Consider the following 116558-nt stretch of genomic DNA (forward strand, 5'->3'; position numbering starts at 1 on the left):
ACAGTTGTTGGTATCAATGCATTACCATAAAACAGGACAAATAATATAAAAATCAGTTCAGCTGTAATTAATATATACCTTCTTCCATTCTTTAAAAATAAATAATATCTAATAAGCACAGTGTTTAGTTCTGATTCCTAATCAGAGACCAGCAATGGTGAGGTTTGTTTTAAGGGTTGCTGTTGTTCAGTTGCAAAGCCTTGTCCTCCTCTTTTATGACCCCATGGACTGTAGCCCACCAGGCTTCCCTGTCCTAGCGGTTTCCCGGGCAAGAATACTGGAGTGGGTTGCCATTTCCTCCTCCAGGGGACCTTCCTGACCCAGAGATCAAACCCATGTCTCCTGCATTGGCAGGCAAATTCCTTAACACTATCATGTGTCAAATGTTAGGTTTTCGTTTCTGCTGTTGTTTTTGTTAGATATATTTTCAGAATTTAAAAACTGTATTACCCTAAGTTTGTTTATTCTCAAACCATCTGTTTCTATATGTAAAATAAGTGAGCTTCCCTAGTGGCTCAGACAAGAAAAGTCTGCCTGCAATATTGGAGGCCCGAGTTCGATCTCTAGGTAGGGAAGATCCTCTGGAGAATGAAATAGCAACCCACTCCAGTATTCTTGCCTGGAGAATTCCATGGACAGAGGAGCCTGGTAGGCTAGGATCAACGGGGTTGTAAAGAGTTGGACACAACTGAGCGACTTCACTTTCACTTTTCACTTACCAGATTATTATCTTTTTCATTCATCTTCTTACTACACTGTTGTCAGTATTAGTTCATTTTTCACTGGAAAAATCAATTTAGCACTTAAAGATTTAAAAAGAAAAATTGATCCATTGTGTAATTTCTACAACCCATGTGGGCTGGTCTTCTGTGTTCATAGAAGAATTCTGTGCCTTCCTTAGGAAGGCTGCAGTTCTTTAGGGTAATGCAAGACCTTTTATATGTTGCTTTGAAGCTTTTGAGATTAGCTTTCTAATCTCAGATCTCAGGGTCACACACTCTGATATCCAAATCCCAATGGGAAAACTTACCTGAGCAATTAGAGTTCTACTGAGGAGTTGAGTAAACACAAAGGAAATGATGTGATGTGTTTTTCTATTTCTTAAGAACATCTCAGGCAAAAGTGTGTTATGACTTTCAAATGGTAGACCATTATATATAAAATCAACGGGAACGTTAAGGCCTTGATGGGAATGTTAAGGACTCTAAGACCAGGAAGCAGCATCTCAGTAGTCATGAGAAAACTGCTCTATGGAGGCAGGAGGGGGAGTCAGGCTATATACAAGCTTGCAACAAAGGGGACTGGGAATCTGAACATCAGAGATTATTGTGAGGGAAAGAAAATCAGATATCAAGTTAAGGAATTTATTGTTCTTCTGCATATGGAAAATGCAGGCCTCTGGGCTCACCAAAATCATTCCTTTCATATGCACTTCAGCTCAGTTCATTTCAGTCCTTCAGTTCTGTCTGGACCCCATGGACTGCAATACGCCATGCTTCCCTGTCCATCACCAACTCCTGGAGCTTGCTATCTGGGGCCAAATTCTGTTTCCTGATTGCTTGCATCCTTAATCCCTCGTTCACCTTAAGGAGTGGCCGATCTGGCAGATGGTTGCGGCTTGCATTCCCTGAGCTCCTTAGCACACACCTGTGGTGGTGGCAGCGCCTGCTGGCTCTCAGTTTTGGGAGCCCTCATTCACATTTGGAGGCCAGAAAACATGGATGGCTCTGACATCTCTTGTTTATTGGTATGACAGTAGACATTTCATTTCACTGCATGTAGGTGGAAAGTCAGTGATGAATGACATTGACTCCAATATGTGTTAAATGTGCATCATGTTCAAGTGGAATTTTGGCCATCCAAAGCCAGAATTGACCTGAGAATCTTAACTCAATAATAACATTTACTCTATGTATGCATGCCAGCTGGTGTTCTGGGTACAAAACAGAAAGGGAGGATAAATTGAATCCATATGAAAAATTAGGCAAACAGAGAATAGTGAATGAAAGACAATAGGAAAAAAAATAAGAAACTGAGTGGAGATTGAAAAGCTCATGGCATGATATCAAAGGATTTAAATGAGACATAGAGTAAGGCTGCCTCTCTATGTACGTGTTGTGTGTGTGCTTCCTTGGTGATTCAGTGATAAAGAATCCATTTGCCAATACAGGAGCTTCAGGAGACAGGGGTTCGATCCTTGTGTTGGGAAGATCCTCTGGAGGAGGAAATGGCAACCCACTCCAGGATTCTTGCTTGGAGAATCCCATGGACAGAGGAGCCTGGTGGGCTGCAGTTCATGGGATCATGAAGAATTGGACACAACTGAGTGACTGAGCGCACACACACAGTAAAATGAAGCACATAAAATTATAAGAGAATGAGAAATTCATATGAATTTCTACAATTTGCAAATTAGAGAGTGGCCAGATGATTTATGGGATCATGAAGAATTGGACACAACTGAGTGACTGAGCGCACACACACAGTAAAATGAAGCACATAAAATTATAAGAGAATGAGAAATTCACATGAATTTCTACAATTTGCAAATTAGAGAGTGGCCAGATGATTTATGTAAAGCCATTTAAAGAAATACAGAAGAACCTTTCTGAGTTTGCTCTTCAGACGAGTTCGAGGAGCAGTCAGTGTAGGTTCACTACTCCCAGATGGGCAGAGGGGAGAGCCTCTTATGATAGAAGGTACACTAGTTACATAACCAGCCCTTGTTCCACCCATGGCAGTGGAAACTACTCTACACAAAGAGCTCTGTCTGTACAGGTCAGTGGTGACATAGGCCTTGGCAAATGTGGGCTTTCCATGGGGAAGGAGGAAATGACAGCCTAAGGGTGATGAGAACCAAATGCCTTGTCTTAAACAGCAGAAAATGGTGTTAGCAATGCAAGTGTGTGCTTAATTAACTGTTTTTCCTGCATTGGCAGGTAGATTCTTTACCTTCTTAGTCACTAATGTATATATATTTATATACATAGGAACACTGTTTAAATCCCTGGGTCAGAAAGATCACCTGAAGAAGGAAATGGCAGCCAACTCCAGTATCCTTGCCTGGGAAATCCCATGGACAGAGACACATGTCTATAGTCCATGGGGTCACAAGGTCACAAAAGGGTCACACATGACTTTTATCTGTGTGATTAAAAAAAAATGATATGAATCACTTTGTTGTACACATGAGACTAATACAGCATTGTAAATCAATTATGTTTTAATTTAAAAAAATTTCAAGAACCTGAATTGTATTTTATTTTTCTGCTGGATTAATTGCTAATTGGATACCAGGAGAACAGAATGTTACAATGTTGTTCAGAATATCATTCCAATTTATTTCATAGTGATATAGAGAGACTGCATGTTATTGCCCGTGGCATGTTAATATAACTACTACTTCATTCCCCACCGCCTGCATCACCCCACCCCTCCCCACCACAAGGGGCCTACGTTTTGTTAATAACTCTTCCCTGACATTTTAAATTATATCAACAGGGCATTCAGTTTCTTTCTTTCTTTTATTATTTTTTTTTTTTTTACTTTTGACTAGTGTAATGCTGTGAACCCACAGGGGAGATGAAGTTGTCCACTGAAAAAAATGCACAAACTGAAAGTTGAAAGTCACATTTTATTTGGAAGACATTCTGAGGACTTCAACCCTGGAACACAGCATCTCAGGTAGTACTAAGAAACTGTTCTGAAGAGGCAAGGGGGAGCCAGGATAGATAGAAGTTTTTGAGGAAAACATCAGATAATCAGAATACCAAAAGATTATTGTTAATAAAAGATAAACAGATAAACTAAAGAATTTAGCACTTTTTCTGTGTATGGGAAGATGCAACAGTTTGGGCTCATTGGAATTATTCCTTTGATAACCACCTTAGCAATCCTGAGACTCCCTTGGACTGCAAGGAGATCCAACCAGTCCATCCTAAAGGAAATCAGTCCTGAGTATTCATTGGAAGGACTGATGCTGAAGCTGAAACTCCAACACTTTGGCCACCTGATGTGAAGAACTGACTCATTGGAAAAGACCCTGATGCTGGGAAAGATTGAAGGTGGAAGGAGAAGGGGACGACAGAGGATGAGATGGTTGGATGGCATCACCGACTCAATGGACATGAGTTTGAGTAGGTTTTGGGAGTTGGTGACGGACAGGGAGGCTGGCGTGATGCAGTCCATGGGGTTGAAAGGAGTCGGACATGACTGAGTGACTGAATTGAACTGAACTTAGCTATCTGGGGCCAGCCTATCTTGAGAAAGCCTATTCTGTGCTTTCTCATCCTGAGTCCCCTCAGGGCTCACTGACCAGGCAGCTTCATGATTGCAACCTCCTTAGTTTACTGATGTGGCAGGCAATAGTTTTCATGAACAAAGTCCTCTCCAGTGACTTCTGGAAAATCAGGGGAGGTTTGATGATAATAACTGAAGCAGAATGAAGAGAAACTGAGCATATTTTTACATCAAATAATTCCTGTGTCAGAATCTGAGTTTTGCCTAAGTCAAAAGAAAACAAATGCAGATGGATTTTACCTAAAGTGAACACACTAGAATGAAATTAAGGAAATTATTATTATTTTTTTTAATAAATTTACAAAGGTTCAATTTTCTGTTAGTTTTTCAGGCTAATTCATTCATCTATTCAATAAGTGTTTGTGAATTGCATCCTGAGGCTAAGCATTTTAAATGAGTAGACAACAGTGAATTAGACAGGAAAGACCAAACTTTTATGGAATATTTAGTCTAGGGAGAGAGATTTCTCGTTCCATCTTTCTTACAAATTATTTGCTTCTAAGTTTTATGATGGAGCTTTGTTAGGGTGATGCAAATACATAAAAAGGATATAAACAAACCTGATTTGACCCACTAACACTCCTTCTGGCTCAGCATGTTTATTAAGTCTGCTGATAAATAAATAGGAGCCTTTAGGAAGGTAAGTTGAATTAACATGGGTGGGGGGTTGCCCTGTGCATGACATCTTACTGAGGCTTCTTCAAGAAAACAAAAACACTGTGTGGAAAAAAAAAAAAAAAACAAAAAAACAAAAAAAACACCTCACTACAAAACAGCAACCTGATCCTATTACTATACTATTCTTCCTTAGTTTGGAGAGTTTAGTGAAATGGCTGTTCCCTAAACTGATTTAGGTGAAAATACAAGTAATGGAAAATATTCAAAAGCTGTGTTAGTAAGCCTACAAGAATCTATGTCAAGTTTCCTGAGCTTCATCTCTCAGAATCTTTAAATATGTTAGGACGAAAGTACTGTATCACCCAGAACATAATTCAGTGCTGATTGCTTTTTTAGGGCACCTTTTACATCTTGATTCCTCAAGCTGTAGATCAGCGGGTTTAACATGGGGATGGCAACTGTGTAAAAGACAGAGGACGTTTCGTCTGTGTCCATGGAGTAACTGGAGCTGGGTCTGAATACATGAACAGGAGCGTGCCGTGAAATATAGCCACAGCGGTTAAGTGGGAGGCACAGGTAGAGAAGGCTTTGCGTCTCCCCTCAGCTGGGTTCATTCTAAGGATGGTTGTTAGGATGTAACTGTAGGAAAGGAGGACGGTGATAATGCTGGTCCCCACAACACAGCCAATAAAAGTGAACATCACAATCTCATTGATGGATGTATCCGAGGAGGAGAGGGCTAGTAAGGGTGGGTTGTCACAGAAAAAGTGATTGATGATATTGGAATTACAGAATGACAACCGAAATGTACAACAGGTGTGGATTGCTGAATCAACCAAGCCTACGATGTAAGCAATAGCCACAAGCTGGGTACAGATTCCCCTGGACATGGCAATTGTATAAAGAAGTGGATTGCAAATGGCTACATAATGGTCACAAGCCATGACAGCCAACATGAGACATTCCACATCTGCAAAGGCTCCAAAAAAATACAACTGGGTGGCACATACACTGTATGGAATCCTTTTTTCCTCAGATAAGAAATCAGCCAGCATCTTGGGAGAGATAGTTGAAGAATAGCAGATGTCACAGAAGGACAGATTGCTCAAGAAATAATACATGGGTGTGTGCAGTCTGGGGTCCACCTTATCAGCAGGATCATCCTGACATTGGCAACCACAGTCACACCATAAACCAGCAGGAAGAGCAGGAAGAGGCCCTGCTGCACATCTTGTCTACCAGAAAGTCCTAAGAATATGAAGTCAGTAAACACAGTGCAGTTCTCAGCAGTCATCCCTCACACATGGAAACTCCTGGTTATGAAAAAGGAAATGGAAGTGGAGGGTTAATATCATCTTACTGTCTTAATTGCTAAATTGATATTTGTTTCTATATTTCAGTAATTAGAAGAAGAGAGAAATAATGCTGAGATGCCTTGAAATTAAACTGATCCTTTGGGAAATATTTCAATTGAATATAACTTATCAGTTATATATATCAGTTATGATAATAATAATGATAAATTTGGAAACCATTGTTGTGTTTGTAGCACAAACTCATCTATGCTAAATCAGGCTATTTCCATATCAATTTGTGTAGTATTTATGATGATCTTTGCCACTTTAATCAAATATTAAGAAATTTATGTCCTCAGATTGAAGGCAAGATTCTCACAATTAGTTCTCAGAATTAGACAACCCATGTCTTCTGACAAGATCTCTGGTTTGTTTCATTTCAATGATGTACGAATGTTGTCATATCCTGTAATAGAGAAATATAGTTAATGAATGATGTAGGTAATGAATATATTGCTTTATAATTTCTTCATCTTCCATGAGTGTGAAGCAGGAAGAGATATGGCAAGTTTCTAAACACAAGAACTCATTTCAGCATTAAACTGTCAGGTCTGCTCAACTTTAGTATATAAGAGATAGTCTGTGAAGATGCACTGGAGCAGAAAGGTGATAGCTTTTGGATAAGAGGGTGGAAGGGTGCTTATGCACGAAATGTTAGAGTGGAGAGGCAGTTATATTCCAGGGCAACATCACCCCTTCTGAGAGTTGCTGTTACATAGGGGAGATGATGAAGAACATCTGGGACCCAATCGTAGAGAAGCTGGTAGCACAGATGACAGAGGGGCAAGAGAGGCAGTGTGGTTTACCGTGTGGATCCTTCTGCCCTAGTCTACTCTTCTCAACATGATATGCTCAATGCAAGATCAGTTACGTAAGACACATGGTGCAAATACTTATATGCTCATAGTCCAGGGACAATCATGCATGAACTGTGTCCCCATCCCAGACTCTAAAAATTTTAATAGCTTCATTCTTTAACTTGATCCATATATCTCTTGAATATCTCAAACCAGTCATCCTTGATTTAGGAGTCACTTGTCTTGGGAGGCGGGAGCAATTGAATTTTATGTCCCCTTGCTATATGTTGCCAAAACCAATTGTGTGATATACAAGGTCATACCTGTTCCCTTACATTCTGTGAGAATTTAAGAAAAGTAGAATTGAACGTAGGGCTTCCCAGGTGGCTCAGTGATGAAGAATCTGCCTGCCACTGCAGGAGATGCAGAAGACGAGAGTTTGATCCCTGGATCAAGTAGATCCCCTGGAGGAGAAAATGGCAACCCGCTCCAGTAATCTTTCCTGGGAAATCCCATGGACAGAGAAGCCTGGCAGGCTATAGCCCATGGGGTCGCTAAAGAGTTGAACTATGTATATTTATCTGTGTATATCTGAAGAACTGACACTTTCAAACTGTGGTGCTGGAGAAGACTCTTAAGAGTCCCTTGGACTGCAATGAAATCAACCCAGTTAATCCTAAAGGAACTCAACCCTGAATATTCACTGGAAGGGCTGAAGTTGAAGCTCCAACACTTTGGCCACCTGATGTAAAGGGCCAACTCATTGGAAAAAATACAACTCATTGGAAAAGACCCTGATGCTGAGAAATATTTAGGAAAAAAGAGAAAGGTGCTACAGAGGATGAAATTGTTAGAGAGCATCACCAACACAATTTGGTGCAAATGAATTTGAGCAAACTCAAGGAGAGAATGAAGGGCTGGGAAGCCTGGTGTGCTACAGTCTGTGGGGTTGCAGAGTCAGACATGACTTAGCAACTGAGCAACAATAACAAATATATTGGTTTAAAATGAACAGATTGGAAAAATTAAGTAAAATGAAGTTTTGTGTTTGTTTCATATATTCCTTTGTTGATATAACATGCTTTCTTTCAAGAAAGGATTAAAAACCTAAGGAAATTTCAAATATATATCAGAGAAACAAGAAAGATATCAGTACCTGTCCCAGAACTCCTGACTTGCTTGTTGCATGCAGTTCTACCTGCAAGAAGATTCAGCCTTGTCTCCTACCTGACTTAGATTATATAACCATCTCTGTGTCTGGTCCCTCGGTGGTGAATCCTTGGTCTCAGGAATAATTAACAGTCATCATGATGTAGTATATCATCTGGTGTTTCATACTAGTAAGTTGATTGAGAATGGAATACAGACTGTAGGTAAATGATACTAATCAACAAGCCTTCCTAATTTCCAGTTCATGAATCCCTATACCTGTACTTTCTTTTCATTAAATAAATGACAAAACAAATGAAAAAACCTTCACCCTTACATAATAACACAGACACACAGACAGACCATTAAATGTACTAACGGAGTAAAGATTTTGAAAAAACAGCAAAAATCTGAACATATCTACAGTACCTATAGATAACTAAACTTTATTTTCTATGTACTTGGCTTTTAATATTTAAATAAAATTGATGTTGCAATGAATTATATAAAAATTATGCTTATATATATAACTACTTAGTGTATATTCAATTATTAACCAAAAATCTGTGATGTGAGAAAATGAAATACATACACTTTAGCACCTTTTTGCATTTTCATATTGTGTCAGTTCAGTTCAGTCGCTCAGTCGTGTCCGACTCTGCGACCCCATGAACCGCAGTACGCCAGGCCTCCCTGTCCATCACCAACTCCCAGAGTCCACCCAAACCCATGTCCATTGAGTCCGTGATGCCATCCAACCATCTCATCCTCTGTCGTTCGCTTCTCCTCCTGCCCTCAATCTTTCCCAGCATCAGAGTCTTTTCAAAAGAGTCAGCTCTTCGCATCAGGTGGCCAAAGTATTGGAGTTTCAGCTTCAGCATCAGTCCTTCCAATGAACACTCGGGACTGATCTCTTTTAGGATGGGCTTGTTGGATCTCCTTGCTGCCCAAGGGACTCTCAAAAGTCTTCTCCAACACCACAGTTCAAAAGGATCAGTTCTTTGGCTCATACTGTGTGGATCACAACAAACTGTGGAAAATTCTTAAAGAGGTGGGAATATCATATCTCATTCCCTGCCTCCTGAGAAACCCGCATGCAGGTCAAGAAGCAACAGGTAGAACCAGACATGGAAAAAGAGACTAGTTCAAAATCGGAAAGGGGTTACATCTAGGCTATATATTGTCACTATGCTTGTTTAACTTATATACATCATGTGAAATGCTGGGCTCTAGATTGCCAGGAGAAATGTCAATAACCTCAGATATGCAGATGACACCATCCCTATGTCAGAAAGTGAAGAGGAACTAAAGAGTCTCTTGATGAAGATGAAAGTGGAATGTGAAAAACTGGCTTACAACTCAACATTCAAATAAACTAAGATTGTGGCATACAGTCCCATTATTTTATAGCAAATAGATGGAGAAACAATGGAAACAGTGAGAGACTTTATTTTCTTGGGCTTCAAAATCACTGCAGATGGTGACTGCAGCTATGAAATTAGAAAACACTTTCTCCTTGGGAGAAAAGCTAACAAACCTACACAGCATGTTAAAAAGCAGAGACATCAGTTTGCTGATAAAGATCCATATAGTAAAAGCTGTGGTTTTTCCAGTAGTTTTATATGAATGTGAGAGTTGGACCATAAAGAAAGCTGAGCACCAAAGAACTGATGCTTTCAAACTGTGCTGGAGAAAACTCTTAAGGGTTCGTTGGACAGCAAGGAGATCAACCAGTCAATCCTAATGGGACTCAATCATGAATATTCATGGGAAGGACTGATGTTGAAGCTGAAACTCCAATACTTTGGCCACCTGATGTGAAGAGTCAACTCTTTTGAAAAGATTCTGATGCTTGGAAAGATTGAAGGCAGAAGGAGAAGGGGACGACAGAGGATGAGATGGTTGGATGTGATCACTGATTCAGTGGACATGAGTTTGAGCAAGCTCCAGGAGATGGTGAAGGACAGGGAAGACTGGTGTGCTGCTGTCCATGGGGTCATAAAGAGATGGACACGACTTAGCAACTGAACAACAACAACATGATTTATCAAAGCCAGATAATATATTTCTTAAAATAAATCATATGTGGGAACTTGCCTGGTGGTCCAGTGGTTAAGACTCTGCACTTCTAAGACAGAGGTTGAGGGTTCCAGTTGTTGCCCTGGGTGTGGGTTAAGATCCCACATGCCACATGGCAGACCAATAAGTAAATAACTAAAAGTAAAACCCTAAAAATAAATAAATAAGTTCTATAAATGATGTTTAGGAGCAAAGAGTGTTAAAATGACATAAACCTTGCAATTTTTGCTTTTTCACCATGCTCATTTTATATTATCTAATTTTCACTGCATGTTTTTATAGATTTGACATATTATCACATATGTCCTGGCCTAATAACCTCACAATATGGAACATAAATTGAGGCCCAGAGGGAATAATATTCTGCAATTCTGTTGTCATTGTTTATTTGCTTCCATAGAAATAGCTCAAAAATAGATTCCTGAATACAGCACAATGAAACAAATTTGTCTTAAAATATAACTCTAAGTAGTCTCTCAGTTGTTATGGCTTGTTTATGTTAAAGAGACACTTGAAAACTCAGAAAACAATGACATATGACTCCTAGATTTCTGAGAGGACTGATGGATCATACAAGTCCCATTTCTAAACCAAGGAGGGATCCAACAGTGACCGATAGCAGAACAGAGCAACTAGGAAGCTTTGTCACCCTGGGAGGGCGTCTGTTTTAGTTACGTCACATGGACACGAACATAATCAATGTTGGGGTGGAGAGAAAGTGATGGGGGGGGGAGTACTTTGTTGTAGTTTTGGAAAGGAATAGGAAGTAAAGAAAGTGGTGTCCCTTGACATTGTACAACTTGACAGTTTCAAGGAGGTGATTGCTCCATTATCCATCTATGGTAATGTTTTATCACACGTGTGGGTCATCGCTGTATACTTTTGCACACAGGTTGCTATTTGTTCTTTAGACACCTGTAGGTGATAAATATTCTCCACAAATGTACTATAATCATGTATCTTAACTCTACACTTTCAGTCTTAATGCAGTTAATTTGATTGCCACATATGTGTAAATGCAAAATGTGAGCAAACAAGAAAAGATGTGCAAGACATGTACCAGTTTATGCATTCCAGTCATTCAGTTAGTTTCATATTTCTTCTTAATCCTAACTTGTAATAAATACAAAACAAATGATTTTCAGTTATTTTTCTTTATGTCTTCATATTGTTAACCGCTATAGTATTCCCCCATGGTGTCTATAAGGCTAGAATATTCTTCAGACAAAATTCAACTAAATTAATAATTTTCAGAAAAGAGATTTCTGTTACAATTATTAATGCCTTTTCTTAATGTATTTCTCTTTTGTATGTGATGACTTCAATATGAAAATACCAAATGTACTTCTGTGGCAGATATTGGCAAGAAAAATCTCAAAAACCCTATGTAATTGTTAAAAGTATTTCAGCATGTTTGTACAGGAAAATGATATATTTGTTGTCATTAAGAATTTATTTCCATTCTCTATTTCTCTGTTGTGTATTTGGAGGGAGGGAAGTTAACCATCATCACCATAAACTGATTTCTTTCCAGACATATTTTTCTCAGATACTCCTCTTTCTCTAAGAATACCACATTTCCTCAGCCTACATTCTGTTTAGACAGAACCCCATCTTATCTTCATAAACCTGACTGCCCATCCAGGCCATGATGACTAACTCTTCCTAAATCTCTAACATGGATAGCAGTATGCTATTGACAGTTGAATAACCTAAATTGCTTCCCCAAAGATTTGGGCATTAACAGAGAATACCTTTTTGAATCAAGAGGGCACAGAGGGAGAAACTGAAGGTAGAAAGTAAAATGCAAGACTTTGGAGACAAACATTTGAGATAAAAAATCTGCATCTAAACTGTTGGGGTCCTTTAATGGACCGGAACCTGGTGGTACGGAGTCAACGATAAGAAAGTGAAAGAGAGAAAGAGGCTGATATTCCCTGGTTTATGCAGAGGACCAATAAAGTCCTTGACACAGGACTTGCATCACTCACGAAGGCACCAGATGCCCTCTCGAGGGGTCTTAGAAGCCCGGGCAGGAAAGTGAGCACGACGGGTCTCCACACTCCAGAGAGTCAGCCAGAAAAAGAGAGAGAGAGAGAGAGAGAGAGAGAGAGAGAGAAAAGACCCGGGGACCTAAGCTCTGATGGAGCAGAGGTGCTTTCATGACTTTTCTGTGAGTATATATAGGCTGTGGTACGAGAAAGTTCTTTCGGGAATGGTAGAGATCAGAAAACCAAACGTACAGCAACCGTTACCAAGGGAACAAGGGGTAATGTTAGTCACAAGGTCAGGAGACAATCCACATCTCAAGAAAGGGGAACGAGGCTAAGCAGTTTTGTCCTAAAGAGAATGTTTACTGAGGGAGACCCAAGCCTGCCTCACACAGTGACCTCAGGCCCTGGGAGGAGCGCGCTGTTCCGCTTGAAGAGGGAGAAGGACTCAGGAGAGACAGCATGTAGGAATCCTCCCGTCAAACACTCCCTGACACTAAACAAACTTCCTTTCTGCCAATGATGCCCCTAAACATAATACTGAATAGGTAACTATCTATTTAAGACTTAAAAATAAAATTTAGATTTAGTAAATATTCATATGTTTTTCTGTAAGTATGTCAGTTCACACCTCCACTATGACTTTTCAGTGTGAGTCATCTGGGTTTTCCACATCTTGTGTTAGCTGCTCCGTCATGTCCAACTCTTTTCAATTCTTTGGATTGTAGCCCACCAGGATCCTCTGTCCATGGAATTGTCCAGGCAAGGATACTGGAGTGGGGTGCCATTCCCTTCTCCAGGGCATCTTCCCGACCCAGGGAATGAACCTGGGTCTGTTGCAGGCAGATTCTTTACCATCTGAGTCACCACGGAAGCCCTTCCTCATCTTACACAACACTTACTGTTGTCTGCCTTTTCAACCCTCTCCATTGTGCAGAATATCTGATTCCCCGATGACTCAAAAAGCTGGAAGTCAACTTATATGAACATCCCTTTTAACAAAATGTCTCTTAAAGTAAAAATTCAGCATAGGTCAGTTAATTGGGCTTCATTGATGGGATTGAGCCTCCTGTAACCCACTGGACTGGAGATGCAATTTTTTACTTCCATTGGCAAATATATATATATATATATATATATATATATATATATATATATATATATATATATGTATGTATGTATGTATGTATGTATATAGGGAGCATATATATTTAAATATATGTTATAATTATATATATATATATATATATATATATATATATACACATATCCCCATCCCTCTGTTATACGTTTTTTAATCATTCCAAATAGAAATCATTGATAGAAGCATATCAACATAGATACAGCTTGTGGTAGCTGGAATGTTCAATAATGGTTATTGCATTCATAATTCTCTTTTGACCAGTAAAAAATGAGACCCATGGAGGAAGTGATTTGTAGAAGGTCACAGTTACTGTAAGTTGAGTGTTCATACAGACAGAATGTTGTTGAAACTGCTTCTTCAGTTCATAGCTTATTTCCAGAGAGGTTTTCAAGCTAAGTTAAACTTGCTGCCTCTGAAGAAAGAGCCATATACTTATCAAATCAATGAGAGCTTTTACAGTTTTGATTCAACAAACTCTGCTCACTAACTTTTCACCAGTATGAGCTCATAGCTTCTATCATTCTGTATATGACCTAACTACCATCACTGGTTATGCTTATTTGTGGAGATACAGATTGCAGTGTAGAAAGAAGGAGCTGTAAGAAAAGAATTCACCTAAGTTACAATCTTGCTAAGTGCTGAAGAATTGATGCTTTTGAACTGTGTTGTTGAAGAAGACTCTTGAGAGTTCCTTGGACAGCAAGGAGACCCAACCAGCCCATGCTGAAAGAAATCTGTCCTGATATTCATTGGAAGGACTGATGTTGAAGCTGAAACTCCAATACTTCGGCCACCTGATGCAAGGAGCTGACTCATTGGAAAGGACCCTGATGCTGGGAAAGATTGAAGGCAGGAGGAGAAGGGGACGACAGAGGATGAGATGGTTGGATGGCATCACCGACTCAATGAACATGGATTTGGGTGGACTCTGGGAGATGGTGATGGACAGGGAGACCTGGCATGCTGTGGTTCATGGGGTCGCAAAGAGTTGGACATGGCTGAGTGACTGAACTAAACTGAACTGAATGCCATCCAACCATCTCATTCTCTGTTGTACCCTTTTCCTCCTGCCTTAAGTCGTTCCCAAATTCAAGGTCTTTTCCAACCATTTGACTCTTTGGATCAGGTAACCCACATATTGGAGCTTCAGCTTCAGCATCTGTCTTTCCAATGAATATTCAGGACTGATTTCTTTTAGGATTCACTGGTTTGATCTCCTTGCTGCCCAAGGGACTCTCAAGAGTCTTCTCCAGCACCACAGGTTGAAAACATCAATTCTTTGGACTCAGTATTCTTTATGTACAATTCTTACATCTGTACATGATGACTGGAAAAACCATATTTTGACCATACAAACCTTTGTTGGCAAAGTGATGTCTCTGCTTTTTCATACTCTAAGCTTGTTGTAGCTTTTCTTCTTTTAATTTCATGGTTGCAGTCACCATCCACAGTGGTTTTGGGACCCAATAAAATAAAGTCTGTCAGTTTCCATTTTTTCCCCATCTATTTGCCATGAAGTGATGGGACCAGATGCCATGACCTTAGTTTTATGAATGTTGAGTTTTCCACTGTTTTTTTTTTTTTTTTCACTTTCTTCTTTCACCTTCATCAAGAAGCTCTTTAGTTCCTCTTCACTTTCTGCCATTAGAGTGATATCATCTGCATATTCTAGGTTGTTGATATTTCTGCCAACAATCTTGATTTCAGCTTATGATTCATCCAGCCCAGCATTTCACATGAGGTACTCTGCATGTAAGTTAAATAAGTGGCGTGACAATATATAGCCTTGACATACTCCTTTCCCAATTTTGAACCAATCAGTTGTTCTATGCTTGGTTCTAACTGTTGCTATTTGACCTGCATATAGGTTTCTCAGGAAGCAGGTAAGGTGGTCTGCTACTTCCATCTCTTTAAGAATTTTCCACAGTTTTTTGTGATCCACACAGTCAAAGGCTTTAGTGTAGTCATTTAAGCAGATGTTTTTCTGAAATTATCTTGCTTTTCCTGTGATGCAACAGATGTTGGCAATTTAATTTCTGGTTCCTCTGCATTTTCTAAATCCAACTTTTACATCTGGACAATCTATTCATGTACTGTTGAAACCTAGGAGAAGTATTTTTAGCATTGCCTTGCTAGTATGTGAAATAAGTGCAGTTGTGTGGTACTTTGAACATTATTTGCCATTGCCCTTCTTTTGGATTGGAATGTAAACTAACCTTCTTGGCAAATAGAAGTGGATAACGTGGAAACAATTACAGATTTTATTTTCCTGGGCTCCAAAATCACTGGGGACAGTGACTGCTGCCATGAGATTAATAGATGCTTGTTCTTTGGAAGGAAAGTGATGGCAAACCTGGACAGATTATTAAAAAGGAGAGACATCACTTTGCTGATAAAGACCTGTGTAGTCAAAGGTATGGTTTTTCCAGTCATCATGTATGGACGTGAGAGTTGGACCATAAAGAAGGCTGAGCGGTGAAGAACTGATGCTTTTGAACTGTTGTGTTGGAGAAGAGTATTGTGACTCCCTTGGACTGCAAGGAGATCAAACCAGTCAATACTAAAGGAAATCAACTCTGAATATTCATTGGAAGGACTGATGCTGAAGCTGAGGCTTCAAAACTTTGCCCACTTGATGCAAAGACCTGACTCATTGGAAAAAACCCTGGTGCTGGAAAAGACTGTAAGCAGGAGGCAAAGGGGACACAGAGGATGAGATGGTTAGACAGAGCCATTCCCAAGATGGACATGAATTTGAGCAAGATAGTGGAGGACAGATGAGCTTGGCATGCTGTAGTTCTTGGGGTCCCAAAGAGTCAGACATGACAGGCACTGAGCAACATGGACAACAAGTAAAACATGTTTCTTCCTCTTTAGACTTTGTGTAATAAGTCACTGCTGGCAAATAACGTGCTGGCATTTTCATTTTAATATGTTGTTTCAGGCTTATGATATGTGAGGTACATAACATACAACACATCATGTACACTGAAGGGATATATAATGTTAGGGAAGAGGATCTAAGGGACAAACCTTGTAGATCCCATTACTGTGTTTCCAGGCTTTGAAAAGTGTGTTTACAGGATTCTTTCTTGACAGCATGATGGCTTGACATAGTGCTATGTTTTGTTTTTTTTTTTTTAAATGGATAAATAATCAATTAACTTAAATAAATTACTGGAATGAATACTAGAATTACGTAACATTCAGCTCTTTATGATAACTACTACTAAAATTCTGTTTAGAATAACATTCCAGTACATGTTGCAGATACACAGAGAGCCAATATCAATCACTGCAAATATAATACAATTCTAAACATTACCTTGTGTTTGTTTCTTATTTTCCTGTATACCAATACTTAAGATGATAACTTTCTCTTTCATTTAAAAGATAGCAATTGGGCTTTTTTTTTTTTTTAATATTAACTGATAATGGCTAATAATGCAAAGGACACGGGTTTAATCCCTCCGTCAGGAAGATCCTCTGGAGAAGAAAACGGCAACCCACTTCAATATTCTTGCCTGACAAATCCCATGGACACAGGAGCCTGGCACTCTACAATAGAGTCAGACACGAATTCGTGACTAAAAATAATGACAGCAAAAGGCTAATGCTAGGAACACCTCAGGAGGTGGAGTTGTCTTTCCCAATGACCTTTAAAGAAGATCCAGGTTCTTCATCCCCCAACTTCCAATCATGAGTTTCTGTACCTCTGTGGAGAGCACCGTGTCTGGTCTCTGCAATATTGGCAAGATAGAACATCCTCAGGATGATCACCAGCCTCTGCAGTGTAGTAGCAGTCTAGTACATATGATCCTAAGTCTACTTAGTGGTATTATTGGGCAGAATTATAAGGAATAGACTATTCAAGAAGATCTGCCAATCCCTGTGATCCCTGTCTCTTATTCATTCAACTGAGGCTGGAGGCATGAAACAGAGATATATTTCTTTTACAGTGAATATGCGTGTGAGCTAAGTAGCTTCAGTTTTGCCTGACTCTTAACAACCCCATGGACTAAAGCCCACCAGGCTTGACTGTCCATCGGATTCTCCATGCAAGGATACTGAAGTGGGTTGCCAAGCCCTCCTCCAGGGGATCTTCCCAGCCCAAGGATCAAGTCCACGTCTCTATTCCTCCTGCACTGGCAGGTAGGTTCTTTACCACCTGCGAGGCACAGGAAATATACTAGAATAAAGTGAAATAAAGGGAGGGGTTCTTGCTAGTGTATTTGGTAAATTTACAAGGACTCCTTTGTTTGATATTGCAAGGGGCCCTCGTTCATTTAATCAATAAGTGTTTTTGAATGGCATTCTGAAGCCCAACATAATAAATATCAAAATAGATAATGGGTGAATGAGAAAGGAAAAGAACTTGTGTTTATCGAGCTTTGAAATACAACAAATGATTTTACATTTATTCTTATTTTTTATGAATTTATTTATATATGAAAGTATTTATTCACTACCTCTACAATTTTACATACTATGATGACAGAGTTATAGGGTGATACAAGTACATAAAACATGTACAAAAATACTATTTGACCCACTAGTATTTCCTTATTGCTTAGCAACTTTATTAAACCTGTTGTTTAAAAAATGTACTGGAATCATAGGATGGTAAGTTGAATTGACATAGGTGGAGGGGTTGCTCAGTGAATGCTATCTCACAGAAGGCTTACCCAAGGAAAGAGGTATAAAAAGACCCTCTCTGCAAAACAGCAAAGTGACCACATTGCTCCCCTTTCTTAGTCTGAAGACAAATTAAGATAACTGATGACTACTTTCAACACTCACTTTAGGCACAGAGGTAAGTGATTGGGAATATCCAGAAGACTGTAATGATGAGACCGCAAGCATCTATCAGTACCTGAGCTTCCGCCCCCCGAATCTTTACATATGTAGTTTCGGTTGAAAACACTGTATCACTCAGAACACAATTTAGTACTGATTAGTTTTCCTATGGCAACTTTCACATCCTTATTCCTTAAGCTATAGATCAGTGGGTTTAGCATGGGGATGACAACTGTGTAGAAGACAGAGGCTATTTTGTCTGTGTTCATGGAGTAACTCGAGCTGGGTCTGAAATACATGAACAGGAGCGTGCCGTGAAATATAGCCACAGCAGTTAAATGGGAAGCACAGGTAGAGAAAGCTTTGCGTCGCCCCTCGGCTGAGTTCATCCTAAGGATGGTTGCTATGATGCAGGTGTAGGAGAGGAGGACAGTGATAATGCTGGTCCCCACAACACAGCTACTGGATATGAACAGCATTATCTCATTGATGGATGTATCTGAGGAGGAGAGGGCTAGCAAGGCTGGGAAGTCACAGAAAAAGTGATCGATGACATTAGAACTGCAAAATGATAATCGAAATGTACAACAGGTGTGGATTGCTGAATCTACCAAAACTTCCACATAGACAACAGATATTAGCTGGGTACAGAGTTTTCTGGACATGGAAACTGTATAAAGAAGTGGATTACAAATGGCGACATAACGGTCATAAGCCATGACAGCCAACATGAGACATTCCACATCTCCAAATATCCCCCAGAAATACATCTGCATGGCACACAAGTCAAATGGAATCCTTTTATGCTCAGATAGGAGATCAGCCAGCATCTTGGGAGAGACAGCAGAGGAGTAGCAGACATCACAGAAGGAAAGACTGCTCAGGAAATAATACATGGGTGTACGCAGTCTTGGGTCCGCCTTGATCAGCAGGATCATCCCGACATTGGCAATCACAGTCACACCATAAACCAGCAGGAAGAGCAGGAAGAGGCCCTGCTGCACATGCCTGTTGTCTGACAGTCCTCGGAATGTGAAGTCAGGAGCCACACTGCAGTTCTCAGCAGTCATCCCTCAGGTATGTCGGGAAATTCCTGGCTGTGAAAGAGGAAATGGAAGTGGAGGTAAATATATCAATTTACTACTTTTATAGATAAACTCCGGGTCCTTTTGTAGATTTCAGTAATCAAGAAAAGAGACAGACCTTCCTAGGACTGCATGAGGCCAACAGACTCTGAGAAATATTCTCCAATTTTATATAAATGAAAAAATAATGTTGACAACAATGCATTTGCAAAGTACTGTGCAGTTTTGCAGTGCCCTTGCAACCGAACTAAATCAGACTGTTTCCAATCCAACTTGTGTACTATTTATGACCATGTTTGTGGCTTTCCTGAGGGCTGAGATGTATAGAATTTGCCTGCAATGCAGGTGACATGGGTTTGATCCCTGTGTCGGGAAGATATCGTGGAGAAGGGAATGGCTATCCACTCCAGCATTCTTGCCTGGAGAATTTCATGAACAGAGGATCCTGGTGGGCTCTACAGTCCATGGGGTCGCAGAGTCAGGCACGACAGGGTGACTAACACTTTGCTGTTTCTGTCTAACACTAACAAAATGATGTGCTCTGAGCGAAGCAAGGGTCTAACAATTAGGTGGTTCACATAACTTGTCTTCTGACAAGATTGCTGGGTGTTTTGGCTTGTTTTGTTTTTCAGTGATGTAGAAATGTTGTTCAGAGAAGGTGCTGGCACTCCACTCCAGTACTCTAGCCTGGAAAATCCCGTCGACAGAGGAGCCTGGTAGTCTGCAGTCCATGGGGTCGCTAGGAGTCCCACGCGACTTCACTTTCACTTTCATGCACTGGAGAAGGAAATGGCAACCCACTCCAGTGTTCTTGCCTGGAGAATCCCAGGGACAGGGGAGCCTGGAGGGCTGCCGTCTCTGGGGTCGCACAGAGTTGGACACGACTGAAGCGACTTAGCAACAACAGAAATGTTATATCCTGTGTTAGAGAAGAGTAGTAAGTAAGAAGCACAGGTGATGAATATATTGCTCTATTATTCCCCCTTTGGAGAGGGCAGGACGATAGCCAGTTTCTGAATATAAGAAGTCTTCACTTCCCCATTAACCTCTCAAGTCCTTCCAACCTCAGCATAGGAGGGATAGATGGTTCATGATTCAGGACCTGCTGGGACAGAGAGGGTGGTGATTTTTGGAAAAGAGGTTGCAAGGGTCTCTATGAACTAAATGCTGAAATGCTGACCATTCTTCTGCTTGGAAGTTGCAGTTATACCAGGGAGATAATGAAGAACATTTGAGATCCAGTTGCAGAGATGCTGGTAGCAAGGGTCATAGAGGCAAGAAAGAAAGCTTAGTTTGCTGCATGAGTCCTTTCTGCCCTAACCTACTCTCTTCCACACTTTGTATTCTGCTATAACGGTTTTGTAAGACACATAGCATAAATATTGTCATGGTCAGACTTCTGTAACCTCGGAAACATTCACATTTGAGCTGTGGCCCCACTCCAGTTCCCTAAAAATTTTAATATTGTTTGATTATTTTATTTGAGCCATGTTTCTCTTCAGTATCACTGAGTTCTGCCTTTCTTTGGTTTAAGAATTATTTGTCTTTGGAAGGACAATGGAATTTATGTCCCACTGTTATATTTTACCCAAACCAATTGTGTGATATATAATGTCATCAGTTAGCCAGTTCAGTCACTCAGTTGGGTCTGACTCTTTGTGACCTCATGGACTGCAGCACACCAGGCCTCCCTGTCCATCACCAACTCCCAGAGCTTGCTCAAACTCATGTCCACTGAGTCGCAGACGTCATCCAACCATCTCATCCTCTGTCATTCCCTTCTCCTCCACTTGTCCTCTTATGTTCTAGGAGAATTTAAAAAAAAGGAGTTGAATGTAGATGAGTGATAGAGAAGAGCTTTGGAACAGTGGCCTAGTAATCACTGTGCAGGTTTCCAACCCTAGGACTTAACTCGTATATCTGCTTAGAAAGACATAATTAAGCAAAAATACTTTCCTTTAAAGCTTTTATACATGTTATATATAATGTATAATATAACAGGTAAATTTTTAAAATAGTAAAATCATCTGACCATTTCCATAATGCATGTTTGCTCCTTTTTTATTCCCTAGTTACATGTACTTAAAATAAACAAGCTGTACAACTAACTAAAATAAAAATGTGTGTACTATTTCATATGTTCCTTTGTTTATATAAAATACCTTCTTTCAAAAAAGCATTAAAAAATAAGGAAATCTCAAATATAAATCAAAGAAACAACAAGGATATCAGTACCTGTCCCAGAGCTCCTGACTAGTTCGGTGCATGCAGTTCTGTCTGCAGGAGGGTTCAGCACTGCCTCCTGCCTGACCCAGATTATATAATCATCTCTGAGTCTGGTCCCTGGGTGGTGAACCCATAGTCTCTCATGAATAAGTAACAGATATGATGTAATTTATCACCTGCTATTTCATACAAGTGAGCTGATTGCACATGGAACATAGACCTTTAGAGAAGTATGTCTCTGGTCCCCCTCTACCTTAATGCCCATATTGTACTTATTCAGAAACAGTGAATGCCTCTGATCTGCAAGCAATTTCCAGTTCACCAGTCCTTACGTAGCCTCTTAGTTTTCATTCACTACATTAGAAAACAAATGCATACCCGTTCACCCTCACACACCTACACAGATACACAACCACCAACACTCTCCATTAAACACATCCATGAAACAAAGATTTTGTAAAAACATCAAAAATCTCAACATATGTATATTCCGTAGGGATAACTAGGAGTTTCCTACACTATTTCACTTTTAGCTTTTAAATAAAAATGATGTTAGGCTTATGTGTGTGTACAGGGAAGCCTGATGTGCTTAAATGCATGGGGTCGCAAAGAGTTGGACACAGTGACTGAATAACAGCAAGGCTTTTTATGTTATGTCATGATTACAGTCTGTTAGAAATAGTTTTAATAATTACTTAATTGGCATTGGTCACTTCCATTATATGGCAAGATTCATTAGTATAAAAGCAGATGGAGTCACCATGAAAGCAAGCCCACATAGAGTGCAACAGCAACTTAGAAAACACTAATTTTCAGAAAATTAATTAAAAAAAAATTAACACATATAAGTACTGAAGAAACACAAATTTGACAAATGAAGAGTCTGAGAATGTTCCACAAATAAGGAGTATTAAACAGAAGTTTAAGATATAAAATGAAACTTGTGGCATTTAGGAAATCATACATGTTGCTAGGATTGGAAGATAGGATAAATACAAACGGAATCACACAACATTAGTCAAACCAATTTTGATTTTCATAAATTATTGTGTATATGAGCAAATTTTCATGAAACCATTTTTTATTTTCACATTTCATCAGAGCCTCTTTCACATCTTTGATCTGTAGGCTGTAAATCAGAAGATTTAACATGGGAATCACAAGGGTATAAAACAAGGAGGTCATTTTGTCTTTGTCTAGAGAGTAGGAAGTACTTGACCTGAAATGCATGAAGAGCAGGGTTCCCTAGAAAATTGCCACAGCAGTTAGGTGGGAGCTGCAGGTGGAGAAAGCCTTGAACCTCCCTTCAGCAGAGTGGACCTTTATCACTGCTGGGATGATGTAACAGTAAGACACAAAGAGACCTGAAAGGGTAATTGGTTCAGCGAAGCCCAAAATGAGAAATATGACTAACTCACTGACCTGTGTATCTGAGCAAGATAGCAAGAGGAGAGGAAGGACGTCACAGAAGAAATGGTTAATTTCATTTGACCCACAGAAGCATAAGTAGAAGGTTAATATTCTATTTATCAAAGCATCTATAACTTCCACCATATACACCCCAGCCATCAGCAGTGAGCACACCTCGCCAGCCATCCTGACTGTATAAAGCAAGGGGTTGCTAATAGCCACATACCGATCACAGGCCATGACTGCCAACAGTAGCCACTCAGAACCTGCCAAGGGACAGGAGATCAGGAATTGCAGAGCACAGCCATAGAAGGAGATAGATTTGTTCTTGATGAGGAAGCCTGCCAGCATCCTGGGTCCAGTGTCTGTGGAATAGCAGACGTCATTGAAGGAGAGGTGGCTGAGGAAAAAGTACATGGGTGTGTGCAGCTAACTAAAACAATCACACTGAGACTTGCAACAAGAATAATGAGATAAACAACCAGAAACGTGGTAAATAGAGTCACTTTGATTACAGGGCTACTACTAATTCCCAAGAGAAAGAGTGCAACGTTCCCCATCCATTCTTCTTTATTCTTCTTGTAGAAATGCTCCAGAAATGACTGAGACAATGACAGACCCAAGTTTTCACTCTTTTTGAGACAAAGTATTATCTGTAAACCAGATATAATTCATTTCAGTGCATTTTATTATGAGAAAATAGCCCATACAAATTTCCTCACTGTCTGATTTTAAAAGGTTAAGTGTGGGATAGGAGTTTTGAGAAAGTCTGACTCTAAATTTGGATGTCAACTATGAGGTATGTGACTAGTTGGAACCTTCACTGCTTTATCTCAACAATCAGTTCTTACTGAAAGCTCATTACATGTCAAACATATTATGAAAGTAACACTTGAAGACAAGGTTGAAGTATCCAACCTTATATTTTAAAGATACCTATCCAACTAAGAATACAAGTCATTACACTTTTTGAGTACTTAAGAATCATAATGTGTTTATATGTTTGTTTGCTTGTTCAATCGCTAAGACATGTCTGGCTCTTTCAACTCAATGTTGAGTGTGTCTTTCAACACACTGTCGTTGATAACGCTGCAGTTGTATGATGACATTTTAAAATCAGTCATTGGTGGATATATGAGATGCAAGTGACGTAAGAAGGGGAGTATAGTGATGAGGACTGAAGCAGACAGGGTAGGACCCACCAAAGTCTTTAGTGTAGACTTCTTCTTTTGCAAAATCTCAAGATAGAGGAGTTATTATACATTCTTGTGTATTTTTTTATTTTAGTTATTGATTCTTAAAGTAATTTTCCCATAATTCGTTATTCAACCATGCAAGTTCTCAGAAAGGCAGAATCAGTCAATAGATTCCATTGTTGGCCTTCCATTTAATGGGCTTAATTTTTTTCATTTTTATACCACAAAGTATATCTAATAAAATGCTTCCATTATAGATGAAATTAGTGTTTAGATACTATAATAAATTTACATCATGTAGGTGAATGTCGGTTTTTCACAGCAATCTATTGACACTCTATTTTGCTTGGAATTTAATACACTTCAATGTTTTTCTGCCATATTTTTGCTCGTAAGCAGCAATTCCAAAAGAGTTTGCACAAATCAATGAAATACATTAGAGATAGATTTGAAGTTTTTATCTGAAACAAGAATTTTCTGTAGGTTTTTATTCACTGTGTGATCTTTCCCTAAAATGCCATAATGTCAAACAAAGGCCTGCCTGAGTAACAGAGGCATTTTTTAGACTTTACTTATATCTAGAATGTTTTCACATAAGAAAATTTTATAGGGCAGTTTGAAAACCTAAAACATCAGTGGCTTTTAGCTTTATAATTTTAATTGATAATTAAGAACGTCTTTCAGTCTTGTAAGGTTGTTCAAATATATGACAATGTCCACCCTTTCTCAACAAAAAGATTTAGCTCTAGCCTTCAAGAAACAAAAACAAAAAGGTCAACGCTCAGAAAACTAAGATCATGGCATTTGGTCCCATCACTTCATGGCAAATAGATGGGGAAACAGTGGAAACAGTGGCTGACTATATTTTTGGGGGGCTCCAAAATCACTGCAGATGGTGATTGCAGCCATGAAATTAAAAGACACTTACTCCTTGGAAGGAAAGTTATGATCAACCTTGACAGCATATTAAAAAGTAAAGACATTACTTTACCAGCAAAGGTCTGTCTAGTCAAGGCTATGGTTTTTCCAGTGGTCATGTATGGATGTGAGAGTTGGACTGTGAAGAAAGTTGAGTGCTGAAGAATTGATGCTTTTGAAATGTGATGTTGGAGAAGACTCTTGACAGTCCCTTGGACAGCAAGGAGATCCAACCAGTCCATCCTAAAGGAGATCAGTCCTGGGTATTCATTAGAAGGACTGATGCTGAAGCTGAAACTCCAATACTTTGGCCACCTGATGCGAAGAGCTGACTCATTTGAAAAGACCCTGATGCTGGGAAACATTGAAAGCAGGAGGAGAAGGGGCTGACAGAGGATGAGATGGTTGGATGGCATCACCAACTCAATGGACATGGGTTGGTGGACTCCGGGAGTTGGTGATGGACAGGGAGGCCTGGCGTGCTGCGGTTCATGGGGTCGCAGAGAGTCGGACATGACTGAGCGACTGAACTGAACTGAAATATAAAAAAAAAAAAAGAAAAAAACTAAGCCAATGGCATCCAGCCCCATTACTGCAAGGTGAATAGAAGGGGAAAATGTGGAAGCAGTGACAGATTTCCTCTTCTTGGGCTCCGAATCACTGCGGATGGTGACTGCAGCCACGATAGCAGAAGACAACTGCATCTTGGCAGGAAAGCACTGACAAACCTGGACAGTGTGTTGAAAAGCAGAGATGTTACTCTGCCAACAAAGTCCATAGAGTCAAGGATATGATCTTCCCAGTGGTCACATATGGTTGTGGGAGCTGGACTGTAAAGAAGGCAGAGTGACAAAGAATTGAAGCCCTGGAACTGTGGCGCTGGAGAAGACTCCTGAAGTTCCCTTGGACAGCAAGGATACCAAACCTGTCAATCTTAAGTGAGATCAACTCTGAATATTCACTATAGAAGGACTGATGCTGAAGCTGAAGCTCCAATATTTTGGCCATCTGATGCGAACCGATGACTCATTGGAAAAGTCCCTGATGTTGGGAAAAATTGAGAGCAGAAGGAAAAGAGGGCATCAGAGGATGAGATGACTGGATGGCATCACTGATGCCATGAATGTGAACTTGTGCAAACTCTGGGAGATGGTGAGGGACAGGGAGGCCTGGTGTGCTACAGACCATGGGGCTGCAAAGAGTCGGACACGACTGAGGGACTGAACAACAACAATAATAATAGCATGATGATGCATGATACTAATGTCCTGTCCTTTGGTCTTTATAACGATATTAATGTCCTGTCCATTGATCCTTATAGCCTTCTTTCCTTCATTTTATCGAAGCTTTATTCAGTTAAAATTGACAAATAGTACATATAAGGTATTGAAAATGAAGCTCTGATTTATTGTGAAATGGTCACCACGGTATGGTTAATAAATGATTCATTAATTTATACAGTTAACATTTTGAGTGTGTGTATAATGAGGACCATTAAGATCTACTCTCCTGGCAAATTTCAAGTTTATAACACAGAATTAGTACCTAGAGTTGTCATATACATTGGATCTCCAGAACTTACTCACTGAATAATAGTAAGTTTGGTCATTATTACTGATTTTGCCCACCTTTGAGACCCTGGAAAAAGCGATCAATCTACTCTCTAATTCTATGAGTTTGAACTTTTAAGATTCAACATATATGTGAAACTCTACAGTATTTACCTTTATCTGTCTGCCTATTTTAGTCAGCATAATGCATTTATGGTTCTTCCATATGTGGTAAACAAAGCTTCTTGAATTCTAAAAGACACAGTCTTGTCCCTCTCAAGACCCATCTAATTGTCAGATCCTCTGCCCACTATCATTTTATCTCTCAAATAGAATAATTATTAGATCTAAGACTGAATATATTAATCAAAAGATATACTAGTTTTAGATTTCATCTTGAATTTAAAATCCTCATTTTTTTCTTTCATAATGATTTTGAGATTTCTTCTAAGTTATATAGCTATTTAATCAATTAATGATTTTTATTAGCATTAGCTTATATTCATTAGTATAGAAAGTACAGTGTATGCCATAGAACATAAAGAGACTCGAAGATTTCTGAGGAAATACAATAATTCTTAAGGGAGCTGAAATATTATTCAAACAAAAACATAACTCAGCAAAATTTGAAAAAAGTAGAAAATTCTGGAAAGTTTTCATCAAAGGGAAAGAGCCATATGCAAATTCTTGATACATGAAGTATGCAGTATTTCAGAACTAAAATATTTCTAAAACTTAGACTTAATAACAACAAATTCTCATCTGAACTATTTAAGACAACTTTGTTTCTCTTGCATCACGCAGTATAAGTTTATAAAAACAAAAACCACAATATGTGTGTACTTGTGACTATAAGAGTGTGTGAAATATAAACCTTTAAAATCATATTTAAAGTTTCAGTTTTTCCAGGGCCTGTTTCACATCCTTGTTCCTTAGGCTGTAAATCAGAGGGTTTAACATGGGAATCACGAGGGTGTAAAACAACAAAGACATTTTGTCTTCATCTAGAGAGTAGGATGAACTCGGCCTGAAATACATGAAAAATACAGTTCCCTGGAAAATTGCCACAGCAGTTAGGTGGGAGGCACAGGTGGAGAAAGCTTTGAACCTCCCTTCAGCAGAGTGGATCTTCAAGACTGATAGGATGATATAACAATAAGAGACAAGGACTCCTGAAATGGAGGTCAGTTCAACACAGCCAAAAAAAATGAATAATGCCAATTCATTGACCCGTGTATCAGAGCAGGAAAGGGAGAGAAGTGGAGGTAAGTCACAAAAAAAGTGGTTAATCACATTTGACCCACAAAAGCATAAGCGGAATGCTAATGCCGTGTGTATCAAAGTATCTGTCATTGCCAGCAGGTAAACCCCCGCCATGAGCAGGGAGCACAGCCTGCTGGACATGCTGACCGCATAGAGCAAGGGGCTGCTGATGGCCTTGTACCGGTCATAGGCCATCACTGCCAGCAGGAGACACTCACAATCTATAAAGCTAGAGAAGACCAAAAATTGCAGAGCACAGCCATAGAAGGAGATTGATCTCTTTTTGGCTAAAAGGTCCATCAGCATCTTGGGGCCAATGGCTGTGGAATAGCAGAAGTCACAGAAGGAGAGGAGGCTGAGGAAAAAGTACATGGGTGTGTGAAGCTGGGGATCCATCCTAATTAAAATAATCATTCCAAGATTTGCCAAAAGGTTAATGAGATAGATAATAAAAAGCATGATAAATAAGATCATCTTAACTTCAGGCTTATCCGTAATTCCCCACAATATGAACTCAGTTAAGGATGAGCAATTTCCTCTTTTCATTCTTCTGTCTTCTTGTCTAAACTTTTGAGGAAATGAACAAGAAAATGATACACATAAGGGAACCACTTCAGGGCATTCACAAAATATCTGCAGGGAAGAGCACAATTTATTTCTGCAATGGTCTTTTTAAAATATATTCAGCCTGGTATTTCTAACACCAGTGTTTTTTGCACACTATTTTGAAGATGTGATGAGATATCAATTCATCCAAATATCCTTCTTGATACAAGGAAGGTAGTGCTCAGAGAACCTGAAGAGCTCATGACAGCAACCAGTCAATCCTAGAGGAAATCGGCCCTGCTTATTCATTGGAAGGACCGACTGATGCTGAAGCTGAAGCTCCAATACTTTGGCCACCTGTTGCAAAGAACCAACTCATTAGAAAAGATCCTATTGCTGGGAAAGATTGAAGGCAAAAGAAGAGGCAGCAGAAGACGCGATGGTTCGATAGCATCACCAACTCAGCTGACGTAGATTTGAACAAACTCTAAGAGGCAGTGAAGGACAAGGAAGCCTAGAGTGCGGCAGTCCACGGGGTCACAAAGAGTCAGAATGACTTAGTGACGGCACAACAGCAACATGGACAGTAACATACCTCAGAAATGACATCTGGATTTACACAGAAGTTTCTCAACTGCCTAGCTCGGATATTTTTATTATTATCAGATTGGTAGCAATACCTCTTTAAAGAATGCCCGTTGATCAAGTCATTTTCTGAGTGTGTGCCCGCATGCATGTCCTGACGCTAAACTCTGACTCGTTGCGTCCTCATGGACTGCAGCCCTCCAGGCTCCGTGTCCACGGGATTTTCCAGGCAAGATTCTTATCCCATGGAGAAGAAGCCTGGTGAGCTGCAGTTCGTGAGGTCGTAACGAGTGAGACAGGACTTAGCGACAGAGCATACACTCAGAAGACGGCTAAGTCAGTGGGCCTTCTTTAAGGAGGTATTGCTATCTCCTTGATAAGAATAAGAAATATCCGAGATAGATAGCTGAAAAACTTCTATTTCTAGATGTTGTTCCTAACTTAACTACTGCCATAAGCTCTTTAATTTCTCTGAGCACTGTGATTCTTTTTATTGAGAAGGATATTTAGATGAATTGACATCTCGTTACATTGCCAAGGCGTTGTGGAATAAACACTGATGCTAGAGACAGCAGGCTGAAAGCATATGGATCACCATTTACTATGCTGGAAAAGTTCCTTGGATACAAGCATTTATTTTCATCATCATATGGCACATAAAACATAATTTAAAATATCAATTATTAGTTTTATAATCTCTTAGTACACCATACACTGATAACAATGAAAATAATTGTTATTGATCTTAGTCTTTAGTGTTTACTGAGACATGAAATAAGTAACATTGAAACCTTTCTCTAAAAATCCGTCACTGCTTTGCCACACGACTTATTATCTATTTATAGAGTTTCTGCTGCCAAAGGAGGAGTCCCTTGAACAAAGAAAAATGCTAAAATGAAGTGTAAACCACAGAACCTAACACCTACTATTGCATCTCTTTGGATTTTAATGGACTTTTGTATTATAAGAGTGGAAATAGGTTTAGGGACAATAAATTCCTCTGTGATACAAAGGTTTCTCTGTCTAGTATGTATGCATTATACATTTACATGCAGATTACATGTCTCCGATGTATATGAGAACAGTGCGTGCGTAAGGAATTCTTTCTTTTGACCTTAGTAGCTATGGGGCTTCACATGAAAATGAATGTGCACATTTTAATTTTTAAATTCACACGTACATTATATTTTAAATAAAAGAGAACAAATCCACCAAGCCCCCTTTAAATTCACCTATATGCTACTCTGATTATAAAAGGAGTAATATCTTTCCTATAAACCAGAATCAAAATAAATTAATTTAATAGTTATATTAAGGATATTAACAAGCACAGAATCTGCCAGCTCTGAGAAGAAAATATTGTTCCTGAACATTAAATTTCAGAATGTATTCAATGAGTAAACAGGTATAAAATGTTTTATTTATAAATTGATTTTCCTCCAAATGGGAATGTTTTTGTCCTATGTTCTTTAAATCAGGACCTCAAAACTTACCTGAGATGAGCTGGTTTTAGGTAGCTGAGCAGTAAGCAGATAGCATTTTATTTTACCAGGTACTTTGGGACTTAAATCCCTGGGCCACTGCATCTGGGTATTGGTGTTGTACAAACATGTCATTAATTATGTTTCTGCTTCTGCATATTGGCTCATGAATTCAGGGACAAATTTAACACAGGATGACCTTGTATACATCAATATTGTTACTAAATTAATCTAGCAAAAGGGAGGCTTCCCTCATAGCTCAGTTTGGTAAAGAATCTGCCTGCAATGCAGGAGACCTGGGTTTGATTCCTGGGTTGGGAAGATCCCTGGAGAAGGAAATGGCAACCCACTCCAGTACCCTTGTCTGGAAAATCCCATGGACAGAGGAGCCTGGCAAGCTACAGTCCATGGGGTCCCAAGGGTTGTAAACGATTTAGTAACTAAACCACCACCACTAAGGATGAAGCAGTGTGAGCTAATATAGAGAGAAATGCTTTCATAATATATGAAGAAAATAATTAAAATATTTAGAAACCTTGTATATATGACAAAGAACTTGTATCCAAAATATATGAGCTTTAATCAATAGTAAAAAAATAAAAAACAAAAAAAAAAGTGAGCAAAAAAAAAAAAATTGAACAAATACTCAACAAGATAACAAATAAGCAAGAGGTTAATGCTTAAGAATTTCATTCTTATGTGAATCAGTAGGTATTAAGGCAATGGCAATAAAGCCACAATAAGATAAGATGACCTAAATGTTAATGGACTGCAAATAAATACTGATCATAACTAATTTTCTGTTTCATCTGAATTCTCATTTGTGAAATACACAGGATTTCTTATCGGTTTGGGTGTTTTCTCAGTTATTTTCAATTTTTTGTTTGTTTATTTTTCTACTTTTTTCCTTATAAATCTGAGAAATTATTTATGCTAAAATTCATAAATGTAGTAACTATATAATTTTGTAGAAGTGATTCTTAATGTCAATTTTAAAAAATGCCTTTGTATATGTCATTGTCATTCTTGCCTATGAGGAGCTCAACACTAAAATGCCACCTGTAACCTGTGGAGATATCATTGAGGCAAATCTCAAACCACAATATAATTGCTAATAATTTTCCACTAAAATTAAGAAAGGTTCCCAGGTGGCTCAGTTGTAAAGACTCCAACTACCAATGCAGGAGACTCAGGAGACATATATTTGATCCCTGGGTCAGGAAGACCCCCAGAGGAGGAAATGGCACCCCACTCCAGTATTCTTGCCTGGAAAATTCCATGGACAGAGGAGCCTGGCAGGCTACAATCCAGGGGTTGCAAAGAGTTGGACATGACTGAGCATGAACAAACACACATATACACTCACAGAATCAAGAAACTGATTATGTTTCAAAAGTGTTTTGCTATCATTATTTACTTCTCTGTTACACATATGGTGTATGTACAATTGTTCTCAATCTCCTAATTTCACTCCTATCCAAATTAATTTTTCCCTCAGGTACATCCCTGTCTTCAGGGATGCAAAAATACCTTGGGTTACATTTTGTTCAGCCAGAAGCAAGTGTTAATTTTTTAACAGGCCTGCTTCTCAAAAACACGTGGACTAACATCCTTTCTATCTTCCCCCATATAACAGTTTAAACCCAAGTTTGGGTAGCTACATTATTAATTGCAAAGTGGGTAACCTAAAATATCTCCCAATGGGATTGGTGCTTCATTAAAAATGGAGATTTTAAGTAATCAAAGAACATCTTAAGGAGAAAATGTATGCTTCAGATACAAATGAGGGACAAAAAGGTCATTATTTGGGTTTTTCCTGGTGCCTCTGCTGACATGAAAACAATTTTATGTCAGCAAACACTACCCAAAAATGACCTTTTTCAGAATATAATGGTCAGTTTCCCCAACCTTGAGTAGAATGACACAGAGCTCACTGCATGGTCCAGGTCAAAGTCCAGGAGCGCCCCCCGCTGCTGAGAGGGTGACCGGGAGGGCCAGGGGGTGGACGGATGCAGTACTGTCCTACAAGCATGCAGCACTTTCAGTGATACGGAGACTGAGGATGTCCTGAGATGCTCTGGTGATGATGCTCACCTCAGTTTCACCGTTGTAGCCGCGCGTTCCGGGAAACAAACTCACTCAGAAGGACAATGCAGATCGTGGAGTGCAGTTTATTACACCGGTGGGCCCAAGGCAGAGTCTGCTCTTAGCCAAGGGCCCTGACCAGCATTTGTGAAAATCTTTTCTGCCCCATGTGTACGTGTCCGAACCCACCAGCCCAAATTCCTTGAGACTTACATAAACTAAGGAAGGGTAAATAAAATCCCAATAACCCCATGTACCATGTGCTCAGACAGTTAAACAATTAGCCAATAATCAATAAGCCAGAGGTTACACTCTGATAGGTTCAGAAAAATGTATGGCCTGTCTGGAGGAAGGGGTGATTAGTGTATGTGTTCTCTTAGGCGAGGAGTAACCTGGATATGATCTTCAAGATTCCCCTGTCTGGGGCGGGGGTGTGGGGGTCTTACCCTTCTGTTGTCATTTCCATAGACATTAAACTCAAAGTTCAGAGTCCATTGGAGAGGTGGCCGAGCCTGATCAGCATGGATAGGCCTACGATGGAGTCCAGGCCCTATGAATTCCTTCTTCATCATAAATCTATATGAACAATCATTTTATATAAGAACACTTTAGACTTAAAAATAAATATTATTTTTTATAATCTCATAGAGAAAAAAAATAAAGAGGGTGATTTTAAAGTATAATATAAATACAGAAAAAAATTTCTATCTAAAAATGCAGACTGCAAAAAATCTTTCAAAAATAGAAAGATTCCTGCACACAGAACGAAAAAAAAAAAAAAAAATTACTAGATTCTCAGAAACTGTCCCTACATCCATCAGAAATTGATTTTCCATATGATATGTGAGTTTGTTTATTTTTAAGGTACATAGTTGAGATCATACAGATTTTACACTTTTATGTCTGACATTTTTCACTGAAGATTATGTTTGTGAAGTTTTCCCATGCTCTTGTATGAAGTTATTCTTTCTCATTGCTGTGTACTTTTCCAGCATACAAACTTATCATAAACTCATTTGTCTAATCTAAAGTAGTAGTCAGTAAACTTGACCTGTTAAGTTTTATTGGAGATGTGAAACACCATTTATTCATGTATTATGGATGGCTACTTTTGTGATAGAGGACAAAACTGTTTAGATATACCAAGATTTTATGGTCTACAAACCCTAAAATATACACTATTAAATATTTTCAGAAAAGTATGTCAAGTTTTGATCTAATGTGTTAAAAGAAATGAGTTGCTTTTGGTGTTACACTACTGTAATTAATACAATGGTGAACATGTCTATACATGCCTTTTGGGTGCATATTCACTCTGTACACTTGGACATACTTCTAGGAATAACGTTTTTGGTCTTAGGACATTTATGCGTCCAGTTATAGGAGACTCAGACATAGAATTTTACCAAGTGCAGTGTCAAATCTCAATCTACTGTCAAGGCATAAAAACCGGTTGTTTCACATCCTCAACAGTAGTAGATACTTGTTTACTATTTGGTATGTAAACAAGTACTTTTTGCCATTTGGTAAATGTCAACACAACAGTTAACATTTTATTTCACTTCCGTTTACTTTAGTACTAATAAAGTTGGATATCTATCCACTTCTATAAGTGAAAGTTTGCAGTTTCGAGCCATGAGCTACTCCAGGATTCGTGACCTCCAGAGGAGAGGATTTTTTTTTTTAATTTTTTTTTATTTTTCAGTGGGTTTTGTCATACATTGATGTGAATCAGCCATAGAGTTACACGAATTCCCCATCCCGGTGTCCCATCCCACCTCCCTCTCCACCCGATTCCTCTGGATCTTCCCAGTCCAACAGGCCCGAGCACGTGACTCATGCCTCCCACCTGAGCTGGTGGTCTGTTTCACCACAGATAATATACATGCTGTTCTTTCGAAACATCCCACCCTCCCCTTCTCCCACAGAGTTCAAAAGTCTGTTCTGTACTTCTGCGTCTCTTCTTCTGCCCTGCATATAGGGCCATTGTTACCACCTTTCTAAATTCCGTATATATGTGTTAGTATGCTGTAATGTTCTTTATCTTTCTGGCTCACCTCACTCTGTATAATGGGCTCCAGTTTCATCCATCTCATTAGAACTGATTCAAATGAATTCTTTTTAACGGCTGAGTAATATTCCATTGTGTATATGTACCACAGCTTCCTTATCCATTCATCTGCTGATGGGCATCTAGGTTGCTTCCATGTCCTGGCTATTATGAACAGTGCTGCGATGAGCATTGGGGTGCACGTGTCTCTTTCAGATCTGGATTCCTCAGTGTGTATGCCCAGAAGTGGTATTGCTGGGTCATATGGTAGATGAAAGAAATCAAAGAGGACACAAACAAATGGAGAAACATACCGTGTTCATGGATTGGAAAAATCAATATTGTCAAAATGGCTATTCTACTCAAAGCAATCTATAGATTCAATGCAATCCCTATCAAGCTACCAACGGTATTTTTCACAGAACTAGAACAAATAATTTCACAATTTGTATGGAAATACAAAAAACCTCGAATAGCCAAAGTAATCTTGAGAAAGAAGAATGGAACTGGAGGAATCAACCTGCCTGACTTCAGACTCTACTACAAAGCCACAGTCATCAAGACAGTATGGTACTGGCACAAAGACAGAAATATAGAACAATGGAACAGAATAGAAAGCCCAGAGATAAATCCATGAACCTATGGACAGCTTATCTTTGACAAAGGAGGCAAGGATATACAATGGAAAAAAGACAACCTCTTTAACAAGTGGTGCTGGGAAAACTGGTCAACCACTTGTAAAAGAATGAAACTAGAACACTTTCTAACACCATACACAAAAATAAACTCAAAATGGATTAAAGATCTAAATGTAAGACCAGAAACTATAAAACTCCTAGAGGAGAACATAGGCAAAACACTCTCTGACATAAATCACAGCAAGATCTTCTATGACCCACCTCCCAGAATATTGGAAATAAAAGCAAAACTAAACAAATGGGACCTAATGAAACGTAAAAGCTTTTGCACAACAAAGGAAACTATAAGTAAGGTGAAAAGACAGCCCTCAGATTGGGAGAAAATAATAGCAAATGAGGAAGCAGACAAAGGATTAATCTCAAAAATATACAAGCAACTCCTGAAGCTCAATTCCAGAAAAGTAAATGACCCAATCAAAAAATGGGCCAAAGAACTAAACAGACATTTCTCCATAGAAGACATACAGATGGCTAACAAACACATGAAAAGATGCTCCACATCACTCATTATCAGAGAAATGCAAATCAAAACCACAATGAGGTACCATTACACACCAGTCAGGATGGCTGCTATCCAAAAGTCTACAAGCAATAAATGCTGGAGAGGGTGTGGAGAAAAGGGAACCCTCTTACACTGTTGGTGGGAATGCAAACTGGTACAGCCACTATGGAAAACAGTGTGGAGATTTCTTAAAAAACTGGAGGAGAGGATTTTGATCTGGAGTTAGAGAGGAGGCTTAATCACTTCAAGTTTTTGTGTCATAAAGTTTTACTAATGTATCAAGGGATGGAGGAAGCTCTGACATAGACTCCATAAGGGGGCAGAAAGAGTGCCCCACGTGCTAGCTTTTAGCAAGGAGTTATATATCTGTTGAAGAATCACCTCAAAACTGAGAGAGTTGCATCAGCCCTATCTCTCACAACATGCATTTTGAGACAGCACAGAATGCAAGGTGAGTCACCCCCAGCCGTAGAACAATTGACATGAACCCTAAAGAAAGGCAGATTTCCAAACAAATACATAGCTTCATTAACATAGCTTAGGAGAACATTTCCATGAGTAAGACAGACGGATTTGTTGAGTCATTATCAGTTCAAGGTTTGAGAAAAGTTAAGCCCAGGCTGAACCAGAGGTCTTCCTGACAATACACAATTTAAAACAAACCTTTTAATTTTGTATAGAGAAGGAACAAACAAAACAAACAAACAAAAAGCATCTGCCACTTGCAGTTTATTTCCTCTGCTTGCAGATCCCTAGCCTTCCTGCCTGTTACCCTCTCATTAGGAGTCCATGAGATGTTGAACTTGGATAACAGGGCATGTAAAACAGCTGTTTTTAAAAGTTTTTGGCCTGCTAAAACTCACAGTGTCTTCATGGCTTCTTGTAACTGACAATGCAGGTTGAGTGAGTGAGTGAAACTCACCCAGTCGTGTCCAACTCTTTGCGAACCCATGTACCATACAGTCCATGGGATTCTCCAGGCAGAATACTGGAGTGGGTAGCCATTCCCTTCTGCAGGGAATCTTCTCAACCCAGGGATCAAACCCACGTCTCCCGCATTGCAGGCGGGTTCTTTACCAGCTGAGCCACAAGGGAAGCCCTAGAATACTGGAGTGGGTAGCCTAACTCTTCTCCAGGGGATCTTCCAGACCCGGGAATTGAACTGGGGCCTCCTGAACTGCAAGCGGATTCTTTACCAATTGAGATACTCGGCCTACATGCTCAGATCAATTCTTTGACTGAATGTGAAGTGACTCTTTTTTCTTTTTTCCATATTCTTTCCACTGATATAGATGGATTTACGCTACAGTAAAGCCATAGCTTATAGAGGCAGATCATATCGCCTGAAAAGAGCCTTAGAGGTAATATAATATAGCTTAAATCCCTCTTCTACACAGGGTGATGTGAGGGATAGAAAGCAAGAATGAGGTATTTAGAGTGGTGTTCCTGCCTGGTTCATAACATGGTTCTAACTAAAGAGAAAGACATCCAGGGTGGTTAAAAATTTTTGCCTCTATCTTTAGCCCAGATCCTCCTACTTACCGGTGTGTTGAACGTTATTGCTTTTCTACCTGTAACGAGTATACCTGTGCAGCCAGTAACAAGTATGAGTCTGTCTGTCCTCTGCATTAGACCTTTACCAAACCTAACATTTCTTTGCCATTTTCAGTTTAGTTCAGTCTCTCAGTCGTGTCTGACTCTTTGTGACCCCATGGACTGCAGCATGCCGACTTCCCTGTCCATCCTCAACTCCCAGAATTTGCTCAAACTCATGCCATTGAGTTGGTGATTTCCATGTTTATGCTAAAGAATTTCAGTGGCAAGGATGAAGAAAGAGGTCAAGATACAGGAATTTGACTGTAATATTAAAATATTACATATGTCATTGATAAATTGCATTTGCACAATATTTTCCATGAGTCATTGGTGCATGTATAAGGATAATGTGATGTGAAGACATTAAAATGGTAAAGAATGAAGAATACTGAAATTGACAGGCTAGAATAAAGTTTTTGATAAATTGTTCCCATTTTTTCACAGATTACTGTCAAGAAAGAAGAAACATTTTGCCCAAATTCCTATCTGAGTTAGAAATTATTTAAAAAAAGAAAACTTCCATAATTTCTCATTAATTTCTTCAATTTGAGGAGAGCAAGCCTACAATTAACAGAATCAATCAGTTCTATTTTAGGAATTCCATTTAATGGGCTTATAATTTTCTCCTATTTACATATTCCTCACTAGATACAATGAAATGGGCTAGTATTCATGTTGAATTAGTCTTTAGATGCTGACATAAAACTGATCATGTATATGAAGATGGATTAATTAGATCCATGTTTATTAATCTCTGAATTAATGGTAGTCCACTGACACCCTATTTTAACTGTATTTCTGACTATATTTGCTGCCATTTTGCTGCTCATAAGCAACAAGTCAAAACAAGTCTGAGTGAATTGATAAAGTATTCCAGAAGCACACATATTTAAGTCTTTTATGTTATGCAAGAATTATCCTAATTTTTTCACTACGATAATTTTTCTTAACATGGCATAGTGCTTTACAAATACCACCCTGAACAACAGAGGAATTATGTAGGCTTTATTTTTCCATTCTGAAATATTGTCACATGAGAACATTTTACAATGGCAGCAAGAAAATTGAAGACCATCAGAGGCTTTTAATTTTGTAATTGCAATGGATAATATGTCTCTTTCAGTACATTATGGTATTTTAAATACATGGTCACATCCTAGCTTTCTTAACAAACTAATTTAATGCTTTAGCCTTCAGGAAACCAGATCAAAAGCAGATGAAATAGTCAACTAGCAAGAAATTAGAGCTTATTCTTTCTAGTGAAATTACTAGGCATGTCTTATCACTCATGGGAAATAGATGGGGAAATAGTGGAAACAGTGTCAGATTTTGTTTTGGGGGGCTCTAAAATCACTGCAGATGGTGATTGCAACCATGAAATTAAAAGATGTTTACTCCTTGGAAGTAAAGTTATGACCAACCTAGATAGCGTATTAAAAAGCAGAGACATTTCTTTGCCAGCAAAGGTCCATCTAGTCAAGGCTATGGTTTTTCCAGTGGTCATGTATGGATGTGAGAGTTGGACTGTGAAGAAAGCTGAGCACTGAAAAATTGATGCTTTTGAACTGTGGCATTGGAGAAGACTCTTGAGAGTCTCTTGGACTGCAAGGAGTTCCAACCAGTCCATCCTAAAGGAAATCAGTTCTGAATATTCATTGGAAGGACTGATGTTGAAGCTGAAACTCCAATACTTTGGCCAACTCATGTGAAGAGTTGATTCATTGGAAAAGACCCTGATGCTGGGAGGGATTGGGGGCAGGAGGAGAAGGGGACGACAGAGGAAGAGATGGCTGGATTGCATCACCGACTCAATGAACATGAGTTTGAGTAAATTCAGGGAGCTGGTGATGGACAGGGAGGCCTGGCGTGCTGCGATTCATGGGGTTGCAAAGAGTTAGACATGACTGAGTGACTGAACTGAACTGCACTTATAGTATATTATCTTAATGTCCAAAGCCATTTTATGGACCTTGCAAACAAAGATGTGTATATGTGTTCAATATGTTAACTATATTCTGATATACATTTGTAAGCTACTTATCAAACCCTCGTTTAATTTTGCACTACTGACAGCAGTGAAAAAGTGTTGTCTTCTATTTTTAGTTTATTATATATTTGTTTATTTGATCTTCCAGACAACACGTAGTGCTTTGTTTATATAATGGAATGCTCAAAAGCGAAGAATTCTGATAAACAGGGTGATATAAAGTAATCTTTTAAATAGATGTTTTTTTGTGAGCAACAAAGAGACAAAGAGGTCTATTTAACCAGAGCTAAGAGTAAGGAAAATGGGAAGGAAATTGGTGTGCAGAGAGTCACAGAAGAATCTACAGCTGATAATGAAGCACAATTATGTACTTTACTATGATTCTGTCCACTGTCCCTTAGCTTCTTTTACTCCTTTTTTTAAACTGCATTCAGATAAAATTGACAACATGCTTATGATATAGGGCATGAAGATTTAATATATGTGTACATTGTGAAATAATTGCTACAACAAAGTTAGTTAGCACATTCATCAATTTACATAGCTATCATTTTGAGTGTGCATACCATGAAAACCTTTAAGAACTACTCTCTCAGCAAATGTCAGTCTTACAATACACAATTTTAACTAGAGTCACAGTGCACATTAGACCCCAGAACTTATTCATTGAGCAACAGAAAGTTTGTAACCTTTGATCAGCATCACCCATTGCTCCCACCGTTCAGCCCGCAGCAATACCCAATCTATTCTCTGGCTCTGTGTGATTGACCAGTTGGATTCTACGTGCTTGTGAGACCCGTACAGTACTTGTCTCCCTCTGTATGAATTATTTCACCTAGCATATGCTCCTCATGGTTCTTCCATGTCATAGCCAATATGACTTCTAACAGGCATGGACTCGTACACTTCAAGATCTGAGTAACTGTCAGATCCTCTGCCTACTATTTTTTCATCTCCCAAATTGAATCCTTTTCTGATTTGACTGAATATCCAAAGATGCCTTTTCTTTAGACTGGTTTTAGATATTTTTACTTTTGAATAATAGACCACTATGCATTATCTCATGATGAATTTCAGGCTTCTTATGAATTACTTGACTATTTAGTTAATGCATTGTTAATACTAGCTTATATTTAATTGTATTTAAACTACAAGATGTATTGTAGTACATGAAGAACTGAAAAGCTCAAAGACCAATGAACAAAATGCATTCTATATCTTAGTGTAATTTAAATAGTGCTTGACTAAAAACTGAACAAAATTAATGTATTGAAAAAGTCAGAAAAGCTTTTCCCAGAAACTGATGCCGTATACAAATTCAGGAAATATAAAGAAGCATGGCAGGTGGGGGAAATAGCAATATACTTCCAATAGAAATTATGTTTCTCATGTAACCTATCATTTAATTTTAATAAATCAACAATCACCATATATGTATGGATGTGTTTGTGTGTACATACACAAAATATAAATTTTTAAAACCACTTATTCTTCAATTTTTTCAGAGTTTGTTTCACATCCTTATTCCTTAGGCTGTAAATCAGAGGTTTTAACATGGGAATCACAAGGGTGTAAAACAAAGAGGTCATTTTGTCTTCATCTAGAGAGTAGGAAGAACTTGACCTGAAATACATGAAGAGCATTGTTCCCTGGAAAATTGCCACAGAGGTTAGGTGAGAGATGCAGGTAGAGAAAGCTTAGATCCCCCCTTTGGCAGAGTGGATCTTCAAGACTGATAGGATAATATAACAATAAGAGACAAGAACTCCTGAAATTGTACTCAGTTCAATGAAGCCAAAAGCAGTAAATATCAGTAACTCATTGACCTGCGTATCTGAGCAAGATAGCAATAGAAGAGGAGCAACATCACAGAAAAAGTGATTAATCTCATTTGACCCACAGAAACATAAGCGGAAGGCTAATGTCAAGTGTATCAAAGTTTCTGCTATACTCACCAGGTAAACCCCCGCCATGAGCAGGGAGCACAGCCTGCTGGACATGCTGACCGCGTAGAGCAAGGGGCTGCTGACGGCCTTGTACCGGTCATAGGCCATCACTGCCAGCAGGAGACACTCACAATCTATAAAGGTATAGAGCACCAGTAATTGCAGGGCGCAGCCATAGAAGGGAATCGATCTGTTCTTAGCAAATATGTCCACCAGCATCTTGGGGCCAACTGCTGTGGAAATGCTGAGGTCACAGAAGGAGAGGTGGCTGAGGAAGAAGTACATGGGTGTGTGCAGCTGGGGATCCATCCGAATCAGGGTTATCATTCCGAGATTTGCCAGAAGAGTAATGAGATAGACAAGGAGAAACATTGTAAATAGGATCACTTTGTTCTCAGTGTTATCAGTAATTCCCAAGAAAATGAATTCAGTTAAGGAGGAACAATTCTCTCCTTCCATTCTTCTTTGTTCTTGTGTAAACTTCCGGAGAAAATGATCAAGAAAATGATACTTGCATGTGTAACACTTTTCAGCATCTACAAAATGTCAAAAGATAGAATATCTTCTCTGTAAGTGTCTTTTTATACTTAGGAAATTATTCACTCATGCACCCACTCTTTAAAGAGGCATGACTCTCTATTCTGCAATAATAAAAAAATGTACCTGAGAAAGACCTTTGAGAAATTGGATGTAAATCTAGATGTCATTCATGAGGTTTTTTACTTTCTGTAAGCTCTTCTCTGAGTGTTAGTTTCTTCATCCCAGGGAGTAGATTTAGAGATATTTAACTCGTTACCTCTTGAGAAAAACCTAGAAGAGACACCAGTGTTAGAGAGACCAAACTGTAAGACATAGGACTGAGCATCTATGATGGCTGAAAATAGCCACTTAGATACAAAAAACAATAACAATTTTTATGTTTCTCAAGAAAGAATGATTGGTTTCGGAGAATTTGACTTAGTTCGAGAAACAGTGAGTATATCAATGACTAGTAATAAAAAATAATTATATTCCTGATTTTAGTTTATGTTATGTTCAGTATTTGCTTAGATATGAATTAAGTATTAGTGACCTGATTTTATAGAAATGTACTCTTGCTTCCCTACAATGCTAATTACCTCTTTGTGGAGTGGTAGTTGTCAAAAGGTGAATCTCTTAACAAGTGGAAAAAAGAGCTAAAAGGAAGTGAAAACAACAGAATTTATTGTATGATTCACATCATTTTAGATTTTAAATGGCCTGTTATTTACTAAAGTGGAAATAAGATGAGGGACAATAATGTTTCTAAAATGCATAGATTTTCCTCTTTGTTATATGTGTGTATGTGTACATTTTAATGTTTATAAGAATAGAATGGAAGCAATGAACATTTTATCCCCTCAGACCTAAGTAAACATGGCAAGTGGTTCACATAGAGATGAATTTGTACATTTTTTATTTTTATTGCAGTACCTACTCTATTTTAATAAAGCAAAAGATGCTTTAAATTCATGTATACACTTTTCCAATGATAAAAAGAGTAAATATTTCCTGTGAAGAAACAGCAAAATAAAATAAATAAACAGCTGCATTATGGATAGTAACCAGTTCAGATTCTTGTGATTCTGAGATCGAAATATGTCTGGTCATTGAGTTCAGATTTTAATGAAGAGGCAGACACAATATGGTTCATTTACAATTTTTTTTTCCCTCAAAATGTTAAGTATTTTCTTCTATATTCTTTAAGTTAGGAACTGGAAACCCACCTGAGATGACCAGGTCTTAGCTAGCTGAACAAAAGGCAGATGGCCCCTTATATTACCAGGTGCATCGGGACTTAAATCCCTGTGCCACTGCCCCCTGCTTTGATCTGATGCAAACATTTCATTAATTATGTTTCTGCTTGTGTGTCTTCTCCTGAGAATTCAGAAGCCACTTAGTACAGGCTGAATTTTCATGCTTCACTAATGTCATCAAATTGATCTTTGGTAAAAAGAAAACTGCAATTTTTTTTTTTTTTTTTTTTTTTTTTTTTTTTGGTATGATGTGCTTCACAGTTACCCTGAAATGGTTTCATCCTTCTTTAGGTAAAGAGTAAACATACTGAAACTCAAAAAATCCTCCCTCCATTATTTCCGTTTTGTTAGATTTGTTCATAGTGTTTTAGAGTTTCTTCACATTTCATTTAAGGATATTACCACACTTGGTTCATGTTTTCTTTTTTACTGAAATGCAATGTGTACATCATAGAATTCAGCCTTCTAATGTATACAGTTCTTTCTTTTTACTATATTTTTAAGGTTCTTAGGTTATCACCAGTCTTTACTGCCACAACATTTTCATCATTACAACAAGAAATCCATATTTATTAGCTGTCACTTTCCTTTCCTTCCTCCCTGAGCTCTGGCAACTACTAATTCACTTTCTGATTCTTTGCTTTCCATTCTTGGCCTCCTTTTAAACAGAATTATGCAACACACATTTTTGTTTGTTTGCTTGCTTGCTTGTTTTTCTTTTCTTTTTCTTTGTTATTCTTTTCATCAGCCTTCTTGTCTTCATTGGAATATTTTCAAGGTTCATCTATATTGCATATTTATATTTCTTTGAATTTTTGCCATAGTTCATCTGTTTTGACAAACAACATTGGCAGAAATATTGTAAGTCACTCTGGGTCTTGTCTTGAAGAAGACAATATGTGAAAACCATGAATTACTATTACAACTAGCCATCTGATTAAACAGTGTGGCACATTCTGAGATTACATGAACTGAAAGGGGAGAATTTGGGTTCATCTTTCTAGACATTCTCATCATGTCAATAATTAAAGAACTTGAACCTAGCCAATCTTTCCACTGAATATTTCATGCAACCTCAGTAAACACTAGAAAGAACAAAATAAGGAGTCAGTGGTCATTCTCTTAAGCAATTTAGTTTTGAAATACAGTTTAGGTAGGAAGAGATAACTAGCACAGTGTGCAAAAATAAATCAGAGAAACAAGCTTTTGAAGATATATAAATGCATGTATTTTCAAGGGTTTCCCAGGTGGCTCAGTAGAAAAGAATCTGACTGCCTAACAGAAGATGTGAGTTTGATCCCGAGTCCAGAAGAGCCCCTGGAGTAGAAAATGGCAACCCACTCCAGTATTCTTGCCTGGGAAATTTGGGCCGAGGAGCCTGGCAGGCTACCATCCATGGGGTCACAAAGAGTCAGACATGACTGAGCACATATGGTCAGTGTTCATTCTCAAGTTATCTAGTTTTGAAATGCAGTTTATGTAGCAAGAGATAAGTGGAGCAGTGTGCAAAAATAAATCAGAGAAGCAAGCTTTTGAATATATATGTAAATACATGCATATTCAAAGATTGAGGAAAAATGTTTGAAAAATATATCTGACAAAGAACATGTAGCCAAAGTACATGAAGAGTCCACACAGACAGTAAGAAAACAAAGAATTTAATAAAAATTGAACAAAGATTTTCGACAAATTAAGTCTCATCAAGAAGATATACACAAAGAAACCCACTTCAGACCTAGAGACACATACAGACTGAAAATGAGGGAATGTAAGAAGATATTCCATGCAAATGAAAATCAAAAGAAAGCTGGAAAAGCAATACTCATATCAGATAAGATAGATTTTAAATAAAGAATGTTGAAAGAGACAAGGAAAGACACTATACAATGACCACGGGATCAATCCATGAAGAAGACATAACAATTATAACTATATATGTACCCAACACAGGAACACTTCAATATATAAGGCAAATGGTAATATCTATAAAAGGGGAAATTAGCAGCAACACAATAATAGTGGGGAACTTTAGGACTCAAATTACACCAGTGGACCGGTCACCCAGGCAGAAAATTAATAAGTAAACCTATTCTTAAATGACACAATAGACCAGATAGATTTGATATTTGTAGGACATTCCATCTGAAAGAAGCAGAATACACATTCATCTCAAGTAAACATGGAACATTTTCCACAATAGATCATATCATGGATCACAAACCAAGACTTGGTAAAGTTTTAAAAATTGAAATAATAACCAGCATCTGTTTCCAATGACAATATGAGAAATCCATTACAAGATAAAGCTGTAAAAGACACAAACATATGGAAGCTAAACTATATGTGACTAAACAACCAATATCACTGAAGAAAACAAAGAGGAAATAAAAAAATACCTAGAGACAAATGACAACAGAAACACGGCAATCCAAAACCTAAGGTGCTCAGTAAAAGCAGTTCTAAGAAGGAAGCTTATGACAGTACAGACTTACCCCAGGAAACAGGACAAACCACAAATCAACAACCTTACATTACACCTAAAGCAACTAGAGAAAGAATAAACAAAACCCAAAGTTAATAGAAGGAACCACAACATAAAGATCAGAGCATAAATAAAAGAAAAATATAAAGAAAATAATAGCAAAGGTCAGTGAAACTAAAAGCCGGCTCTTTGAGAATATGAAGTTGATGAACATTCGGTCAGACTCAGCAAGAACAGCAAAGAGAAGACTCAAGTCAATAAAATTAGAAATGAAAGATGAGAAGTAACAACTGACATTACAGATATTTTCAATCAGTCATCAGTGATGTGTAAGAGGGATGTGCTATGGAAAGAAGGAAAGTTAATGATGAAATTAAAAGACACTTGCTCCTTGGAAGAAAAGTTATGACCAACCTAGACAGCATATTAAAAAGCAGATACACTACTTTGATGACAAAGCTCTGTCTAGTCAAAGCTAAGGCTTTTCCAGTGGTCACGTATGGATGTCAGAATTTGACCATAAAGAAAGCTGAGCGCTGAAGAATTGATGTTTTTGAACCGTGGTGTTGGAGAAGACTTGAGAGTCCTTTGGACTGCAGGGAGATTCAACCAGTCCATTCTGAAGGAGATCGGTCCTGAATATTCACTGGAAGGACTGATGCTGAAGCTGAAACTCCAATACTTTGACCACCTGATGCAAAGAACTGACTCATTGGAGAAGACCCTGATGCTGGAGAAGATTGAAGACAGGAGGAGAAGGGCACAACAGAAGATGAGATGGTTGGATGGCATCACAGACTTGATGGACATGAGTTTGGGTAAGCTCTGGGAGTTGGTGATGAACAGGGAGGCCTGGCGTGCTGCAGGCCATGGGGTCTCAAAGAGTCAGACATGACTGAGCTACTGAACTGAACTGAAGTGAATCATAAGCTGTGGAAATAGTTTTCCCTACTCTGATTTTACTATTATTTCAAATAATGATGACATGGTCATATTCTTTGCAAGCCAAATTCCAAATAAAATCTGCAAAGTCTGCATGTTCAACAAAGCTTTTTAATGTTAAAATCATATAGAAGTAGCAACAAACTGGATGACAAAATAAAACATTTTTTAAAATAGTAGATATTTGTGCAAAAAATGCTCTTAATTATGAAATCCTCACCTACAGAAGCATGCAATTCTTTTCTTTAAAATAAGACCTCTTTTAGTACTCTCCCTTTAACACCATTATTATATATTAAGTTCTTGCAAAGTACTAATGAGATGTGTCTGTAGTCACAGCTGATTATATTCACAGAGGTTCATACATCAGATGAAGGTGTGTTGAATACATACATAGCAGAGGAAAGCACTCTTTAAACATCGAAGTGCTCAATCATAACACACAAATTAAAATATTAAAACTTGCACTTCTGAACAACACTTCCTACCACAAAAGAGCTTCTGCACTAGCTGAAAAGTCACTAAAGAGGTACAATCTACCACCACCAAACACTGTGAAACATGAATGTGTATTTTCTCCTTTAGAATTGCATTCAAGCCTGTGCAATAAAACACAGTTTTTTGGTTTTTTTAAATTTCACACAGCAATACTTCTGGTGGGATGGTGTAGCTAGCCATGTGCTTTTAAATAAGCTTCATATTCATTTTAATTTTGTTCTTTAAAAGAATGAAAGGAAAAAATAATAGCTAAATAACTTGCTTTACATCTGATAGAGAAGATTGAAAACCAGTGATCGAACTTCTGGGACAGCAGTGCTCCATGATTTTGTAAAACCTTCTTTAGTAAGTAATACATATATATGTAATCTAAAAAAAAAAAAAAATGATACTGATGAACCTTTGCAGGAAAGGAATGGAGACACATGTGTAGGGAATGGACTTACACAGTGGCAGTGGGAGAGAGTGAGATGAGTGGAACAGTAGCATCAACATATTTGCACAGTCAGGAGTGAGATGCTGGGAAGTTTCAGTCTCAGGTGATGACCTGGAGGGATGGTGTGTGTGGAGGGGGATATAGGAATAATCACGGCTGATCTGTGTGGTGCTGGAGAAGACTCTTGAGAGTCCCTTGGACTGCAAGGAAATCCAACCAGTCCTTCCTAAAGGAAATCAGTCCTGAATATTCATTGGAAGGACTGATGCTGAAGCTGAAACTCCAATACATTGGCCACCTGATGCGAAGAACTGACTCATCGGACAAGACCCTGATGCTAGGGGAGATTGAAGGCAGGAGAAGGGGACGACAGAGGATGAGATGGTTGGATGGCACCACGGACTCAATGGACATGAGTTTGAGTAAACTCTGGGAGTTAGTGATGGACAGGGAGGCCTGGCATGCTGCAGTCCATGGGGTCGCAAAGAGTTGGACACAACTGCGTGACTGAACTGAACTGAATTGAAAAATACAGTATAAAAAGAAATGATTAACTTCTAAACTGGGAAATGTAGAGATTTTTAAATAATTTTCTCTGATAACCCTGTGGCCAGTATTTAAAGCATTTTAAAATAAACTCATCACACTACTTTCTTCAGTAATAATTTTCTCAATGCTGCAATCACATCCTTGTTCCGAAGGCTATATATCATGGGATTGAACATAGGAGTCACTATGGTGTAGAAGAGAGAGAGCAGTCTGTCCGTTCCTGCAGAGTGTCTGGATTTGGGCCTTAAGTAGGCAATGGTAGCAGATCCAAAGAATAAAAGCACAACCAACAGGTGAGATGAACAGGTGGAGAAGGCTTTGGCTCGCCCTCTGGCTGTTGGCAGCCTCAGAATGGTGCAGATGATTTTGATATAAGAGGCAAGGATCAACATAAAAGGTACGCCAACAAACAGCAGAGCTACTGCATAGACTGCCAGCTCTTGCACAGAAGTGTCCCCGCAGGCCAGCTTCAGAATGGGGGGCACGTCACAGAAGAAGTGGTTAATCTGGTTCGAGTGACAGAAACGCAGAGTGAAGATCCAGCACGTTTGCCCTATCTGCACTGGGATTCCACTGGCCCAGGAGCCCACAGCCAGCTGGAGGCACGTCTTTGGGGTCATGACCAGGGGATAGTGCAGGGGGTCGCAGATGGCCACACAGCGGTCACAGGCCATCACCGCCAGGAGGAAGCACTCAGCAGCTGCCAGTACCAGGAAGAAGCCCATTTGGGCAGCACAGGCCAGCAGAGAAATGCTCCCGTCCTGGGTCCAGAGGTTCACCAGGATCCTAGGGAGAGTGACGGATGTGTAACAGATTTCCAACGAGGAAAAATTTGCCAGGAAAAAATACATGGGTTTGTGCAGAGCTGGGTCAAGCCAAGTTATTATTATTAAGAGGCCATTTCCAATTAAAATAATGATGAAAGTGATGGTGAACACCCCAAATAATAACCCTTGTAGGTTTGGAAGATCAGAAAACCCCAGTAGTGCAAACTGGATCACTGTGGACATGTTGTCGTTTGCTTCCATCTCTTCATATTTCATCTGTGGGAATGATTCAATCAGAGGCACTGTCATTTCATTTTTATTGACTCTTCCTTTTTGTGTATAAACTAGACTATATGTGTTCTTATTTTTCATTTCCCTATAAAAACCAAACTTATAATGCCAGGTGCTCTAAAAGTACAGAGAAGTATACCTTTTTTTTTTTTTTTTCATTTATTTTTATTAGTTGGAGGCTAATTACTTAACAATATTGTAGTGGTTTTTGCCATACATTGACATTAATCAGCCATGGATTTACATGTGTTACCCATCCCGATCCCCCCTCACGCCTCCCTACCTTTATTTATCATTAAATCTATCTGAAAGAAAAAACTTCAGTCTCTGTTTTCTCTACCATATATTATTTATTGCTTAGATTCTGAAGATGTGTGATTGCAATTTTGCTATTCATCTGAACATTTAGAAATTCAAATTGAAAATTATGTTCAGTTGTAACAATGATTTCATGTTTTCAACTGACATGCTATTTTCACCTCCCTATTCTGTTTTCCATTATCATCAACTCAAAATTAATATTATTGTTCCTGTATATATTTTGTAAGCCACTTAAAATTGTTTTGGGGTAAAGGTAGTTAATTTTTAAAATGATGATCTTCCATTGGTATTTCGAAATGTTGTTTGTCTTTGACATTACGCATATTTAGCTCTTTTAATATAAAACCAAATTAATGAGCTGACCATTGAGTATTATGGGATATGATTTATCTTTTAAAAGAGTGTACTTCAATGTAACGTCTATGAAAGCAACAGTCATAGATTTTTTTTTTAATATCTAATTTCTCTTTTTACTCATGTATTTATTTTAGTTTGGCCACATGGCATGTAGGATCCTAGTTCCCAGACTAGGGATCAGATCTGGACCCTTGCAGTGGAATCAGGGAGCCTTAACCCCTGGACCACCAGGGAAGTTCCAGTAGTCATAACTTTTAATTCAGATTTTCCAACTTGGAGAAAAGAATCATTAAGCTGATCTTTCTTGTCAGGAACACCCAAGAGAGAAGAAATAGGTACATCTGGCACTTATGTTCCAGCTAGGGGTTCTAACTAGAATGCTCACCTCTCACACACTTACTGCCTGAAAGAAACATCAGCCATAGTTCATCTCTGAGATCTTCCTAAATTATTCACATTCTTGATAATTGCTGTTGTTCTGCTGGCCCCATTTAATTCATTAATTCTTGTGGGTTTTTTTTTTGTGTGTGTGTGTGTGTGTGTGTGTGTATATGTTTGTTTATGTGAATGTGAATATGTTGAGTTGAGATTGTCCATCTTTGTTAAGCACTTGTCCTTTGCTATAGCTAGATCTTAAGCTTCTTGTGATATTCATACATCTTTCTATGGAGTATATAGTATATTTTCTCAAAAGCAATTCCTTAATTTATTGAATAAATTAAAATGAATCAACTTGATTGTTTCTTTACAACAGTCCCAAGATGTAAGTGAGGATTTCTACCCAAAATTCAGAACAAGCTCCTGTATCCTCCTGTTTTATTTACTTATTTAATTCAGTGCAGACTGTAGTACTTGTATACTGATTAAAATTGCTTGTTGAAAGAATCACCAATTTTTTTAGACCAGTACAGTTCAGGCGTACCTTTTATAGAGTGTGTGTGTATCTAGAAATTATACTCTTTTCACCCACTCTTGTAGAAGTTACAAATTACATCATTGTTTTCAGTATATCATGCATAACTTTCATGGTATGTCTTAACTAATTTGAAAGTTCACAAAGGCAAAGCCACTGCAAGGAAGAGACAAACCTATATCCGTATTCTAACAGTTTTAAGTGAGGACGAGGGTCAACATTTCAGCTACAGAAGTGCAGACACACATGTGGGGCAGAAGGAGCAGTCCATCCAGAACTTGAGCATCCCGAGGGATTCCTTCTCCCTTGGGACGGCGGAGACTGGTGGGCTGCGCCTTTGGGGTCGCACAGAGTCAGACACGACTGACGCGACTTAGCAGCTGCAGCAGCAGCAGCAGGAAAAGGAAAGCTAAATAGGAGTCTGTTTTATCATCTGCAATATTTCAGACTACTTATATATATTTATATTTTACATATAATATATATTAAGGATCAAAAGCTATTTAAACTAACTCATTATTATAGAATTTTCTCAATGAAAATGTGATTTTCAGAAACATAAAAATGCTTTAACTGAGTCTTTAAAATGATCAGAAAAGGGGGTCTGATAGGTGACATTATTAAGATATGATTTTGTGTGTATAAGACTATGAAACAGTGCCTATGTTTTTCACTACCTTATCCTGACACCTTTATCCACGTTTATTCACCCGTTTAATTCAATGCAGAGTGTAATACCTGGATACTGATTAAAACTGCTTGTTGAATGAGCTCTCAGTCTTTTCAGTCCAGAATGCACCATGCCCTACATTGATGAGTTAACCTCTGCCTTCAGAAACTACTGTCAGTCGTTTTTCTTTGTTTGTTTGTTAATTTTATTGTATCTTCTTTTGATAAAAGGTCTTCTCTCATTTTTTGGACTTCTATCTAAATTATTCCTTTCTGTTCAAGTAGGACAGTACATTCGAATATCCCTAGGTCAAGAAGATCCCATGGAGAAGGGAATGGCTACCCACCCCAGTATTCTTGCCTGGAGAATTCCATAAACAGAGTAGCCTGGTGGGTTACAGTCCATGGGGTCGCAAAGAATCGGACATAACTGAGCGACTAACACTTTCACTTTTTCACACAGGGTAGTACATTTGAAAATCATACTGAAACTCAGGTTCAAAAAACAGCCAATGGTTTGTCAATTTTGTTTATTTTTTCAAAAAACCAGCTTTTAGCTTTGTTGATTTTTGCTATGGTCTCTTTAGTTTCTTTTGCATTTATTTCTGCCCTAATTTTTAAGATTTCTTTCCTTCTGCTAACCCTGGGGTTCTTCATTTCTTCCTTCTCTAATTGTTTTAGGTGTAGAGTTAGGTTATTTATTTGGCTTTTTTCTTGTTTCTTGATGTGTGCCTGTAATGCTATGAACCTTCCCCTTAGCACTGCTTTTACAGTGTCCCATAGGTTTTGGGTTGTTGTGTTTTCATTTTCATTTATTTCTATACATACTTTGATTTCTTTTTTGATTTCTTCTATGATTTGTTGGTTATTCAGAAGCGTGTTATTTAGCCTCCATATGTTGGAATTTTTAACAATTTTTTTCCTGTAATTGAGATCTAATCTTACTGCACTGTGGTCAGAAAAGATGACTGGAATGATTTCAATTTTTTTGAATTTTCCAAGACCAGATTTATGGCCCAGGATGTGATCTATTCTGGAGAAGGTTCCGTGTGCACTTGAGAAAAAGGTGAAGTTGATTGTTTTGGGGTGAAATGTCCTATAGATATCAATTAGGTCTAGCTGGTCCATTGTATCATTTAAGGTTTGTGTTTCCTTGTTGATTTTCTGTTTAGTTGATCTATCCATGGTTGTGAGTGGGGTATTAAAGTCTCCTCATCATCAGAGAAATGCAAATCAAAACCACAATGAGGTACCATTACACGCCAGTCAGGATGGCTGCTATCCAAAAGTCTACAAGCAATAAATGCTGGAGAGGGTGTGGAGAAAAGGGAACCCTCTTACACTGTTGGTGGGAATGCAAACTAGTACAGCCACTATGGAAAACAGTGTGGAGATTTCTTAAAAAACTGGAAATAGAACTGCCATATGACCCAGCAATACCACTTCTGGGCATACACACTGAGGAATCCAGATCTGAAAGAGACACGTGCACCCCAATGTTCATCGCAGCACTGTTTATAATAGCCAGGACATGGAAGCAACCTAGATGCCCATCAGCAGATGAATGGATAAGGAAGCTGTGGTACATATACACCATGGAATATTACTCAGCCGTTAAAAAGAATTCATTTGAATCAGTTCTAATGAGATGGATGAAACTGGAGCCCATTATACAGAGTGAAGTAAGTCAGAAAGATAAAGAACATTACAGTATACTAACACATATATACGGAATTTAGATAGATGGTGGCGATAACCCTATATGCAAAACAGAAAAAGAGACACAGAAATACAGAACAGACTTTTGAACTCTGGGGGAGAACGTGAGGGTGGGATGTTTTGAAAGAACAGCATGTATATTATCTATGGTGAAACGGACCACCAGCCCAGGTGGGATACATGAGTCAGGTGCTCGGGCCTGGTGCACTGGGAGGACCCTGAGGAGTCGGGTGGGGAGGGAGGTGGGAGGGGGGATCGGGATGGGGAATACATGTAACTATATGGCTGATTCATGTCAATGTATGACAAAACCCACTGAAATGTTGTAAAGTGATTGGCCTCCAACTAATAAAATAATATTAAAAAAAAAAAAAAAAAAAAAAAAAAAGAAGTCTCAGGTCATTTCAGTGAGAGTCAGGGGTTGGCAGAAGTGCACCTATTAATGGACTGCAGTCAGAAAAACACATTTCTGTTAAAGGTCATGAGTTCACAATGATTTTTCCAATAAAATTACATTTTTTCCTAATGTAAAAAAAAAAAAAACAAAAAAAAAACAAAAAAAAAAAACAGCCAAAAGAAGTCGAAAAACAGAACTTGCAATCAAAAATACAGTGTTCTTAATTTACAATTTACTGAAATCTTTTTTATTCTTAACTTTGCTTTTCTTTGTCAAATGGAGCAAGATTTTATGAATCTTAAGTGGAATTATCAATGTAAAATCATACTTAAATTAAGAAATATTAAAGTTATTCAAATCCTACCCAAGTTACGCTTAGCTTTATAAACTCAATCTCATCAGCATCTTTCTTCTCAAACCTCGCAATGCTGGTTTCCAACTTCCAGGAACCTTTAGAGAGTACAACTGCCACACTCGGAAAGAAGAGCCGCTAAATTATTCAGCTTGTGTAGTCACTTCTGTTTTTATCCAAATAACTCATGTTTGCTTTTCTGGTCTTCCCACTGTGTGAGGATTATAATAAGCAAGTACATCATCTATCATTAAAATGTACGTGGTGCTATTGAAAGCAGGTTTGTAAAATCAAATTGAAGATAGGAAGTAAAAGTCTAAAATTGTGACTCCAGAAGTCTAATTCCTTGCGTGCTGCAGTTCATGGGTTCACAAAGAGTCAGTCACAACTGAGCAACTGAACTGAACTGAACTGAATTCCTTATTTGAAGTTTCTAAAGATTAAAATGAAAACATACCAAAATCTCTTTCGCATTGTCAGATTCAGTTACCATAAAAGTTATTTTTAACAAGCAGTATTTTATGTTAATAAGATGCAAAATCCTTTTAATAAAGTTCATTTACTATCTTATTCCTTAGTTATATACAATTAATTTTAATGAGATATCCCCAGGTTTGATACATGCAAACTTCTTAAATACATACATAACACATAGCAATCACTTAATAAAGGTTAGCATTTAAATGATTATGATAGTGATGCAGTGGTTGGTAAACTTTGGTATATTGGCCCACTATATTATAAAGTACTTTTGTAATTTTTTATTTGATAATATAATAATGTGCATCAGAAAATTAAAAAGGCTATCTGAATCAGGGTTTTGAAATTAAACAAGAATAACAACAAAATTTCCTTGCTAAATTTTCTGAAGTGAGGGTTTTTTGCCTGATGTTACATATAAATAGGTACATTTAAAACTAAATTTGACATTGGACAAAAATGAATCATGCTTACCTGTTTAGATTGAAGTTAAATACAATGCTTACCTTTATTAATTGAGCTATTGAGTTAAAAGCTGATAGAAACTGAATGTTTTGTGGTTTTGTTTTTTTTTTTTTTTTTGGTAGTTAGGTAATTTTTGACATCAAGTATTTGATACCAGGCTTAACCACCCTCTAAATATCTGCTATCTTCATAACTAATAGTGCTCTTTAAATAGGAATTATTCTTACTCTTGGGATCAGCTTCTTCCCCAAGTAACTTTCTAATTGAACTAAACCTTTCTGCATGCCACTCAAGAAGTTTGGTACAACAAGTAAAACCATACCTGTCTATACCACGCATTCTCTAAATTCTCTGTCTCTCTTCCTGTATTTTGCAATTACTAAGAAATATAAGCATTATAAAGCAATGATTTATGATGATTGATATATTACTTTTATAAAATAAAGATGGTCTAAAAAGATGTAAATATATACTGCCTTACAGGGAATTTTGCATTTCTGTAAGTGTTCTGTAGTAAGAAATCCAGGACCGTCGGGGCTGCTGTGTCGTCTTCAATACGGACCTTCAATCTCTAGGTCCACATGAGTCAGGTAGTCCTCAGTGCCTCCCGGACGACAGGTGTATACAAAGGAATGCTCACTCACTCCTTTTTAGATGTGCAAACTAGAAACAGAATCCTGAATTTCCAGGCATGATCCCTCATATCAGCATTAGTCACAATTTCACACTGAACTGGGAGAGAGGATGCAAATATTTCTAGCTGTGCTGCCATCTGTCCAGCCCAGACTCCCATTTCTATCAGCTGCCCTCACTTGTCACAAACTATAACTCCAAGAAGTTACTATATTGTCTCCCCAGCCAAGGATGCCCTCAAGTTAATTGTGGCAACTCTCAGTACAGAGACCATCAGGTAATAGAACAGTATTTTCTGTACCACGCCCTACAAACAAACTCACAGACACAAACTCACAAAATACAATGGAGAAAGATATTAGATTTAACTATAGGAAGTGGGAAAAGATTTATACTCTTATGAAGATTAATAAGACACAGTTTAGAAATTTGATGCTCATGCATTGAAAGCTATTCAAGTGTTATATATGTACACACCAATTTTGAATTATATTATTTTGTAATTTGTTTTATTTTAATTCTAACAATTGAAATACATGCATAGCATAATCTGTTTTGTTTTTATTTGCATTTTGATAATGACTAATGGCAGTGACTATCCTTTATGTGATTATTTGGCTTCTGCTGTCTGCTTTAGTAAAATATCTATTTAAGAGTTTTGTACATTTAGTGGACATTTAGATTACTTCCATGTACTGGCTATTGTAAATAATGCTGCAATGAGCATTGGGGTGCATGTGTCTTTTTGAATTATGGTTTTCTCAGGGTATATGCCCAGTAGTGGGATTCTTGGGTCAATGGCAGTTCTATATTAGTTTCTTAAGGAACCTCCATACTGGTCTGCACAGTGGCTGTGTCAATTTAAGTTCCACCAACAGTGCAAGAGGGTTCCTTTTTCTCTATGCCCTCTCTAGCGTTTCTTGTTTGTAGATTTTTTGATGATGGCCAGAGAGCTAGTGGGAACCTGCTTTAAACCACAGGGAGCTCAACTCATTGCTCTGCGGTGACCTAGATGATGGGGTGTCAGGGGTCAGAGGGAGGGGACATATGTATACATATATTTAATTCACTTTATTATACTGTGGAAACTAGCACAATATTGAATACCAATGATACATCAATGAAGAAGAAAAAAACTCATACATCTGATGCTAGATTGCTTCTTTTCTTCCTGTTGGCTTTAAGAGTTATTTGCATAATCTTTCTATATATTTCTTATTTGATATATGCAACTTTCAAATATTTTCCCTTTTAGCTTGTATTTTCTGTTTGGGCTTCCCTAATAGTTTAGTTGGTAAAGAATCCGCCTGCAATGCAGGAGACCTCAGTTCCCTTCCTGGGTCAGGAAGACTCCTGGAGAAGGGATAGGCTACCCACTTCAATATTCTTTGGCTACCTTTGTGGCTCAGCTGGTTAAGAATCTCCCTGGAGTGTGGGAGACCTGGGTTCAGTCCCTGGGTTGGGAAGATTCCCTGGAGAAGGGAAACACTACCCACTCCAGTATTCTGGCCTGGAGAATTCCATGGACTGTATAATCCACAGGGTCACAAAGAGTAGGAAACAACGCAGGGACCTTGACTTTCACTTTATATTTTTGAAGGCAATTGGGACATTTTACTCTTCCTATAGAGAGATTTTATAAACATTTTGCTGACTTTATCTTGAAAAAAATTTAGATGTAGGAGCTTATTAGGACTGTATGAATATTCACAACAAAAATAAATTGAAAATAAGCACAGATCAGTACAGATACAGGTATTATTAATAACATCTCTTGAAATCATTTTTATCTTTGAGCTAATATTTCAAGTAATGATGAAGGAGTCATAGTTGTTGTGAGCCAAATTATAAGAAAATATGTAAAGTTTGCAGGTTTAACAATGCTTTTACATGTTAGAATTATACAACAACAACAAAATAGATTACAAAATGAAATACTATTTAAAATGTAAGGTATTTGTTGAACAGCTGCTTTCAGATCATCAAATATCTAGCTATGGAATATCATAATTATGAAAGTCACACTTACAGACACATACAATACTTTTCTTTGAAATATCAGTAGGTCATTCAGGGCCTTTCTTAATGCTCTTCCCATTGACTTGTAAATATATTAAATTCTTGCAAGATGCTTATGAAATGTGTCTATATACACATGTGTCTATATCCACAGAAGTTCAGACATCATATAAAGTTGGGTTAAATGCATTCTCAGAAAAGAAAAGCGCACTTCCCTTGGAACATCCAAAATGTCAATCATAACACACACATTAATGGTACTAAAACCTGATATTCAGTTCAGTTCAGTCACTCAGTTGTGTCTCACTCTTTGTGACTCTATGAACCACAGCATGCCAGGCCTCCCTGTCCATCACCAATCCTGGAGTCTACCCAAACTCATGTCCATTGAGTTGGTGATGCCAACCAGCCATATCATCCTCTGTCGTCCCTTCTCCTGCCTTCAATCTTTCCCAGCTTCAGGATCTTTTCAAAAGAGTCAGCTCTTTGCATAACGTGGCCAAAGTATTGAAGTTCAGCTTCAGCATCAGTCCTTCCAGTGAACACCCAGGACTGATCTCCTTTAGGATGGACTGGTTGGATTTCCTTGCAGTCCAAGGGACTCTCAAGAGTCTTCTCCAACACCACAGTTCAAAAGCAAGTGTTCTTTGGTGCTCAGCTTTCTTTAGAGTCCAACTTTCACATGTATACATGACCACTGGAAAAACTGTAGCCTTGACTAGACGGACCTTTGTTGGCAAAGTACTGTCTCTGCTTTTTAATATGCATTTTAAATTTTCATAATTTTTGTATCAAGGAGTAAGCGTCTTTTAATTTCATGGCTGCAATCACCATCTGCTGTGATTTTGGAGCCCCCAAAGATAAAGTCAGCTACTGTTTCCACTGTTTCCCCATCTATTTACCATGAAGTGATGGGACTGGATGCCATGATCTTAGTTTTCTGAATGTTGAGCTTTAAGCCAACTTTTTCACTCTCCTCTCTCACTTTCATCAAGAGGCTCTTTAGTTCTTCTTCACTTTCTACCATCAGGGTGGTGTCATCTGCATATCTGGAGTTATTGATATTTCTCCTGGCCATCTTGATTCCAGCTTGTGCTTCCTCCAGCCTAGCGTTTCTCATGATGTACTCTGCATATAAGTTAAAAAAGCAGGGTGACAATATACGGCCTTGATGTACTCCTTTTCCTATTTGGAACCAGTCTGTTGTTCCATGGCCAGTTCTAACTGTTGCTTCCTGACCTGTATACAGATTCTCAAGAGGCAGGTCAGGTGGTCTGATATTCCCATCTCTTTCAGAATTTTCCCCAGTTTATTATTCAGCTGTTAAAAAGAGTAAAATAATTCCATTTGCAACAACATGGATGGACCTAGAGACTGTCATACTGAGTGTGGTCAGACATAGAAAGAGAAATATCATATTACATCATTTAATTGCAGAATCTAAAAAAAAAAAAAGTGACATGTACACACTGCTGTATTTAAAATGGATGTCCACCAATGACCTGCCTATTGCACGGGGAGTGCTGCTCAATGTTATGTAACAATGTAAATGGGGAATTGTTTGAAGCAGAAAAGGTACATAATGTGAACTTAGGGGACAGCACTATTTCTATGGGGCTGTGATTCTTGCTTTCCTAAATTTCAGAAACAAAACTATTATTGTTTTCTCCATCTAGATAGTCATCTTTGTCATCTTTATTATAATCATCATCCTAGATTACATTACAGACTATATATGAAAGTATATAAGCATATGAAACATTTAATTAGAAGGTATATATACATATAGATGCTATGAATAAAATGCATAAGTAACTAAACCTGGTACACCATATTTACTCCCTAGATGGTAAAACAAGCAAATGGACTGAGAAGAGAAACATAACTAGCTTCAAAACAGGAGCTAACATTGCCTTATACACATGTGTACAATTATAACTAAAACAACAAAAGAGCATAATTTCAAAAGAACTCCAGTGGACGTATTCTCCAAATGAGTTGCTGATTGTGCTTGTGTGTGTGTGTGTGTGTGTGTGTGTGCTCAGTCGTATCTGACTCTGTGTCCGCCTAGACTGCAGCCCACCAGGCTCCTCTGTTCGTGGAATTTTATAAGCAAGAAGACTGGAGTGAGTTGCTCTTTCCTATTGCAGGGGAACTTCCTAACCCAGGGATCTAACTCTTGTCTCTTGCATCTCCTGCACTGGCAGGCAGATTCTTTACCACCATGCCATCTGAATGTAATTGGGAGGATACCTGTTAATGATTTTATTGACAGATGCTCATTTTCCTGGTGAATATCAGTTCAAAGGTTTAAATATCATATCACTTAGAGAAGGTTAAAAATATAGAGGATTAGGCAAGGCACACTAATGTAAATGCAATTGTGGGAGCTTTGTGTAATTCTGAAAATAGCTTCTAACATTTTCTTCACATTAAAAGCACATATATTTTATTTTTAAAATATGAAATAACATAGGGGTAGCTTGGAAGGCAGTGATGAAAAGATGAAATAATTCAAAGCAGATTATTTGGGGGCCAAAGTTGCTACATAGAATATAGAAATATGTACAAAGTAAAAGTGTTGAGACAAACAGGGAGATTCTTCTATAATGTGCAGTTAGGAAAAGTACTCAGTGCCTGAAAAATTTTCTTTTGGTATGATGATTGGAGTAATTCCTCATGAGGGTATAGTGGGCTAAATAAACATACTCCTTGTAACTATTGATTCTTTGAAGTCTATAGATTTTGCCAGGCCTCTGACATAGGGTATGGTAATATGCAGTCACTCATTCACTTGTTCAATTCCTCCTTCAAATAGTCATTATTTAACTGCTACTGGTCAGTTTCCATGCAATTGAATCAAAAAGTGCCAAAAATGAAAGTGGAAAACTATAAGGAATGTTTCAGGTTTTAGGGTATATTTAAGCCAAAAGTCTTAACAACTTGAATTCTATTTTGTTTTCATAAAGTATGCAATAAACATTACTCTTTACTCACAATAGAGGATTATTTAGGTATGAAATATTGAAGACCCCTTCACTAATTAGCCTGCCAGGCTCCTCCATCTGTGGGGACTCTTCAGGCAAGAATACTGGAGTGGGTAGCCATTCCCTCCTCCCTGGATCTTCCCAATCCAGGGATCGAACCCAGGTCTCCTGCATTGCAGGTGAATTTTTTTACCGTCTGAGCCACCAGGGAAGCCCAAAAAATATTTAAGCACAGTCAATGGTGGATTACTTTAAACTATATAAAGTATCTTATTGTTATGCCTGATGTCCGAATCCCCTAGCAGGAAGAGAGAAGAGTTCCAAGACAATGCAACTCGCAAATAGGGAAGTTTATTACTGACTCGAGCCAGGGCCCACTGCTGCAACCAACGCAGTGGTGTGGGTCAGAGAGCCCCGAGCCCAAGTTGTTATACAAATTTATAGGGTGAGCACACGCCATTGGTTGTTGGTTTAAGCGGACTGGTTACAAGTTTAAGCGGATTGGTTACAAGTCAAAACTTTCGCGCGGGTGGGACTTTTCTGGGGGTTTCTGCCCCATTCCTAATTTCCTAATTGGCAAACAGCGGTAAGCATTAAGTGAAAGCTAATTGGTCCTAATTGACAAAAAGTGGTCAGTGTTAAGCGAAAGCTAATTGGTTGTATCCAGGTGGCCTGATAATCTTACCAGGTAGGAAGGCCTGCTCCTAATCTAAGCTGCGTTACTTCTGCTCGCCTCACATTCCCCCCTGTCTGTTGTTCAAGTAGAGGAATCTTCCTCTTTTCCATCTTGGGCCACTGACACTATAAGTGGACCCAGGAGGGTGGAAGTTAAGGTAGTCAGCCAGGGGGAGTGCTGAAACCAAGACTCAAACCATCTGCTGGGCTTCCCGTTCTCTCTTTCGTTGTGCCAGTCCCTCTCTCACTTTTACCATAGATTCTCTTACCACTCTTGTATGGTCTGCATAGAAACCTCGCAGACCCTACCCTTTTGGAGAAAAATCAAGTCTAACCCTCTCTCATTCTGCAAGACCACCTCAGACAAGGAAGAGAGTGACTGATTGCATCTACAGCGGCTCATAGGGAGGAAAGCCCTTGGCCTTGCAGAGGTAGTGAAGCTTGCTTAAATTGCCCCCGTATCTGAGGTACTTGGCCCTGGGGATTGCGTCACACTCGGGGCTACCAAATCTCTGTTTCCTATGTCCCATTCCCGGGGCCCATCACAAGAAGTTACACAGCTCCAGCTCCTGCAATAATAGCTTTCCATGCCACCACAGGTTTTCCAGTTATTTCTTATGTTGCTCGGGCACGTGAAGAACCCCTCTAGGCTGAGTTTTCTCCCGGTCCCCATGGCTCCCCATGGCCCGAACTGTGGGTATTTCCCCCGGGATCCTTCCCCGGGGAAGATTCCCCTTAGGTCAAAGTAAAGGTCTGGTCACCAGGTGTTCAGAGGGTGGATTCCTGAGGTCTCGTTGAGCAGCTCATGAGTCTGCCCATCGCTGATCAGCAGGAGAATTAGGAGACCTCAAAGCGGACAAGTTTCAGTTTCAAAGGATTTGACGGGTGAGGACTCGCCTTCCATTCTGCTCACGCTTTTTCCTGTTCTTCTGGTGTGGCTTGCCGTACGTGATTGCAGTGAACCCAGGTTCCAATCCCCTCAACCTTGACAGCAGTAGGAGTGGTAAGAACAGCATACGGGCCTTTCCATCCAGGTTCTAATACACACAGGAGGGGGTCTTCCATACAGAATCTCAAAAGGGGTAAGATTCAGCTTATAAGGGGTATTACGTGCCCGAAAGAGCGCGAAGGAAAGGAGGGTCACCCAGTCCGCGCCAGTCTCTATTGCCAACTTTGTCAAAGTTTCTTTTAGGGTCCGATTCATTCTCTCAACCTGTCCTGAGCTCTGGGGATTATATTCACAATGTCATTTCATCCCCAGAGCTTGGGCCAGCCCTTGTACAATCTGGCTCACAAAGGCAGGTCCGTTATCAGAGCCCACAGTCACTGGCAGCCCGTACCTAGGCACTATCTCCTCTAAGATCTTTTTAGCAACCACTACTGCTGTCTCTCCCTTAGCGGGGAAGGCTTCCACCCACCCCGAGAAGGTATCTACCAGAACCAACAGATAGCGATACCTGTACTTGCCTGGCCTTCCCTCAGTGAAATCTATCTCCCAGTGTTGCCCTGGCGCTTCCCCTCGGTACCTCGTTCCCATGTACTGCTTTTTCCCTATCCTCATCAGCTGGCACGCTTTGCAAGCCTGGATTATCTCTCGTCCAGTTGCATTTTCCTCAAACACTGGTCAACACGCAGATTCAGTCCATATTTGCTTTCATTTATCTACTGAGCGTACCTAAGCTTCTTCTTCAGAGACTCTGGCATCTCAGGGGGAGGAGGGCGACGGAGCCTGAAGTAGACCTTCACAGAATCATAGATAAACCACTGTAGTGCAGTCAGAGTGCCGATCATGATGATGTGGGCAAAGAGTCCCTTCCATACACCTCTAAATCCAAGTCTCTTGAGGACCTGAGAGGCACTGACACCCTTCTCTTTATTCAACACAGACACCACGGAATCGGCAGGGTGGGAAACAAAGGCACAGAAGACTCCAGCTATGTAACCTGCCACAAATGTGACAACCAGCTGCCCTGGCTTTGAACATTCACTTCAGGCTTAGGAACCACAAACCTGTACAATGCTTCAACAGTAAACTCAAAGCAGGCAAACTTCATCATGATGTATGGTATCTGTCTCATCCAAAGAGGAGCAACCCCCTTGTAGAACGCCTTTATGCCTTCTTCCTTATATATTTTGGGAGCTGCATCCCTCAGAGTGTTAGCATAACCTGGTTGGGTTTGAATTCAAACCTTAGCAGCTTCCATAGGAGCCAGAGCAATGTCAGCAAAGAATTTAGCACTGGCAGAGGCAGCCAAATACAGTGATGTGAGCCACAGATAGGCATTCTCCTCTCCAAGCATGTTGCTATAAAAACCTTGAAGACTTCATAAAAGCCAAACTTGCAGAGCCCCTGCAGGGAGTGGCCAATGAAGGTCGGGACCCATCCTTTGGCCAAACCACAGAAACCATCCTCTTTGAGTGTAACTGAAAATCCATTAAAATGCCCTTGTACTTCTGTGGGTCCACCTGCATACGGCATTTCACTAAATACAGAGGAACAACAGCAGTGTGTGTCAGACCACAACTTAAGACCCCACCAAAGCCAAACAGTGCATAAAACTTCTCGGAGCCATATTCACAACGGTACTCTTCTACCGTGGCAGCTCCAGCTTTCCTTTGCCCATCTTTTACATAGCTTCTCCCATCAGTGAACCATACTAGCTCACTGTTGTCTAGGGGTACATCAGTTAAGTCTTTTTGTGCCGCCAGGGCCTCAGCCAGTATTAAGAGGTCCCCAGTGGCACAGCTGCATGCCTCCTCAGTGGTTCCAGCCAACATAAGGTCGTCTACATATTGTAGCAGAATGACCTCTTGGTGGCAAGTCTGATATTCGTAGAGGTCCTCACTGAGAGCCTCATTAAACAAGGTAGGGGAGTTCTTGAACCCCTGTGAGAGGCAGGTCCAAGTTAATTGTATTACCGGTTGGCCTTCCCCCTCGGTCCACTCAAAGGCAAATATCTCCTGGCTCTGGGAAGCCAGGGGTAGGCTGAAAAAGGCATCTTTCAAGTCCAACACAGTGTACCAAGTGTACTCAGGCAGCAAACTGCTCAGGAGGGCATACGGGTTAGAAACAGTGGGGTGTATGTCACTCACCCGTTTGTTGACTTCTCGCAGGTAATCTGTCCCCCCTGGCTTCGGATTGACACCACTTGAGAATTCCGGCATCCATGAGACGTCAAATGTGGGGAGTCATCTCCCGCCGAGCTTCCTGGCTCATGGGGTACTATCTCACCCTCACAGAAGTTGCCTAGGCCTTTAGCTCGATGATGACCAGATGTCTCTGTTTGGCCAGTCCCATCCCTGCCGTTTCAGCCCAGGCCAACAGGTATTTATTCATCTCTTAAGGCTAAGGATAAGATATGTATCAGCTGTCCAAGTCCATCCATGACTGTCATTCTCCCAGCTCTGTAGGAAAACCCAATGGCCTCTGCTTTACCTTCCACAGAATCTTAGCATAATCAGTACTGCTATGACACAGGAATGGGATCTCATTTCTCTCCATTTCCTGCTTTAGCCACTCTCTCCCCAAGAGTTCTCACCTGCTTAAGCCCCTCTCTAGAAGGGACAGATGTTTTCACAATATCATCAATAGCCCACCACTGATCAGCAAGGTAAAGTGCCACAGCTGTGAGTGAGTCCTCAGGTGCAAAAAGAGCAAGAACTTTCTGGGTCTGATCTCCACCATAGAGAAGTACAAAGCCTACATTTGACAGACTAATTGGAAAACATTCCAGATTTTCAGGGTCCCCACACCTCAGATCTAAAATGTAATCTTCAGCAGAATTTTCCAGTTCCTCATGACTGCAATTATCCAACATATCCACAGGGAATGCCATTGGTCAAAATGAATCTGAGTATTAACTTTAGTCAACAAGTCTCTTCCAAGTAGAGGGTCTGGGCATTCTGGTATCACCAAAAATGAATGGGACACCTCGTGGGTCCCCAGATCTACTTTTCGTTCTGTGGTCCAATAATATCTTTTTGCCCCGTGGCTCCTTGCACCAAGCTGGTTTTCTTAGACATTGGTCCCAGTTTTTGATTTAAAACAGAGTGTTGGGCACCAGTATCTACCATGAAGCCAACGGGTTTCCCCTCCACATGTATGGTTACCCAGGACTCGGGGAGGGGTGCTGAGTCTTGACTCCCCCAGTCACTGTCTTCCCCCGCATATAGAACTGGAGTTCCAGGGGAGATTCTCTCTCTCTGGGTCGTTCCTCTCCTCAGATCTCTCTTAGGGCACTCGTTTTTCCAGTGCCCCTGTTCTTTGCAGTAGGTGCACTGATCTTTCTTTAGGGCCTACCTTTCTGGTTTCTCTTTCTCTCGTCCAGGGGTCTCGAGGTTCCCTCAATTCTGTTCCGGCCTTTACCCCGCAAAAAGAATCTGGGCTAGCTCCCTCTGGTTCTTCCGGTTTTCCCTTGCTCTGTGTTCTCTATCTTCCTTCCTGATTCTCTCAGCTAATTCCCTTTCCTCCCGTCAAACTCGTTCTTCCCTTTCTTCTGGGGTGTCCCTATTATTAAATACCTTTTCAGCTGCTTTCAGTAAATCTTGTATTGTCTATACTCCCAATTCCTCTATCTTTTGTAATTTCCTCCTGATTTACAAACGCTAAAAGGACTGCAGCGTGTGACTCCTCAGCCTGGTGGTCCATAGGTGTATATTGCCTGAAAGCTTCCATCAGCCTCTCTAGGAAGGCTGCCGGGCTCTCAGTGGGCTCTTGCCTTACTAAATTTACCTTTGCCAGATTCGTCGGCTTTCTTGCTGCAGCCTGCAGGCCAGCCATTAGAGTCTAGCAGTACATTCGGAGATGCTCCCTACCTTCCGTTTGCTCAAAATCCCAGTTAGACCACAACAGAGGAAACCCCTCGTCCACGAGGTAAAGCTGGGCGGTTGGCCTCCCGTCGGCCCCTGGGACCCGTTTCCGCGCTTCTGTCAGAATTTGCTCCCATTCTTTTGAGGCAAAGAGCACCTGCAACAGCTGCTGACAATCATAGTGAAAGGAGAGTTTCACCCGATCGGGCTCTAGTTACTGAGGCTCACTTATTGTAGGGCCTTCAGAGTCCACCAGAGTGTAGCCCTAGCCCAGACTCATCAATTGCCCCCACACCCATTCGCCTGTTCACTGAAACTCCTGAAAAGAGTAGGAATGAGACCAGAGACAATGCCGGCACACACACAAACACGGAGAGCCGAAGACAAACACACTGACAGACAAACGTCGGCCAACAACACAGCGCTGGGTTTTCAGGCCCCCTGAGTTTTCTCACCAGACTCGGGATCAGGAGAGGAACTCTCCTTCCCACAGGGCCGGCTGCCTTCCAGCACGCTCGCTGGCCTCGGCCTTATGCCGGCTGGAACGTTTAATCCATTCCCCCCTTTATAGAAAGCTTTCTCCTGTACCAGATACCTTCCTGCTTCACAGCAGGGCCTTGGATTTACGCTGGACTTCCTGTGCCAGATACCTTCCTGCTTCACAGCAGGGTCTTGGATTTACACTGGACTTCCTGTGTCAGATACCTTCCTGCTTCACAGCAGGGTCTCAGATTTACACTGGACTTTCCTGTCCTGCCTGAGACAATGCCGGCACACACACAAACATGGAGAGCCAAAGACAAACACACGGAAAGACAAACGTCGGCCGACAACACAGCGCTGGGTTTTCGGGCCCCCTGAGTTTTCCTGAGCACCAGTGCTATTATCTATTCTTCCCCTCTGTCCTGGAAGTGTTCTCTTCCCCCAGTCAAGGGATCCCAGACGAGTCCCCAAGGGTTATGCCCGATGTCTGAATCCCGAGCGGAAAGAGAGAAGGCTTCCAAGACAATGCAACTCGCAAAAAGGAAAGTTTGTTACTGGCTCAAGCCAGGGCATCTGCCGGAACCAATGCAGTGGTGCGGGACAGAGAGCCCCGAGTTCAAGCTGTTACACAAATTTCTAGGGTGAGCACATGCCGTTGGTTGTTGGTTTAAGCGGATTGGTTACAAGTTTCAAAGCAATTTCATTGGTCAAAACTTTCATGTGGGCAGGACTTTCCTTGGGCTTTTAGCCCCATTCCTAATTTCCTAATTGGCAAACAGTGGTCAGTATTAAGTGAAAGCTAATTGGTCCTAATTGGCAAACAGTGGTCAGTGTTAAGCAAAAGCTAATTGGTTGTATCGAGGTGGCCTGATAATCTTACCAAGTAGGAAGGCCTACTCCTAATCTAAGCTGCATTACTTCTGTTTGCCTCACACTTATAAGCTAGAAATGGTTAAGTTTTTAAGGGGAAAATATTCAAAACCATTCTCTGATAACTGTGTGGTAAACATTTAAAACATTTATAAGTATACTCACCACACTATACTTTTGTTCTTTTCAGTCATTCAGTGAAGTCCAACTCTTTGTAACCCCATGGACTGCAGCATGCCAGGCTTCCCTGTCCTTCACTGTCTCCTAGAGTTTGCTCAAGCTGTTGTCCATTGAGTCAGTGATGCCATTGCACTATTTCCTCCTGCCTTCAATCTATATTTTAAGTGACAATTGTCTCAATGCTGCAATCACATCCTTGTTCTGATGGCTGTATATCATGGGATTTAACACCGGACTCACTATGGTGTCGAACAAGGAGAGCAGTCTGTCACTTTCTGCAGAGTGAATGGATTTGGGCCTTAAGTAGGTAATGGCAGCAGATACAAAGAATAAAAGCACAGCCAACAGGTGAGAAGAACAGGTGGAGAAGGCTTTGTCTCTTCTGGCTGTTGGCAACCTCAGAATGGTGCAGATGATTTTACTGTAAGAGGCAAGTATTAACATAAAAGGCACTGCAGCAACCAGCAGAACTGCTACATACACCGACAGCTCATGTGCAAAAGTGTCTCCACAAGCCAACTTCAGAATGGGGGGTATGTCACAGAAGAAGTGGTTAATCTGGTTCAAATGACAGAAAAAAAGTGAAGATCCAGCACGTTTGCCCTATCTTCACTGGGATTCCACTGGCCCAGGAGCCCACAGCCAGCTGGAGGCACGTCTTTGGGGTCATGACCAGGGGATAGTTCAGGGGGTCACAGATGGCCACACAGCGATCATAGGTCATCACTGCCAGGAGGAAGCACTCAGTGGTTCCGAGGATAAGGAAGAAGCACATTTGGGCAGCATAGGCCAGCAGAGAAATGCTCCCGTCATGAGTCCAAAGTTTCACCAGGATCCTAGGGAGAGTGACGGATGTGTAACAGATTTCCAAGGAGGAAAAATTTGCCAGAGAAAAATACATGGGTTTCTGCAGAGCTGGGTCAAGGCAAGTTATTATTATTAAGAGACTATTTCCAGCTAAGATAATGATGTAAATGATGGAGAACATCCCAAATAGTAACCCTTGGAGGTTTGGAAGGTCCAGAAAACCCCAGGAGAACAAATTGTATAGCTGTGGATACGTTGTCTTCTGCTTCCATCTCTTCATATTTCCTCTGTGGGAACGACTCAATTAAAAGTACCATCATGTCACATTTTGACTTTTGTTTCCTTATGTATAAACAGGATTCTATATCCTCTTGTTTTTCCAATTCCCTAAAGAAACAAAACCTATTACTAATAAGACCTGTGAAAATGTAGTGAAATATATTTTTCATTAATGTTAAATGTATTTTTAAGAAAATATATCTCTAATTGTCTTGAAGAGATCTCTAGTCTTTCCCATTCTGTTGTTTCCCTCTATTTCTTTGCATTGGTCGCTGAGGAAAGCTTTCTTATCTCTCCTTGCTATTCTTAGGAACTCTGCATTCAAATGAGTATATCTTTCCTTTTATCTTTTGCTTTTGGCTTCTCTTCTTTTCACAGCTATTTGTAAGCCCTCTTCAGACAGCCATTTTGCCTTTTTGCATTTCTTTTTCTTGGGGATGGTCTTGATCCCTGTCTCCTATACAATGCCATGAACCTCCGTCCATAGTTCATCAGGCACTCTCTCTATCAGATCTAGTCTCTTAAACCTAATTCTTACTTCCACTGTAGAGTCATAAAGGATTTGATTTAGGTCATACCTGAATGGTCTAGTGGTTTTCATGATCTGAGTTCATGATCTGAGCCACAGTCAGCTCCTGGTCTTATTTTTGCTGACTATATAGAGCTTCTCCATCTTTGGCTGCAAAGAATATAATCAATCTGATTTCGGTGTCGACCATCTGATGATGTCCATGTGTAGAGTCTTCTCTTGTGTTGTTGAAAGAGGGTGTTTGCTGTGACCAGTGCGTTCTCTTGGAAGAACTCTATTAGCCTTTGCCCTGCTTCATTCTGTACTTCAAGGCCAAATTTGCCTGTTACTCCAGGTGTTTCTTGTCTTCCTACTTTTGCATTCCAGTCCCCTATAATGAAAAGAACATCTTTTTTTGGGTGTTAGTTCTAGAAGGTTTTGTAGTTCTTCATAGAAACATTCTACTTCAGCGTCTTCAGCATTACTGGTTGGGGCATAGGCTTGAATTACTGTGATATTGAATGGTTTGCCTTGGAAATGAACAGAGATAATTATGTTGTTTTTGAGATTGCATCCAAGTACTTCATTTCAAGCTCTTTTGTTGACTATGATGGCTACTCCATTTCTTCTGGATATTCAGTGGTTTGCTAATGTTTACATATACTTTCAGTATGGAAATCCAATATTTGAGGCAGTTATTAATTGATTCTCTGTTTTGTCAAGTATGTTGGCTCTCATAGAATAATGACCCTCAAAGACACATTTTATAAAGAAGGCTGAGTGCTGAAGAATTGATGCTTTTAAACTGTGGTGTTGGAGAAGACTCTTGAGAGTACCTTGGACTGCAAGAAGATCAAACCAGTCAATCCTAAAGGAAATCCATCCTGAATATTCACTGGAGGGACTGATGCTGAAACTAAAGCTCCAATACTTTGACCACTGATGCGAAGAGCCGACTCTCTAGAAAAGACCCTGATACTGGGAAAGACTGAAGGCAGGAGGACAAGGGGACGACAGAGTTCAAGATGGTTGGGTAGCATCACCAATTCTATGGACATGAGTTTGAGCAAGCTCTGGGAGATGGTGAAGGACAGGGAGGCCTGGCGTGCTGCAGTCCGTGGTCTCACAAAGAGTCGGACAGGACTGAGCGACTGAATGGCAACAACAACATGCCTATATATGACAACCTTGTGTGTGCATGCTAAGTCACTTCAGTGGTGTCTGCTTGCACCACCCTATGGGCTGTCGATAGCCAGGCTCCTCTATCCAGGGGATTCTCCTGGCAGGAATACTGGAGTGGGTTGCCATGCCCTTCTCCAAGCTATCGTGCCAATCCAGGGATCAAACCCACGTCTCCTGCAGCTCCTGCACTTCAGTCTGATTTTTTACCACTGAGACACTGAGGAAGGGCATATATGACAACCTTAATCATTCTAAACATAATCAGTTCAATGAATCCACCTAGAAAAGTTCACATCTGAGTTACTGCATGCACAGACACAAATTCTTTTTATCTATGTATCTATCATCTATCCAAATGCTTTAAACACAAAATATAAATTTACATATATAAATATGTATATCTTTTGTGTGTAAAGCTTATTATGGAAAAGCTCAATCATCTTCCTTTTTGAAATTTCAACATCAACTCTCTAAAAGTTTGTTTCATAATTTATATATTTTTTCAACTCTTCCCTTAGACTATATGTTCACCTTCTCTTTATCTTCCAATTCTATTATTCTATTTCCATATATGTTCTCTGTACTAAATATATGATAGTGAAATAAGCTTACATGCTTTCATGTCACAGCTAAAGAAATAGTTTATCAATATGAAGGTTACATGTAGCAAAACAGTATTCCAAGAAACAATTATACATATGATACCTATATATAGATACCTTTAAAAAAGGAAAGAAAGAGATGTCTACCATTATTCCCTGAACTTTCTTTTGCAGCAAAGAATCCATAGCTATTAATACAATCCAGATGCACAATGAAGACATATTCACTTTTCACTTTCCCTGAATGAGGCTATTAATCTTGGAAAGATTTTGCACATATTATTGACCTTCCCATTCTTTGTTGTCAGTTGACTTCAGTCCACAAAAGCAATATTATCCTAAAGTACACTCACACACACAGATAAGCATATAAACCTACATAAATGAATATCTGTTTTCGTGTTTCTAAATAATAAAATTGTGTTTGCTTAGTTTCTCAGGATTCTAAGTGACTTGTTTTAGGAATATTACATTGCAAAGTGGTAACAAAAGATTATGTTGCTAATAAAGATATTTGTAATTTACAAAGCATTGGTAGTATTTGCACACATTCATTGTATTTTAAAAACAAGTAATACAGATACAGATTTTTGGCAAGCTATTACCACTGAATGTGGTAACTAGTTTAGATATGGTTTGTTAGTTGCCAAGCCCAAGTGAAAATAATTTCTGAAGCTGTCCACTGACATTTTTAGCTTGTGAAACGTCAGTATCTACCCAAAAAGGTCATAATGCTTTAAGATATCACTTTTATTTGCTATTCTCTATAAAAAGAGAGAGATCCAATCACATCTTATTGATATTTCAGTATTTTTAAGTGCTGCCCCTTCCCCATTAGATATCTCTTTTCTCTAAAAAAGTTTTTTTTTTTCTTTTTAATTAGGCAAGAAGGACAGAAAAAAGAGAGGATTTCTTAATTTCCTTCTCAATCTTTTCAACATATAATAGTTTCAGGATTTATCCAACTTCTGCCTAGAAATGTTCCTGGAATTCTGGTGTTGCTGTTATTACAGTTCTCTTTCTTTTTTTATTTATTTTTTTTTATTAGTTGGAGGCTAATTACTTCACAACATTTCAGTGGGTTTTGTCATACATTGCTATGAATCAGCCATAGAGTTACATGTATTCCCCATCCCGATCCCCCCACCCACCTCCCTCGCCATCCGATTCCTCTGGGTCTTCCCAGTGCACCAGGCCCGAGCACTTGTCTCATGCATCCCACCTGGGCTGGTGATCTGTTTCACCCTTGATAATATACATGCTGTTCTTTCGAAACATCCCACCCTCACCTTCTCCCACAGAGTTCGAAAGTCTATTCTGTACTTCTGAGTCTCTTTTTCTGTTTTGCATATAGGGTTATCATTACCATCTTTCTAAATTCCATATATATGTGCTAGTATGCTGTAATGTTCTTTATCTTTCTGGCTTACTTCACTCTGTATAATGGGCTCCAGTTTCATCCATCTCATTAGAACTGATTCAACTGAATTCTTTTTAATGGCTGAGTAATATTCCATGGTGTATATGTAGCACAGCTTCCTTATCCATTCATCTGCTGATGGGCATCTAGGTTGCTTCCATGTCATGGATATTATAAACAGTGCTGCAATGAACATTGGGGTGCACGTGTCTCTTTCTGATCGGTTTCCTCAGTGTGTATGCCCAGAAGTGGTATTGCTGGGTCATATGGCAGTTCTATTTCCAGTTTTTTAAGAAATCTCCACACTGTTTTCCATAGTGGTTGTACTAGTTCGCATTCCCACCAACAGTGTAAGAGGGTTCCCTTTTCTCCACACCCTCTCCAGCATTTATTGCTTGTAGCCTTTTGGATAGTAGCCATCCTGACTGGCGTGTAATGGTACCTCATTGTGGTTTTGATTTGCATTTCTCTAATAATGAGTGATGTTGAGCATCTTTTCATGTGTTTGTTAGCCATCTGTATGTCTTCTTTGGAGAAATGTCTGTTTAGTTCTTTGTCTCACTTTTTGATTGGGTCATTTATTTTTCTGAAATTGAGCTGCAGGAGTTGCTTGTATATTTTTGAGATTAATCCTTTGTCTGTTTCTTCATTTGCTATTATTTTCTCCCAATCTGATGGCTGTCTTTTCACCTTACTTATAGTTTCCTTTGTAGTGCAAAAGCTTTTAAGTTTCATTAGGTCCCATTTGTTTAGTTTTGCTTTTATTTCCAATATTCTCTGAGGTGGGTCATAGAGGATCTTGCTGTGATCTATGTCAGAGAGTGTTTTGCCTATGTTCTCCTCTAGGAGTTTTATAATTTCTGGTCTTACATTTAGATCTTTAATCCATTTTGAGTTTATTTTTGTGTATGGTGTTAGAAAGTGTTCTAGTTTCATTCTTTTACAAGGGGCTGACCAGTTTTCCCAGCACCACTTGTTAAAGAGGTTGTCTTTTTTCCATTGTATATCCTTGCCTCCTTTGTCAAAGATAAGGTGTCCATAGGTTCGTGGATTTATCTCTGGGCTTTCTATTCTGTTCCATTGATCTATATTTCTGTCTTTGTGCAAGTACCATACTGTCTTGATAACTGTGGCTTTGTAGTAGAGCCTGAAGTCAGGCAGGTTGTTTCCTCCAGTTCCATTCTTCTTTCTCAAGATTACTTTGGCTATTCGAGGTTTGTTTTAGTTCCATAGAAATTGTGAAATTATTTGTTGTAGTTCTGTGAAAAATACCATTGGTAGCTTGATAGGGATTGCATTGAATCTATAGATTGCTTTGGGTAGAATAGCCATTTTGACAGTATTGATTGTTCCAATCCATGAACACGGTATGTTTCTCCATCTGTTTGCGTCCTCTTTGATTTCTTTCATCAATGTTTTATAGTTTTCTATGTATAGGCCTTTTGTTTCTTTAGGAAGATATACTCCTCAGTATTTTATTCTTTTTGTTGCAATGGTGAATGGTATTGTTTCCTTAATTTCTCTTTCTATTTTCTCATTGTTAGTGTATAGGAATGCAAGGGATTTCTGTGTGTTAATTTTATACCCTGCAACTTTACTATATTCATTGATTAGCTCTAGTGTTTTCTGGAAGAATCTTTAGGGTTTTCTATGTAGAGGATCATGTCATCTGCAAACAGCGAGAGTTTCACTTCTTCTTTTCCTATCTGGATTCCTTTTACTTCTTTTTCTGCTCTGATTGCTGTGGCCAAAACTTCCAGCACTATGTTGAATAGTAGTGGTGAGAGTGGGCACCCTTGTCTTGTTCCTGATTTTAGGGGAAATGCTTTCAATTTTTCACCATTGAGGGTGATGCTTGCTGTGGGTTTGTCATATATAGCTTTTATTATGTTGAGTTATGTTCCTTCTATTCCTGCTTTCTGGAGAGTTTTAATCATAAATGAGTGTTGAATTTTGTCAAAGGCTTTCTCTGCATCTATTGAGATAATCATATGTTTTTTATCTTCCAATTTGTTAATGTGGTGTATTACGTTGTTTGATTTGCGGATGTTGAAGAATCCTTTTAGTTCTCCTCTTTTACCCTCCCCTGTATTCAATCATTTCCATTAGATTTCAGTAGGTTATGATAGCCATATTATCTGCAAATCATGGTGATTTATTTTTTACTTGGTTCTCAATAAGAGTCGGTTTTTTCTTCTTCACTTTATTATCAGAATTGGTCACGTGCCACCTGCCTGTTTTCTCCCAGGGAGAAAGTGTAACTGCACCTCCTTATCCATGTGGAAGTAGCCAGTGCCACATAAATGTGCACAGAACTGGCATATATTTTTATGGGAACAAACTTTAAAAGTAACGGTTCAAGCTTCATCATACTTTTTAACTTTGAGTAATGGTGACTGGTCATATTCTGCAATGATCTGTTGCCTGTCTATATGAAGGATTATTATATATACATGGAATTTTGAAAAATATGTAGCTACAGAAATAGCACACATGACTAATAATTGAGATTTCCTTGTCCAGAATGAATACAAATTGTGTTATTTCGATTACCTGAATAGCACAAGTTTATTGTAATAAACTGTACAATTTCAATAAAACAAAGGGAAACATAGAATGATTTACTCTGTGATTTCCATAATTAACAATGATGATTATTTTTGCATTGACCATTTTTAACATGTGTATGTATGTAAGGTTTAAGGTGTATAATACTTGTGCTTTTATAGCAGATACTTGCTTTTACAAAAATTTAAATCCTTTCCCTTTTACCCTAACTTTCCTATCTCTACTATCATCTCTAGGAAAATATATTATATGACTTGTGAATATTCCCATCACTTTTTCCAAGCTCATCTTATTGTACATAAAGATTTCAATAATATCTTTTGTTTTATCAACTCAACAAATCTTATTATGGATTTAATGATATACACATAAATGATGACTAATAATTGCTAATATCATTGTACAATATCATTTATTAAACTACATTCCCAATGAGAGGTACTTTTCACTCTGAGAAATTATTTCTCTGTAGAATAATTGCTAGGCCAAACTATACATAACATTTTAATTAATGTGCATTACTAACTTAGTTTTAAAAATTTCCATGACAACTCTATGGAACTGAATAATATGCTTTCCAATAAGTGATATAACTGAGTCTGTATTACAACTGGGCCTCTTATAGCAGTTCTTGTCTAAAGCTCTTACTACAAAAGAACATTTCACAATAAGGTTATAGAATTCCCGAGCTATTTTTTGCTATTGCTGACCCATACACTACAGTATAACTGGAGACAGAAAGGTTTCTCAGTGTTACAAGTAATTTTTATTTTGGTAATAGCTACCACTTTATAGACAGATAAATTGAGTTTAAGATAAATATCTGTTGAAAATTTGTAACACACATATAAGAAATCAAGTTCTGAAATACAAGTCACTTTTTGCATGAACTAAGGTGTTTACCTGGCCATTTTCTCAGGGCCATCATGACATCCTTGTTCCTCAGACTGTATATCACGGGGTTAAACACAGGCGTCACGATCGTGTAGAAGAGAGAAAGCACTCTGTCAGTTCCCGCTGAGCCCTGCGTCTTGGGTCTTAAATATGTGACAATGGCTGATCCGAAGAACAATGCCACGGCCATAAGACGAGATGAGCAGGTGGAAAAGGCTTTGCCCCGACTCGTGGCTGAGGGCAATTTAAGGACTGTGGAGATGATTCTGCCGTAGGAGACGAGTATCAGCAGAAATGGAACCAAAACAAACAGCGCAGCAACAGTGAAGACCAACAGTTCATTCAGAAAAGTGACCCCACAGGCCAGCTTGAGTATGGGAGGGATGTCACAGAAGAAGTGGTTGATGAGGTTAGAACCACAGAAGGGCAGAGAGAAAATCTGGCATGTCTGGCCTATTTGGATTGGGATTCCACTGACCCAGGAGCCAGCCACTAGCTGGACACACACCTTGGGGTTCATAACTAGAGGGTAGCCAGAGGGCTACAAATGGCCGCGTAGCGATCACAGGCCATCACGGCCAGAAGGCAGCACTCGGCGGCCCCAAGTGTAAGGACGAAGCACATTTGTGGGGCACAAGCAACCAGAGAAATCGTTCTTCTTTGTGTCCCAAGACTTGTGAGCATTCTGGGGAGTGTAACAGACACATAACAGATCTCCAAAAGGGAAAAGTTGCCAAGGAAAAAATACATGGGGGTCTGGAGACCAGGGTCTAGTTTTGTTATCAGAAATATGATGCCATTGCCCATCAAGATAATTATATAGATGAGTAAGAACAGTCCAAATAAAAACTTCTGGAGATGAGGAACATCAGCAAAGTCCAGGAGAACAAATTCCATCAATTTAGTGAGATTGCCTTCTGGTGCTTTTTCTTGATGTTCCGTCTGTGAAAAAGGGTAAATGTATTATCTGCTTTTATTTTTACCATCAGGGATCAGTGCTTGTTTTATAAATTGTTTCAGGATATCCAGGTGATTTTCAGGATCAATGCAATTGTTTCTAATTTAAGAATTTTATTATTTATGCATTTCCCCTTTCTCAGTTTATAATCCATGTGTTATCACTATACACTCTCCCTTGAAATATCTTTTAGGGCATTCTTTCCGAATACAGTCCAAAGTCAAAAAAGTTAAGAGTGTTATTCGTTCAGTCATGTCTGACTCTCTGATCCCAAGGACTGTAACCCGCTAGGCCCCTCTGTCCATGGGATTTCCTAGGCCAGAATACTGGAGTGGGTTGTCATTCCCTTCTTCAGGGAATCGTCCCGATTCAGGGATCAAATCAAACCCAGGTCTCCTGCATTGCAGGCGGATTCTTTATCACCTGAAGCACCAGGGAAGCCCTGAATGCCCCGCTCAGCACAGACATTGGACAAACTGATAGTTATTGAAGATAGACCCACGGTGTTGTCATGTGATCTCAGTTTTAAATACTGACATTTTTTTGTGGCCATGTTTCACTGTTTGTGGGATCTTATACCCCAACCAGAGATTGAACCTCAGGCTCATGGTAGTGAAAGTACAGAGTCCCAGTCATTGGACTGCTAGGGAATTCCCTCAAATATCTACATTTTTTGACAAGTTTATTGTATTTCTCTATGACTTTACATACTTCAGTAGCACTATTAATATAACAGAAATTATCTCCCTTATATATTTTCAGCTATATATTTCAACTCTTCATTTCCCTCCCATCACTTGATGATCTTGATCATACGTGTCTATATACAATTCACATTAGGCAGCTTATAAAAAATATCAGAGAATATTTTATTTTATTGTACATAGGGGAATAAAATACATATATTTCAGTAAGATGCTATGTGGGGGCTATCAGAGGGTTTTATTCTGGAAAAGTTGTGTGGGAATAGATAAAGAGAGAAACAATTCAGAGGGTCACTGTGGGAAAAGAGGGGTCACCTGGAATGTGTTCTTTAGTTGCCAGGGTTGTAACACACTCCCTGGAAAAATTGTTTTTGGTAGAGGTATTGAGTTACTCATTGATGGTTACTTTTTTCCATTTTTTCCTTTAATCAGGGCCAGGAGTAGGATACAGTCTTACCTAAAGAAGGGATGAGACTCCTCCAGTACAGAATCTAAGAGCACACGCTCAGTTTCATGGCTGATTCTGCATTGCACCATTGTTAAAGTGACTGCCTCCTTAAATCTTCCACCCCAGGCATCACCGACTCAACATGAGTCCAGCCCTGCTTTTCAGTCCCCCACCCTCTATGTTTCAAGTTTTCCACCAAGCACAGTCTAAACATAGTGTCATGGACAAGAAATACAACCCTGACAAGATGGCCTGCGATTGAACCATGGCTTCACTTGCCAGTCGTGTGACAATGCCAAGCGCTTAATCTCCCTGCCCATGGTTCACCTGGCTGCAAAACCGACAACGGTTGTACCAACAGTTAGCACTGCTACATGGATTAGATCATTTGATACAATAAAGCAATGTAAAATTGTTTTGGCATTCATAGAAAGTCTATTTGAAAGCTAGCTATGCTAGCTATTAGTGTTTTTATTAAAAGCTAAATTTTATTCTAAATTTCACTCTCGGCTTTAACAGTATGAAAAACTGCTCTCTAATTTACCTTGGCTTGGTATCACATGGCTAATGTGGGGATGAAATAAGATATTAAAACAATCATCACAGTGTTATAAAAATCCCATACTTTTAGATGTGAATTCTCCACTAAATTTCTGCCAATAATTTAATAATATTATCACCTCTACTCTAGAACTAATAGGGAGAGCGTACATGACTTTGTAGCACATAGTGTTGCAATTTGGCTAATTCCTTTCATATACCTTTATTCTTTCCCACTGATATTACATGATCTAGGATCTAAGGACCGAGATTTAGGAAAATAGTTATTGCATGGTCTAGGAAAATAGTCCTAGTCTTCCTGCTTGGAAGCAATATAGATCTTAGAAAATGCTTGTTTACTTAACATATTGTTCATTATTTGATTCTGAAATTGAGTAAAGCAACAGATACTTTTAATTTAAAATGTTCAATCTTAAAAGAGGAAAAATTAATATACAAAAGAATAGAATTGCAATCTTTATCATTTTTATGAATAAAAGCATTTAATATTTCACTCATTACCTGAATAAAATTATTTCCAGTACTATATAAAATATAATTTCTAATTGTACAGATATGACATATTGGTGATGAAATCTGGTATAACATGAAATAGGTAAGATTTGAGTTTGAATTTTTCAAGAGTAAAACAAGGTATACTTCAAGTATGTTTGTATATTTGATAAAAATTGGTACCTCAATCCTTGAAAATAATTTGAAAACATTGTTGAACCTGAAGCTATCTTTATTATTTTATAAATCCTGAATTCTATAACTTTTCAAGATAATTGTTCTTTGAATTCCAATGGGTAAAACTTTATGTATTACTTTCTTTTAAATCTCTTATTATAATATCAAACTGAATAGACATATGTAATCTTTTTTTGTTATAATATGTGGGCTCAAGTGAAGTTTTCTTTAATACTATCTATACCTAGACTTTAGCTATTACATTTTTTGGCATTTCAAAGTGACTTAATACCATTATTTGTTATAATTATTTGATTGCAAATTTTATTTAATAGAATCAGAAATATATAGAAGTTGCTTTAATGAACAAAAATATTTGCTACCATGTGTAAAATTAATAATTTACACATTAAAAATCTGTGTACGTGATTAATTTTAAATTTAAAGTAAGAATTAAGCCTTACTATCATTTTCATATTTACCTTTCTTACTTGAAATGTTGCTGATTTTTCTTACTAGAGAGGCTTTGAATATTTACTGTAAGTGGAATTACTTGTTTCATCAAAGTAATTCAACTGGCCTTTAAATATTCTATTTTTTCTAAACATAAAGTGCTCTTAAATAAAAGTAGTTATCACTACTCAAGGGATCTCTGCAACTTGGCACATTTAAATTTCTAATTAAAATCATCACTCTTTGAATTCTCTGATTTGTTGTATTTTTTTAAAATATTTTTCCCAGAAAGCTCTCACTACTCAGAATATTTTTTTTTCTTCAGTCTCTCTAGGGAATAGAGGACACAGTGCATTTCTCAGATGTGAACAGGGTGCTAAGTAATATCATTTGTGGGCTCCCCAGGTGGTAGAGTTGGTAAACAATTGGCCTGCCAATGCAAGAGATGCAAGAGATACAGGTTTGATCCCTGGGTCATGAAATTCACGTGGAGTAAGAAATGACAACCCACTCCAGAATCCTTGCCTGGAGAATTCCATGGACAGAGGAGCCTCGTGGGCTCCAGAGTCAGACACGACTGAACACACACACACACACACAATATTATTTCGGTTGATCAAATAGACACGGATTCAATTCTTACCTTAACTGTTAATCATAGTAGGAGGTTAATTGTAGCAGGAGAAAACTTTTCCTCTCTTTTGCAGCCTATCACCAATTTTTCCCAATCTTATTTTATATCTTCAAGATGTGAATACTTTCAGCCTCTAGTTACAATAAAATGAGAATCTGGAATAAATCCAGCTGAGATCAGGGGAAAGACGCTAAGCAAAAAGTTTGTGAGTTATATGTTTCAAATGTGGAGAAATTTCTCCAAAATAAAGATAGTTTAAAAATCTTGGCTTAGAACCAGTTTTTCATGACCCCCAAAAATTGGATGTCGTTTCCTATTATTTAGTAAATAGTGATTTCTTAAGGTTTATGATTATGAAGTGAAAATATTTACAAGAGAGGGAACACATAGCAATGTGACAGTGGGAGTGATCTGGAAGGTTAATTAAAAAGTATCAGGAGCCTTGTGGCCCAGACCCTGAGTAGTGGGGGCGGGACAGGCTTCTCACGGGGACCTGATGTGTAAAGGACAGGAAGGGAGTGAGGCCGGCCAGGCTGAATCCTGCAGGGCTCCCCCAAGACAAGCTGGTGCTGGGAAGCAGTCACAAGGCCTCTGGATCAGCTCAGAGTCGGCCTCCCACGGGAGCCGGGAGGGCTGTCGTCCCCGGGGCCGCAGAGTCTGGACCAGCGGAACGGCTGAGCGCAGCGCAGCGCAGCATCATGCGTAAATAAAGACCCGCTGCTGGGATGGAACAGAAACTCCAGAAAAGGCTCAAATACACCCAAAAATCTGTCATTGACTGAAACAGCCTACCAAATTGGTAAAGCGTGGACGTTTAAAATAACTGTCTTTAGGACAACTGGGCAGACTTGGAAAATAAACAGCATATGTATTTTTGATAACTGTCCCACAGCAGAATAAACTCCAAATGACACACGATTTTGTATATTTTAGAGCGAAATGATGAAAGTATTCTAAGAAATTATAAAAAGAGGTTTTATAATTTAGAGTAAGGAAAGTTTAGCTCATTAAAATTTAGAATGTAAGAAACACACACACAAAAAGAAAACTATGTAAAAATAAATGATTCTAGATGCTAAAAGTGGCAAGCTCCATAAGTATCAAATATAATTAATATAACAGAAAAAATTATTACAACTGATTTGAAATAAAGGGATCCTGGTTCCTTCTTTAATACAGAGGAAAAGTCCAAAGTATAAATATAAAAATGGGTAAAACAGATGAATTAACAATTCACAGAAGAAAATTTTTCTTTCAATATACAGAAAACATCTTCATTTGTTAAAAAAAAAAGTAAATTGTAATCTGAACAATGATACAATATTAAAAAATCTGAGACATTTTCCTATGCACTGTGTATGTGTGGAGAAGAATATCCAATCAACCAATATCACAACTGTGCTCACCCTTTGAATTAATCAGTAAGCATGCGCACATACTAAGATATGCAATACCATGATTTTGTAACAAATTTGTGGCTTGAAAAAGTATGAATATTCTATGACTGAATGAGCCTTGATTTTGATATTGTCATCTATTCTTTTTTCTCCCACAGTTATATGATACCTTTAAAATACATTCTATAATTTCTCAAAAATTTCTAGGGCTTGAAACTAGACTGGCTTGTTGTGACCCAGTGCCTCTTAACCACAAATGAAAGTTATTTTTTGTTGTTGTTTTAGAGGTTGGAAAATTAAACCTGGCTGTAAGTATGTCCTTTTATAAAGATGTTGATTTGTTTTTCAAAGCAATTCAGTGGCATCACCAGTTTTGAATCATATTTTTGTTGCTTGATTACTACTTTTTTATAATAAAAGTTAATTCATTTTTCTGAATTAGTTTCAGAAAAAATAGAAGCATAGCCAAAAATAAGAAAGAGCATTATGCTTTTTTCCATGATAGAATTTGCTCATTAAATAAAATTTAAGAAATAGAGGAAATTATGTATATACATATGATAAATGGTGTTCTAAATACGGCTTTTTAGCTTAACAAAAAGGGTATGTACAGTATGATTATGATTTGGTTTTCTTAAAAATATGCTTAATACATGCTGTACGTAATTGCATTTTATTCATTTCTATAACTCTTTGGTTTTCCTCTGTGTGAAGTTGTCACAATTACGTTCGATTCTAGTTTGATAAAGATTTGACATCATGAATGATTCAAAATGAGCCTTCTCGGATGCCTCCCTTGGCACACGTGTGCACACATTTCTTCTGGTGCGTGGCTAAGGGTAAGATTTTCTCGATGAAGGCAGGCTGTGTGCTAATATGCCAGCATCAGGTGAGAGCTTTCATTACTCCTCACCCTTTACGTACGTGATGGGGTGAGTCTTTTTGTTTATTTCATCCTTGTAATGAATGTGTCATAGATATCATTTGGTTTTAATCTGGTTTTAGTTTGCATTTACTGGTTGCTAGTGAGTTATTTTCTTCTTTTTTTCTGGGCATTTAGATTAGTGTCTTTTGAAATGCATCTTCAAGTCTATTGTCAGTTTTCCTCCTGAATTTTTGATGCTTTTGATTTAGAGCACTCCTTTAACAACAATGAATTTAAGCCTTTTATGTTGAAAAATTTCACTCTAAATATCAGTATTTCTTAGTCCAGGAAGTTCAACTGATTAATGTTTACGTTATGACTCATAATTTTATCAAAAACACTTTTCTTGCACCAACGTCATGAAGTTAATAAACATTATGTTGGAAAAGACTCGTTGTTATGCATTTTTACTTAAGTTTACAAATTATCTGAGACTCCATTTTAAAATAAATTTTGTGAAGTGAGGGTCAAGCTCTCTTTTTTTGTACCATTATATATATTTAAGTTAATATAGTTTAAGAAAAGACCATCTTTTCTACATTTTCTGCAGTATGAACTTTTGCTTATTCAAGTGTGCCCATGTTCTATAGTCATTCAACAAGTATTCTCTAAAGCTTTCCATATGCAGTAATCTTTGCCTGCTGAAATCTTTTGGTTTTAAGAAAATTATAGCAATATGGAGGGAGACAAACTAGATTATACATTATGAATTTTGGATAAAAATATCGGGAGGCCAGTTGCTAGATAAAATATATTATATTGTTTTAGCACTTTAGCCACCTGATGCAGAGAGCCAACTCAATGTAAAAGACCCTGATGTTAGTAAAGATAAAGGCAAAAAGGAGAAGGAGACAGCAGAGGATGAGATGGCTGGATATTAATCGTGTTGCTGACTCAATAGACATGAATTTGAGCAAATTCTGAGACATAGTGGAGGCCTGAGGGGCCTGGCATGCTACGGTCCATGAAGACACAGAGTCGGACATGAATTACCAACTGAACAACAATGAATCAAATAAGCAGTGAATTTTTGCTGACAGAGACTAGTCCCTTAAATCAGCAAAAAAATTAATTTCTTATAAATAGAAACACTAGGGAGATAACCCTGATATCAGAAAGTCAAGCATAAAATGGCAAGATCATGAGGATAACCAATTTATATTAATGCAGGAAGCAAAATTCCAAATAATGTCTGATTAAGACAATAGCAGAACTAAGTGGGGGAAAAAGATCACTAGCTCAAAGCAGTGGATAAGATGCTAAATATTAAACAGTCATTTTCTCATGGCTATCGTGACAGCCTTATTCCTCAGAGTATATATCATGGGATTAAACATCGGGGTAACACCATATAGAAAGCAGAGAGAAAAAAATCTTTCCTGTAAAAATGTTTGGAATCATGTCATAAGTATGTAATGTTGCTGGGTCCACAAAATAAAGGCACAGCTATGGGGCTTCCCAGGTGGTGCTAATGGTGAAGAACTTAACTGCCAACGCAGGAGACATAAGAGACGCAGGCTCGATCCCTGGGTGGGGAAGATCCCCTGGAGAGGGGCACAGTGGCCCATTCCAGTGTTCTTGCCTGGAGAATCCCATGGACAGAGGAGCCTGGTGGGCCACGGTCTACAAAGTTGCAGAGAGCCAGACACAACTGAAGCAATTTAGTTCACACGCGTGACATGAACTGAGCAGGTGGAGAAAACGTTGCCATTGCTGATGGCAAATATAGGAAGGAGAAGTAATTTTACTGTAGAAGCCAAGTATCAACTGAAAGGGGATCGTGACAAACGGTACACTAATGGTACCACTGTAGAGATTGACGTCTCATCTCATCTCTCTAAAAAACATCGCCACGGGCCAGCCTGCAGTTAGAGCCAAAAATGACAGGGAGAAAATCCGGCATGTTTGCTTTATCCTGACTGTGACACCACTGATTCAAAAGCCAAGAATCATTAGTTGAACACAGAGCTCCTGGTTTCTAACTAGAAGAGGTTACGGAAAGTTACAGTTGGCCACGTGGCAGCCATGGACCATAACTGTCAAGACCAAGTATTCTACGTTCCCAAGAACAGAAACAAAATAAATAAAATAAAATATACCTTTGTAGTGCAGGCAAGTATATATATATGTGTGTATATATATATACATATATATATGTATATATATTTTTTCTGAATGGGAAAATTTATGAATATTCTAGAAAGAGTGATAGATACATAACAGATTTCCAGGAAGGAAAAGTTACTGAGGAAAAAATACATGGGAATTTGAGAGCCTGGTCAACTCATTATGAGAGTATTCATGTGCTTCTCACCAGGATAATCACATATAAAAGAAAAATATCCCAGAAAGAAACACCCAGATTGGGAACACAGAAAAATCCCCAAATAACCAATGTCATCACTGAAGTGAGATGTGCTTCTGGGTTTTGTGTGTATGTGTGTGTGTGTGTGTGTGTGTGTGTGTGTGTTTGATGTTCTCTCTGTGGAAAGAGTGAAATCAGTCATTTTAATTTTTGTATAGCTGTATATAAATATATATTTGCTGTTGCTGTTCAGTCTTCCAGTCTTGTCCAGCTCTTATGACCCCATGGACTGCAGCACTCCAGGCCACCCTCTAGCTCACCATCTTCCGGAGTTTGCCCATTTCATGTCCATTGCATCCGTGATGCCATTCAGCCGTCTCATCTTCTGATGCCCTCTCCTTCTACCTTCAGTCTTTCCCAGCATCAGGGTCCTTTCTAACGTGTCAGCTGTTTATATCGGGTGGCCAAAGTATTGGAGCTTCAGCTTCAGCATCAGTCCTTCCAATGAATATTGAAATACACATGTTTATATTATATAAAGTATACATTATACATATGGAAGAGTGCCTAGGTACATTTCATAATCTTAAATCTATTTTTATTTGTAACTATTATTAAAGCTATCTTAGTCATTTTTTTTTAAAAAATGATCAAATATTACATATTTTGATTTTGTTTAGTTCACAAAAAATGTTATTTATTTCAAATATCAAAGATTATTTGGCTGATATTAAAATTACCCTGTTAGCTACTAAATATTCTGTAAAATGTTGGGAGGCAATAAGAAAAGAAGATATGCAGTAATTTACTTCCACATGTATTTTATTGTCTGAATAAAATTTATGATTTTTGTGATGTGCACATTATTCTCTTTGTAATAAATCAATACTCCAGAAAGTATAAATAAATAAGTCAGACATTATCTGAACTCCCTTCACTGTAAAGAAGCTCATTCTCTCTTCTAATACACATCCAGATACCGCTGACATATATACACACCACCTACAGAGATGCACATGTGAAATGTTATATGAATATATGGATGCCATCTCCCTTTGTTTTACAAAAATAGAGTTATATTTTATCCATACATTTATGCACTTATTACAGGTCTCAAAAGCGTGGGATTTCTTCACTGGAGTGTCTCTAAAGCACTGTTTAGAGAGCCTATGCAGCATCACATGGTAAACGGACGCCCGTGTCTAATATGCTCCAACTGAAAGCAGCTTCCCTTTGTTTTGCTGGTGTCGTCTTTTGCAGGATTAAAAAAGCTTTTAACAAACATCTTGGACAAGCACAGGTAGCCGTCATTCTTGGGCAAACATTTTTATGAGGTTTCATTGATACAGTTTTTAAAGTTAAAAAAAAAAAAAAATCCTACTTTTTTTTTTTAATCACTGTCCCTAAAAGATACAGAATTTATTCAGGATGATTAGAATAAAAACACCTTAATAAAAAGACTGCTTACATAGTGTATGTGTACACTAGATCTTTTGTAGCTCTATTGTAACAAATTATCACAGATTGGGTGGTTTCAGCAACAGAAGTTGACTTTCTCACATCTTTAAAAGCCAGTGTCCAAATCACACTGCTGGCAAGGTTTCCCTCCACCGGCTCTGGAGGGATAGCCACTCCTCGCTTCTTTCAGCTTTCGTGGTCCTTGACCTCCTTTGCTTCGTGGCTGTGTCACTCCCGGTTGCCGCCTCCATCTTCATGTGATATTCTTCTATGTGTCGCTGCATCTCTAGCCTTCACTTAATCTCTCTTCCCCCCGATAAGAACTAAGAACACGGTTCACAGGATATAGTGCCCTTCCCTTACATTAGGATAATCTTGTTTGAAAGTCCTTAACTGAATTACATCTGCAAAGGCTTTTATTTTCCTAATAAGTTCAGGTTTGCAGGTTATAACCTGGCATATATTTAGAGGGATCAACATTCAACCCAATGCCCTTTATGCTTTAAATTCCCAATATTCCTAATACTACGGAGACACTACCAAAGCAAAACCTGAAGCTACAAGCCAGAGGAAATGGAGTCACTAGAGAAGAGTCAGCATTGAGGTAACAAAGGATCCTTTCAGGGTTTGTACTCTTGCAAAACAGAGAAAGAAGGAAAAAATGCTAGAACATTCTAAGATTCCACTACGCCCACCAACTTGGACGTGGTTGTTCTTTTCTCATCGTCTAAATCCAATCCTCAGTACAGAAAAGGACAGTGACTATGTCTGAAGGAATGGGAGGTTTCAAGAAAACTTCTTACAAGACATGACCCTGATCATTAGTTTTATAGCAGTTAACTATCATTTTATTGCTCAGGAAATCTCTTAACTCACTCTTTCCCAGTGAGAGGAAAGATAGGTCTTCAGAATAGATCATTGTCATGGAGATAATGTGTGCTTTGATAACCCAGAAACTCTTAACTCTTTGAAATTACGGTCCTTTTACATAATGTGAGATGGCAGTGATGATATTAACTATCATTTCATAGGAACATAGAAATAATACTAGATGATATTTTCTGATGCATTTCATGAGAAACATAGAAACAAATTGCTTCCGTAATTTCAAGCCTTCGAGTCAGGTTGACAATTTTCTTAGTAGTTTTCTCAGTGCCACGGTGATATCTTTGTTCCTCAGCGTATATATAATGGGATTCAACGTTGGGATCAAAACTGTGTAGAAAAGAGAGACCAGCTTCCCAGTTTCTTCAGATTGATTCGGCTTGGGTTGTAAATAGGTGGTAGAGGCTGTGCCGTAGAATAAGACCACTACGGTGAGGTGGGACGAGCAAGTGGAGAAGGCTTTAGCCCTCCCTCTGGCGGATCGCAATTTCAGAATGTTGGAGATGATTTTGCCATAGGAGACAACAATCAGCAGAAATGGAACCATGATGAACACCACTGCAACTACATAGACTGCTATCTCATTCACAAATGTGTCCCCACAAGCAAGCTTGAACAGTGGGGGGAGGTCACAGAAAAAATGATTGATTGTGGTCGACCCACAGAAGGGCAGAGAGAAAACCTGCCATGTTTGCCCAATTACAACAGGAACTCCACTGACCCAGGAGGCAGTGACCAGCTGGACGCAGACCTGGGGGCTCATGGTCAGACCATAGTGAAGAGGGTTACAGATGGCCACGTAGCGGTCGTAGGCCATCACGGCCAGGAGGAGACACTCTAAACCTCCAAACAGAAGGACCAAACACATTTGTGTAGCACAGGCAATGAAAGAAATGCGCCCTTTCTGGCTCAGGAGGTCTGTGAGCATTCTTGGGATAGTGACAGTTACATAACAGATTTCTAAAATGGAAAAGTGGTTGAGGAAAAAGTACATGGGGGTCTGGAGAGTGGGGTCAATTCTTGTTATCAGTACAATGACACTGTTGCACATAAGGATGGTCAGATAGAGGACTAAAAATATCCCAAAAAGGATCCGTTGGAAATTGGGAATATCAGAAAACCCCAAGAGGATAAATTCCATCATTGCAGTGATGTTTGATTTTTCTGTTCTTAATTTGTACTCCATCTGTAGATATGGTGAATTCAAGATGGTTAATTCATTCATGCTTTTGAGCAGCACTTCCCTTCTGTTAACTGAATTAGACGCATGAACTTATTTACATAGTCCATGCAAGTATTGTTGTCTTTGCCTTGCTCAGCTTCTAAGAAATGAGATTTGAAACCTCAGCAATAAACTGACGTGCAGTTAAAATCAGTTAGAGAAATAAAATCTTCATTTTTACAGTTGGATGTAGTGATACCAGAGGCTTCCCTGGTATCTCAGCAGTAAAAGAATTTGCCTGAACTGCAGGGGATACAGGAGATGTAGGTTTGATCCACGGGTAAGGAAGATTCCTTGGAGCAGGGGACGGCCACCCACTCCAGTATTCTTGCCTAGAGAATTCCGTGGACACAGGAGCCTGGCGGACTACGGTCCATGGGATCACAAAGAGTCAGACATGATGGAAGTGACTGAGCAGCAGCAGTAATATACCATAAACAGTAAGATGCATGCATTTTTATTTAGAGCTTATTGTGCAGCAATAATATTAAATTATTTCACCCCCTTTCAGGGTGAAGTTATATATGACACAGGCTTCCTATTGTTTTTCTTTGAGTTCATCAATTTCATTGTCTGTACCTATTGGCTTATTCCATCTCCTTTCAATTCAAAGATTTTCACTTAAAAATTATGCCCAATTTTTATTCAAAACATTTTAAGCCCTCCCATTTCTACTTAAATGAGAACTGACTTTCTTAAACTTATTCCTTGTTACTGGCGGAACAGATACGTGTAATCATATTGTTCTTCTCTGTGTACCTCACCCATCAGTTATGCTACACATGGAAAGCATTAGGTACATCATGGGGTCCAATAACGTTCCCTATTCATACCGTTGTACATTGCATTACAAATGCCAATTAATCTTTAACTCAGTCCATAAATATGACCCATTCTTCATGATATTTGGGGTTCCCTGATAACTCAGTCAGTAAAGAATTTACCTGCAATGCAGGAGACCCCGGTTTGATTCCCAGGTCAGGAAGATCCACTGGAGAAGGGATAGGCTACCCACTCCAGTATTCCCAGGTTTCTTTTGTGACTCAGCTGGTAAAGAACCTGCCTGCAAGGTGGGAGACCTGGGTTTGATCCTTGAGTTGGAAAGATCACCTGAAGAAGCGAAAGACTACCCACTCCAGTATTCTGGCCTGGAGAATTCTATGGACTGTATAGTCCATGGGGTCACAAAGAGTCGGACACAACTGAGTGACTTTCGGTTTCATGAGGTTTTAATATAGTTTCTTAACATATGTGATTCTCTGATCCATTGTCATCTACTTGTCTTACAACCAAATAAAATATGTCCTATGTAATTCTGTTATAATTTTATCTAATAAATGTAACTTTATTTAAACCCTTTGATTATTTTTTTAGAAATGCAAATGGCAAAAGCATATGAGTGGGACTAACACACACACACACAGGCCCGTTATTTTGCTTCACTTCAAGTTCATGTAATCAGTTATCAGGCAGTCAACACTTTGACAATTCTCATAAAAGTTCATTAATATTTGTTCTTCTAACTGTGTTTTCATATTTCATTAAATCTACTATATCTGTTCCCATCTTCCAGCCTCACAAACTATTGTTTTTGCATTAATACTTTGATAAATAAAATTGAGTCAGCAAATATTCTCTCATATTTCTCTAGTTCCACTAGAATTAGGTTTCAAAATTACCCTAAGTGTAAGTTTTATTATAAATACTATTATTATTATTATTGTTATTTCACTTATATCTAATTTTACTTTATCATCAAAAATGTTAAGAAATACATTGGTTAATTAAGTTATTAACTAATTTTCAGATAAAGATCTCAGAATTTCATATTTTTCTGTTTTATCCTTTGTATCTTAAATCTCAAATTCAGAACTATTTTTAAATAAAACCATCTAACATCTTACCTTCATGGATTTACATGAAGCTATCTATGAGAATATAGATGTTTTGACCCTGTAAAATTTTATAATTCTTTTGAGTCAGGAAGTCACTGTCATTCTGGAGTATTCTTCAAAAATCAGTTGCTCTTAAATAGGAAGTAGTCATGCTCACCCTGGGGGACGTTTTCTCTTGAGGATCAGTTTAATTTCTAGAAGACTGCTTCTGTTTGCTGATTATCTGCGTTTAAGTTTTAAAACTACTTTTTCTGTGGATGACTTGTCCTCTGCAGCTCCGTCTTGGCATAAAGGTTCCCCTCTGTGGGGGTAGGAACTTAGTAGAGAAATTGCACTCTAGTATCAACAGTATTTTCTGGAAAAAAAATAAAATAAAACTTTCAATTCACTGCATTTCAGACCATTAGTAATTGCTGTAAATTTGTCTTCCTTAATTTTAATCCCATAATTCATCCAGATCTCATCTTTCACATCTTTAGAAAAATGTGTCCCTTACTAATACACGAACATGGAATGTTTGGTAGGGTTAGATCCTTTTCCAGAAGTGGAACACTCTGTTCCTAGACTAACTTTTGTGGAAATTAAGGTATGTTTTATCTGCTGACAAAAATCTGGATATGCTTATTCATGTTAGGATATCTAGTCAGTCATCAGCGCAGGTGTCTAACAGATTCAAAATGAAATGCACCTTAAAAATAGCCTAGAGCCTATTATACAGAGTGAAGTAAGTCAGAAAGAGAAAGACAGATATCATATGTTAACACACACACACACACATATATATATGCTCGAGGAAAATGACACTGAAAAACCTATTTGCAAGATAAGAATATAGACACAGACATAGTGAACAGACTTGTGGACCCATTAGGGAAGTAGAGGGTGGGGTAAATTGGGAGACTAACGCTGAGACATACACACCACCACATGTAAAAGAGAGAGCTAGTGGGAAGCTGCTATGTGTATAAAACACAGGGAGCGCAACCTGATGCTCTCTGACAAACTAGAGGCGGGAATGGGGTGAGGTGTGGAAGACAGGTTAAAGACAGAGGGGACATGTGTACACTTATGACTGATTTATTTTGTCTCATGGCAGAACCAATGCAACATTGTAAAGCAATTACCCTCCAATTAATTTTTTTAAAAGAATAAACATTTAAACCCAATTATTTAAGAGAAAAAAAAAAAAAAGAAAAAGCAAAAAACAAGAAAAAAAAAAAAAAAAAAACTCTCCTACAAAATGCTTTTTCTATTTCAGCTACTTCCAGGCAGGTATGTAGGTAAAATTGTCAGGAAAGAAGTTACAAGACCAATATCAACTTCTGCTCATAAGCACATTTTTTTTTCTTTCTGTTTAGAGATTCTTTGACAATTTAAAACACTATGAGTGTTTCAAAAATTGCATTTCTTTTTTGTTTTTTAAATTTGCTTCTCTTTATTACAGCACGGTCCTAGTAAATTGGACCTATGTATTCTTTTTTAGGATTGATGAGGTATCCACGTCATTTAGTGTCATGCTTATTTACAAATGAGAATTGCACTCATTATTTGTTTCAGCTAAGTTTTACTTACAAGATGGAACAAACTGAATGTCCATCACCCATGTGAGTAAACTGATCTAATTCCTAATTCTATTGTTAGGATAGTGAATTGAATATTTCTCTGTTCAATTCAGTATCACCATCACTCGAAAACAAATCTACAATCTGAGACAATACCTCAAATATATCAGTGTAACAAAATAAAGAACCATCTTACAATCAATTACAGCACATGTTTGCAGTCAGTGATGAAGAATCTCTGGTTGCTTTCATCCAAGGGTCCCGTTATTCCTACTACTTTGTAGTTTCCTACTGGATCTTCAGCTTGCAGAAACCTGAGATGCCAGACAGATAAAACATAAGGAAACAAATACACTATTCAGAGACTCTATACATCATAAACACATCACTTCTACCCATATGTCATTGTAGAAACTAATCACCTGGTCCAATATAGTTCTGAGAAGGTTTAGGGAATGATATTCATTGTATGTCAATAAACAGACGTATTTGAAAAGCATAAAGCCAGACTCTGCTGCAGTCCTCATTTTTGGTCACTAAAAAAAGGGTGTTATAGCATGCTGCAACATGTATACCTTTAGACTGAAGACTTAGCGTGACACATAACGGAATAAGTATTTATGGTACATATTTATGCATATTAATTAGTTTTGTAGATATATTTGAACCTAACAATACAATGTCATTATTATTTTCATTAGACTTTGATGTTTAAATTAGCAATAGTATTGAGGCATAATTTGCATAACATAAAGCATGGCCTTTAAAATTCAATCAGTGATTAGTTGAGATATACTTGACTTACAGCATTATATTAAATTCTGCTGTACAACATAAATATACTTTAAATAATCATCACAATGTCTTGTTAATATCCATCACCACCCAAAGTTATGGATTTTTTTCCTGTGATGTGAAGTTTTTAAAATTTCTATTCAGTTCAGTTCAGTTCAGTCACTCAGTCGTGTCCAACTCTGCGACCCCATGAACCGCAGCACCAGGCTTCCCTGTCCATCACCAGCTCCCCATTTAGTCCATTTAGTTCCTTATCTTAAATTTCTCTCAAATTATTTTCTAGTTTACTAAATAAACATCCTGCAGGGTTTTCATTTCCATTGCTTTTTAAATGTTCATATCTTTGTTCCTATTTAAATAGTATTTTGATGTCTACTTATTTTGCTTTTCGATGTGGAAATAACGGCTTCCCAGGCGGCGCTAGTGGTAATGAACCTGCCTGCCAACGTAGGAGACATAGAGATGCGGGTTCCATCCCTAGGTCAGGAGGGTCCCCTGGAGGAGGGCATGGCAGCCCACTCCAGTGTTCTTGCCTGGAGAATTCCGTGGAAGGGGAGCCCGTGTGGGAGAACCAGGCGTGATCCCTGGCTTGGGAAGACCCCCTGGAGAGGGAAATGGCTACCCACTCCAGTGTTCTTGCCTGGAGAATTCCATGGACAGAGGAACCTGTCAGGATACAGTCCACTGGGTTGCAGAGAGTCAGACATGACTGAGTGACTAACACTTTACAGTGTTCACATATGCATTTTATTCTCTCTCTCTCTTTTGTTTTTTTCCACTGTATAGGCTAGTATCTCTAGTAAAATGTTGAGGGAAAAAAAAAAAAACTGTAAGAGAAAAATCCCTTTCCTTGGTTCAAATTACAGAAAGACATGTTTCAACATTTTTTAATTTAATTGTTTTGTTAACACTATTGCTGAGATTAAAAAAAAAATTACTTTAGTATCATCCTTTACTGAAAGCATTCTTTAAATTCTTATTTCCCAAACTTAAGTTAAACACCATTCTATTTTTACAAGTTCAATGTTGATCATTTTACTGTATGATTTATTTTATGCTTTTATGATAAATTATTATTTATCTAGTAACAGTTTGTTCCCCTAGGGTATGAAATTTAAGTGAAAACTGGATTTTTCTTCTCGGTGATGCATCATTGTAACTACACAATATAATTATGTGAAGCTGTTTTAGACATGAAAACCAATCAGTCACTATATGAATTCTCTTTAGTGATGACAGTCAATGCTTGTGGAAGAGGACAACCATGCAGCTAATCCCTACTCAATATTGGACAATGGATGTGATACAATCAAATGACATTATTCTAAACCATAAATTTTGGATATAATTTGCTGTGAAGCAACAGAATATTGAAACAAAGGACTTCAAAATGGCTTTGAAACCAAGTTTAATATTTTACTTCCTTCAGTCCTTTCAATGGGTAATTTGCAGTAGCCACGGTTGTCATCTGTTACTGTCATCTGCACATTATCTCCTCTGAAATGATTGCTATAATTTTTGGGTGCTTTTTAGATGTCTTTTTTGATGACATGATTTTGCTCAAAGAAGAGAACTAGCTGGTAGATGAATTATGGTCTTATGAAAAATAATTTAAACACATAGTATAATAAGAGAAAGACAGATTTAAAAAGAAAATATAAAAGAAAAAACCTTCCTCAGATTGCATAATTTCCCAATCAGTTTGACTGAAAATGATCCAGCGTACTGTCCGTAGTTCAACTCTTTCCATCTGAAGAAATACAAGATCTTTTTAATAGTAATTTTTTTTTAGTTTAATATAGTGATTCTGTCTTATCAAGTATCATCCTTTACAACCAGGAAAACTTGGGGAAATAATGTACTAAATATCCCAAGTATTTTTATTTTAATTTCAGTTATATACTTCACCAAAATAATTAAAAAAGAAAAAAAGCAAGAGATCTTAGAGAATGGATAACACTATATGGGTGAGAAATGATTGAATCCCATACATCTTATATCTCTGAACAGCAAACATGCATTCATATTTTTTGCATTAGTGAAAATTAAGGTAACAAATTATCAAGATGCTAGTAGCATGATTTGGCTACATTAAAAAAGCATATCTACAAAGAAGAATTCAGATAGAAGCAGAGAGCAAAAATATATTGCCACACTACAAAATTTTAAGGGTCATTATGCAAAATTTTATTTTTAATCTTTACAGATGAATCAAATCGAAGTTGCTGAAAGGTAAAATGTCTAAAGTCAAAAGCACATAGATATTTAACGATTGTTCTCCAAACTTTTACCATCTGTATTATCTAAAAACATTATGAAAAGGAAAAAAAAAAGTGCATGATAGTTACATGAACAGGAAAGTACAAAAATATCTATGGTTTTAGGGGAAAAGGTAGGTAAGTAATACTATATTTTCTCATAAAATTGCAAATCACCAGTAAATTTGTGGACTGAATATAAGATTGCCTAAATACATAGTTTCTTATCAGCAAGGCACCATAATATAATCCTGATGTTAGAAAATCCAGCATAAAACAATAAGGCCAGGAATGAATAAATATAATAAATATATCAATCATATGGAAAAAGCAAACTATTTCTGATTATACACTGACAAAGTTAAATAGAGAAACAGAAAATGAATTTAAATCAAGCAGCTAATGCTTTACATTAAGGGAGCAGTTTTCTCAAGGCTGTCAATACATCCTTATTTCTCAGAGTGTATATCAGGGGGTTAAACATCGGGGCAATAACAGTACAGAAAAGTGAGAGAAATTTGTCTGTTCTGGAAGAATTTTTGGATTTAGGTCGTAAATATGTAACAGTCGCAGATCCGAAGAATAAAGTCACCGCCAGGACATGAGATGAGCAGGTGGAGAACGCCTTTGCCCTTCTGTTGCCGATGGCAACTTCAGGATGCTGGAGGTGATTCTAACGTAGGAGGCAAGAATCAGCAGAAAAGGGGCCACGGCAAAAAGCACAGCAACTGTGAAGACCTGCATCTCACTCAGAAACGTGTCCCCGCAGGCCAGCTTCAGTACTGGGAGGATGTCACAGAAGTAGTGACTGATTTGTTTGGATTACAAAAGGACAGAGAGAAAACCTGGCACTTCTGCCCCATCTCAGCTGGAACTCCAGCGACCCAGCAGGCAGCCCCCAGCTGGACACAGACCTGTGGCTCATGACCAGAGGATAGTGCAGGGGCTGCAGATGGCCTCGTATCGGTCAGAGGCCATCACTGTAAGAAGCAGGCAGTCTACGTTTGCAAATATAAGGAAAAAACTCATCCGTGTTGCACAAGCAAGCAAAGAAATACGTCTTTTCTGATTCCAAAGGTTTATGAGCATTCTAGGAAGAGTGGCAGACACATAACAGATTTCCAAGAAGGAAAAATTACCGAGGAAAAAGTACATGGGAGTCTGGAGAGTCTGGTCTGTCCTGGTTAGGAGAATAATGATGCCATTTCCCATCAGAGTTATCACATAGATAAACAGAAACATCACAAAAAGAAACATTTGGAGATTGGGAATGTCAGAAAATCCCAAAAGAACAAATTCCGTCATTGAAGTGAGATTCACATTCACTAGATATTTTTGAGGTTCCATCTGTAAAGATAATACAATTAGACATTTATCTTTTTCTGCTTTGTAATTCTATAAATTAGAGGGGTTTAGAGGAATCATTAATATTACATAAGATTTCTATTTTTTATTAATGTCTAGTATTTTATATCCTGGACTAAACATAACTGAAGCTTAATGGAGAATATGTATGCTAAATTCTAAATATAAAGGCATAAGTTGCAATTCAAGGTTTAACTTTAAATAAAAGTGATATGTTTAAAAATTATGCACTTTCATTTTGAATCTGTTTGTGTGCAGAGCAAAACCTATCCATTTTACTTTTATTAAGGAAGCAAAATTCTGAGGCAGAAATATTTGCATCCCACTTTCTCAGTGGTAGGGCACCACCAAATTCTGTAATGCATTTTTCAGGAATTTCCCAACTCTTCCATCAGAACTTTTTCAAGAATAAAGCATGCCTTTCCTTTCATATTCTTCAATGATAGCTCTTACTTCTTGTGTGTGCACTTTATTTAAGACCATTCTGACTGCCTTTATCTACTTAAATAAACAACATAGCCATCAGGAATTATAAAGCAGGAACATTTATTTATCTTTTACAGGGATGCAGCTTATGTTTGACAGTGTTCTTGACTTATTGGTTATTTAATTAATAATGACAAACTTGAAGGAATTATACTGATGATATAATTTCTGAAACTCTGCCTGGTAAATCTATTCTAAAATCTCTTACGATGTGCCAGAGGCCACTTTCATTTAAAAATTATCATGCTAATAACACATATAAGATGCAGCACATGAAAATTAAAACTGAAAACTATAAATTGTTTAAAATATGGCTAATACACAGTTGTCAACAATATCAAAAGCAGAGAATATATATTTTAGCTAGTAGGTAGGTGAGCAAATATAGTTTAGTGAGTAACTAGTGAGACCTACAGACACTCAAAGTTCTCCTGTGTTGAGATATACTTAGAAAATATAAGAATTTTATAAGAAAGGTGATTAGTAAGCTGTAGCTTTAAATAATATCTAGGAAATTGGAAAATACAAGTTCTGTTGTGCTACTCTTGTGTTAGCAAGCTACTTGCAATAGCAGATTATTGAATTGTGTTAACATCAGGTTATATTGATATTATAGATGAATAAACTAGGGCTCAAAGGTTTATATAATTAAACTAAGAAAAAAAAAAAAAAAGATGTTCTCTTTGACTTCCAGGATTCATGAGCATTGTGAGAAGGGTAACAGATCCATAGCTATTTCCAAAAGGAAAGAATTGCCAGAGAAAGAATACATAGAAATGTAGGGGTCAAGACCAAAGTAGGTTATTAGAATTATGGTTCTATTGCCCATCAAGATAATGATATACCTAACTAAAAGCAACCCAAATAGAAGCCACTGGAGATGGTGAACGTCAGCAAAGAGCAAGAGAAGAAATTCCTTCAATTTGGTTAGACTTTACTCTGGTATATTTCTTCTTGTTTTTATTTTTTCACTGCTGTTCTTTTTTTGTTTTTTTCTCTTTTTTGTGTTTTCTCTATAGAAAAAGAAGATTTAGCAACTGCTTTTACTCCTTCATCCCCAACATTTCTTGTTCTTCAGTGCTAAATAAATTATAATTTCTAATTGTACAAGTTCAGCATTGTGATAGTTAAATTTTTAGCATATGCCATGAACAAGATTCATGGTAAGATGAAATTTTTGCATGTTATTCTCAACAGTGAACAATTTAGAAAAAAACAACTACTGTGTGCTGTCTCTAAATTATCTATACTATACCTCTTTCTCGTAAATGTTTAAGTGTTTATTATTAAGGGAAATAAATATTAATGCTTTACTACTGCCATCTTTGAACTTCTCTCCATTACTTCAAAAAATTCAAATTATTAAGAAGATATATGATAATATTCCATATGAACTTTTCATTGGTCATATCACCATCTCTACCCTATCTACTTCAGTTAGGTCTGTATATGTAATATTAATTTGCAAGCTAAATCATGTAAGTAATTTAAAATCACTCTTTAACTCAAAATTACTTCATTATTTTAATTTAAAAGCATTTGTTTTTTTCTTAAAGTAGATGCTCTTTGAATTCCCCAGAACTTGCAATTGCATGAGTTAGATTGTTTTATATTCGTTTCAGTTCAGTCGCTCAGTCGTGTCCAACTCTTTGGAACTCCATGGACTGCAGCACACCAGGCTTCCCTGTTCATCACCAACTCCCAGAGTTAACTCAAACTCATGTCCATTGAGTCGGTGATGCCATCCAACCGTCTCATCCTCTGTGCTCCCCTTCTCCTCCTGACTTCAGTCTTTCCCAGCATCAGGGTCTTTTCTAATAAGTGGATTCTTCACATCGGTGACCAAAATATTGGAGCTTCGGCTTCAGTATCAATCTTGGCTTTATATTAAATCTCTTCTTAAAATATCATCAGGGATCTAATTAACTTAAAAATGCCCATTAAAATATACTGGCTCAAAACCAAGTTTATCTCCCCACGTTATATAAAATATATCAGTTATTCATTCAAGTCTTTAGCATTTCAAATAATTTAATATTATTATTAAATATTTTAACTGTAAACTATATTGACCTAGTCAGAAATACATGCAAATTCCTTTAACATATCACTCTTGCTATTATATATTAGTATTAGATTTTAAAATAAAAGTTATAAACTATAGCTTACAAGAATATAAAATAGTTCATATTTACCATTCTTATATAAGATGATGCTGATTTTATCTCATTGTAGAAGATGTAAATAATTATATTAGTTTACGTGAAATCACAATTTAATCAGACATTCAACTTAGCTTTAAAATATTCCGTTTTTTCCAAAATAATGGGCTCTTTAATAAAGTTTCTCTACCCCATGAGATCTCTTCGACCAGTCATGTTACATTTCCAATTAAAAGCACCATTTGGCACTCTATGATTTCTTTTATTTTCCCAGGTAGTTCTCACTCCATTCAGAATACTTTCTCTTCAGCCTCTCCATGGACTAGAGTGCACAGCACGCTTTTTATTTCTTAAAATTGAATAAGGTGCTGAGCAGTGTACCTGGAGACCATCTAAACCTGACACACACCCAGTTCAAACGCTGCCAAGATCACTCAGCTCTGAGGCTCTTTCTTTAACACTGAGCTTGCAGCACGGTTTCCTGAACATGTTTTTCTTATATCCTCCTATATTATATTCTTAATTGATACTTAGGGTCCTGCACGTGTAATTGCCCAGATGATAAATACTATTTTAATCTTATATGTTATTGATTCTTCCCCAGGCACCGGGGAGACCTGAGAGATAGATGCTGTATTATTATTCCTAGAATAAAAAAAAAATTAGAACCACTGATAATAGAGGTTTTATGTTCTCAGTTTATAATTTCTAGTGTGAATGCAGTTGTAAGAGAAAATACCAAAACTTTGTATGGGATAAAATAACTTGAATTCTCCAACTGAGATAGTGTGGAAAGACACAGTCTGTGTCTTCTGGGCTTCAATTCTGGGAAAAAAAAATAATTATTCCCAACACCTAGGTTGTTTCAAAAATGTTGATTTGTACCCAGTCATGTTACTTATTAGTAAACAGTGGCTTCTAAGGGTTTATGATTACAAACAGAAAATATTTCCCTGAGAGGGAGCTCTGATGATAGTGTCATAACAGAGAGTGACTACGAAGGTAATCCCAGAGTGTCAGGGATGATGTGGAAGACACCACGGAAGGTGAACGAAGAGTGGGTGATGTGAGAAGCCAGCCGGAACTGAGATACTGCAGGTGCATAACCAAAAAGCAAGAGTGCTGGAAGGAGTTCTAAAGTCTCATAATTAGCACAGTGTAGAATTATGCATGGGGAGAGAAAATTTCTGATGCCATAGAAAATAAAATTTAGGAAAAAACCCACAAATTTATCATTCAATACCAAAATACCCTAACACATTTGCAAATATAGACTTTTAAATTAATGTTATTGGAACAGCACGGTAGCTTTAAGATAAGAAAGCTTTAAATGATGCGTAGGTTTAAATAGTGTAGAAAGTAAGTGAAATAATGAAAGCATTCTAAATTAAAATCTGTTTAATCTTGAAGCAAGAAAACTTTAACTTTGGCTCAAAATTAAAATTCAGGACACAGAACCTGAAAAAAAATTAACTACATAAATGTAGGTAATTCTACTTGATGGAAATGAGCATGCACCAAAAGTAAAGTTAAACTAGTGTGGGTAAAGTTTTTGGAAAAAATATGTCATATCTCAGATAGATTTTTATTTTCCATTACAAAAAAACATATATTTTTTTTTAGTTATCAAGGAAAAGTCTAAAATGAAATTAGAAAATGATACAAATAGTTTAAGGAACTCTTCACAGAAAACAGAGGGAAGCAATTGTTTAAAAATGGGAAGATACTCAACTTGTTAATGAACAAGGAATAAAATTTAACTCTACAGAGATTTAGTTGTGAAAAATAATCTGATATTTGTCTATGTAGTTTTCTGGGAAAGCACATTAATACACTAATAATATTGAGAAAAACTCTGATAGAAATTAAATTTTATCCTATAATAAAAATAGCATACCAAATTGGCAAAATATGAGCATTAGAAAAAAAAACTGCTGTTGGACTACTGAGAAAACTTTGAGAAAGAAATATGGATTTTTATTAATACATTAGAATAGAGTAGGAAAATCTTCTAAGGGTTTAACACATTTACATATTTTGAAAGTTAAATAGCGAAAGAGTTGTAAGTACATGTTTCTATACTGTTAAAGTGAAGAAAGTTTTTCTCAACTGACTCAGAATTAGAATGCAGAACGCAAAAACCTACAAAAAAAATCTGCACAAAAATAAATGATTCTACTTGGTACAACCTTACACTAAAAGTAAAGTTGAAATGTTTTGATAAAGATGACAAAATATAATTCCTCACCTAAAGTGTTATTTGCTTTTATTAATAACCTCCACTTAAATATCAGGAAGTCAAAATAAAATAAAAGTAGAAAAATGAACCAAGTAGTTAAGTGACAGTTCACAGAAAAGGGAGGGAAATCATCATTTAAAAATAGGGATGAAATCTCAATGGCATTCAAGAAAATGGAATGAAAAATGTATATTGTGTAGATTTAGTACATAAAGCAGTCTAAGATATTTCCCCAACCAATCTCTTGGGAAAATATACTTTTTACACTCCTGAGAATGCAAATGCCTAAACCTGTGGAGGAGAACTGGGCACCTTCAATTACCCTTTGAATCAATCAACATGCGGTAAGTACGATTTTATGCCATTTTGCATTTTTCAGCATTGTTTGTAAAAGATGATCAGTTACCCAATTGTGAATGATCAGGTGGACTGTCTCTCTCTGACGTAATGAGCCTTCATTTTGATGTTGTCATTGACTTTTTACTTTTTCCATAGCTATCTGTTTCCTTCAAAATAGGAGTTTTGTAATGTTTTATCCAAATTTGTCTAGTGTTTTCAGTAGGAAGAATGTCTTGCTGTGACCCTCGATGTCACAATCAGAAATGAAAGTTACTTCTTCATTGTTTAAATGTTCCTAATTATGCAAGGAGATCCAACCAGCCCATCCTAAAGGAGATCAGTCCTGGGTGTTCATTGGAAGGACTGATGCTGAAGCTGAAATCCAATACTTGGGCCACCTCATGCGAAGAATTGACTCATTGGAAAAGACCCTGATGCTGGGAGGGATTGGGGGCAGGAGGAGAAGGGGACGACAGAGGATGAGGTGGCTGGATGGCATCACCGACTCGATGGGCATGGGTTTGAGTAAACTCTGGGAGTTGGTGATGGACAGGGAGGTCTGGCATGCTGAGATTCAAGGGGTCGCAAAGAGTTGGACGGATACAACTGAGCTACTGAACTGAACTGAATTACATTCAACTTGATTTTACTACATAAAATATTGTTTTTGTGTACTTTATAATCCCTCCTTCAATAATCTTATTCATTTACTAATATATCTCCTCTATATATTGCCGGTGAACTTTATCTCTTTACCCCTTTATCCCTTCATAGTGTAGCACTTTAAAATTTAAATATCTATAGTAATCTTTATTTAATGAGAATGAGTCTATTATAGGTACTTTCATATTATTTTGTTATCTAATCATTTACAAAATTTTGAGAGTAGAAGCAAGTTATATTCCCAAGCAGAGGAAATTGGATTTCAGAGTAATTAAATCATCAACCCAGTGGCATAGCTATTGAACATCAGAGCTTGATCCGTGTCCTATATCATTAGATGTCATTCCAATTCTGCACATATTTTTCTTCCACTGAGAGATCATTTTACAGCAGAGGCCAGAGTGCATTCACATAATCATTTAACTTTGTTGTTCATTGCCCCTGAAATCAAGCATTTTTTTTTTCCATCACTAAGAAGAGGGGGAAAAAAATCTTGTTACTTTTCTATCCCAGAAGAGAATTAGTGTTTTTTGTCCGGAGATAACCCTAAAGATTTCAAGAGCCAGAGATTCTGGTATAAGAGTTCAAATGCTTAATACTCATAGCATGTTTTAACTGGGCACTCAGTTCATTTTCACAGGTAATATGAAAGGATTTTCAGTGATTACAATATATTTTAGAAGCGATAACCTGAAATCTCATACTAGATTCTATGCCTTAATATTTAAGTCTTAGATAAATTTTTCTGGTTAATTCAGAACTGAATTAAGGATTGAGTGAGGAAATTTATTAGAACATAGTAGGGGAAACAAAAAAGACTCCCTGAATTTTTAGCCCAATGTGGCCATAAAGTAGAAAAAATTTTAATTTCCTAGATGGAAGACAGCAGTCAGAATAAGGTATAAATAAATGGCTATATTTAAACTTTAGGAAATTATTAAATGGAAAGAAAATTATTTATTAAACAGCTGTTGGGTATATGTCTTTTGAAGATCATTATTTTTTCTCATGGGGGATATAAATTAATTTTAAATTTATTTCACTAGTTGATTAATCTAGAAGCTACAGTAAGATTTTTGTTTCATTTTATTTCCATAGTCTACTTAAGCTTGATTTAAAAAAGATTCAGGCACATAAGAATGTTAATTTGTACTTCTAGGAGCATAGCAATTCCAGAATTGTGGCATGTTACAGTTAGCTTGTGATATGTTGATGGTAATAGCGTGGGGTCTGGCAACAGAGAAATTTGTACTTCAGCCTTGATGCCTCTAGTAATTCACTGTGTGGGCTTACTCAGTTCATAGGTCTAGCTGGTCCTTCATTTTTCTAATCTATAAAAGAATTCCCATTTATTTTGTTGCAGGTTGCTATGTAGACTCTTTCTCTCAAAGTGAAATCAGCTAGATGCAAACACAATTAGTTCTAATTTCCTTAATTAGTGGCCAGAATCGCCTGTTTGATGGGCATCCTGGATGAAGTAAATGACCCCATACTTTTTGTCTGTGTGTGCTAAGTCATGTCTGACTCTTTGCCACCCCATGGTCTGGCCCACTAGGCTCCTCTGTCCATGGAATTTTCCAGGCAAGAGTACTGGATTAGATTGCCATTTCCCTCTCCAGGGTATCTTCATGATCCAGGGATCAAACCCACACCTCCTGCATTGGCAGGTGGATTCTTTACCACTAGCACCACCTGGGACACACTTTTTGTTTATCATTCCTCATTTTTCTACAATGAAATAGGTAATTGCTCTAATGAAGTATGATTAAGAATAATATATGCCTTCATTCATAATCCACCTTTTGTACCTATGGCTGATTCATGTTGAAGCTCAATAGAAAACAACAAAATCTGCAAAGCAATTATCCTTCAATTAAAGAATAAATAAATTTTTAAAAAATGGAATCCAAAAAATAATAGATCAGAGATATAAAGGTTTATGAGAAAGTTGTAAAGTACAAAATTATCAGGATATTTAAGTAAACATACTATTATTTTATTGATATGCCCCACATCAGAATGTAATGAAAGAGAATTTTTAAGATGATTGATAGGATTAAATACTGGAATTCAGTTACTTTAATTTCATGGTACTGATAGTTCTAATTTATACTAAGTGTCATGTAACACATAAGCTTAACTAAAAGAAGAGCTACTTAGATTTTACTTTGGGGTCCATTTATTATCCAATGCTTTGACAAAAATTTGATTTCCTAGATCCCTATTTATTTATAACTGTCCCTTCAAGTTAAGAAAAAAATTTGATAACCCTATATGCAGGACAGAAAAAGAGACACAGATGTACAGAACAGACTTTGGGACTCTGTGGGAGAAGGCGAGGGTGAGATCTTCTGAGAGAATAGCACTGAAACAAGTATACTATCAAGGGTGAAACAGATCACCAGCCCAGGTTGGATGCATGAGACAAGTGCTCGGGGCTGGTGCACTGGGAAGACCCAGAGGGATGGGGTGGGGAGGGAGGTGGGAGGGGGGATCGGGATGGGGAACACATGTAAATCCATGGCTGACTCATGTCAATATATGGCAAAAACCACTACAATATTGTAAAGTAATTAGCCTCCAACTAATTAAATGAAAAAAAAAAAAAGAAAAAATTTGAAACAAATTATAGTCATATTTAACATGTATGCATCCTCACATATAATTGATACTTTAATAAAGCATTTTAATGCATCTCATAAATAAGAAATCTGTTGTCAGACCATGTTCATGTAGTCGAACAAAATATACACCAAAATTTTGATCAATTTTATTCTTTCATTTGAAGGCTCGAGTTACTTTGGCTAAATCACATTAGGGGCTAAATCTGCGATCCATACTAAGGTTCTAGAGTTAGACACAATATTTTTTGTCTTCCACAACTGTGCTGTCTCGAACACACCAGTTAAATAAAAATTAGAATAAAATAAAGCTAAAGTTTCCCTTGTGAAGTTTAGTGAACATATATTAAGAATTCTTTATTAGACAATCTCGATGTAGTCTTCAAAATTTGTCTCATATTTTTATTATCTTTACTGTGTTTCTTATCTAATTCCTATTTTGAAACTGATTCTTGTCGGTCAATATTTTTGTGTGTAATATATGGATTCTTGAAGGAGAAAGACTGATAATAACGAATTAAAAATGACTGTATTGTCAATACTCAAATAATACATTTAGTACGCTTAATACCTTTAATGTTAAAATAAACTTGATGGTTTTATAAGATATGTTATTAATATAACCATTCAAACTAAATTGCAATTTTTATAATACATTTGTGTATGTATGTGTGTTTACAAGAGTAATATGTGAGTTCTCTGAATTAAAAAAGAGATAAATATTTGATTTAATTATATATTATATTTGTACCATATATATTTCTCTAAGGATTAAGTAATGTTTTCCTTTTTGATTTGACAACTCCATAGTTGAAAAATTATTTAAGAAAAATTTTCAAGTGAATGGTGGAACTATCTGGGAAAGTGAAGACATGAGACTGTTTTCCTTCTAAAGGTGATTTCACGCTGATTAGTTCATTCTCTATTTGATGCATGCAAGTCTCACTATAACAAAGATATAGTGCATTCCATGTCAGTAATATAAGCTATTAGTAGGTCACTGAATTCAGCTCATTTCCACCCGCAGCAGATTTTTCATTCTTTCAAATAAATGCCGATCTCTATAGCACACTGAAGAAAACCAAGAGTCGTGACACTGAAATCTTGTCCTATACACGGTAAATGAAATATCTAATTGCCTCAATGCTGGAGACTTTAGGTACAGATACTGATGACCTTTTAACATTTTGCTTGTTTGTTATGCACTTTGCTTTCGTCATACTCCACTGAATAAGCAACAGTCTGACATCATAGGGAAATATGAGCCATAATAAAATACCACATTGTGATTTATACAGTCATGTGCTTCTTTTAGCAATACCTTTTCTAATGACAGTTTTATTATTTGTCATCAGGAGATATTTACAGTTAGTGCTATTTATATCCAAGGGTTCTACTTCCCTGGATTCAAGCAACTGCAGATCCAAAGTATTGTGAAAATAAAAATTTGCAGAGTTCAAAAACTACAACAAATTTGCAGCACATCAACAACTGTTTTAAAAGCATTGAAATTGTATTTATAACCTTTTAGACAACATGCACATTATATTAGGTTTTATAAGTAATCTATAGATGGGTTCAAGTATGTGAGAAGAGTTGTGTTGCTTATATTGTAAATGTCTCCCCATTTTATATAAAGAACTTGTGCCTCTTTCATTTGGGTATGGGGGAGGGGGGTTTTGGAACACATGCCCCCCACTTGGGGTGACTGTATCTTATAGTAATTATAAAATATTCAGGTACCAGAATGCCCAAGTGGTTAAGGCGCTGGACTTAAGATCCAATGGATTTATATCTTTGCAGGTTCGAGCCTCACTTCTGGTACAAGTGGATCTGCTTGGGCTTCCCTGGTGACTCAGGTTATAAAGAATCTGCCTGCAATGCAGGAAATCCAGGTTCGACCACTGGGTCAGGAAGAATCCCTGAAAGGAATGGCCACCACCCACTCCAGTCTTCCTGCCTAGACGGAGGAGCCTGGCGGGCTGCAGTCCATGGGGCTGCAAAGAGTTGGACATGACTAAGTGATATCAAAGCAATAATAATAATCCCATTTCCTAGTAACCTGGGAACATGAAAAAGTTAAGTAATTTTCACATTGGTTTTTAACATTTAAATTTAATACTATCTTCTGATGTCAATGTATTTGTTCACATTTTACAAACTGTAAACTTCATGCATGCTGTAGAAAATCTGGGATTAGCACTCACATATGTATTATCTACTATAATAATTTTGGGATTAAAAACTCCTATATTCATTTGTCTATGTGAATTTTTAGATGACATAATATGAAAGTGAGTAGTCATAAATTTAACAGAAAATAGATTGGAAGTTAAAACATATAAACTGGCATTATTTTTAACATGAAAAATTATTAATTTTAAAAAATTATTTATTTTTAATTTATTTTTACAGAGTAAGCATCCACTTGGACTCAACTTTTAATCACTGGACTATTCCCTCACTGAAAAGGATTTCTAAGAAACAGACATGAGGATATAATTGGTGGACTCTATTTTTGCCATATATTGCTTTTGGAACTTAAAAATGAAAACTGAGATGTCAGGGTCACCACCAAATTTAGATTTATACAGGATTCAGATAAAAAATAGGACTGAGGTCACCATGTTCATACTGATGGGCTTTACAGATGATTTTGAGATGCAAATCTTTCTATTTTTACTATTTCTAGCAATCTATCTTTTTACAATGATCGGGAATTTGGTGTTGGTTTTTTTGGTCATTATGGATTCCCGGCTCCACAACCCCATGTACTATTTTCTGACAGCATTATCATTATTGGATGCCTGCTATTCTTCTGTTATCACACCCAAAATGCTGATCAATTTCCTATCAGAGAATAAAACCATTTCCTTTCTTGGATGTGCCACGCAGATGTTTCTCTTTCTTACTTGTGGGACCACAGAATGCTTCATCTTGGCCGCAATGGCCTATGATCGCTATGTCGCCATCTACAACCCTCTCCTGTATTTAGTTAAAATGTCACCCAGAGTCTATGTGCCACTTATAATTTCCTGCTATGCTGTTGGCATCTTGCATGCTACTTTGCACACAGTGGCTACTTTCAGCCTCTCCTTCTGTGCCTCCAATGAAATCAGACATGTCTTCTGTGACATCCCTCCCCTCCTCGCTATTTCTTGCTCTGATACTCGCATGAACCAGCTTCTAGTTTTCTATTTTGCAGGCTCTATTGAGATATCCACCATATTGATTGTTCTGATCTCCTATGGTTTCATCCTGTTGGCCATTCTGAGGATGCGTTCTGCTGAAGGGAGAAGGAAAGTCTTTTCTACATGTGGCTCTCACCTAACCGGAGTGTCCATTTTTCATGGCACGGTTCTCTTTATGTACGTGAGACCCACTTCCAGCTACGCCTTGGATCATGACATGATCGTGTCTGTATTTTACACCATCATAATTCCCATGTTGAATCCCATCATCTATAGTTTGAGGAACAAAGATGTCAAAGAGGCAATGAAGAAAGTGTCTGGGAAAAATTGGTTTATCAACAAAGTATATTTTTCACACTAAACATTAAATTGAAATAAATTAAGACTGATGTTTATTGTTTTAAAATCAAAATTATAATTAAAATATTTTCTATTAGTTTATTTGTGTCTACCTGGTATTCTTAGGTGTTTAAAATAAAGATTATAGTCAACCCACCACATATGCAGTTTTTGCACATACAGGAAACTGTGACATGTATATACATCTATCTCCACATAACATGGGTATGTAATATGTATTTTATTATCATATTCATATGAAGACTTTATGTATATATACATGTATGCATCTACAGACAAACACATACACATGTATACACACATACACGCATATGCATATATAGATACTGGTTGTTAATTTCTGGAACTCTCTTGCTTTTTCGATGATCCATCGGATGTTGGCAATTTGATCTCTGGTTCCTCTGCTTTTCTAAAACAAGCTTGAACATCTGGAAGTTCAGGTTTCACGTACTGCCGAAGCCTGGCTTGGAGAATTTTAAGCATTACTTTACTAGCGTGTGAGATGAGTGCAATTGTGCAGTAGTTGGAGCATTCTTTGGCACTGCCTTTCTTTGGGATTAGGATGAAAACTGAGCTTTTCCAGCCCTGCAGCCACTGCTGAGTTTTCCACATTAGCTGGCATATTGAGTGCAGCACTTTCACAGCATCATCTTTTAGGATTTGAAACAACTCAACTGGAATTCCATCATCTCCACTAGCTTTGTTCCTAACGATGCTTCCTAAGGCCCATTTTCTTAACATTCCAGGATGTCTGGCTCTAGTCGAGTGATCACACTATTGTGATTATCTGGGTTGTGAAGATCTTTTTTGTACAGTTCCTCTGTGTATTCTTGCCACCTCTTCTTAATATCTTTTGCTTCTGTTGCGTCCCTACCATTTCTGTCCTTTATCGAGCCCATCTTTGAGTGATATGTTCCCTTGGTATCTCTAATTTTCTTGAAGAGATCTCTAGTTTTTCTCATTCTGTTGTTTTCCTCTATTTCTTTGCATTGATCACTGAGGAAGGCTTTCTTATCTCTCCTTGCTATTTGTTGGAACTCTGCATTCAAATGGGTATATTTTTCTTTTTCTGCTTTGCTTTTTGCTTCCCTTTTTTCACAATAAAACATCTATTTCTGCTTCATTGACTATGCCAAAGCCTTTGACTGTGTGGATCACAATAAATTCTGGAAAATTCTGAAAGAGATGGGAATACCAGACCACCTGACCTGCCTCATGAGAAACCTGTAAGCAGGTCAGAAAGCAACAGTTAGAACTGGACATGAAACAACAGACTGGTTCCAAATAGGAAAAAGAGTACATCAAGGCTGTATATTGTCACCTTGCTTATTTAACTTATATGCAGAGTACATCATGAGAAACGCTGGGCTGGAGGAAGCACAGGCTGGAATCAAGATTGCCTGGAGAAATATCAATAACCTCAGATATGCAGATGGAACCACCCTTATGGCTGAAAGTGAAGAAGAACTCAAGAACCTCTTGATGAAGGTGAAAGAGGAGAGTGAAAAAGTTGGCTTAAAGCTCAATATTCAGAAAATTAAGATCATGGCATTCGGTCCCATCACTTCATGGCAAATAGATGGGGAAACGTTGGAAATAGTGGCTGATTTTATTTTTCTGGACTCCAAAATCACTGCAGATGGTGATTACAGCCATAAAATTAAAGACTCTTACTCCTTGGAAGGAAATTTATGACAACCGAGACAGCATATTGAAAAGCAGAGACATTACTTTGTCAACAAAGGTCTGTCTAGTCAAGGCTATGGTTTTTCCAGTGGTCATGTATGGATGTGAGAGTTGGACTATAAAGAAAACTGAGTGCTGAAGAATTGATGCTTTCGAATTGTGGTGTTGGAGAAGACTCTTGAGAGTCCCTTGGACTGCAAGGATATCGAACCAGTCAATCCTAGAGGAGATGAGTCCTGGGTGTTCATTGGTAGGACTGATGTTAAAGCTGAAACTCCAATACTTTGGCCACCTGATGCAAAAAGCTGACTCATTTGTAAAGATCCTGATGCTAGGAAAGATTGAAGGCAGGATGACAAGGGGACGATAGAGGATGAGATGGCTGAATGACATCACCGACTCAATGGACATGGGTTTGGTTAGATTCCGGCAGTTGGTGATGGACAGGGATGCCTGGCGTGCTGCGATTCATGGGGTTGTAAGGAGTAGGACACGACTGAGCCACTGAACTGAACTGAACTGCTAATAGATTCACTTTGCTGAATAGCTGAAACAACCAAAACATTGTAAATCAACTATATTGCAATAAATTTTTTTTCATTTATTTTTATTATTTGGAGGCTAATTACTTTACAATATTGTAGTGGGTTTTGTCAAACATTGACATGAATCAGCCATGGAATTACATGTATTCCCCATCCCGATCTCCCCTCCCACCTCCCTCTCTACCTGATCCCTTTGGGTCTTCCCAGTGCACCAAGCCTGAGCACTTGTCTCATGCATCCAACCTGGGCTGGTGATCTGTTTCACCATAGATAATACACATGTTTTGATGCTGTTCTCTAGAAACATCCCACCCTCGCCTGCTCCCACAGAGTCCAAAAGTCTGTTCTATACATCAGTCTCTCTTTTTCAGTTTTGCATATAGGGTTAGCGTTACCATCTTTTTAAATTCCATATATATGTGTTACTATACTGTATTGATCTTTATCTTTCTGGCTTACTTCACTCTGTATAATGGGCTCCAGTTTCATCCATCTCATTAGAACTGATTCAAATGAATACTTTTTAACGGCTGAGTAATATTCCATGGTGTATATGTACCACAGCTTCCTTATCCACTCGTCTGCTGATGGGCATCTAGGTTGCTTCCATGTCCTGGCTATTATAAACAGTGCTGCGATGAACATTGGGGTGAACGTGTCTCTTTCAGATCTGATTTCCTTGGTGTGTATTACCAGCAGTGGGTTTACTGGATCATATGGCAGTTCTATTTCCAGTTCTTTAAAGAATCTCCACACTGTTCTCCCTAGTGGCTGTACTCGTTTGCATTCCTACTAACAGTATAAGAGGACTCCCTTTTCTCCACACCCTCTCCAGCATTTATTGCTTGTAGCCTTTTGGATAGCAGCCATCCTGACTGGTGTGTAGTGGTACCTCATTGTGGTTTTGATTTGCATTTCTCTGATAATGAGCGATGTTGAGCATCTTTTCATGTGTTTGTTAGCCACCTGTATGTCTTCTTTGGAGAAATGTCTGTTTAGTTCTTTGGCCCATTTTTTGATTGGGTCATTTATTTTTCTGGAATTGAGCTGCAGGAGATGCTTGTATATTTCTGAGATTAATCCTTTGTCTGTTGCTTCATTTGCTATTATTTTCTCCCATTCTGAGGGCTGTTTTTTTCACCTTGCTTATCGTTTCCTTTGTTGTGCAAGAGCTTTTAAGTTTCATTAGGTCCCATTTGTTTAGTTTTGCTTTTATTTCCAATATTCTGGGAGGTGGGTCATAGAGGATCTTGCTGTGATTTATGTCGGAGATTGCTTTGCCTATGTTCTCCTCTAGGAGTTTTATAGTTTCTGGTCTTACATTTAGATATTTAATCCATTTTGTGTATGGTATTAGAAAGTGTTCTAGTTTCATTCTTTTACAAGTGGTTGACCAGTTTTCCCAGCACCACTTGTTAAAGAGGTTGTCTTTTTTCCATTGTATATTCTAGCTTCCTTTGTCCAAGATAAGGTGTCCATAGGTTCGTGGATTTATCTCTGGGCTTTCTATTCTGTTCCATTGATCTATATTTCTGTCTTTGTGCCAGTACCATACTGTTTTGATGACTGTGGCTTTGTAGTAGAGCCTGAATGTTTTGCTTTTAACTTTTATAATTCTATTAGTTTATTTTGCTGTTAATTTCTAATTTCTTAATTTGAATATGAATTTTTCAATGAATACCATGTCAGTGCATCCCACATGATTTAGTAAAGCAGATCATTATAACAATACCAATATTTCTGTATTTTTCTTTCTTTCTTTGTCTTTGGATTAGAGTTTGCTTTTTAATTTATTTTTCAATGCTTAAATAGAATAGCTTCAGGAGCTGTTTTTTAAAAATTGTCTTTTATTTCAAAACAGAATGTGGTATGCTCCTGTGTTGGCTGCCATGCATGCCAAGTCACTTCAGTCATGTCCAGCTCGTTGCAGCTCTATGGACTGTAGTCCACCAGGCCCTCCCCCCTCTCCCACCAGTAGGATTTCCTAAGATGATTGCTGGGTCATACGGTAAGTGTATGTTTCATTTCATAAGATACTGTCTGATTATTATTTGAAGTGACTGCTCCACTTTGCTTCCTGTCAGCAATGGATGAGATCTCCAGTTACATTGCATCCTTGTGAGCATTTTCATTGCCATTTACTATTATATTCTAGTCATTCTAATATGTATATGGGATAACACAGTGATTTTATTTTACTTTCAACATGGTGATTTTAAATTTTATTTCCCTAATTGCAAATGGTGTTGAGCATTTTTTTTTTAATTTAAACTTCCATCTGTGTATCTTCTGTGATAAAGTATCTTTACTCTATATCCATGCTGTACTGTTAATCATTTTATTATCATATTATTAAGGTTTAGTATTCTTTTAAGCTATTATCCATATTCAGCATCATTATTTTGAAAAAGGGTTATTCTTCTTGTATGTATTTTCCTTAACAGCTTTGTCAAAAATCAGTTGACTATACTGAATAAATTTATTTCTGAAAAGTCTATTTTGTTGTAGACTTACATGTCTGCATGTCTCATTAGTGCCACAATATCTTGGTTATTTTAGGTTTGTGTTAAATCTCGAAATTATGTGAGGTCTCCAACATTTTCAAAAATGTTTTGAATACTTTAGCTCCTTTACATTTTCATAAAAATTATATTTTATTACCTTGTCTTTTCTGTAAAAATGCTTGTTTAATTTTAAGTAGGGTTCCACTGAATATAAAGATCTTTTGGGGTTGCATTTAGTTAGTAGAGACTGTGTTCACAGTTGGACTGTTTACAAAATTCCTCCCTTCTTTCTTCCTTCCTTTTCTCCTTTCTTCCCTCCTTTTTTTCCCTTCCTGCTTCTTTTCATTCTTTTCTTTGCTTTTCTCTTCCTTTTTCTCTCTTTGGTTTAGTCCTCGGACTCTATCACCGGCACTACTTAATTACTGATTTAGAATCTCTGGATGTAGACTGGAAGCAAGTATGTATTGCTTCACAATTGTTTGAAAACAATTTAAATGCACTGCTAGGTACTAATTTATGGAATGGTATATGGCACGCTCCAAAACACGTCTCCATGCAACTCAAAAAGCTTGGAATTTATCTTCCCATATCTCTAATTTAAAAGGTTCTACTACAAAGAATATTAAAGTTATCTGGATACAGTACCATGTCCCCTGTCAAACTACCTATTCATATATTTATATCTTACCTCTTCCATTAAACTATGCACTAAAATTTAATATATCTAAACTGTTTATTTAAACAATTTGTCTCTCATAATACTCAGAAATGTAGCACGTTTAAGTTTAAGTAACTATAATAATCATCACTAAATGATTATGAATTCTTCCATAGTTTATGTTTTCACAAAAATTCATTATGTGTATGTAAAGAATTTTGAGAGAAGTAATGCCATATACTTCTGGGAGATAAAGGTTATATTTCCTGGTACATAGGTATTTAGTGTCAGAATGAGGAGTATGTCCTATATCATTAGATTTAATTTCCAATTCTATGAATAGCTTTTTTCCACTGAGGGATCATTTTATTCAGAGGCCCACTGCACTTATTGAATTTTATCTGTAATAAGAGTTCATTGCTACAGAACCAGCCACTCATTTACTATGGGGGGAAATAACCAGATAAGGTGGTTACTTTCCGTCCCAGAAGAGAATTAGTGTGTTTACTCCTTCGGGTTTCCCTGTGGATTTCAAGAAGAGCTTGGCAATCTGATGTAAGACTCCTAATGCCTAGTATTCATATATACCGTAACTGAGCAATTAATTTCCACAGGTAAGAGGAAAGGTTTTTCATCACTTATAAAACATTTTAGAAGCTTTAAGAACTCCAGGGAACATTTTAGAGAAGTAGAACCCACTCTTACTATAATTAGGTATATAGAACTATAGATTAGAACATTAATTTCCTCAATGGAAGATAACAGAAGGAGGATGGTAGAAATAAAAGGTTGATTTAAACAAGACAAAATATTAAATGGAGAGATAGTTAACTATCGACCAGCAACTTGGTAAGTGCCATTTGGAGATTAAGATGGTTTTCTCATGGAGGGATAGAAATAAGTTTGAAATCTATTTTGCTAGTCAGTTAATTGCTCTAAAAACTACCTCTAGTTTTTGTTTTGTTTTACTTTAATGCCCTGATCCCTAAACTAAGGGGTCATTTGTATAAATGAATTCACATATGTGACGATATTACTTGGCACTATTTCTGGGGTATGTCATTCCCAGAACTATGGCATATCGCAAAGAGTATGCAATACGGTCAAGTGGCAATAGCTGAACACGCGCAACAGAGACTCCTGAATCTGAATCCTGACTCTGCTAGTAGCTTATTATGTAAACTTGGCTAACCCATGGGTCTAGCTGGTCCTTAGGTTTCTCCTGTATAAGATGCTGGATTATTAACTGCAGGTTGCTATGCAGGTCACATAAGATGAAGTACACAAAAGTTCTAACACCTGAAAGTGAAAGTGAAGTCGCTCAGTTGTGTCCGACTCTTTGCAACCCCGTGAACTGCAGTCCACCAGGCGCTCCGTCCATGGGATCTTCCAGGCAAGAGTACTGGAGGGGGTTGCTATTTCCTTCTCGAGGGGATCTTCCCGACCCAGGGATCGAACCCAGGTCTCCCGCATTGTAGGCAGACGCTTTTACCATCTGAGCCAGCAACACCTAGTAGCCACTTAATAACACGTGGTAACTGCTATCACATCTTTCCTTCAAGAGTGGTGTTTGTAGTATTTTTTCTCAGATGTTAAGTGCTACATGTTTTCTCAGTATATGAGAGTTGAGGAGATTATTTGATTTTAGTTTTCCAGAATGTGGCTATTTTGTTAAAAATTTGGAATCTATACTTTTGGTTTTCAGGCTCTACCTCTTAGAGTAGTATTTGCTGGATATAATCAGTTCTAATATTATATATAGTGAAGCAGATCACCAGCCCAGGTGGGATGCATGAGACAAGTGCTCGGGCCTGGTGCACTGGGAGGACCCAGAGGAGTCGGGTGGAGAGGGAGGTGGGAGGGGGGATCGGGATGGGGAATACATGTAACTCCATGGCTGATTCATGTCAATGTATGACAAAACCAACTGAAATATTGTGAAGTAATTAGCCTCCAACTAATAAAATAAATAAATTAAAAAATACATTAGTTGATAGAAGTGCCTGTGCTGGAGCACCTTGGATGCAAGAGATAAACTCCATACATTTTATGGAATATGATATTACAGTCTTATTCATAATACAGTTACTGGAAACATCATTACCTTAAAAAATACCTATAATGATAGGCCAATACACAGGTTTCTCCATTTAAATAAGAGAAGCATTCTGTAAGATCAAGTAATTCCTCTAAAGAAAAATTGTAAAACAGTGAGTAAACCAGCAGATTATTAATTTTATATTAATGCCTATGTAAAGATAGACTGGTATTTATATGTGTTTTATGCATTCATGACATACGTAAATAATCTTTAATTTTTTCCAATATTTTAGTTCTACACATTTTTTCAAATTGTTGTAAATCTCCAAATTTGGATCTACACAGTTCAACTCCTGTTGGTCAAGGGTTGATAGAGAACTATTGGTGCATTTTTCATATTTTGCTTGCATAATTTTTTCTTCTTTTCACTGTGTTTTTTTTCTTTATTTGCCTAATTCCTGTTTTGTATCTGGCACTCTCTAGTAAATACTTTTGTACAACTATACTTTCTTTCTTGAAAGAGAGAAAAGAGAGATGAGAGAGAGAGAGAGACAGAGAGAAATAGATGAGGGTAAAAGAAAACGAGAAAATTTTAAAAAATAAATATATTTTTGTGATACTCAAGCTATACATTAATATATTTCATCTTATTATTTTGGTTTTATAAGTTATTTTATTAATGTATCTTTCAAACTAAACTAGCTCATTCTAATACTTTCATGCATTGTGCTATTATTGGGGCTTCCCAGGTGGCACAAGTGGTGAAAACCCCACCGACCAATACTGGAGACATAAGAGCCTTGGGTTCCTGCAGTGGTCAGGATAGAGCAGCCTGGGTCAGTGAGGGAGGGCTGGAGATACACTCCAGTATTCTCGCCCGGATAATCC

At 38.0% G+C, this 116558-nt stretch overlaps 5 protein-coding genes and 5 pseudogenes across 5 annotated transcripts; 1 reads left to right on the forward strand and 9 right to left on the reverse strand.

The window, feature by feature from the left end:
• Positions 1-5256: 5256 nt before the first annotated feature.
• On the reverse strand, positions 5257-6211 carry LOC136174486 (olfactory receptor 5W2-like; annotated as a pseudogene).
• Positions 6212-18360: 12149 nt separating this feature from the next.
• LOC136174487 (olfactory receptor 5W2-like) lies at positions 18361-19299 on the reverse strand. Its single transcript, XM_065944672.1, has one exon. It carries the CDS (start codon positions 19297-19299, stop codon positions 18361-18363), a length of 939 nt encoding a protein of 312 aa, XP_065800744.1.
• An 8203-nt stretch (positions 19300-27502) lies between these two features.
• Positions 27503-31182, reverse strand: LOC136175013 (olfactory receptor 5W2-like). The gene is made up of 2 exons (XM_065945306.1): positions 31170-31182; positions 27503-28434 (listed from the first exon to the last, which is right to left on the reverse strand). The coding sequence occupies exons 1-2, from the start codon at positions 31180-31182 to the stop codon at positions 27503-27505; spliced, it is 945 nt and encodes a 314-aa protein (XP_065801378.1).
• Positions 31183-40882: 9700 nt separating this feature from the next.
• Positions 40883-41815, reverse strand: LOC136175038 (olfactory receptor 5W2-like; annotated as a pseudogene).
• A 6312-nt stretch (positions 41816-48127) lies between these two features.
• LOC136174999 (olfactory receptor 10AG1-like) lies at positions 48128-49087 on the reverse strand. Its single transcript, XM_065945292.1, has one exon. The coding sequence runs from the start codon at positions 49076-49078 to the stop codon at positions 48128-48130; it is 951 nt and encodes a 316-aa protein (XP_065801364.1). The 5' UTR covers positions 49079-49087.
• An 18488-nt stretch (positions 49088-67575) lies between these two features.
• Positions 67576-68546, reverse strand: LOC136175405 (olfactory receptor 10AG1-like; annotated as a pseudogene).
• A 7116-nt stretch (positions 68547-75662) lies between these two features.
• Positions 75663-76630, reverse strand: LOC136175406 (olfactory receptor 10AG1-like; annotated as a pseudogene).
• A 10684-nt stretch (positions 76631-87314) lies between these two features.
• LOC136175085 (olfactory receptor 10AG1-like) lies at positions 87315-88283 on the reverse strand. Its single transcript, XM_065945396.1, has one exon. It carries the CDS (start codon positions 88263-88265, stop codon positions 87315-87317), a length of 951 nt encoding a protein of 316 aa, XP_065801468.1. The 5' UTR covers positions 88266-88283.
• Positions 88284-95223: 6940 nt separating this feature from the next.
• Positions 95224-96116, reverse strand: LOC136175407 (olfactory receptor 10AG1-like; annotated as a pseudogene).
• Positions 96117-107245: 11129 nt separating this feature from the next.
• Positions 107246-108238, forward strand: LOC136175408 (olfactory receptor 5T1-like). Its single transcript, XM_065945713.1, has one exon. The coding sequence runs from the start codon at positions 107246-107248 to the stop codon at positions 108236-108238; it is 993 nt and encodes a 330-aa protein (XP_065801785.1).
• The last annotated feature ends 8320 nt before the right edge of the window (positions 108239-116558 follow it).

This window comes from Muntiacus reevesi, chromosome 9, assembly GCF_963930625.1.
Source record: "Muntiacus reevesi chromosome 9, mMunRee1.1, whole genome shotgun sequence".
NCBI lineage: Eukaryota > Metazoa > Chordata > Mammalia > Artiodactyla > Cervidae > Muntiacus > Muntiacus reevesi.

Coding starts and splice junctions, on each gene's coding strand:
- LOC136174487 (XM_065944672.1), bottom strand. CDS start 19,299: ATGACTGCTGAGAACTGCAGTGTGGCTCCTGACTTCACATTCCGAGGA.
- LOC136174999 (XM_065945292.1), bottom strand. CDS start 49,078: ATGAAATATGAAGAGATGGAAGCAAACGACAACATGTCCACAGTGATC.
- LOC136175085 (XM_065945396.1), bottom strand. CDS start 88,265: ATGGAGTACAAATTAAGAACAGAAAAATCAAACATCACTGCAATGATG.
- LOC136175408 (XM_065945713.1), top strand. CDS start 107,246: ATGTCAGGGTCACCACCAAATTTAGATTTATACAGGATTCAGATAAAA.